Source organism: Ochlerotatus camptorhynchus, unplaced genomic scaffold (genome assembly GCF_037179485.1).
Source record: "Ochlerotatus camptorhynchus isolate MF236.1 unplaced genomic scaffold, CSIRO-AGI_Acam_v1.1 ptg000024l, whole genome shotgun sequence".
NCBI lineage: Eukaryota > Metazoa > Arthropoda > Insecta > Diptera > Culicidae > Ochlerotatus > Ochlerotatus camptorhynchus.
This window is the reverse complement of record NW_027040516.1, coordinates 1987861-2132039: the sequence shown is the minus strand read 5'-3', so window position 1 is coordinate 2132039 and position 144179 is coordinate 1987861. Positions and strand designations below refer to the sequence as shown.

The following is a 144179-nucleotide window of genomic DNA, read 5'->3' as shown; positions in this document are numbered from 1 at the left end:
CCTGGTCCGACGTCCCTCAGGATTGCACCTACCTCACAAAGTTACGCCAACCAACTCGGTACGTGGCTGCTTGTCTCCAATTTCTTGACCGTCCCACACTTCCTAGATCTTACTCCACTTGGTCTAACCACATTGCTGGTTGTGTTCCTTAGCGTCTTGTGCCGGCCGGATTTGAGGCAAACACCATTTTTACGGGATTGTTGTCCGGCATTCTTACAACGTTTCCCGCCCATCGTACCCGTCCAGCTTTCGTGACTTTCTCGATACTGGCCATAGAGTTGCGCCAGCTCGTCGTTCATCCTTCTCCTCCATACACCGTTCTCACATAACCCTCCAAAGATGGTCCTAAGCACTCGTCGTTCGAAAACACCCAGTGCTTGCAGGTCCTCTTCGAGCATCGTCCACTGCTCGTGCCCATAGAGAAGTACCGGTCTTATCAGCGTCTTGTACATGGTGCATTTAGTACGGGGGTGAAGTTAACCCGGCCTCAGGGTCGACTCATCTCCGTCGATTGTCACGCTTCTGCTTATGCGAGCCCTATCGCGCTCGGTTCCTCCAGCTAACAGATACATTGTCTTCGACGTATTCACCTTTAATCCAACCTTCTCTGCTTCACGTTTCAGCCTGGTGTATTGCTCCGCCACGGCCTGAAACGTTCTTCCGACAATGGCCACGTCGACAGCGAAGCAGATGAACTGGCTGGACTTATTGAAGACCGTGCCCCGCATGTTGAAGCCCGCACGTTTCATAACACCTTCTAGCGCAATGCTGAACAGGAGGCAGGAAAGACCATCGCCTTGTCGAAGTCCTTTGTGAGTTTCAAACGAGTCCGATAACGCACCCGATATCTTCACGCAGCACTGTACACCATCCATCGTAGCCCTGTTACCGTTTGTAACATTTGTTGATGTATTTCTGTATGTTTATGGTATTCTGCATGTCCATTTGAATTTGAATAATAATTGACAATTTGATACCCCTAGTTTTAGCACACTAAACAATACCACAGTTTACTACTAACTGCTGGAATAGGTGATGAGCCAACAATTTGAGTTCAGTGGAACATAGGAGAATGGGTACGAGAAGTACAGAGAAAGGGAACGGCGAGTAGCACGGAAACTTCTTCCGCCACTTGCCAAGTAAACTTTAACGAAAGCAGTTGAATAAGCTAAAAACCGTTAAAAGTATATTGAAGAAAAGTAAGAGTGTCGTAGTAGCAGGAGTAGAGAGAGAGAGAGAGAGAGAGAGAGAGAGTCAGGTATGGAACAGGGATTGAAAAAGTCACATGTCACAATGTGCCCTTTAGAACCCGTTAGTTGTGAGGGTAGCTTTTGGTGAAGAACTGGCCTCTCGACGATACCGAGGTTGGACTCGCTTTGGAGTAATTGTATAATTAACCCGCGTGGTTGTGCTATACCAGTCGTAGTTTCCCAACCAAGGGGTTGCAAGCTGGAAGATAAGGATTCGAGTACCACTCCAAGCAGGTCTCCACACACCCGTAAAATCCAAGTCCACCATCTCCAGGCCTGGAACCAAAGACTCTCAGCAGAGCCAACATTTGTTCGCCAGAGTCCGCCATTGTGCTCAACGACCGGCATCGCCAGACGCTTTCACCGAGTCTTCATCAGCCTCACTGTTTCCCGCCACCAAGCTAGCCACCGTCATCGAGACCACCACCACCACCACCACCCCCACCAGTAAATTCTAGCAGCCACCGGTCGGTCAGGTATTTGTAACAAACCACCTTACACCCCACACCCCCACACACACACACCATGTTAATTCAGGGAAATAAATGGTAAAATTGTATTTCACCAGCTTCTTTTTACTACACCTTATCCGAGGTCTGATTTGCCGGGTAAAGTACACCAGCCGACCTTGAGAATAAGAAATAGTTCTTCAGCTCTGATATTCATTAAAAGAGGTTGTTGTATAACCCAACCTCACTGTAGGCCGTTGCTTTGCCAAGCCCGCCGAGGTGTTTGTCCTGGTAGCCCCCTTGGTACCCTAACATAGCAGAAACAGCCCTGATCAGTCTGGTCAGCTTCCCAAGAAAACCGTCCTCGTCCATAATCTTCCATAGCTCTACACGGTCAATAGTATCATAAGCGGCCTTGAAATCGGTGAATAAGTGGTGCGTAGGGACTTGATATTCACGACACTTTTGGAGAATCTACCGCAACGTAAGGATTTGGTCCATTGTCGATCGCCCGTCCACAAAACCGGCTTCATAAATTCCCACAAATCTGCTTGCTAGCGGCGATAGACGGCAAAAGATGATCTGGTAAAGCACTTTGTAGGCCAAGTTAAGAATAGTGATCGCTCGAAAGTTCTCACATTCTAGTTTGTCACCTTTTTATATACTGGGCATATTACTCCCTCTTTCCACTCCTCCGGTAACTGTTCTGTATCCCAGATCCTGTGCAGACAAGTGGCTAACTTATCCGGGCCCATTTTAATAAGTTCCGCTCCGATACATCTTTACCAGCTGCTTTGTTGTTCTTATGCTGTCGGATAGCATCCTTAACTTCACCTCACGTACGTCCGCCAAGATACTTCCTTCCTTATATGTCACTGAAGTTATCCAGTACCATACCATCCAGCATGTACTAATTTGTAGTACAGGAAGCCATCCAGTACCATACCATCCAGAATGCATCATAAATCAACTATTGCATAATTCACGGCGTAAAGTTGTGCTAAATTAACTTTTAAATCAAAATTTACAACCATTAATGATATTACATATAATTTAACCATGTATGGTGGGAAAACCAGTGACAAACCATTCCAGTTCTTCACCTAGAATATTCTAGAATATCTAAACAAGACATTTAAACATTAAGACATCTTGGCTTATTGTTTTGAAATTGTTTGATTGATTTTTTTTACTTCAAAGAAGAGCTCTTCACAGACATTTGAAAATTTTTCTACAAATACTTGCTGCATGGGAATACTGAGTCAAATATAATTAAATTGATTTATTCAGAGTATTCAGTAATATCTTAAGAAGACATTTGCATACTTAAACATCATGGCTAATTGTTTTGAAATTGTCTGATTGATTTATTTTTACTTCAAAGAGGAGTTCTTCAAAGAAATTTGAAAATTTTTCTACAAATACTTGCTGAATGGGAATACTGAGTCAAATATAAGTAAAGTGATTTATTCAGAGTATTAAGTAAATTTTAAGAAGACATTTGCAGACATCAGACATCATACATCAGACAATTTCAAAACAATTAGTCATGATGTTTAGGTCTGCAAATGTCTTCTTAAGATTTACTTAATACTCTGAATAAATCACTTTACTTATATTTGACTCAGTATTCCCATCCAGCAAGTATTTGTAGAAAAATTTTCAAATTTCTTTGAAGAACTCCTCTCTGAAGTAAAAAAAATCAATCAAACAATTTCAAAACAATAAGCCAAGATGTCTTAATGTTTAAATGTCTTGTTAAGATATTCTAGAATATTCTAGGTGAAGAACTGGAATGGTTTGTCACTGGTTTTCCCACCATACATGGTTAAATTATATGTAATATCATTAATGGTTGTAAATTTTGATTTAAAAGTTAATTTAGCACAATTGCTCCGTTTACGCCGTGAAGTATGCAATAGTTGATTTATGATGCATTCTGGATGGTATGGTACTGGATGGCTTCCTGTACTACAAATTAGTACATGCTGGATGGTATGGTACTGGATAACTTCAGTGACATCTTCCTTATCCCGACACATTTCGGCTCGTGGCACAAAGGTTTTACGGGATGCGTTGAATTTCTCGTAGAACATGTGCGTTTCGTGAGAACGATACAGCTGCTGCATTTCTTCCAACTCCAGCTCTTCCATGTGTCGCTTCTTATCCCGGAAAAGATGGTTTTGCTGTCTTCGCTTCTGTTTGTATCGCTCCACAAATTTGACAGGTTCCTTGGTGAAGCATCCTCGCCTGCGCTGCGTTCTTCTCGTGCAAAACCGTCTGACACTCCTCGTTGAACCAATCGTCGATTCCACTCCACGAACCCAACGGCATGTTCAGCAGCGCCGTTAATGACTGCTTTCACGTTGTTGCAACAGCCCTCAAGAGGGGCTTCGGTGAGCTCTCCTTCATCCGGCAACGCTGCATCGATGCACTGCGCGTAATCAGTTGTGACTTCGGGCAGCTTCTGTCGCTCCAGATTGTACCGTAGCGGGCGTCGGTACCGAATGTTGATGACAACAGAAAGTTTTTGGCGCACCTTAACCATTAGAAGGTAGGGGTCCGATGTTTGCACCGCGATAGGTCCTAACGTCGATTATGTCCGAGAAGTGTCTTGCGTCGTTCAAAATGTGGTCGATTTACGATTCTGTCTGCTGCGGTGATCTCCAGGTGTACAGATATGTAAGGCTATGCTGGAAGTAGGTACTACGTATGGCCATGTTCTTAGAAGCGACGAAATCGATGAGTCTGAGGCCGTTGGCGTTCGTTAGCTGGTGAGCGCTGAACTTTCCTATAACCGGTCTGAATTCCTCCTCCTGGCCAACCGGAGCGTTAAGATCTCCGAAAACAATTTTGACGTCATGGCTTGGGCAGCTGTCGTATTCCAGTTCCTACTGCGCATAGAAAGGGTGTTTATCGTCAGTGTCACTTGCTAAGTGAGGGCTGTGCACGTTGATTATGCTGACATTGAAGAAACGGCCTTTGATCCTCAACTTGCACATTCTGCTATCGATTGGCCACCACCCAATCACGCGCTTCTGCATTTCACCCATCACGATGAAAGCTGTACCCAGCTCATGCCGCAGCTCTGGTAGATGGTATAACCATTCCTCTACGTATGTACCGACGATCCCTTCCAGCAAACCTACTGCAGAGCTACAATGTCGAACTTTCGGACCCTCAATAAATCTGAAAGTTTCATGTTCCGAGTTTCAAATCGTTAGCCCGTTTTCGTTGCCTGGGTCAATGCCGATTGTTCTGGTCCGTATTTACATTTCTTGCTTCCTGCACTTTAGTTTTTTTACGGCTGGCTTGTAGGGCCTCCAACAACCCCCATTGTCTCGCCGGAGGGCCATCGTGCACAGCACTGTTTAGAGTCCCACGTTGGAACCAGGACGATGATCAGCCGCTCCTAACATGGAGAACAGACGCCGTTTTGAGCTACACCTCCATGGTGAACAGACGCTCGAAGACTGCACTCTCGCGAGAGACAAGTCCCCCCTTCCCTGTCAGCATACGACCAAGGTCCCAACGTGTTTGGTTACCCGATCTTTCCTCGTACCCCAGCCGGCACCACGCGGATGTAGGGATAGGAGTAACTGAACAAGAGACTAAGTGCCCACGCCCACAGAGGTGTTGGGGTCTATTTTATACAGGCAGATACGCGAAGTATCGATGGTACGCATTGTCCAGCCGTTTACCAGCCAGCGGTATGACTAATATGCCACATAAATAAATAAAAATGTCTAATACCCACATTTTTTTCTCGAATTGAATAGTGACGCTCTCGCTGACCCAGCCATGGGTAAAAAATCGCACGGTGGCGCAAGCGCCGGCAATCCCGGGAAACGGTCTAGGCCTGAAGACAACAGTGAGAGTGTGACAGCCGCGAAGAAGCTACTCGACAACAATCGGTTCTCCGTTCTGAAGGACGGTGCAGAACCGGGAACGGAAACAGGACCGCCAAAGAAGGACAGAATGCCGCTCTTCTACGTGAAGGGGAAGGCCTCCCGGACTGCGGGAAAAAATAAACTTCTTCATCACGCAGCTGTGCAAGGAAGGATACAAACTGATGGTTCCGGCATTGAAATATTACAAGGTGGTAAAGACCATACTGGACCAATCACAGGTGGAGTACTTCTCCCACGACATCGAGGCTGATACGACATGGACACAGGCGTCCTCTTGGAAGAGCTGGTGGCTAATGGACTGAAGCCGGTCCAAATTCACAAGATGGCCCGCCACAACAAGGCCGTCAAGTACCGCGACCAGCTATACCTGGTCCACCTTGAGAAGAACTAAACAACTTTGATGGACCTCCAGGGCATCCGCGTCCTGTTCAACATTGTGGTGAAGTGGGAGCGGTACAAGCCGGTCAGCCGTGGAGTCACCCAATGCTCGAACTGCCTGCTGTTCGGGCATGGAACGAAGAATTGCCATATGGCCAGCCGCTGCATCAAGTATGGCAAACAACACAAAACCGACGCCTGCGACAGACTCGATGAAGCTGATCCAATTTGCGCAACTACGGTGCTGATCACAAAGCTACAAGCAAGGCCTGCCCGAAGTGCACCGAGTACATCGAGATCCGGAAGAAAGCAACGATGAGAAACCAGCCTGGCCGCAAGAAGGTGCCGGAAATTAATGACCAGAACTTCCCACCGATACCTCGACGACCGATTACACTGCGGCCACCGCTGCCACTCAATCAACGTTTGGCTGCTGCGGTGGCCACCACCGCTCAAGTTAAAACTGCCAGAGTCCCTGCAAGCTCAGGCCAAGAGACGACCGCTGCTCCAAAGCCGCAGGATCTCCCCACAGCCCCTGGGCTAAACTGGCGTCAGGATGGACCGTCCCTACCGCAGCCAGAAATCAACGATGGTTCGTGGTTCACCGCAGTGGAACTAATGATCATCTTCCTCAAGATGCACGACATTGCCAACACCATCAAGAACAAATCCGACCAGCTCCAAGCTGTGGCTACCTTCATGCTAAGTTATGGACCGTGAAACCATCAAGATCGCCAACTGGAACGCTTGCTCGCTCAAGAGCAAGATCATCGAGCTCGTTGACTTCCTCAACAAACAAAACATCGACATTGCCTTTTTTTTTTTTTTTTTTCCTTTATTATAGAGATTTTTAGACATAGGCTAGTTCATCTCTTAATCGACATTGCCGTTATCACCGAAACCCACCTGAAACCGGAGGTAAACATCTACCTTCCTGACTTCCGACTTCTAAGACATGATCGAACCAGCTCCGGGGGAGGAGGAGTGGCCATTGCTGTAAGGAGAAACATCTGCTGTCGGCTTCTGCCGAGCTTCCAGCTAAAAACCATCGAAGCTTTAGGGGTAGAAGTCTCCACTCCTGTCGGCCCTATCACCATTATTGCGACCTACTGCCCCAAGCAAGTCACCATCAGTGACGGGTCGGCAGCAGACCTGCGGAGGGACATCATCAAACTAACTCGACGGCGCGAAAAGTACATCATCGCTGGTGACCTGAACGCCAAACACCAGGCTTGGGGCAACAGTCGACACAACCAAAACGGCACAATCCTGAACGACGACCTGCAAGAGGCTCGCTACGCCATATTAGCGCCGGACTGTCCCACCCGGTTGAGTCGGTCTGGCGTTCACTCCACGATAGACATCTTCATCAGCAACATGGGAGACAAAATCTCGCTACCTGTGACCCATCAGGAGCTGAGTTTAGACCACTATCCGGTGGTGGCCGAAGTAGGCACATCCGTCAACCGAATCCAAGCTTCCCGACGCAACTACCATCGTGTCAGCTGGGAGCAGTTCCAACACTGTGTCGACTCCACTGTCGACTACGGTGTCCTTCCGGAGACGCCCGAAGACGTTGACCGGTGTCTGCGTTCCATTGAGGAGGCGATATCCCGGGCCAGGGAACAACACGTGCCAGTACCCAGACAGGTGAGCAATACTCTGAACCTTGATAGAATTACCAAAGATCTCATCAGACTCCGTAACTTCATCCGAAGGCAATACCAGCGTTCTGGTTTACGTGTCTTAAAGACCTATTGCAATCGTCTTACAAAAACCATCCAAGCCAGGATGGTGGACCTCAGAAATCAAGATTTTGCTAACAAGATCCGCTCTCTTCCAGATTGTGCAAAGCCCTTCTGGAAACTAACGAAAATCCTTAAAAATAAGCCAAGACCCATTCCACCACTGACCCCACTGGATCGTCCCGGCGACCCAGTGGTTCATCTGATAACTCCTGAAGAGAAGGCTGCCGCGATAGGTCAACACTTCGTCAGCTCCCATAATCTCGGACAAAACATCGTCAGCCCTCATGAATCTGAGGTTGCTGAAAATGCAACCAATCTTCTTCAGATTCCTAATATTTTTAAAGAGGAATGTGAGATTACGGCTGACGAACTGTTGGCTTTTATCAAATCATCTAAAAACATGAAGGCCCCAGGTTTCGACAACATCCTGAATCTGGAACTCAAACACTTGAGTTCCAGATTCTACAACCTCAGACTTGGCTACTTCCCCTCGTGTTGGAAGTCAGCTAAAGTCATACCCATCCGGAAACCTGGGAAGGATCCGTCCTCTCCTTCAAGTTATCGACCAATCAGCCTTCTCTAAGGGTTATCAAAACTGTTCGAAAGAGCAGTCTACCACCGGCTCCTAACATCTGCCGAACAAAACAACATCTTACTCGAGGAACAGTTTGGTTTTCGGAAAGTTCGTTCGACCGTCCACCAGCTGACTCGAGTAACAAACATTCTCAGACGGAACAAGTCTGTTTCGAAAACATCTGCCATGGCGTTGTTGGACGTTGAAAAAGCGTTCGACAATGTCTGGCATGATGGCCTGGTGTTCAAATTGCAGCAGTACGGTCTTCCAATTTTCCTAGTGAAGATAATAAATAACTATCTATCGGACAGGACGTTCCGAGTCTTTCTGAATGGCATCACATCGGATGCTTTCAACATCGGTGCCGGAGTTCCACAAGGAAGCATCCTTGGCCCCATTCTATTCAACCTGTTCACCTCCGATATGCCGGCTCTCCCCTGATGGTGGATCGTTGTCTCTGTTCGCAGATGACACATCCATCGTCTACAAGGGTAGGGTCATCGGAGCTCTGACTGCCAAACTTCAGAGAGGCCTGGACGTCCTGTCTGAATATTTCAACAACTGGAAGATCCGTATTTTTTTTTTTTATACAGGGGGGAATTTGCTCCCAGACTCCTGAGAAGATAACTCAGGGTGCGGGGATGGGAGAAATAGCTCTCCCGACCCACTAAACCTTACCCTGTGCTCTAGGCCCTTGCCCTCTCCGGAACCGCCCGAAAGCATTACGTCATGGGAGGGGGCCGGTTGCGCTATGGCGCATCACTTGGTGTTGTGTCCGACGTGACACTCGCTACTGCACAGTGAGCAGCTGTGCAGGGCCTTCCTCTTGTTGTTCGCTGTTCGTTGTTCGCCTGGGTTCTAGAGCAGACGTGATAGCCAGCCAACTGTCCAACAGGGTAGCTTAGGACAGATGTGACCACTTACCAGCTGCGTGTGCTAAGCACTCTAAGAACCCGGCGTCACTCCTGCCTTTGCACAACGAGGGTTTGTGCAGGGCTTCTCAACCTCCTGAGACGAGCTGGATGGGGTTCCAGCGTCCCTACTCTGCGGTAGTTCGTTTAGCCGCAATATCTCTCCCTTGGGTTCGATAATTAGCGTTTCCAGGGCACACCACGAGGAGGCGAACTACTTCATGGAAGATCCGTATCAACGTGGCAAAGACCCAGGTCATCATCTTTCCTCACTCAAAATCTCCCAGACTTGTTCCGTCTGAAAATAATAAGATCTGCTTAAACGGCTCAGTGGTGGAATGGTCCAAAGAGGTCGTGTACCTCGGGCTAACACTAGACAGCAAGCTTCTTTTCAGGGAGCACGTTGACAAAACCAAAACCAAGTGCAACATCTTGATAAGATCGTTGTATGTGGTTGTATCCACTCATCAATAGTAGGTCTAACCTGTCCCTGAAAAATAAGCTTGCTGTCTACAAACAAATCATCCTGCCCGTAATAGAATACGGGATGCCAATCTGGGAGAGTTGCGCCAAATGCCAACACCTTAAACTCCAAAGGATCCAAAACAAGATCCTGAGGATGATCCTTAACAGTCCTCCGCGGACTAGAAATTCTGAGGTCCACCGCCTGGCTGGTCTTCAGACACTGGAGTTACGGAGAGCTGACTCCATCGCAAGGTTCAGAGATTGCTGTAGGCGATCCGATCAACAGATCGTCAGGGATCTGGCACGTTAGGTTAAGTTAGGTTAAGTAGGTAGAATAACAAATTAATACATTCAAACAACATACTTCACAAGAAGAAAATTGAAAAACATTACACAGTTAAAAACAACATGTTGTTGTACACAATATCAAAAAGTTCACCAAAGATGAAGAGCCATTCTGGCTAACCTCTTGCCCTGTATTAGCAATTTTAAACCACATAACAAATCAAAATAAAGAAGAATTTTACTACTTTTACTACTACTCGTTGACGGTATTCTTGTATCGAATTTTGGAGAAGACAGACGTTAAGAAGGAACAGCAGCAACAATAGCAGCAGGATTGGAAGCAGCCGCAGCCGTGGGAGCTGCACCATTAACTCGTGTAGCCGCGGCCGAGGCTGGAAACCTCGGTCCGGTCACGACACTTATATCCTTCAACCTTTTGTCGTATAACCGATGAACTCATAAATTTCCGGAGGTGACCCTAAACAGGAGACACCTTACAAATGACCCTTAAAAACAGTTGAAGTTCTACCGAACGATCGTTAGCGAGCTTCTAAACGTAATAAACCAGAAGGAAGAATACGCGTTAAAGACGTCCCGTGTCAAGTGGTTCTCATTAACCATTCCAGTGGGTTCATAAAACCACCATCCGTAGTGATTATAATAACTAACGAATGGTGGTGGCATCGTTTCCTCATTCACGTTGTCAAATAACGAATTCATTACGTGAGCGCTTGTACCTCTGTCGAGGATGAGTTTTCCATTTTCATATATATGCTTGATAATGATGACAAGCTCGGTATTCTTCATTTGGAACGTCACTCTCTCAAGACACCAGGCGCCTGATAGTGGAGAAACATTGCTGGAGCATCCTTCACGCTAACTTGAAAGTACCCAATAATGAGTAAAATTTCACCCATTTTGAAGAAAAGTGGCTTAACTCATGAATGGACTATTTGTTTAGCCATTTAATGAGTAAGTGTTACCCATTATTGATATTTAACAGTTACTCAGTAATTGCTAACAAATACTCATGAAATGTTAAGCAACTTTGCTTCAAAAGGTTGAAAATTTACACCATAATGAGTACTATCAAGTTACCGTATTCTCGACAACGCCGTGACTCACGTACGAAGAGGAATTTAATTTCATATTCACCCCCTCTTATTTATGCTTATTTCTTAATGAACGCACATAGTACTGGCAAGGCGCCACCCGGATGATGTCTTCACATCATCAACTTGTTCCAATCTCACCAAGTTTGTTCAAACAACCGTCCCCAAAGTGAAAGCTCTCGCCAAAGATAAACGATAGTTTATTTATGACCATGTTCTGGGAAATGACAAACAACCCTCAACCGAGCATCGGACGTGACGTGCTTTCATTCAAACTCAAATCACGTGTAATAAAAGATTAATCTGAAGGAGAATGGACGAAAATCTTTGGAATTTGAAAAGGATCCTCGCAAATCCGGCCAGCAGGGGTTCGATTTGGCTCGGTGATTTTTAATCCGCACTTCGATTTTCCGTTTTTTCCATCCTTCTCTCTCTTAGATTGCTGACGTAATCTGACTTCTGAAACGACTCGGTCGGTGCCTGGCCAATGGGAAAATGGGTCGTGCTAAGCTTCGTAAGTCGAGAAATTGGCATCATACTGCCAATGCCAGCAGAGGAAGGGAGTTATTGCTATAAATCTTTTTCGAATCCTTCCTGTGGGTTGCCGCTGTTTGCGCCACTACCTCAGTCTGGCGCTTTTTGTGGATGTATCCATTCGAAACAAATAATGTTGCTGCCGTTGAAAAACGGACAAGGGATCCCGAGCGGGCGGAGGGGAGTGAAGGAGGAATTATTAAGTCCCATTCACTGTTTAGAAACGGTATCCCAAAATTGTACCGAACAAACATCAAACCTCATTTCAAGGTTGGTTATAACTGTCCACGGTTGGTGCCACCGGCCGAGAAGGGGTGGGTAGGGGGGACAAAACGATGTTCGGAAATGAACGAAATACAAAATTCATAATTCGGGAAGCCGGTCCGAGCTTAAATTTAGAACGCAATGTATATACGTGAGATCCACCAACAAGCCCGTCGTTATTGCATTGGAACAATTCTGAGCGCGCATAAATATGCTACATGAACCAGGTGTTCTATTTATAACGGTGGAAGGGGAAGTTTTAATATTTAAATTCATACATAGGAAGATACATTCTATCAAAACTATATTCCTGCCGTTAGCTTGAATCAATGTTCTATTTTGGATCCAGTTCCTTCTTTTCCTATGATTTTTACGCTTCTTTAGCGAGCGTTTTTCCTGCTCTCAAATTAGTGTACTAGGTGCATTTCCACAGTTTTTAATTGAAAGTTTTCTATGCCACCGATGTATGAAGTTGTATATTGTGTGGCAAGCACAATGATAGTCTATGCCCAGGGTATCCAAGAAAATTTCGGGAATCGAACCCGCCATAATTCCATTCCAGCAGTATCGATTAGTTTTATTAGTTTGATACAAATCTACCTACGATCTCAATTCAACGAATACTTTGAAAACATTAACTTCAAAATCCTGGACATCAAGAAATTGTATCGCTCAAATAATTCTACCATGAACAGAAATAACCAGAGCGAAAAATTCCATAGAAGGTTCCCATCCGAGAATCATCCCAGCGGAAAAGCCAACCTGCCTTCGGTGAACAAATCATCGGTATCAACCCTGTTATGCAAGTATACCGTAGCTAAGTTAAACCAAAAACTTCTGCTTCACGAACGGAAAAGGATCCAAGAACGGAAAGCTTCTCTCAGTTCGGCAGCACCTTCATCTGTTGAGCTTAATAATGTACACCCACCCTCTGTCTGCAGTTAGTCTGCCTGATGTACATTTAACGAAAAAGGGTAGAGAGGGCTTAACTGAGCGAGAATTTCCTGCCCCGAAGCCATGCAGCATGATTCTGACCCGGCAAAGGTAAACATGAAACCGTACCCAAAATTCAACCGGCTTTTCACTAACAAACAGGTATGGTAGATCATCGGGTAAGCAAGTTCGGATGAACTTTTGTGTGCGTGTATTGCTAAACTGCGATGGTATCTTCACTAGCGCTCCCCGATTGGGAAGAAGTGAGCTTAGGGACCATCCATAGGTGGGAGGAGGTATGACCGTCCATGTATTAGGTATAGCAAAATACGCTACGGAGGGGGGTTCTAAAATTAGCTAAAAATTTGCTACGACATTTCTGGATGTTCTCTTAGATGGGAATCTGGGTGCAACGAGGACGTGCGTAGGTTTTGGTGAAAGGGAGGCTCCTTTGAACTTCAAGGATTTATTTGTCTGTTAAAAAAAGCCAATTGAAAATAAAAATTAGATACCGTCTTCAACCAAAGAGGTTGCACAATAGGGCGCCAAAAAAAAATATTCGAAAAGTTTACTTACTCTCTGCTAGAATGGTAGATTAGGCTGTTAGAAACAATAGCTACATAAATTAAAACTACCGGAAGACGGGGTGACATTGAGCAAAAAAGGAAAATGTATTTTGATACAAATATCTTGAATATACAGAAAACTATAAATTATAACTAGAATATGTTTCTTGAACTCCTACACTGAGGCAAAAGAACGTAAGAATTCCATAAGAACTACTAATGAATTTTAGTTACAAGAAATTGGTATGAATTTCATTGATTTGCCTTATAAAAAATTATGTTGGCAAAAAAAATAAATCGGAGCAGACTGGAACCAAACCATGGACATTAAGATAACGGGACCCGTGTTTTAACCACTCGTCTTTTAACGCTTGAGAAAATGAGATAGTTAAAGGGTTACCTCATGTAAGACGAAAATTATTCAAGCCTTACGAAATTTCTAAGTAAATTTGCCTCAGTGTAGAGTAAATTGTAGATAACATTAACCAGTTGTTTTATTTAAATGGTGCTGTAAAGTTAAGTGTCATATTTAGTAACTGTAATGTCCGACTAATAGAGGCAAACTGAATTCGTTGAGAAACCGTGATGATTTCAATAAAGAGAACGTTTTCTAGTTGATGTTTCAAAGTCGACTGAAACCCAGCTTCAGCTGTTGTTTATTTATCTCTATCTTTTTGTTGTTACAGAGTTACGCTTTTCTACTGCTCCACACACTACATTTGTATTACTCAAAATAAATATAATTTATACTCAGTGAACTAGAGAAGTTTTTCGAAACTATCCAAATCGGATACCACTACTTCTTCCCCTTTCAAAAGGAAGTCAAATTCATAATTTGTTTGCAAAATATAAAAATTTGAAAATCTAATCCTTAAATTTCCAGTTTCTGAAAGAACCATTAAGTTCCTATATATTTTTATAAATTTCTTATGCATATTGCATCTCGAGTATTTGCGTCTTGTTTTCCGACCTCCCATTGGAGTTGTCATTTCTTTTTTTACAATCATTTGACTGAACACCAAAACTTCTTACTGCAAAGCTGCTGCTGTTTAATTCCCGCCTTTTGTGTGGTGTACCTTTACTATCTGCTGATCGATCCTTTGAGTTCGATGAATTATCGGACTTATTCAAATTGTTCTCTCTCCAATCAGCCTCTGAAGTCATTCTAGAAACATTTGCCTTCAAATCGGAAATTATCATCATGTCCTTTTGGACTTCCAGGATGTATGCGCACAATAATGCTCGTGGTAGCCATAGTATACCCCTTCTAAATAGAGTCTGCTGAAAAATATCGTGAGAGTGCATTTTAGTAATTATGTTTAAACATTTGAATAAATGAAAAAGGCAAATTTCATACCTCGTATAATCAGTTGCAACATTTGTTTGGCTCGGGATTTCCCCGACATATTGAAGCTTTCTCTCCTTGTAGATAAATTCATGATTGAGTATTGATATCTTTCGTTTGTAGTGGTTCAAACTAGTTGATAAGAAATTTCCTATGCTATTCGTATAATAAATACTAAATGTCCACTTTTCATGCCATGTGTTATCCAATTCCATTTGTAATCTTGTCAAAATTTGCATTAGTGTTCTTATCAATCCTCTTCCTTTTATTGAGTCAAGTTTGTTGAATAAAAAATAAAGTATTCCAATGAGGCACACAAATAAACATAAGGTAAAATAAGAACTGTCGTATAACTTTATTTTCAATGAAGCAATAGACGCTACCGACAAACTATGGATACATCGTAAATCTATACTTCTATACTCAGGGTCATAACTCCATTTGGAGAATACATTGAATAAATAGACAATGACACTACTTATATCACAATTAGAGATACAAGAGACATTTGCCAATCCTTTTAACTCATTGATAGTTTTTATAATTTTAATAATATAATGATTTTTAATTTTTTTAGAAATCTTATGACAGTTGTCGTTTTTAACCTCAATATTATTTTCAAAACTATTGCTCAAAAATAACTTAAGTAACAAGTTTGAACAGAAATATGGACAGATATCACTTACAAAATTTTGGAAGCAAATCAGCTTAAACACATTTCCTGGAGCAATTACTCTCACTTCAATAAAATTCTCAGTTGTCCGAATGGTTGACCGTTTTTTTCGCTAATAATTTCAAAACAATATGGCTCAATGACTAATTGGTCACAATAATGGACATCAGCAATTGTGTTTGCATTTGCAAATCTTTCCAAATAAATCTCAGATACAAAGTGAATAATGTAATAGTTCATGAAGCCACCATAATATTCAATTAAATTACCGGAATCCCCGTGATTGGTGTCATGTACTGTATGTGTATCTACACAAATGTCCATGTTTATGTCCTTTAACACCTGTTCACTGATATTGCTGAACGTGTTGTTATCAGAGTATACTTTTAGTGTATATGTAGAATGCTTCCACCAGTTGTAGTAATATACTTGCATACAATTTTTGCCTAATAAAGAAACAACACCATTTTCCAAATCAAACACTAACAGTTGCGGCACTAAAAATGTATTTTCTTTAAATTGGAAGAAAAATGCTTTTGCTTCCCTCATGAATCTTCTACGGCTTTTATTATATTGCTTGATTTCTAGCCTGGCTTCAACAATACCTTTGCTGCTTTCAGTTCCCCTTTTGTTATATGGTTTGTGATTGCTGCCTAATTGGTAAGTTTTAACTAAATTATTGAACGCTGTCCTGTATTGTCCTCTTGACTTCGACACAATGGCTGATATCTTAATAAAACAATAATGCATATACGTGTCAAAAGTCTCAGCATTTGCTGTGTCTACAATCCACGGAGAACTGTATGTATCTGCTGTTACTAAGTTTAGTTGCCATTCATTTAAAAACTTTAGCCTCAATTGGCTACTTAACGGGTTCACGCTAAGCGGTTAAAATTTGCAAGTTCTTGAAAACATTTAAGATCAAACAATTCGGCTTGTAGTATTAGAAGCAAGATAATTTTCTTCTGGGTTCCATCGGAAATTTGTACCATGAAACTACATGTATGACGTTGATGTAAATATGCGTCAGTTTTATTGAACAGGTATTTAGGCTTGAATACCAGATCATCTAAAATAACTTCCAAGAAGTTACTGGTAGAGCGCATAAGGTTGATTTCCACAAGTAAAATTGGCTTAATAAAATAAACCATTTTGTTCAAACGGTAGAACAATTTCAAAATGGGGATCCAATTGTAGAGATAAGTAACACGATATGGTTCTCTTATGAACTCCGTATTATAGGACCTCATATTTAATGTTTGATTAATTAATCTTCACTTAAATCCACAATGCACTGTAATTAATCTGTTTCAGTGAGATTAAAACTAAAATGAACTCCAGAAACACTTATAAAGGCAACAATCTTATCAATCAATCCTATGCCTTAAAAGACAAATCAATACTATTGTGCATCACAAAATAAAATGATAAAAGTGAACCAAAAATGAAAAGACACCTATCAAAACCAAATTCGTTCCTCCATTAGCATTAAAAACAAAAAAAGTTTCAACTCACCTCCTAAATTCAAAATGTCCTAATCAGTCGACTTTGGCCTCACCGTGATCCGGCGCACACTACCGCCTCCGTCAAGAGCAATCGAACCAACGTTCACCTATTTTGGCTCCGAAGTTCCTTCAGTCCGAAAGCGTTTCCTCCTGCCTTCGGAAATATTCGAGATTCCGCACACCCTAAAGGGTGTCCACGATGAAATTGCCACACTATGAAATTGCTCTAACTTTTTAACCGTTGGGTAGAATTTAATGAAAATTTGGGTGGATTTAGTTCATAGTGCATTATTTACATCCTGCAAGTTTTAAAGTCCTGTGATCAAAACTCGCGGAAATGGAGTCGAAAGAACAGCTCGTGCGTGATAAAATCTTGCGCATTCATCACGAGAACAAGGATCTCTCGCATCGTTCCATCGCTAAAACGTTGGGAACCGCGAATTCCACGGTGTCGCGAGTGATTAAGCGGTTCGAGGAACGGTTGACCACCGATCGGAAGCCCAGAAGTGAAGGAAAAAGTATTCCGTACAACACCAAAAATCACAACCGCGTAGTTGGGGCCTTCAACCGAAATCCGAACACCTCCGTTAGGGATGTGGCTAAGAAGCTGCACCTAAGCCGAAGTTTTGTCCAGAAGGCCAAAACTAAGGCTGGGCTTCGAACGTTCAAGGTACAAAAGGCCCCTAATCGCGACGAGAAGCAGAACAAGTCCGCCAAAACCCGTGCCAGGAAGTTGTACCTCAACATGCTGACGAAAGTTGAATGCTGCATCATGGACGACGAAACATATGTGAAGGCCAACTTCAAACAGATCCCCGGCAACCTGTTTTTCACGGCCAAGGATAAGTTCAGCGTTCCGGAGCATGTCCGCACTCAGAAGATGTCCAAATTTGCGAAGAAATTCCTGGTTTGGCAAGCCATCTGCACGTGCGGGAAGCGGAGTGCACCTTTCGTGACCCAGGACACGATGAACGGACAGGTGTACATAAAAGAGTGCCTCCAGAAGCGGTTGCTTCCTCTCCTGAAGGCCCACAACGTCCCAACAATCTTCTGGTCGGATTTGGCCTCATGCCACTACTCCAAGGACGTGCTGAAGTGGTATGCGGACAATAAGGTCAATTTCGTGCCGAAAATGTTCAACCCTCCCAACACTCCGGAGCTCCGCCCCATCGAGAAGTACTGGGCGATTATGAAGCAGCACCTTCTTAAACGACCTAAGGTAGTGAAGACAGTCGAGGAACTGAAGAAAGCATGGGTTTACATGCAAAAAACGGTTGATTCACAGGTTGTGCAAAATCTTATGGCCGGGGTTAAGGCCAAGGTGCGGGCATTTGCGTATGGACTGTAAATAAAATACGAGTAAAATGGTAAAATGAAGTTTAATAGTTATTTTGAAAATAGAAAATTTGATGGCAATCGGATGAAAACTCGAATTTTGCGAATCAATTTTGTGTGTGGCAATTTCATCGTGGACACCCTTTATGATGTTTTTTTGTTTCTTCTACTATTTCCTTTTTCAGCAAGAAAAGTAAGAAAAAAATCTGAAATAAAAGAACTCAAACAGAAAGAAAAAATGAAATTGAGAGAAACTTTTGTTTAACTGAATAAAAGAGTATTTAGTTTACTACCAGCCTATAATATATTTGCTCTCTTCAAAACAAACATAAAGGATGTTTCGACAAAAGCGTATCCAATGCAATGGCTTCTGTCTTTCTTTCAACCAACTGGATTTAATGGCGATTCCACTCAAAAAGGTAGATTGTTTTACTGACACTTTTCCGCCAGCTCTTTTAGCACTTTATTCTACCTTTGACTTAATCGCTTCGCCAACCAAACGCTGATGGATATTCATACTACCTCCGGAAACACCGAAAAATCTCAGCATAACGATACAATGCTAATGCTGATACCCAGCGCACCGTATTGGTTGTTTATGGCTGGTGTCTCGGCGTTGTTGTTGTTCCGGCTATACAACCGGGATAAAAGCACTTTCTCCTGATTTTTCCTATACCTTTTCACTATATTGTTTTCACACGCGATTTACTATAACTTTTACCGTCGTCGCCAAAACTGTAATGTCCGACTAATAGAGGCAAAAGGAATTCGTTGAGAAACCGTGATGATTTCAATAAAGAGAACGTTTTCTAGTTGATGTTTCAAAGTCGACTGAAACCCAGCTTCAGCTGTTGTTTATTTATCTCTATCTTTTTGTTGTTACAGAGCTACGCTTTTCTACTGCTCCACACACTACATTTGTATTACTCAAAATAAATATAATTTATACTCAGTGAACTAGAGAAGTTTTTCGAAACTATCCAAATCGGATACCACAGTAACAAAAACACGGTTTTAAAATGTCCACAGGCAAACAAAACAGAAGTGTTAATAATAGCAGAAGTGAAGAAAGAAGGTAGCAAGTAGTGGAGAGCGGGCGGGGAGTTAAAGATAATCAAAAAGTGACGGCAGACGATCGCGTGTTGAGTGCCAGCTTGCCAGTGATGATCTATTGCACAAAATGAAAGATCGAATAAGCGTCATCGAGCTATACTCCGATACGTGGAGAGAAAATTTGCGAGTCACTCAAAATAGTGCGCGGTGTGCCAGAAAGGAAATTATCTTGGATTTTTTGTTTTGTTTTGTTTTTAAATAAAAGGAATTGAAGACAAAAAAATCCGAAACTGAATACAGTTTGTTGTGCGGAATCATGCATTTGAACAAAGAATCCATTAACCCTTCGTTACCCGCGCCAACTTTTGTAACACGAGTACTCGCGCGTTGTACTTTGTACAACAGTGTGAGTTTTCCATTGCCATTTTGCAGCCGAGCTACTAATCGATATGAAACCAACGGGTATTCCTTAAAAACTTGTTTTTAACTAAACAAGTTAAACTTTTATCACAGTTAACCCCCAAAAAATGCGGATAATAGAGAAAATTTGAATGGAAACCGCGTAAACGGTATCCGTACTACGTGGGATTTGACTTAATTGGTTACAACGAGATCCCGACCAGCTAGAATATTACTGCTGAAAATTATGATAGCATTAGATTGCGGGGTTGCTAGTGAAATATGATGCTTTGTTGTTTGTTCATTAACTCTTGATTGCTTGTAATACTTATGAATATTTTAGGTGGACAAAAAGGCGAACTAAGAGGCGGACGCCTGAGCTTTTCCACATTTATATCACTGTGAAGCAACTGTAAACTCTAGAGGTAATTTATATCTGTATTATTGTCATTTATAATTATCTTAAACATAAATCGTCCAGCTCAAACATTTGTAGGGGAAAGAGGTGTGACCATCATCATCATCAAGACAATGACGCCCCATTCTTAATTATCTGATTTAGATTATAACTAAGTTCAGACCGTAGCGAATCGGTAATAAGAATCGATCGAAAATGATCCATCCAACCGATTTTTGTATAAATTAATATAAAAAAAAAAAAAAAAAACCGATTTTTGCGTTTGAGAAGAATCGATCTTCCGAGTTGCGATTCACTGTATCTATTCTACACTGTAGCCAACTGTTTCCAGTGACCCAACCCAAACATACCTCTGCCATCGTTAAAATAATAGTAGATACATATACCTACAGCTGGCTCGCCTTGAATTCCCCACTCATAAGAACAGCAGCAGCTGCCGACACCTTATCAAAGTATGAGTACACTTTCCTTTCTACCTGGCTTGAGGTCTCAACGTTGAGCTGCAGCAAGCCTCCCAGAAGACGAAAAGGTAAGAAGTGTGTACATTATGACATCATCCTGGACACAGCATCCTTCTTCGAGAAACCGGCGAGACTCAATTGCCTTGGATGCAACTTTCTCGGAACCGCAAGCTTCTTCAGTTTTCTGTCTTCTTCTACAATTTCCGCACACAGCTCGGATGCAGTGGACCAAGTTTTGCAAATAGACAAGCAATTCATGCTGCGTGGTAATTGAAAATAAATTGCACATTGATTGTGTTTATCCTTGTGCAACGAACCTCAGCAAATGTGTCACCTCTCGTCCGACGGTGGAACGTTTGACAGATTTTCAATTTAATTACGCGACAACTGCTTTTGAACCCCTCCCGTCGTCTAATTGCCTAACGGAACTAACTTCCCCGGTTTTACTCTGGGATAAATAGGTATTTGTCACCGAGTCAAATATTTACCGTTGATAAATTCAACATTTGCCTTCCTGTCCGAGCGGAATAGTTCTATTTGCTGTTGGTGCTCTGACCTATGGCATGCCACGGCACACACAGAGAGAGAAAGACAGCTGTTTTGATAAACCCTTTCGAAGGGGGTTGGGTGGGTGGTGATGTTTTGTTGTTTGAGCTGAACCTATGCGTCCGTGAGTGAAGTGTCTGATCTCTCGCCACGACGAAAGCCTCGAGTGACGATGTTTAGCATCTGTCTAGTTGGATCGGGTGGAATAGACATTATGTTCACAAAAGCATACATGAAACTGAAGCAGCGAAATATCTGAATGTTGTGGCTTGATTACGGACGAGACGAGCTGACTTCGGACAAAAACAGACCGTGACGAGTGTGCGCAGTGGGAAAGAATAAGCGAAAATAAAAAACATGGAATTCGTTGTCAAGAAAGTTTCGATGGTGAAGTGGTGCGCCACCTGACGTGAAAAGTGTTAAAGAAATGCTTAGAAACTGCTTTATCGGTCGCTTCAGCGGCAGTTTGAAATAAATGTTAGGTGATGATGATAGTTTCTGTGATAATTTCCAGAGTAAATCGTTCGTTGGACAATAGTGACGCTAATCATGAGGCTGAAAGCAGCCGGCCGTGTAATGGTAAGGGTGACTGCTTTCTCTCACCCCCAATGGGTCATGGTTCAATCCCAAGCGAGGCCGGTGGGATTTTTCTGAGGCATATAAAAATCTCTGGTCACGTTTTCCTTCGGAAGGGAAGTAAAAAGCCTTTGATCCGGCCCATGTGTGTGTTGAATGGGTGCGATATCCTACGCTGCCTTGCAGCACATTCTGTGATTGGCAGAAGATTCCGGAACAGAAACCGACGTAAAATAAAGGAATGATGATGAAGAAGAAGAAGAAGAAGAAGCTGAACGTATATCATCATTACAAGGTGAGGCAGAGTAAATGTTACCGTTTTCACACGTGTGTTATTTTCAGAAGATAAAATTAATACATGTGTAAATATTTTAACATTAAAGTGTAAACAAATGTCACCTTGGCTTGATAGCAGGGTGTGAAATTTAATATGTTTTCGATTTCATGCAGCTATGTATATGAAAAGGAAGCATGTTATGAAGCTGTTTACAAAAATCACCAATCGTCTGATATCTGCTAGAAGCTGAGTGAATTAAGCATGTATTTTTTGCAACAATATATTGATTCAAAGAAACTATTGCTAGGAAAATTCGTCCTAAATCGGGGCTTAATCGAACCATCAGCACTCCAGAAATGCTGAACCTGGAACGTGCGTTCTAGATAGAGCTGGAATTAGGGTGTAACAGCTTTTGTAAACAATGACTTCTCTCGATGATTTCTAAAAAGTCAAGGCCCGTCCATGCAAACCATCATCTTCATCTGATAGGGGAAGACTTACCCTACCCGATGGTTTTGTTGGTTTGCGTTAGCGTGCCTTTTTCCTAGAAATCATCGCGAAAAGTCATTGTTTACAAAAGCTGTTACGCCGTAATTCCAGCTCTATCTAGAACTATGTGAAATGAGATATTTGAATTTGACTAACCTAGTAGCACACTTGCCATAAATCGGTTGAGGTAACTGCTATATGATTCATTTTAGTCATCATAAAGTAGTTGCACTTTGTATGACAGAAGTGTGCTACAGGGATAAGGGTAAGTGTGCCAATTTTTGGCTCTAGTGGTTGTCTAATTGATCCTAGAGCAGACCAAGGCCAAATCGAGGGGGACGACACATATAAATCTCAATTCTAGATGCTCAAAAAACCTCACACTAGCGAATCAATCTTCGAAAAATTTTCAATAATTTTTAATTTTTTTAAAAAATAAAACAAATTTAAAAATTATGATAAATGAAAATTTGATGCAAGTTTATGAAAAATGCACAACCATGGTTAAGTGTCTGCCATACATCTACAGAAATAAAACCATGAAAACCATGAAAATTTAATTCAAAAGGACCTAGAGCCAAAACCTGGAGCACTAATAAAATAACTGGCTCACACTCTATATTTGAAAAATACTGATATCAAAAATTCATTCGAGTGTTCCATATTTATGATCATTTTCTTATCTGACAGTTGACATCCAGTAATCTCTTGTATTTGATTTAAACATGCATATGAAGCTGGAACAAATTAATGTTGTTACGTTTATCACACGACATTTGAATCTGGCGAGGGGATTTAAAGTAAAACGATTAGCACATATCAAACATTTTAAAATATTTCATAGCATGAGATCCACTTGCATGCTCGCTTCTCATCCACCGATCTGGATGCAAGAAGTCAGTAACAAATTGAATTTTCCAAATTTTTTAAATATATTGAGAATTTTAGAAATTAGAAAATTTTATAGATTTTCATTAGACTAAGTAGAATTATTATTCCGTCTTATATCCGGAAGAAGAAGGAAAAACTGCCATAGAAAAACTTAGCCAAAGTTTTTAACACTCCTTACACGATGCCTCCCAGTAGAACGTGTAACGGCAAATTTGCAATGTTTGAAAAATCATTGCGTAGCCATTTATAGACAAATTTATTGGTGCCACTTCAAGCTACAGGCTTTGAGAATGTATTTGGTATCAATAGGTTTAAAATCTATCGATAAATTGTAGAGAAATCGAGTTAGGAGTGTTAAAAGATGGAAAAATAATATTAGGGGCTATTCAATAACTACGTAGACAGTCAGGATCCAGGGCAGAGTAAAGCAAAACCTATCGTGCTTCTGGGATTTTGTGAAGAAACGGCAAGCATCTACTCTCATCCCATGCATCTTTAGCTTTACTGATGCCCAGGCTAATACAATTGTGGATGTTGCAAACTTTTTTGTCATGAAACAAAACTTAAGAGCTACCGAGCAAAGATTTAAGTAAACTAAAGGAGTAATATCTATACAACTCTCTAGTAAGGAAAATCCCAAAGGCTTGGTAGCCATCATAATGAAGTAATGAAATTGGGTTGTTAGCAAGGTTCAACACATTGTAGTTTCATTGTCATACCTGTGATCATGACTTTTTTTACCTAGGGATTAGTACTTAAGGGGGTTAGATTTTGATAAGTTCTTTAGTGGGAATGACACTGATGAAGACTGCACATTGTAGTCGAAATACGTATCTGTCATGGATACCAAATTAATTAAGTGGAATTAAATGGAAGATAACCTTTTTTGCTGTTTCATTTAAGTTAACTTAAATTCAGTTTATCTCTACTTGTGCAAACGTTGGAATTGAATATATGGACTGTCAATTCGATTTTTCAGTGTAGCATATTACGCTCAAAAATAGAATGCATTAAACCCCATATAGTTCTAGTTATAATTAGCATTTTCATACCTTCCATTATTTGTTATCCTCTTTTATTTTGAGAAATATTACGTATATCGTGAGATATTCATGCATATTCTTGTTTTCGTTCGAACCGTTCGAGCCATACAAAAAAAAACTATAAGGGACAGTCCTATGGGGTTGTAAGCAATGGACTACGTGCTCCTATATAATAAATGTTATTTTTTAACTGCAGCAGGAGCTTGTATTTTGTGTAGGAATAGGAATTTGAGCGGGGTTCTCTCTTTAGTATGACAATGATTGCCCTGAAAAGAACCTTTTGTCATGAATTTTAGTTGGGACATGTTCAGAAATTTAACTCTTTTGGAAAATTTTGGTGGCCCTGTAAAGGACCGATGGTAGTACAGGCTTAAAGCCTTTGCAAGATGATTATGACGTGTAGGCAGCCAGTGCTGTAAATTCTCAAAATTAATTGAACATTTTTGATGAAAATGAGAAAAGCATATATCGGCTATCAAAGGGGACCTCCTTCAAATGGGTGATATCAGTTGCTTAGTAGTTTGACGAAGGCATGGATCATTCTAATTTGAGAAACGCTTGATATCATTCAATTAGGTGTAACTTACACATAAACGGAGCTCTGGTCGACATTCCGGCGAAAAAGCTAAGCCAACCCGACACCACCCTGACTTCTACCAAACCCCAACCCGATGTTGACCCGAGATTGACCTGACATAAACCCAAAATTGACCCGACAACAACACGACATTGGGTTGACATCGACCTTAAATTTGCCTTACATTTATGCGACATCGGGTCCACTTGCCTGTTCGGGACCATTTTGTTGGGTTTCTTCCATACTCCACTGTCGTATATCAAATGATAGTGAGCGACTCAATTGACAGTGACGATGAGTTTCAAATGAGAAAGGGGCTTTTCAAATCATGGTCATGTGAGAATCCGTTTTCACAGAATTGATTGAATGGTTGTATTGGTTCATCTTCAATCGAATGATATGAAAATTAACTGCACTAAGGCAGCTGGATCAGCAAATCGAACCAGACAATCCCATATTCTTCGGTTCAATGTGAAACTGTTTTGGTCCCGGGAAATGCTCTGCCGTCCCAGACGGGGAACAGTCACAGTCCCTAGCTGCTGGTCTAAAGTCACGGCAGCTGTCTGGGGTGGGCACAAATGATCTCTTTTCCTCCCGGGTCTCAGGGCGTTGGTGAGCAGTTGGGGGAGAGTTTTCGGTATGGTAAGTCCTAAACAACGAAATATGGGTTAACTTACGGTACAACTTAATTGTCTCTAGCGGTGGCGTCAAGAGGGCACTGGCGTGCACAGGGTGGGGCAAAGTGGGGCAATTGCCCCTCCTTTTATATATAAGATTCCACATTTCCAAATTATGATATAAAATAACTTGATTTCTTGATAACTTGATTTGAAGGTAAATAACTTCATTTCATACTTTAAGGGCACTGAACACCTTTTATTGCGTCAATTACTTTGAGATGGTGTCTGAAAATTGCACCACAAACGTGCATGAATGGACAAACTTCAATAAAAATGTTTGGTCAAAAAATTGCACAACAGTGGTGCATACAACAAAATTCTGGTGTAATTTGTTTTTTCAAAGTGGTTTATGGAGGGTAAAAGAAGAGGGTAAATTTAAGGTAGAAAAAAATTCACCTTCGTGGTGGTAAATTGTAGAAAAAGCTTTTTATTGAATAATTCTGGTGCAAAAATATCATCAATGAATAATTCTGGTGGAAAAATTGAATCACGCAAAAAATTTTGAGGTGCACATTTAACTGAAAATTTCTGGTGGAACGTTCGCAACACTGTGGTGAATGTAGAAGCAAGGTTTATTCATGTTTCTGGTACATAATTTGCATCGTTCTGATCAATGCAAGCTTCATTGAAAATTTATGGTGGAAAATTTGCACCATTCTGGTGCATAAAGAGGCAAAGCCTGAAAATTGCATCACAAAAGTACATGGAGGAACATGCTTTATTGAAAATTTCAGGTGCAAAATTTGTATCACTCTGATAAATGAAATGAACAGAAAATTTCTGGTGGAAAACTTGCACTGGTCCGGTAAATGAACGCACAAGTTTTATTTAAATTAAGCTGCATTGAAAACTACTGGAGGAAAATCTGCACCGTTCTGGTGAACGGATGGGCAAGCTTTTCGGAAAATGTTTGGTCTCAAATTTGCATCCTTTTGCTCAATAGAGGAACAAACTTTAATAATAATTTTTGGTGCAAAATTTGCACTATTCTGATGTATGGAGAGAAGCTGCTTTACAGAAAATTTATGCTGAAAAATCTGAAAATTGGGGCAAGCTTTATTTGGTGGAAAACCTGCAACATTCTGATGATAGGAGAAGCAAGCTATATTGAAAATGTCTGGGGAAAATAGAAAAAGGATATCTCCATCAATCAGAAGATTCGAGAACAATTTTTTTTTGAACATTAACGGTGGAAAATTTGCATCGTTCTGGTCAATTGAAATTTTCTGGTGTAAAATTTTCTGGAGCAAGTTGTATTGAAAATTTCTGGTGCAAGATTTGCAACAATCTGCTAAATGGAGGCGATAGCTGAATTGAGCATTTCTGAGCAAAAAACTACAATGTTTTGGTGAATGGACGGACAACTTAAACTTGACTTCCAAGATTCCAAGGGATGATTCCATGAAAATTCTGCGAATAATTTCTAGTGAATCCTGCAGATAGTTCCAAGATAATTTCGAAAAGAATACAGAGAGAATCAAATTTTGAATGAAATTCCAAAGGGATGTTGGGGAAAATTTCAAGGAAATTCCGAGGATTAAACGGTGATACGGTCAAAATTTGGTCAATATCAACTTGACGTATTTCTTTCAATTTTGCATTTAAAAAACCTGAACACCCCTCATTTTGAAGGTGTGTGTGTGTAGAATGTTGCTCCTATTTTGATTTTGGAATTCTCTCTTCAGTTGTCAAAATGCCGTCCAAGCAAGAAGAGCAGCGTATCAAAATTTTGCTCGCGCATCGCGAAAATCCGAGCTACTCGCACGCAAAGTTGGCAAAATCTCTAAAAGTTGCCAAATCAATCGTTAAAAATGTAATTAAAGTGTTTGGGGAACGTTTGTCGACAGCCAGGAAGTCTGGATCGGGGTGAAATCGAAAACCGGAAGCCGCTGAGACGACAAAGAGAGTTGCCGGTAGTTTCAAGCGAAACCCTAACCTCTCTCTCCGAGATGCCGCAAATAAGCTGGGTGTATCGTCTACAACCGTGCATCGAGCCAAAAAACGAGCCGGACTATCGACTTACAAGAAGGTAGTGACTCCAAATCGCGATGATAAACAAAATACGACGGCCAAAGCGCGATCCCGGAGGCTGTACACGACGATGCTGACGAAGTTTGACTGCGTGGTAATGGACGACGAAACCTACGTCAAAGCCGACTACAAGCAGCTTCCGGGACAGGAGTTTTATACGGCAAAAGGAAGGGGAAAGGTAGCAGATGTTTTCAAGCACATGAAACTGTCAAAGTTCGCAAAGAAATATCTGGTTTGGCAAGCCATCTGTACCTGTGGCTTGAAAAGCAGCATTTTCATAGCTTCCGGGACTGTCAACCAAGAAATTTACGTGAAAGAGTGTTTGAATAAACGTCTGCTGCCTTTCCTGAAGAAACACGGTTGTTCCGTACTGTTTTGACCGGATTTGGCATCTTGCTATTACGGTAAAAATGCCATGGAGTGGTAAGCCGCCAACAACGTGCAGGTGGTTCCCAAGGACAAGAACCCTCCCAACACGCCAGAGCTCCGCCCAATTGAGAAATACTGGGCTATTGTCAAGCGGAACCTAAAGAAGACCAAAAAAACTGCTAAGGGCGAGCAGCAGTTCAAGGCAAACTGGCTTTCTGCGGCGAAGAAGGTGGACAAGGTGGCTGTACAAAATCTGATGGCAGGGGTCAAGCGTAAGGCCCGGCAATTCGGATTTGGAAAGGCGGAAGCCTAACTGAATATTTTTCCTGAATTTTATACTAATTGAACTTGAAAAAGAAATTTAATTTGATTTTTTAAATAAACGATTTCACCGATTTACACGCGTTTTCCCTTGACCAAATTTTGACCGTATCACCCTTTATTTCAAGCTCATTTTGGGAAGCATTTCTCGAGGATACAGAGGAGGTTTTTTTTAAAAATTTAGGGGAATTTCAGTTCCAAGGTGTTCTGAGAAAAAAAAAGTTCTACAATATTCCGAGAAGAACCTCCATGATATTGAATTCCTAGTTCAGTTCCAGGACAGTTCCAAAATATTTCTGGAGAGAATTCAAAGAAAATTCTGCAAATAACTTCTAGTACATACTGCAGATAGTTCCAAGATAATTTCGAAAATTATACAGAAAAAATCAAATTTTGAGTGAAATTCCAAAGGGATTTTAAGCAAAATTTCAAGCGAATTCCGAGGAAAATTCCTAGCGCATTTAGTTCCAAGATGTTCTGAGAAAAAATCATAAAGAGTTCTAAATATAATTCCAGTGGACTTCTGGGAAGAATTTAAAAACAGCTCTTAGGAGAGTTCTAAAAAATTCCGAGAAGATCCTCAAGGATATTGAATTCTGAGGACAGTCCCTAAGAATTTTTGGGGAGGAGCGAATAATTTCTAGTGAATCCTGTTATAGTTCCAAGATAATTCCGAAAAGAATACCGAGAAAATTAAATTTTGAGTGAAATTCCAAAGGGATTTTGATAAAAATTTCAAGGGAGTACCGATAATTTCTAGCTCATTCCAGGAATAATTTCTCGATAATACTGGGGAAATTCTTCTGAAACTCTAAGAGAATTTCAGTTCCAAGGTATTCTGAGTAAAAGTCAATGAGAGTTCTAAAAATAATTCCAGAGAACTTCTGAGAAGAATTTCAAAAGAGCTCATAGAGTTCTAAAAAAAAGCTTTTGGATTCCCTAATTGAAAAGTGGGTATTAGTTTGCCATTGAACCTTGGTCGATTGTTGTCTTACTAAAAAATCGTCGAAGAATCTTCTCTGAAAATGTCAATGAACAGCTTTGAGTGTATTGGTTTATTTCCTTTTAATTCGCGTATTTCGTCTACTACTTGCAGACTTCATCAGTCCCAAGCACTCAATATCACTGATCAAGATTGGATTGATCAAGAGCAATATACTGCTATGTGCACTGTTTGAACCTTGTACTTGTCGACGCAGTGTGCATGCGAAAGGAGAATGCGATTCTTATTGGTCATTCATCTCGGTTTGTCGATGCTATCACCACCATCTGACGTGACTTCAGCTGAATTCAACCACCAAGGCAACAACATTGCAGCAAATGTATAATTTCGGATAAAGCCCTACTATCGCAACCATTTGACGAACCAATCATCATCGACATCGTCGATGGGATTAAATTGCCAATTTCCATTGGCTGTCTGAAAGCAGTTTGCATTGAAGAAGATGAACCACCACCGGAGCAAAAAATAAGTAAAATTAGCTAAATTGAACAGTAGGGAAAAAGTGGGAGGAGGACAGCACCATCTACGACGTACTTTGGAGCACTCCCCATCCCCAGATTAAGTGCACCAAAGAAAAAAAATTGCCCCTCCTTAACAAGATTCCTGTGCACGCTAGTGCAAGAGGGCTGAGTTGGTGGTGGTATGGACGAGAACGGTTCGGTAGACTGATTTCGTAGCGCTGGGCTGGGTGGTCAGCAGCGGCGACCCGTACGATAGATTCGTCTCCGCTTGTTCGGACCCTCAGTCGTGTGCCCACGATGTCGACGGGGAATACCAATCAGGCACCGAAGGTTTGACGGTAATATGAGGTTGCCAGGTCTACAAAATTTTCCGAACATCTAAATTGATGGATTTCGGCAGAAATATGGATCCGTAGGAAAAATTCTCAGAAGCAAAGACTTTTTTGTTTGCTTAGTGTGCTTTTTCTTTTGCTGGAAACAAGTTTTTAAACAAGGTAATGCATCATTTATTAGTGCCCTTTCTACCACCGCTCATCACTTCAATGTGTTTGTGATTGGTGATAAAATTATTGAAATTGGTCCAGTGGCAGCTGAGTTATTAACGTTCAAAACCTTTCATAATTACGTTACATGTTTCATTTTCGGTTTTCACAAAGTGTACCCCCATTATAAAAAAGTTTCCTTGTTCTCGATTTGATTGAGATTTTCAAAACTTGTAGTTCAGTTAAGGAGTAACAATTTTGCTGAAGATTGCATCATGAATCCAGTTAGTATTATTGAGATATTCGCTTTGGAATGTATATGAGCATTTTGTACCGTATGCGTGCATCGTACAAATAAGGTTCCCGTTTCACCTGTGCATACAATGACTTGGTTTTCTTTGCATGCACGTAACCTATAGCTCATACCGTAGTAGGCTGTGTATAAAAAAAAATGATTTACTTACTGAGTTTGGTAAAGAGAGAGGAAAAAAACGATTTGTACCTTCCTTAAAAGTTGTCCTAGCTCGCTATTCTAATATCTATGTGCAATTTTCACACTGCCGTACTCTAATGGAACTATCAACTCTATGCTTTCATCTACTCCATCTATCGTTAAAAAATTACCACTACAGTCTGTTATTTGAAAATAGCATCTTCAACTATGATTTACTTAGTTTGACAGTTGCACCATGAAGAGGTAGCAGCGTATTCGTGATTTATCCCACGCGCAAATGTTGCAAAAAGACATTTCAATCGCCGTGGGAGTGTCCCAGTGGACCGTCAAAAGGGTTTTAGACCGAGAATAGAAAGGACAACTATCCGCGAAGGTGGCCACAGGTCGTCCGAGGTCAGCTCGGGTTCCGAGGGTTATCGCTGCTATCAAAAGGAAGATTCGAGTGAATCCAGTGCGTTCAATAAGGAAAATGGCAAAGGAACACGGGATCAGATCGTAAAGGAAGATTGCGGGGCGAAGTCGAGGGCACGGAAAAAAAAACTCACATGATTACCAACCGCATCAGGGAGCTACGAGTCGAACGATGCAAGAAAATCTTGAACTTCCTTAAGCGAAAAAATCCGGTAATCCTGTTCACCGACGAGAGCATGTTTACCGTCGATCCCGTATCAAATTCCAGAACCGACCGGTACATTAGTTCTCTTCGGGTAACAGACGTGGCCGACGAGCACAAGAACGTGTATCTGACCAAGCATCCTGCTAGCGTTATGGTGTTTGGATTGGTGGCTTCCGATGGCAAAACAATGGGCCCGGTGTTCATTCCAGAAGGCGACAAGGTCAACACGGAGGTCTACATCGGGATTTTAAGTAAGTATGTTCTTCCGTGGATCAAAGAACAGTATGGTCCGAAGCCAAATGTTATATACCAACATGATGGGGCTCCGTGCCACACCTCGAACCGCACTCAGAAGTGGTTGCAGGAACATCTTCCGTTCTGGGCGAAGGATATGTGGCCGCCATCCAGCCCCGATCTTAATCCGCTGGATTACTCAATATGGCGCGTCACGAAAACCAAGGCCTGTTCTAAACGCCACCCGAGTACAGCAAGCCTCAGACAAACATTGACCCGTACCTGCAGAGAAATGGATCCAGACTACATTATTAGAACCTGCCGTGCATTTCGGAAGCGTGTGGAGGCCGTAATTGCAGCAGGTGGAAACGCGATTGATGATAAACATAGTTTAAGACTGTGAGAAACATCCCCCCTTTGAATAAATAAAAAAAAACGCAAAAACTAAATTATTGAGATTTTTTTTTAATTTTGACATTGCTCAATGGTGCAAACATTATCACGCATACGGTATATGAAAACTTCGACCAAATCTCATCTACTGACACGAGTCTGGATGCTGGCCTGTGGAAAATATGAACTTTTATTTTTATTGGTAATCTAGTTGAAACATTGCATAAGCTGCCTGTATTTTGAGGCAATATATATATATATGCAGAATGCACATAATTAATTAATATCTCCATAATACTAACTTGAATCTTGATGCTGTCTTGAGCAAAGTTGTTCCTTATAGTTTAAGCTACTTGTGCTGCAATTCTGAGCTTAATCGAGTTTACTGATCCAATTATAGCACAAAAGAGCAAAGAAATGTTATTTCTCCATACATTTCAACCAATATTCCCATATAAATTTTAAATCAAAAGCGCCAGCTCGTGTTACATCCGAATGAGCTGAAATTTTCAAAGAGTCATTTTCTCACCTAATGGCACAAATTTAGGGGTTGGCCCGTTGAAAAAATTACCCCAATATAAATGTGGGCCAGTCTAATGTGCATAGTTCCAGTTGTAACGTAACAATAAAATTCGGAATTTGTTGTATTTATCTGAACAACTTTTCCAAAGACAGCAACCATCTATGTAGCAGAGCAGTCAAGTTAAAGCAAGTAATCAGAAATCAACTAGTAGGAGAAATGAATGTGGATCGACTAAATTTTCAATAGCGACCAAAAATATCCATTAGTACCGTCCTAATGACGCGTTCATCTAGATAAAATTGGTAAATAGCTGGGTATTGCGAACTCTGTCGGTTTAATTTTTCAAGTGAGCAAGAAAACATCTTGAAAATCTTTCGAAGCTTCAAATTGTTTTGCTGAAACAGCTCACGAAATCGTATATGCATGCTGTCAAATGAACTCTTAGTTCCTCCTTCTCTGCTCCACAAATAACGTGTACATGGTGTTGGGAGTGCATCTACCCACAAAGCTCACATGACTCTTATAAAGTTTGATTAAATTCTTGTTGCAGCAATTCGTAACCCAGTTTTGGCATTATTATTAATATCAAATAAAAACACTTATTCGATCATCACGTTCGATGATTTACATTTTCCGCCTACTAAGGTTGATGTTTCGACAGTTTCATAATTATAATTCTTAATTTGTTTTCAGTAGGTGGCAATACCTTTACTTGTGGTTCAAACGGTAACTACCCACATGACTTCTGAGCTCTTTTGAATGTTTGGCTCCCGTTTGACAGTTCGACTTGGCTCCCAGATGACAAGCTTTTTGAGTTAGTTCGCAGTACTCAGGTAAATAGCAGATTTTTAGCGATGGGCCCAATCTTAGATCCATAGGCCAACATTAGAGCCATTTCCCCTACAAGAGCGCTGACAGATATGAGAATTCTGATCTGAGCTATCCAGTATGGAGAAATTTCTAAAAGCGTTGGTTACTCCGCGCAGAAATATCTCCATACAAATCAGTAAAAGTGACCCACTCTCTGAATGAGATTCGCAAGCCTTTTGAATCAAATGACATTAGCACTGCATGGTGAATGAATTCTGCACTGAGAGGCCAATCATGCTTTACTGAATACAGAAACCTGCTTTCCGTTGAGTTACACTTAAAACAAATCTTTTCAGAGAGGGAGTCATTTTACTCGATCGTATGGAGAAATTTCTAAAAGCGTAGGGTGCTCTTAGTGACCTACGCTTTTAGAAATGTCTCCATACGTATGAGTAACAGTTACTCATAACTGAGTAAAAGTGACTGCAATGAAATTTTCTGCGTTTCCCTCACATCTTCCATTAGAATTTGGATAAGCATTCTAAGCCCCACATTTTTGTTTGTATGTCAATAAATAGAAAAATAATTGAGCTGTACCAGCTCGTCTCTCTATTCTCTCGATATTTATAGCGAGCGAGCACATGATTGGTTGATTACTGCTAAATACATTGATCAATTTTCGATTATTAACTATTGATAAACAACTATCATCTTCATACCAAACAAAAATGGTGTAGTTGAAATTGAATTTCATTTATTAATGACCATGTTCACAGCGTTCAAAACCTGACACTATTTCGTCACACTTTTATTTTTATTTGCAACCCAGTATAGTCCATAAAGACGTCGTCCTATGTAAAAAAAACAATAATGAACTTTGAAACTCAACAAACGATGGATATATTATCATCAATCACATAACCCGACGGTAAATATAAATAGGAATTAAAAAAAATGTACTCCCGCAAATTGAGAATTCGTTTTTATTATTCTTGGGATAAAAAAGTCAATTGCATTAAAACCTGCATTTTTGAGTCCACTTAATGGTATCAAGGTTCAAGATTCAAATCATGATGTTTTTGGGAAATTTATATGTCTCGATCTCCACCGCAACCTGTTAACAAACTCATCATAATAATCATTTATGTACATTTTAGAATTTTACACTTAACTATTCTATAGAAAATAAATGAGAATATCAAAATTAACAACTTTCGAAAACGCTTTGAAATATTAGAGATCGAATATTGTGAAACATCCTATAATATCACCTCCATGATCATGATATTGATCTTCATGATATAAATCCTCACCACGAGACGGTACCTTGCACTACGTGAGTGCGATCAAGCAAGTAAACGCCAATCACTAGCCATATTTACAGACGAATTTCATCACCCACCGAACAGCACAGCGATACAACCGCAGAAATCGATACTCCATACAGTTAATACACACGACGAGTATCGTCCAACGTCATCAGCCAACTGCATCAGCATTATGAAATTCGCACGCCGCCGCTGCGCTGTCTGTCGTAGGACGTCATCATTTCCACTCTAGTCTAGTACCAACTGAATGCGAAACGAAAAAACGAGTATGAAAGAGAAATTAATCATCCAACAAAATCCCATTGCGAGCACGTTCCCCACGCGGCCAGAAAGGTCACCTTGTCCCTTGTTCTTCGACTCATCTGCTGCCACAGCTCGGTCGTAATCCAAAAAATAAATGCAACAGGCTGCGTGTCGACCACTTGCTAGAACGGAATGCAAAAACAAATCCTGCAAATAACGGTAGGTACAGTGCGTAGTAGTGTAAGATCACCACATTAAAACATGCAACCGACGGTGGGTATTTATTTTGGTTGATTTTCTGGTTCTGTTTTTGGCTTCGCAATCACCACTGAGTTTGGTTTGAAATGGATCACAAACACAACATCTACCTGAGCTAGGGTTACCCAGTTGCTGAATTTGAGCCTCCTGTTCACATATGTTGAACGGTCCTCTTATGTGACATCATTTTTATATCATTGATGGAGATCTTAATATTTGCGTAAGAGAACAAATTTCATATAAGAATTCTGGGCAGCGCTGCAGCGCTATTTTGAAACATTCAAAGACCGGTTCGACAGCAGACGGCGGGCCCACGATAATCACAATCGGGTCCACTACCGGTTTCTTTTTTTTTGCGAGCTCAACATTTGCATAAGCTCAAAAATAAAGAGAAAATATATTGCAAAGTACACACGACCAATGGAGGAGTTTCAGTGACAATGTTGCAACCTTATTTTTAAAACCAAAACAACTTCAACGCATCGACCCAGAAGGAAAAAGCTGATACCATCAGTTCTAACTCAATGATGTTATCACCGCTGGCTTCAACTCGTACACTATCAAGCACGCGAGAACGAGCCCACATTAAAACTCTCAGTGAAATGCAGCATCGTCCAACGGTAACGGCGCCGGTGGTGTAGTGGTAAGCGTGATTACCTCTTACCCCAGCAGGCCTGGGTTCAATCCCAGTCGGCGCCGCCGGGATGTTTTGAGGCATAACATCTCTGATCACGCCTTCCTTCGGATGGGAAGTAAAGCCGTTGGTCCCCGGTTCATGAGTTGATGGGTCGATAGGTAGGGTCCAGGTGTGGGAGCTGCCTTCCTGGCACGTCGGTAGCATTGGTGCTCAGCACGGAAAACAAGATCGACGGAAAAAACAAACCAAAGGAGCATCGTCCAACGGTCAATCCTACACACTTCTTGAAATAAAGCAAGAAACTTGTTTGGTTTGGTATGCTCCCGAAGTGCTCTTCTTATCCCCTTAATATGCCCGGTCCTCCAGGTTATGTTTGTCATCAAGAAAACACAGCCAACACATTCACACGGCGGACCGGCTAATAATGCTACAATGTGTTGTCAAAACTTATGAATTCCAATCACAACGGTCGATCGGGGCTCCATACAGAGAGGCTTTGCGCCTCTCTCACAGCACACGAACATGCGAGCATGTATGGGAAGGGAAGCATTGTTGGCAGAAGGAGGGAAGCATAAATATGCTCGTGAGCAAACGTTCAAAGTGAGATGGTAGTTATGCTGCATGGATGCAAGGAACATCGGAAAGAAGAAGAATCATGAACCAATTATATTCTTCTCAGTACTCGGTAGTAAAATGTACGTGCGTTAATAGTCAAAAAGCGGTTAAATGAAACGCGCTGAAGAATATAAAGTGGTAAAGATTAAAGTAGGGTGGTGCTACCAATCGGTGGAAACTAACGATTTAAAATTGATTCACCACTTGACTAGCCTATTGGTCCCAAGCAAATCGATTAACGTACCCCATTCTAGTACTACACTATGTTTGTTTTGATTCGCTATGAAAGTTTGACAGATAAAATGAGGGGTTCGTGGATTTAGCTATTTTTCGATTAGCTTGGAACCGAAGATAGTACCAGAGCTGAGCCAAAAAGTTGAGCAACTTTCTTCGGGACCTTCTGGTCTTAGAGTTACCTCTATGGTGCTACCGAATGAAATAAGATACGATTGGCAGCAGATTTGCACAGTAAATGGCTCACGACACTCATTAAGGGGAATGTAGAGTACACACTGAGGCAAAAGAACGTATGAATTCCATAATGTATTTTAGTCACAATAAAATGGTATGAATTTCATTGATTTGCCTTATGAAAAATGATGATGACAAAAAAAAAACAAAAACAAAAGTAAGCAGTTCTGTGGTTGTGGGTAGTTGTGAGTAGCCGCCGACTACTTAGCTCGAAACTGAAAAAAAAAGTTTACAAAACAGGTGAAGTACAGCAACCCAACCCGGAAAAAAAAACAGATTTATGCCATCATCAAAACAATGAAAAAGCGTTTACTCTAGGACAAACCGGTTTCACTTTGTGCAGCATAAAGATTGTACTCGAAAAAAATGCAACACTTTCTTTTGTGTATAACTTTTTATTGCATGGGTAAAATTGATGAAATTTTGAGTAAAACTAGTTTAGAGTGTAATGTTTACATATGCAAAATCTCGTCACAATCAGCGGTGCCAGATGTACAGATATGTCTGTATTTATACAGATTTTGTATGTCTCGTACAGACCCAATACAGACTACATACATTATACAGATATTTGAAACTTAGTACAGATTTTATACAGATTTTTACCAATTGGTTCCTGAAATTTAACATAAAATAAACAAAATTATTTTCGAGTGCGTGCATCTTGTTATGATTATGGTACGTGTTGGGATTATGAACGGCTTTTCGACTATTTTAAAGCAACATGTATGATAAGGCTAAATAATAACATCTGTTCGGTAAGTTCTGATTGTTTATAATTAATTTTTATTTGAGATAATAGATTTTCCCTTTTTCTAGTCTTACCCACATGCCTATGTTCGACATTTTTTTCATTTGTTACTTTTTTACGTTTTCTCTTTATTTCACTTTATTCCTTTGGTTTGGTACATGGACCTTGAATCGGATATTTATCTTTTTAAATCTAAATTTTAAACAGCAAAATGCTTCTTAAGTTTGGACTGCGTATATTTTGTACTAGGAATAAAAATTTAAATAAAAAAGTACTAAAATGCTTGTTTAATTAGTTTATCGTGTGGCGAGTAATTTTATAGCCAAAATACGTGTGGGAAATATGTAATCAGCAATGCGGTGATTTGTTTCTAGTGTACAGATAAATACAGACATATTTTTTGACACTAATACAGACTTTTGAAAAAAATCATCTGGCATCCCTGGTCACAATCTGTCAAGTGGTTGCCGAGATGGCTTCCTGCTTAGACGTGCTTCGACAGAAAATTATGGGAGCGGTCGTGGAAAATCCAGGCCAGTCCCACAAGTGGATCGCAAAACAGTTTGGAATCGACAATTTGATCGTGTCCCGTGTGGTAAAATCGTTCAAGGAGGCCCAGACGACCCAGCGGCGACCTGGCAGTGCACAGTGGTTCAGGAAACAAAATTAGGTGGAATAAATTAATAACTCAAAACATATTAGAGATAGCGTATTGATGTCTTCTTATCATTTTCTTGGGAGCTCTATTTGTGTTGGATGCAAAAGTGTCCTAAACGCTAAATTCAACGAGTAACGTAATTAGGTATCTAACTTTTTTTATTTCAATAGATAGAGAATTTAAATTCTCTACAAAGTTGTGAACTATTAAAAACTGGAAAACTTTTTACAACATTATTTTCGTTTATCTCTTCTATGTTTGGAGATATAAGCCATTTAAGAAAACAAAAGCCAAAAATCAGTTTTTCGGTCATATTTTCGGTAATTTCACACAAATCTGATGATAAAAGCAATCTGTTGAATACATCCGTAATATTAACCTTTGTTGTTGAATTTTCGGGCGTGGAACTCGCGATATCCCCGGCTGCATTTATTCCTCGTCTCCTGAACCTCTTCGTTGCACATTCCGTGTATTTAATAATGCCATCCCCATGCAGGGTGGCCAGATTATTTTTTTCATTATCGGTAGGTTCTCAAAACTGTTATCGGTAGGCCGTCTTAAGAAGGCTTTCCCGAAACTTGAAACGTTTGTGAGTGAAGAGGGGATGGGGGGGGGGGTGGTAAATGAAAACAAATCACGCGCAAATGAATGAATTGCATGACATTTTTTTAGTACATCATCAATTTTTGAATTGCGGATCTTAAAAATAGGTGTCGCATGACAAGTTTTGGCTTTGCTTTGATTCGCCAATTTCGGACTTTCGAACCGATGTTTTTGAATAAGGCAAACGCACCAGTATTGGCCATGTTCCTATTTTGGCCCTCTTTTGACGATATTTTACGTAGTTTATAATGTTGAGATGTTCAGTTGCGATCAGTTTGTTGGTACAAATCACATTCATCGGTGTACATAAACATTTTGACCACAAAATGCACGAATATTGTAATTTAACCGGTTTTTTGAGGTGTAGGCCAAAACAGAAACCTATGGCCAATAATGGTGTACTTAGCTTATATGATTTCCTAGGTGTCCGACATTCTATTAGTATTAAACACAAAGTAAACAGAAAGAGATCAGTGCTACAGTCATCGAGTTCAATAATATGAGTAATTCGTATCCCTCAAAAATATGCGACATACTTTACCTACTTCTTGGTTCCTGCACCATAGTGCCGAGATGAATAAAAAGAAGAACTTACTTTTGGGTTTTTTTCTTAGCGTATACGTTGGAAGGAAGCTGCAAAACACATCGTGTTCGATCAAACTGACTGACTACACGGAAAACAAAACATAGGGTTTGAATTTTTTTCAAGATTACTAAGGCTGTGTTCTAAGGGTGAATGTTTACTTAAATTTGACAGATGTAAACTTTTCAAATAAACCTGCTATTCCAGCAGACTTATTTCTCACCGATCAAAATTCGGACGATCAACACCAGAGGGATTTCCGAACACTATAATTTACTTTCGAAGTGTAAAGTATAAGTGAAAATTCGCAAAATGGAACTCAGCCTTGAAATCTGTGATTCTCGGTAGGAAAAGTGAAAAATCGGTAGTTTTGAGCCTTTCGTCTGTGAATCGGTAGGTATCCCAAAAATCGGTAGGACTACCGATAAATCAGTAGGTCTGGCCACCCTGTCCCCATGGACTAGCAACTTGTGCACTGTTGGAGACAATGCATACTAATCGTATAAATTCTGGAATAAGACTCTAGTCTCTTCAGCATGAATTTCAAAAGAAAAAATAAATCTTCGACTTACAGTTAATTACAGTAAGCAGAATATGAAATCGCTCCAACCGATTTTAATTGAGATCGGTAATTTTGCTGCAGCTTTCCATTCACGGAAAACTTCCGGGCGGTGTTTCCGCCATAAGAATTTCCGCCACCAGACATAGGCTCAATGATGCGTAATCCTGTTAAAAAGACAATTTGCTTCGAATTTCCATTTCTCTAGCTTTCATCGCTTCATTTGCCTTGCTTACACGCCATGTAGGTTTATCAAAGGCCAGTCTATACGACACTTTCAGAACCATTTCCATCGTTCTAATATAGAGCATTTCCAGCTCAAATCGTTAAAAAAAATTCAATTTTGTCTCGAGCCCTTCTGATTTGAATGAAACATTGCTCACGTGTTCGCTGCTACTAATGGTTGCATTTTTCATTTAAATATGATTTTTACCTCCAGAGTAACTTTTGAAAAGGGCGTATAAAAAAATGGATTAATTTTTTGCAAAAAATCATAACTTGTAAACAATTGATCTGATGAAAATGGCATATGAGAAAAAGTTTTAGGTAATTAAATTATCTTTGCGGAAAAAATACACTGAAAGAAAAAACTTCGTAAATTAGTATTTAAAAAACGTAAAACGATGATTATCTCAAAACACCCCCCCTTCGATCTTTATAAATTTTTTTTCAAGAAAATTGATGGAATACCCTTAAATTTCGTGAAAAGTGTATGCTGGTAACTTTCTTAGAAAGAAATCTAAAAAAAAAATTTTAAATTTTTGTTGGTTTTTACAAGTTGATGAAAATGCATATTTTTTAGTAAAATAGTAATTTATTTGAATTTTACGCATAATTTTCGATAACTTTGCATATGAAAACTTTTTTCCTAAGTCCAGCCGTTCTCAAGTTAATGCGAATTAAAAAAATATAATTATAACAATTTTCAACATTTTAGGCCATTTTCAAATGTTTGTCGAGATGTCCAGCAACGAGATTTTTTTTTCATGATTGTATATTAAAAAACAAACAATTCATTCTCAGATATGGTAGCTGTCAGACTTACCCGTTTATATCTAGAGGCAGAGGAAGAGAAGCATTTCTTCAGTCTGATCACGTCGACGTTGGTTCCTATTTGCAACTCTTAGACAACATTCCGTTTGTGGGTTTCGTTCTTCACCATCTCGCCGGTTAGTGGCGAGCGTTGCAGCAGAGGATGAGGAAGAGAGATCCGTAGCGGTGGAGGTGGAAGCAGTAGCAGCAGGAGTTCTGGCAGCAGCAGTGGCAGTAGCAGCAGCAGGAGCAGTAGCAGTAGCAGTAGACTTGGCAGTAGACTTGGCAGTAGAAGTGACAGCAATGGCAGCAGTAATAGTAGTAATAGTAGTGGGAGCATGAGTAACGACAGCAGCAGCGGTAGTAGCAGTAACAGTTGCAAAAGTGTCGGTGGATGCATTCGAAACGGAACTTGCGGTATTTTGGGTAGCTGTGAGTTGGTTCACAGAATTGTTTTCCACGATAGGTGATAGAGCAACCAGACCATCCTTACCAGCTGATGCGTTCTCCAACCGTTATTGCAAGGAACTGTCCAGGATTTTCCGATCAATACTCGAATCGAAATCCACAACAGCGCCAGGAAAACAACCAGACAGTAATTGCTGGAGCCGATTGGATGCCGATTCCCTTCTGTTATATGGCACAGTCGATAACATTGTATTGAGAACTTTCAAATTTTCTCCATATTGTCCTATGCGGAAGTCCATGGAATCCAAACGTATGAAAAGATCCCTCAAAGTTTTCAGTAGCAGTGTCACTCGATCCATGACAACAGGATTGAAATTAACTCGGCATATGTTGCAAAACCACAGTAGTCCAACATTCGCCGTCCAGGCTTTGTGATTCGTCGCGTTTAATCCAACACAGCAGGGATGAAAAATAAATTAGCGCATGATCCACTGCACAGGACGATCTTATCCGTGGGTTTAGTAAGATTGCCACAAATTCTACAGGGATCCATGATCATCAAATTCACCCTACGTTTCTGCAGCACACTTTCAGATAGAATAGATTTCTATCTGAAAGTGTGCTGCAGAAACGTAGGGTGAATTTGATATCCTGGTAGGGATTACCAGGAGAAGTATGTACATGCAGTTGAGAACAAGAAATAGCAATACTTAGAAATCTACCTTGAACTAGAAATGCACAGCACAATGGCTAGCTAGGTTTCCTATTCAATGGCAAATAACCGTATCGCTCAGAATCCACAAAAGCATCCGACCAGAACCAGAATCTAGGCGAGTTGATGTTTACCAACTTTTGACACCGTCGATATACACAACAACAGCTACTTTTTTCACGCATCAGCACCGTTTGCACTGTTTAACTTGTAGCCAGGACTGGCTCAGGTTGAACAACACGACTTCCGAGACTGTCGTATATAGACACCTTCGCTATCTTATCTATTCGTAAACAGTGGAACGTGAGAATAACTAGAGCAAAACAGAAACAGTGAATTCTAGTAACTACCTAAAGAGCAACTAGCACAGATCCGGAGAACTTTGAGATTTTGGCGTAATTGATTTTGTAAACAAACACGTTAATCGCCGATTCCTCGCGAATTAAAGCTCAATCTAAAAAATTAACAACTCAAACAGGTAGACGAATAATTCCTCTATCATTTAGTATAGTTTGTTCACGAGAAATCGGCGATTGACTTGTTTGTTTACAAAAGCAATTACGCTCAAAGTTCCCCGGGGATACAGTATGAGTCAAAGTAGATAACGAGTAATACCACCGATCGTTCTCAAAAGAAAAAAAACAAACACTCCTGGCAACGATATACCACTGTCAATGGCGACAGAATAGAAGCAGGGAGTGAATTATCAAACCATTACACGATTCATCACTGAAGTTGCAGTCCAAATGGTAGTAGACGATACTACTACCACAAACGAAGTGACAGACGGAGTGGCTCGAAAACTTTGGTGACTAACCTGCTATTGCAGTGTACCACATGGCAACCCTACTACTGGATTGTACTTTTCATTTTCACCAAATGTATTAGAATGTTTTGGTTCTATCTCTTTCACTCTACTCAAAACTGAAATGCATAAAAAAATGACAAAATGATACACTCTTTGCACACTGTCAAAGAATAATTGTACACAAAATCAACTTTGTTCAAATCAAAACAAAAAACTAACCCATCTGGTGGATGATGGCACAAGCTTTTAAGAAAATTCTAATACAGCGAACTACATTATTTTAATTGATTTCTTCGCCAGTTAGTCGTCTGTCACTTCGTTTGTGCTACTACCCGGAAATATTTTTTTTATTTCGTGATAACCTGTAAGTTATCGTTCGTTGTGTACGGTCGAGATTTTGTGTAAGAGATTCCATGAAAAGTTCATCAATGACTGCCGAGATCTTAGCATGCATAGTTCCATGCCTCGCTTTGCTTCTAGCATCCAACGACAATATTTTAGAAAAAGAAAATAAAGAGATTTCCATTTACTTTAACATCCCATTTTCCAACAACCACCCTAGCCTCGAACCACCACATGCAACATCATTTCAATAACACGCCGTTTGTCCTAAATGCTCTCCCCCTGGCTCTCCGCGAGAAAACATGAATGACGGAGATCTCTCCTTCTCTGCATCACATGGGTCCGTACGCGCGATTGAACGCACACCCATCCACATCTGCCCACTCTCTGTGTGCATCAATGTGTTGCTTGCCCACCATGCTAGACAGCATAACACCCGCAACCTCCGCACGCACGCCGGTCTGAAGCAATGTGAGCGAGCATCCCCCGACGAAAGAGACGCGCCGTTTTCCATCAACCATTCTCTCGCGAACCGCGTCGGCAGTAGGACGCAAAACTGGTGTGAAGCATTACCGCGTGGCGTGTGGATATATCTACATATAGCAGTGACAAACTTACTAGCTGTGTGCCTGTCTTGGTCTTCTGAGTTGCGAAGAAGAACCCCAAGTCAAGAAGTGCTGTCTCCTTGTGACATTCGACCGCGCTCGTCGCGCGGGGAAAGTGATACTGAAAGTGAACCTTTCGACGAACGAGTGATTTCGAATTTCGCGATTGAAAATTGTGTTGCATCAGTGCGAGTGTGTGGTTTTGAAAATTTTAACGCTTCCATAAGGATTACCGCAAGGAACGGCAGCAACCATGGGCGATCACGCTGTACCAACGAAGGGAAACGTGCTGGGATGTAAGTGTATATGTGTGTGTGTGTGTGGATTTGGGCGAGGAAGAAAAGGGCTCTTTATGCTTTCCAAAAAGGTCAACGCGTCCTGAGAAGTGTCCGAGTTGTTTTTTTTCCTTCCAAGTAAAACGGCTTTGCATTTCCATACGGTAGGATGCTGGGAGTTTGGTTTCAAGGCTAAAAGGCTGGGTCGGAAAAGTGTTGTCTTCATTACTGTTGGCATCGACATATGAAGGACGTCTGCCAACCGAGCAGCAGTGCGTGCGGTAGTTTAACATTCAACTTTTTGGTAAAGGTCATCGTTTGGTGAAGTACGATGGAAAATTGACGGCGTAGGTGGTGGCAAGCGGAACGGAGTGGATTCGAAATACAAACACCGCTCAAAAAGAAGAAAATTGTTCCACTTTCTCGACCTTCGATTGGGAAAGAATGTGAACGACGTTAGAATAAGTCAAAGGAAGACGGATAATTTGTTATTAATTTCATATTTAGCTATTTTTTTTTACGGAATGTGGTGATGATTAAAAAGTATTTAGAATTGATAGATAACGGAATAAATATCATATGGTGCATCTCAGAGTCCCTCGTCAGCCTAGAAGGAGCAGAGATTTCTCGTCTTTATGTATTCGAGGTGATAAGATTTTTAGCAACAAGCTACCAAACTTTTAATGTGATACGTTTTCGATGGATTAGAAAACATCACCTTGATCATGTTCATACTCTCGGATACACCGTTCGAAAAATTCATGTTAATTTCTGCGAGATATAGCGCACATTAAATTAACGCTAGATGTGGCATAAATTTACCCGATATTTCGTGTAAATTTAAGCGCAATATCATATAAATTAGTAATTTTGTATGCAAGCTTGTAAACGATTTTGCTGTTTTTGCCAAGTATAGCTCAGAATTAAACGAAGGGAGATTTTACGCGTTAGTTAAAATTCAGAATATTTTTCTGTGTAGCATCTATTGAACAGACAAATTTAAAAAAATTGAATCGATATGAAATTTTACTGGTCGTCACAACTGAAAATAACAATAGATTATTTCTATTTGTGATGACCAACTTAATATCAAACATCCACATTCCACATTCAGAAGAGGTATTAAATATTTAATATTTTGAGAAGAGATAGTAGAGATCAAATTTAATTCTGTTTATAGCTCTTCCTTTTTGTGAATTTTATGTAGTATGAGGCAGGGCTGTGGAGTCTGAGCCAGAGTCATCCAATCGGAGCAGTGTTGTCATGGTAAATTAAGAGCTGGTTATTAACTGATTTTCCATATGTGCGCCCCCTTTTAGAAGCACCCATGAATGTAATTAAACAATGAAAACTGCATTTACACATAATTCATACCCTCTCATTGATACAGGGATATGGGTAAAACAGATTATCTGCAAACTGCTGGCCACAAATCTTAAAAATTCAGACTACTAAAATATAAAGATTTCCATTCATAAAATATAATCAGTTTGGTTTTTTTTCTGTCAATGTTAACGGAACTGCACTTAAAATGTTTCAGCTTCATCTTCATCTCCAGCTTTTCTGGAGCTTTTGCTTCTCAGAACTTTTCTGAAGTTCTCAAAGTTACAACTGACGGTTTTCATCTTCTACATCTTGAAGTTAAGAGAAATGGATTTTATTATGAAGTGGTTGATTTAAACAGACCGCCATCTTTTGATTTTAACCGGTTCCATGATGAATTTGAAAACATATTGTCGGTTCAAAACACGCGTTCTCGTTTCTTCGTTGGTGATATGAATATTCCCATCAATTTATCAACTAGGGTATAAAACCCTATTAGAATCCTATGATTATGTTTGTTCAAATACATTTGCAACTCGACCAATTAGTAAAAACATCTTGGATCATTTTGTATGCAGTAATGATGATTTGGGAAGCATAAGAAATGATACTATTTTTACCGATGTGAGTGATCACTTGCTAGTAGTTTCTTCCCTCAAAATTAAAAGACCTAAAGAATGTATTGTTTTAACTAGAAAAATTGTTGACAAAATCAAGCAAAATAATCTTTTCACTCGTTTTTTGAACGATTTCGTTTGCAGTGACGATGTGAATGATTCAATCAACACTTTAACAAATACATACAATAGATTTTTAGCCCAATGTACGAAAACTAAAAGTGAACAAGTCAAAATGAAATCTGAACATTGTCCTTGGCTCAATTACTACGTATGGCAATGGAAAAAACTTAAACACAAATATCTTAAAAAAGTTAAAAATGATCCTTACAATAACAACTTGAAGAATTTGTTGAAACATGTGTCTAAAAGAACAGATGATGCCAAAAAAGGATGTAAAATAGATTATTATAAAAATTTGTTAGAAAGTAAAACTTAAACGAGATTATGGGCCGTTCAAAACCAGTGTCTCGTTTTGAGCTTAATAACAATGGTTCAAAAACATCTAAAAATTCTGAAGTTTGTGAAATTTTCAATAATTTCTTTTCCCAAATTGGTTAAGGGAAGCAAGGTTGGTTGCTGATAAAATTCCGAAAAATAACTTAAATCCTTTGAAAAACGTTACTCGATTGGAACGTTCTGTCTTTCTGAGACCTGCAAATCTGAATGAAGTGACAGGAATTATAAACGAGCTGAATGTAAAAAAAGCAGTGGACCTGATAATTTTCCTGCTAGTGTCATAAAAAGTAATGCAACTAAATTTTCAGACATTCTTCAATCAAATACTAGTACAAGGTACATATCCTGAGAGTCTCAAAATAGCAAAGGTAACTCCTATATTCAAATCCGGAGACTCGTCTGATCCCTGTACTTTTCGACCTATCTCTTTCTGTCTTTAGCAAAATTTTTGAAAAATTTTTGATCAATAGGTTAGTTAATTTTATGAATCAATATGATATTCTTTACAAATTTCAATACGGTTTCAGAAAGGGATGCAGCACTTCTACAGTCATAGTAGAACTGGTAGAGTACCTATCTAGTAATATTGACAGTAAGTCCGTTGTTGGTGGCCTCTTTATTGACCTTAAAAGGCGTTCGATACTCTGAACCATACCATTCTTTTGGTTTGGTAGAATACTAGAGGTGTAGCAAATGACATTATTCGTAGTTATTTAACTAATAGGCAGCAATATGTAGCTATCGAGGATTCAAGAAGCTCTTTGTGAACGTTTAATATTGGTGTCCCTCAAGGCAGTAATATTGGCCCTCAATCCTTATTTACATAAACGATCTTGGGAATCTGTCTCTTAAAGGAATACCAAGGCTATTCGCTGATGATACAGCAATCTTCTACCCAAGTCAAGATACTTCTTCCCTTATTTCTAGCCTAAATGATGATTTGCGAATTCTCATGAGGTTTTTTGATTAAAATTTATTATCTTTAAATTTGGTAAAGACTAAATACATGTTATTCCATTCTCTACGGAAAAAATTCCTCCACACTCGAATTCGTCTGTTGGACAGACAATTGTCGAAAAAGTGTTCAAACTCAAATATCTTGGTCTAGTTTAAGATCCTGTGCTCTCTTGGGGTAGTCATATTGAACGCATTCAAAGTAAAGTTTCATTACTTTGTGGTTTAATGTACCGAGTTAGACATTTTGTTCTTCGTGGTGCACCCCTTAAATTTTATTTTGGGTGCATACACTCGCATTTGCAGTATCTGATCATTGTATGGGGCCATGCCTGCAAATATGAACTTAAAAAACTTCAAATTTTGCAAAACAGATGTTTAAAAATTGTGTATTCACTATCACGGTTATATTCTACACTTCTTCTATACACTAACGTCATGCAAAACGCTTTACCAATACGAGGGTTGTGTGAGCTACAAACATGTTTATTTATTTATGATATAATAAAAAATCCAAACATGCATCATAATTTGATTTTACCTATTAATTCTCATGCTCACAACACGAGATATGCAAATAATTTAGGGCGAACTAGATGTTTCAGTAGTATTGGTCAAATGCGAATATCTTGTTACGGCCCTTCTGTATATAACACACTGCCAGAGCGATTGAAATTCATCAACAACAGAATGTTATTCAAAACCAGTTTGAGAAAGTACTACAGATCTAAATCTGTATCAACCGCAAAAAAAATCAATTGCACTCTATAAATGTTATTCAACACGTTATTTTAAATATTGTTAAATAGTAAATGTAACCATCTAAGAAAAAGTTTTTTAATTAAGTTTTTCTGGGATCCCTTTAAAGAAACATAGTTCCACTGGGCTTCCCTTCTTTATTTAGTTTTTGTTTAGTGTTCATCACTTTCGTGCACACACCAATGAAGTTTATGTTTATATGATTGTATTTTTATTATTTTTTTGTATACCTTACGTTAAGTTGATGATGAGTCCACTACCAGGGGGCTCAAAAGAGCTTTTTGGTGTGGGGGTTAGTGGTGGGCAAAAAAAAATAAAAAGAAAAAAAGTTTCCCTTTAGATTTTCTAAATTTCACTAGAGTTTTATGAACTTCCCTAAAATTCACAAAACTCCTTTATGTTGCCGTTTTTTCCTTTAGTAAAAATTAAATGATTAATGCAGTTGAAAGATTTACACTGAAGTTCTTGAATTGTTTTAGAAGTTCAGGTAACTGCACTTAATTAAAAAAAAAATAGAACTAATTCTTTAAACTTCATCGAATGTTTAGACTTTCCTGAGATTTTCGATGCCTCTATGAAGTTATTGAAACTTTTTTAAAGTTCTCCAAACTTTCCTAAAGTTCTCTAAAATTTTCAAAAGTTTTCTGTACTTAGCTAAATTTCTCACGACCTTTTTAGGAAATCCCGCATATTTTCTGAAGCCTTTTTTTCTGTTCGGGACATAAAAGCTAATGCAGCTAGTTGAATTACTCCATCACCATTGAGAAATGATGACGTCTTCGGTTTTGATACAGTTGTCATTCTTGCGTTTATCGCAAAGAATCGATTCTAATTGTAAAGTCTCGCTATTTATACACTTCGAAAGGCGCGCCCTTTGTCAGTCAAAATTGGATTCCTTTTTTTTCCTTTGGTTTGTTTTTTCCGTCGATCTTGTTTTCCGTGCTGAGCACCAATTCTACCGACGTGCCAGGAAGGCAGCTCCCACACTTGGACCCTACCTATCGACCCATCAACTCATGAACCGGGGACCAACGGCTTTACTTCCCATCCGAAGGAAGGCGTGATCAGAGATGTTATGCCTCAGAACATCCCGGCGGCGCCGACTGGTATTGAACCCCGGCCTGCTGGGGTGAGAGGTAATCACGCTTACCACTGCACCACCGTTGATTGGATTCCTTAGCAACAAAATTAAGCAATGACACCGATAATGACCATACATCAGAACCCTAGTCTTAACCTCTTCAAACTAGAGAACAACGAATAAATATTAGGAATCACATAGATGAAGACCAACTAACACATTTTTTCCTTGTGTCAAGATCATCCTCGGTGTCACTTTCAACAAGGCATAAAAAATAACAGACTAAGATTTGTTCCTTTAATTTCTGAAAAATCCTGTTTCCGTCGTTTGAAGTCCTTTAGCCTTCCCTGAAGTTCCCAAAATGTTCCTGATGATTTCGAAATTTCCGTGAAGCTTTTCAAAATATCTAATCCGACTAACAAACAATTTTGCAGGCTAAAAGCTGAATAAATACAGGCTTATTCAGATCTTCAGTTTGTTAATGAATTGTTGCTCAAAGTGTTGGGTCCTAAGACAACAAGACCTGAAATTTTTTTTGTTTCCCTGAAGTTTCATTAATTTCCTAGATGTTCTCGGAATTTTCTTAAGCATCCGGAAATTTTCCTGATATTAATGGAACCTCCTTGATAACCCACCGTTTTCCTGATATTTTCAGAATATTTAAAAAAAATCAAAATTCCTCATGATTCCTCATAAGTGTTTTGATATAGCTGGAACAACTCGGAACTTTTCTAAAGATAAGGACTTCTCTGAAAATCCCTGATTCATGTGGGCGCCTTAGTGGAACAACTGTATAAATAATAAGAGAAGGATTAGTAATTTCCATTTAATTCCACCAACTTATTTGATAATCCTTGACACATACGGTTCTGGAAACTGCCATGAAGTTATTTGAATTCCTATAAAATATTTAACACATTTTCTTGAAGTTTAATCCGCAATTTTCCTAAAACTCTCAAAATTTTGAGAATTTCCTGAGTTTCTGAGATTTGTACTGTAAATTCATGTTTAAATTAATTTTACTGTAAATTCATTGACGTTAATTAAACTTCCTTGAGATTCTCGGATCTTCTTTGATATTCTCCGAGCATTCCTTAAGTCCTCGCAATTCTCCTGAAGTACTTTTCTGAAGATCTGAAATAAATGGAAATATCCGAAAAATCTTTAAACATCCCTGAAGTTCGGCGGACTTTCCTGAAATTCGACGGACAACCCTGAAGTTTCGAAATAATTTCAAAAGTTTTTTCTTTATTTTTCTGGACTTCCTTTAAATTCCCGGAATTTTTTAACACTCCGAACACGGTGGGTAGAAAACTTTACGCCGACTACGAAGCCTCTGAAAAGCGTGTAACGGCAAGTTTGCAATAACATAACTTAGCAATTTCTTGATGAATTTCAGAAATGGTGGTACCTCTAGAATTCCTCGGGTCTGCAAATTATTTTGATCTTAAAAAGATTGAAGATAGGGTCGTCTACTTTTTTTAAAATCGAAAAGAGTCGTTACACGTTTTTTAAGATGTGTTTATGGGTTTTGCAAGTGGCTTAAGATCAATAATTTAGATATGTGTCCCATGTTACTTTTGGACGTTTTTCACTTTTGTTCATAAAACAGTTCTTTTTTAGGTAAACTTTCGAATGAAAATAGAAAAACATGTTATTTGTTTTGGGCTTATTTAAAAACAACATAAAGTCTAATTGTCCCATGTTGAAATTCTACGCATGATTGTCCCACAAAGATTTTTTTTACTGAATCTTTTATTGACGAATAGATTTGAGTACATGAATGATCGAAACAGGATTTATACCATAAAAAATCTCAATGTGTCATTTCGGAAAGTAGAAGATTTATTTAATAATGAAAAATATTAAGAGAAACGGGAATTCATATTAAAACACCAGACTATAGTTTAGATTTCAAACTGTGCATTATTAGAGTAATAATGTGCAATTGATAAGAAGCAGTTCTTGAAATAAACCAAAGACAAAATAACATGATTTAAAATGCAATTTTATGTAGCAACGGTGCATAAACATCTTCCAATATTGGCATGATTAAAAAAAACATATTATTGCCTAAAAACAACTCGAAGCAACGCAGTTAACAATGATGGCACTTTCTGTCACTTGATGTGTTCATTCATCAATTTGATAGCTGCTACCATATTTTGTAGTTAAAATAATGTTCCTGTTGACTGATTCAGAATATCCGTTATAGAATCGTCCTTTCGTAAATTTAGTCATTAGAATGTTCTCAATATACTGCCGTGGATGCATTTGGTTGAATATAATGGAATCCTCACTGTGTATGTTAACTTTTCCAAAAAATTTCTTGAAATCATCGAAGTCCACGATCGACAATCTTATTGTGTTCTACATAGAGCATTCATTATTTGTTTCTCAAGATGCCCATACTTATATGCTTTATAGATGTAGCAAACGACGATTGCAGCAATGTCAACGCACTTATTGTTGGTTTCAGTTAATGATGCAAACCTATGAAAACTATCCACTTTCAAAACTTCACGAAGAACTCAAGCACGCTCATGTAAACACAACCACAACCATAGGCTTAAAGACGTCAAACACAACGTGGCCATCAAAGCAACACGGAAAGTAATAGTTCTTAGTGGGACTGATATGCGAAGAATTTTCTACTTCATAGTAAATTACTCGGCATAACAGTCCCACTGAATTGTTTTCGTATAAAAATAGGTTTAACTAATTTCATTGACGGTAATTTCTGTAGTTTTCACTAAAACAAATTGATTTTGATGAAATATGAACAATGCACAAACTTATTTTAACTTATATTTCTTCCAACAAGCAGAAATGATTCGAAACATTATTCGCGATTTTCTCAGATGTTACTCTTAGAACATGGGACAGATATGCGTAGAACGGCAATTTAATGGACACAAATGTTCATTATTAGCCAGAATGCCGTCATGGTTTATATATATGGGTCCTAGAGACAACGGAACGGTCCTCAAAAAATACGAAACATCCGTAAAAGTGGTAAATTCACGAACGTGATCCTGTAGCTCCGTGTTTTTTTTCTTTTTCGAAAACATTAGGCATTGCGATATAAGAAAGAATTAGGGGTCGTGACATAAACATAGACCTGGATGGCCATGGGACCGTCCTTCGGAAGATCCAGAACATTCGTAAAAGTGGTCAATCCACAAAACTGATTCTAGAGCTCGTGACATAAACATGGACCCATGGCCATCGAACCATCCTCCGGAAGATTCGGAACCTCCACAAAAGTGGTCAATCTATGAAACTGATCCTGATCCATGAACTGTGACGTTAGAAAGAATTTGGGGTCGTGACATAAACAATGACCCGATTAACCTTGGGACTGTCCTCCGGAAGATCCATTAAAGTGGTCCATCCATGAAACTGATCCTAGAGCTCCGTAAGTTTTATTTTTCAAAAATATTAGGAACTGTGATATAACATAACATAAACATGGCCCGGATGGCTATGGGCATCAGTCAATCAACGATACTGTTTATACGATTCCTCAACATTTTTGTAAATAAAGTTTTCAGCATCAGCTGAAGATTTAAAAATGGCTGAAGCTTAGCCAAATATCTTGAATGGAGCCAGCTTACTTTAGCTGCGTATGTGTGTCCATGCACATTTAGCAATACAGTTGAATTCGTGCAATCTGGTGATGTGGAGATCTAGGCCTCACGTATGCGTTGGTTTCATGAAATTAGCACTCTTATGGATGTTCCGAATCTCGCGGAGGATGGCCATCCTGGTCCATGTTTATGTCACGACCCCAAATTATTTCTTATATCACTGTTCTTAATATTTTTTGAAAAAAAAACTGTGGAGCTCTAGGATCAGTTTTAAGGATTTAGCACTTTTACAGATATTCCAGATCTTCCAAAAGATGGTCTCATGGCCTTCCAGGTCCATGTTTTCGTCAAGACCCAATTTTTTTCTATTATATCACAGTTCCAAGTGTTTTAAAAAAAAACCCGCGTAGTATTAGTTTCATGAATTGACCACTTTTACGGATGATGCGGATCTTCCAGAAAATGGTCCCATGGCCATCCAGGTCCATGTTTATGTCACGCCTGCAATTTCTTTCTTATATCACAGTTCCACGTGTTTTCGAAAAAAAAACTGTGGAGCTCTAGGATCAGTTTCATGGATGGACCACTATTACGGATGTTTCGGATTTTTCAGAGGATGACCTCAAGGCCATCCGGGACTATGTTTATGTCACGACCGCAATTTCTTTCTTATATCACAGTTCCACGTGTTTACGATAAAAAAAAAACTGTAGAGCTCTAGGATCAGTTTCATGGAAAGACCACTTTTAGGGATGTTCCGGATCCTCCGGAGGACGATCCCATGACCATGTTTTTGTCACGACCCCAAATTCTTTCTTATATCACAGTTCCAAATGTTTTCGAAAAAAAAACGCGAAGCTTTGGGATCAGTTCATGGATTGACCACTTTTAGAGATGTTCAGGATCTTTCGGAGGACGGCCCATGGCCATCTTCGTCCATGTTTATGTCACGACTCCAAATTCTATCTTATATTACAGTTCCAAATGTTTAAAAAAACGCGGAGCTCAAGGATCACGTTCGTGAATTGACCACTTTTACGAATGTTCCTGATCTTCCGGAGGACCATTCCGTTGTCTCCAGGATCCATATGTAGGAACCATGACTGTATTCTGGCGAATTATGAACATTTGTGCTAATTAATCTAAGTTTTAGATCTTAAGCCACTTGCAAAGCTCATAAACACACCTTTAAAAAAACGTGTAACGACTTTTTTCTCTTTAAAAAAAAAGTAGACGACCCTATTTTTAATCTTTTTAAGATCAAAATAATCTACAGACCCTAGGAATTCTAGGATAAGAATAAAAGAATATCTAAATATTCCTAAAATTCTTGGAACTGTCCTGACCTTTTTCGGAAATTGCCCCTACAAATCAATGAACTTCCCCAAAAGTCTGGATTTTCCTAAAATTCTTGGAATATCCCATAACAACTTTCCTTAAGAGGGCGACCCCGGTGTAGTGGTTAACATCCATACCTCTCACGCCAAAGTCACAAGCTCAAATCTCACCCCCGGACAAGTCACGAATGACCCAAGAGTGTTAAAGTGACTATAATATAAAAAAAAAACTTTCCTTAAGACCTCTGAATTTCCATAAAGATCCCATCAAGCTTCATGGAACTTCTTTAAAGCTTTTTAGTTTCCTTAAACACCTCGAATACATAAAGACGAGTCCAGGAAGTCAAGAAAACTTCAGAGATATCCAGAGAATTTAAGGGAAAAAAATATTTCTAAATATCAAAGATTTACACAACCAGTAGATTTATTTAATATTTAATATTAAATATTCAGAATATGGATAGGAGGAATGCACCTGTATTGGCCATGTTCCTATTTTGGTCAACTTTTATCGATATTTCACGTCGTTTACAATTTTGAGATGTTCGGTTGCTTTCAGTTTGTTGGAACAAATCATATTCTTCGGTGTACATAAACACTTCGACCAGAAAATGCACAAATATTGTAATTTAATCGTAATAAAAATTATATGAACATCCAAAAAATGTCACAGTATTTACACTCCCGACCATAAATTTAAAGACACCCCCAAAAAACATGACCAATTTGTTATGTTCATATCTCTGTCATGTTACGTCCAATTTTCGTTCTCTTTCGATCATTTGAAAGGTGTTGAATGGAACTTTCCTCACAGGCAAATTGTTCAATATAACTTTCAAATTTTGTGTGCTAAAAGTTCACCCACAGTTACAATATTTTTCAAAATTTACCCTGAAGAATCGTGACTAATTTTCTCAGAATTAGGTGGGCCAAAATTTGAAATAAAAGTAGTAGTAGAACACTTATGCTATACCATTCATACCATTCAAGTAACCTTTGGAGATCGAAAATTGAACGTAAAATGAGAGATCATTGAACAAAACATATTTGCATGGTTTTTTGGGGGTGTTCTTAAACTTATGATCGGTAGTGTACAAGTGATGAAATTTCAAGAACTTAAAAAAATTGCGTTAGTTTAGCTAAGTGGAATAGAAAACATCAACAAAGTTCCATTCATTAAAAAAATGCTAGAATTTTTAGCAAGCACTGATATCTTCAAAATTCAGGAGAACTTTTTAGAAATTTAAATATTTAAAGAAATTTTTCGGGAATCTATGGAACTGCCCTGATAGGCTATCGGAACTCATGCTATAATGTAACCAAACTTCCCCGAAGCTCTAGATGATCTTGAAATTATTGGATAATCCTTGAAGTTCATAGATTTATTATATTACAGTGCCTAAGTTCAAAATGTTTCTGATGTTCATGGAACTGTCCTAATGTTCTTAGAAGTATTCAAAAGTTCTTTGGTCATTCTCCAAGATCTTTAAACATACGTGAAGCTTACTAAACTTTCCTGAAAATCTTGAAACTTCTATAACAATCCTGGATTTTTTTTTTCAAATTAATGGCACTGTCCTGGATTTTTCTGATCTTCATCGAGATTTAACCACCGACAAACCGACATGAATGACCATAGCAAAAACAATAAAATTTCTGACCAAAGCACACTACTGACATCTGGATCCGTGTTCGCGGAAAATATTTAGCTAAGCCATGAACCCCCGTGCAAAAGTTATGAATTGGTTCGTTTCTGATCTATTCTAGACTAATTATTTTTATCTAGATCAATAAATCCTCACTGTCGGATCACTGCACATTTAAATCGACCGTTTACGATTTTCGGGCATAAGTCAGAATTAAATGTCATGTCGGTTTGTCGGTGATTTAACTGCAGTTTATCAAATTTTGCTCTAAATGATCTTTAAACATCCGCAAAACAATTTCTGGAGTTTCGTTTTAGATTATGTTTTACATGTTATTTAAGCATGCTAGGATCCAAATTTACTGATTTTTTTCTATAAATTAGGTGAAATTGTTCAAAATATTTTTTTTAACACTATGAGTAGAGCAACCAAGGTTTAATCTCTTAATTCAAAATTGATAGCTTGATAGATTTTGATAGTTTCATGATATTCAATGAAGTTCCGAATACTTCGAGGACGTTCAGATAGCTTCAGACAATCCCATTAACTTAAGGAAATTTTCAGCGACTCACAAAGAGTTCTGTGGAATTATGGGATGTTCCGAGAATTCCACGATTGATCGAAAAACTTCAGAAGCGTCAGGGAATTATGAATATATATTTTTTTTAAATCCGAAACATTAAACAAATTTAGATAACTTTAGGTAAACATCGAAAACTTCAGGGATGTTCTGATAATTTCAGGGAAAATGAATGATTTGAGGCAGCGTTTATAACCTTTATAAAATATGAGAAAACTGTGGAAACTTACAGGCAGTTCAATTAGTTTCATAATTGTGGATTATCAAGATACTGAGAATTTCAGTTCAGACTATAGAAATTCTGAAATCTTTTGAGTAGTTTTAATAACATCAGGAATTTCTAGACTATTGACGAAGTTATGAATTATTGTTGGTTATTTAAGAGCAGTTTCATGAACCTCAGAAAACTTTCAGTGAAAATTGTTGACCTATATTAATTATTTCGTTTGATTCCCAAAACATTGTGAAAGCTTAAAGAAGTTCCAGAAATTTCAGAAAAACTTCGAACATTTCGAGAACTTCATATGTCTATGGAACTTAAGTCAAGATTGATGCTTCTCTGAAGTTATTGAAACATTTTTTTAAATTCTACAATCATTCCTAAGTTTCTCTAAACTAAACTCTAAGATTTATGTAGGGTAAATGTCGGCTTCGGCACCCATTGACTGTTTTGGCCAAAATTTAAACGTTAATTTCACTATGTTTTCCCATGAACACGCTTCCCTGTATGTATCCAAACAATGTTTTAGTCTTACAAATTCAATCTGATTATATTTGTACGACCAAGCAGTCCTGTTATGCCAGATTTTTCTTCAAATGAAACATATGTACTACAAAATGGGGCTAATTTCAAGTTGCCGTTAATATAACAGCTGGTTAACACGCAGTTCTAATGGGAAGGTTGCCAAAGCAAAAGAGGCTGCCGACAATAGTCATACTCACCTGAGAAGTTTGGAGCGTTGTAAAAACGCTTTCAAACAGTGTTGAAGAACTCTGTCGGTTGGAATGGATGGAGAAGCAAGCAGCAGATGAACGTAAACAAACAGACACGTCATATATCCGGAGAACTTTGAGATTTGGGCGTAATTGCTTTTGTAAACAAACATGTCCATCGCTGATTTCTCGCGAATAAAAGAACAATCTCGTGAACAAGGTTGCAAAGACTCATTTCAGCTAAAATAATGTTTTTCGGAATAATAAAACCAAAAGATGGTATGATGGCATGTTTTACTTGTAGTTTACAAGAAGAGGTTACAAAGTATTAGTTGGAAACATAAAACCTGTAAATTTTGCTTTCTATGAGTCACAATCAGCGATTTGCTGATCGCTAAGTGAGTGAGTGAGTTTGTGAAAAATCGCTGATTGTGACTCTCATGAAGTGAAATAAACAGGTTTAATATGTCAAACACATTCTTTGCAACCTCTTCTTGTATCCTACCAATTCAAAATTTGATCATGGCATCTAATTATTTCATAATTTAGAAAAACATTGTTTTAGCTGAAATGAGTCTTTACAACCTTGCTCGTGAACAAACTATACCAAATGATAGAGGAACCATTCATCTACCTGTTTGAGTAGTTAGTTTTTTAAATTGAGCTTAAATTCGTGAGAAATTGTCAAATGAAGTGTTTGTTAACAAAAGCAATTACGCCCTAATCTCGAAGTTCTCCGGATATGTGCGTGACACTGAGAAAATGCTAATAGAAGTGCGGACACTGCTTAGATTGACGAGAATACGTAAATCTCCCTACTTCCCCGAATTTATCAATACTTTTTAGAAATTCCCGCCTAATTCAAGCTAACTGAACTATATTGAAGTTTATTTATCTTCCCTGAAGTTCCCAAAATTGTCCCGATCATTTTGAAACTTCCTTGAAACTCACTGGAAGCTTTTCAAAATCTCTAATCTTCCTAGTAAACAATTGTATTGCAGCTAAAATTGCTGGGTTCTAAGACAACAAGACCGAAGCCCTGAAATTGTTGGTGCTTCCGTGGAGTTCCGAAAACTTTTTAGAAATTAATGGATCCAGAACTTTTCCTGATTATTAACCTCCTTGATGAGCACGCCATTAGTATTACCCATTTTTTTGTTTAATTTCACATAATTCCTCTTAAGAGCTCTTAATAAGTGCTTTGATATTGCTCGAAGAACTCGGAAATGTTCTAAAGATAAACAAACTGCCTAAAAATCTTTAAACTTTTCCGTAGTTCTATAGAATTCGCGTCTAACTTGCTCTTTCAACTTCTTGAAAGATCCACGCTGCAGTTCTCGAAATTTTTCTGAAAGTTCTGAAAATTGCAATAAAGTTATTTGAATTTTCCTATAAATCTTATCACATTTTACCGCTGTTCATGAAACATCACTGAACATTCGGACATTTTCCTTTGGCTCTCAAAACTTTGCTTAAGTTTTCGTATATTTCCTGAGATTCTCAAAAGCCAATTGAACTTCCCTGATGTCCGCGGATTTTTTCGGAGCTTTCCCTTACTTGCACCTGAACTTGCCCAAAAGTCTGAACATCCGAAAAATCTTTAAACATTCCTGAAGTTCGCCAGACTTCCCTGAAGTTGCTGAACAATTTCAAAAGTCTTTTTCATATTTTTCTGGACTTCCCTGAAATTCCCGGAACTTTTTAAAGAATATATAAATATTCCAGAAATTATTGGGACTGTCCTTATTTTTTCGGAGCCCAAAAGTCTGAACTTTCCTTAATTAATCGGAATATCCCTGAAGTTATTGGAACTGGCCTTAAGACCTCTGAGCCTTCATTCTTCTTCTTCTTTTTCTTCTTCTTCTTCTTCTTCTTCTTCTTCCCATTTCAAGCTTATTGCATATCGCATATTATCTTATTGCCTGCTCTAAACTTAGTGTTCTAGATGCACATCCACAGTTATTAATTGAGAGCTTTCGATGCCTGTAACATTTTTGCATTAGTATAATTGTGTGGCAAAGGCAAGTACAATCATACTCTATGCCCAGGGAAGTCGAGAAATTTTCCAACCCGAAAAGTTCCTAGACCAGACCGGGAATCGAGCCCAGCCACCTCCAGCATGGTCTTGCTTTGTAGCTGTGTCTGTACCGACTGAGCTAAGGGAGGTCTCTAAGCCTGAGCCTTCATGAAGATCTCTAAACCTAGCTTTCCTAAGCGTCATGGAACTTCTTTAAAGATTTCTTGACTTCCTGGAAGTTCTCAGAACTTTTTAAAAGTTGCTGCAGTTTTCCTGATGCTAATGGAACCGTTTTGAAGTACCTGAGACTTTACCAGAAGTGTGTTCTGTTCCCGCAGTCTCTTCAACAAACTTCCCAGAAATTTTCGGAACTTCCATTCATTTTTCATTTGCACATTTCGAATGAAATCGATCACAATTTATCGAAGGTTCTATTGAAATTAATAAACTTTCAATGTAATTAATTTCACATACCTTTAAAAATGGACAGACATTTGAACAAATATGTTTGCTATTTTTAGTGAAAATAGTCCCCTTTTTTAAAGAACATTTGAAGCAAGTTCTAACGCCATTTTTATCGAATATTAACAAAAATTTCGAAGAAACTGTTTCCAAATCAAGTCATAATGTAGTTTAAAGAAATTGGCCACATCCTTAAACATAAATGATCCCACATTTTTTGTATAACCCCGTTTTAAAATGAAAGGTTTAATGCGAAGTATGCTAAGTATGACGAAAATTGTAATCCTACACACTTAGAAATAACTAATTTTACACGAGACGGAATCAATCTTTGACATAAAGTATGAAAAGTAAACTCAAATTTCATGTAAAATTAAGGTCTCCGAGAATGAAAAGTTCGATACTCGACGAAAACTACGTTTGACTGACTTGAATTTCGCGTCTGTTATGATTCAATTTTATGTCAAATTTGACGCCCGTATATGTCAGTCTCAGAGCATCTAAAATTACATCAATTTTTCTAAGTGTGTAATGTAGATTGTAATCCTCATTTGTGTGTCCAATGATTAACCTCTTTTCATCTTCTATTGCAAACAGTGCAAATGATAAGCTAACGCTGGTCGGAGGAGTTGCAAATTACGCCAGTACGTTTCCTACATTCTTGCGAGGATCCGAATCGACAGAAACGTGGGAATGGTTGGTCGAGTGGTTTTCTAAAATTAAACCATCACTCAACCGAGAGAGTACGAGAAATAATCCAATAGCAGGAGTTAATTTATGCACGCACGATGGAAGCGTGTGGGTAAATTTAGAATCGTTTGTTTTCGGCTGCAGGGGGAGAGGGTAAGAGCGAGCGTGATCGTCAGAGGATTATATATTGCAGCAGAAGTATTGCGATGGGACAAATATCACCAACTTTCATCTGAAAAGGGGTGAATGAAAGCCAGGTTCTGTTTGTATACGAGGCGTACAGTTCTGCACGCTGTGGAAGCACCTGAATGGGAATCTCTTCGGAATGGGTATCGTTCAGTGATGCTTCCGCACTCTTACTGGTGGTGTAGAATAATCGGATCCAAATAAATCACTCCATCCTTTTTGAATTCATAATGATGACAATTGTTCACTATATTAAATGTTTAATAGAGTGAACAATTGCCATCATTACGAATTCATAATTTCTAGACCAACAATTGAAATAGGCGGAACAACCGAACGTAAACAATGGCATCTGATAGAGCAAAGTTCCTTTATCGAATGGCATTGTTTGCTTGCGTGGGAGTGTTTTGATTCTCGAGAATTTTGTGTTTAAATCCATTGTTTACGTTTGGTTGTTCCGCCCATTTCAATTGTTGGTCTAGATTTCATCAGAAGATAAGTTCATACAAACGCTTGGTCTACTAATGCAAATTTCTTGTCCTCTATACCTTTACGACGCATAAATTTTAACCATTGTCAGAACACCTGATATATTATAGAGATTGAGTCAGAAGTAACTACTCAACCAACAATTGGAGCTGATTAAAAGCTGAATAAGTTATTTTTTAGCTGAAGATGCAATGTTTTGCCTAAATAAGCCCTTATTCAGCTTTGTTTCTAAGAGATGAACTAGCCTATGGCTAAAAATCTCTATAATAAAGAAAAAAAAAACAAAAAAGCTTTGTTTCTAGGTTTTGGTCTATTTTTGCCAGAATTCTGGTTTTGAAACTGAGGTCCTCAGAACACATAATGATGATAATTCTAGATAGAGCTGGAATTAGGGCCTAACAGCTTTGGTAAACAATGACTTTTCTCGATGATTTCCAGGAATTCAAGGCGCGCCAACGCAAACCAACATAACCATCGGCTAGGGGATGACTTCCCCTACCTGATGGGGATATTGATTTACTTGGGCGAGCCTTGAGTTTTTAGAAATCATCGAGAGAAGTCATTGTTTACAAAAGCTGTTGCGCCCTAATTCCAGCTCTATCTAGAACTGTTCACACTATTAAATATTTAATAAGAAGATAATTTGATACAAACGCTTGGTCTACCATTGCCGTTTTCTTGTCCTCTATACCTGTACGATGCATAAATTTTAACCATTGTCAGAACGCCTGATATATTATAGAGATTGAGTCAGAAGTAACTATCCAGCAAAAAAAAATAATTTTGATATCACATCAAAGTGGATGCACTTCAAACATGTCAAAAATATGGTGTAATATTACTTGCCAAAAAGGACAAAATTATCATTAATACAGTGCATGAACTGACATTACGCTGCTTTTACTGCATTTGTATGGCCATTGAAAATTATATGAGATTTTCGACATGATTGAAGTGCATCGTCTTTGATGTAATAGTAAAAATATTTTTTTGCTGTATACCCAACAAACAATTGGAGCTGATTAAAAGCTGAACAAGCGATTTTTTAGCTGAAGATGCAATTCTTTGTCTAAATAAGCCCTTATTCAGCTTTGTTTCTAGGTTTCGGTTAATTTTTGTCAGAATTCTGCAGTTATCTTAGAAATGAACCAACCACCGGCTAAAAAACTCTTTAAAAAAGAAAACAAAAAGTCATCTTCACTAGTAGCTAGAATAAATCAAACGAAAAACTTTTTCAAAACACCATGACCCATTGAGATACTTCATAAATTCCCACGATTCGGCACTTCTAAATATATGCCGCACCCACCGTTCTCTAACAAAAGCAAATTCCTTAATTGCACATAATTCAGTCGTAGCAAAATTAGTTCCACTCGTTTTTCTCGACTATCACAAAAATATCCTGCGTCGACCCGTCATCCCGTCAACGTTACCAATATGTATACATAAATCCATATATTGAGCACATCAGACCCGTATTAGGTTGACCTGCCATAATTCAAGTGGTTATTATCTGAGCGGGAAAATCGCCTCCGAAAACCAAATCGAAAGCAAAACTCAACACCATTTTTCGCAATCTAGAACTCTCGTCAGAGAACCTGGTGGTATAGTGCGTTCGACAATAGCTAGGTATACAACATACGTAACAGAGTGGGTTGGCGTAGCGCTCTCACTTTCCTTTTTAGTGGTTGTGGTTTGAGCAAGTTTCGGGACTGCATCACGTTACGCGGTTCGAGTTGAAGCATTTCGGAAAAGCGGAATCGGTAACGAGGTGTGACTATGTTGTCAACGATTAGATGCATCGAGTCCGAATGGGGGGCAGCAGCGAGAAAGAGCAGCTTGTCAACGGACGGGTGGTGATTTGCGTTTAGTTATTTTGTTTTGGTGATTTACGTATGTTTTGTTAGGGCGTCACTTACTCTTGGTGTTCTTGCTATTCTGCAGTGGACTAAAAATGCTTTCGATGCTTTATTCGCGTCGTCTGGGTGTTATTTCATTCGGTCATTCATTTTCGGTTACTTCACGGCAGTGTATATGTAACCGGTTAGGTAATAGAGGCGATGTCTGCAATTTTTTGGTGAAATTTTGAAGGGTAAAAAAGGTGTGAATATTTTGTCGTTTCAAGGACATCTTTTATCAAAACTTGTCATAATCCGATTTATTATCAATTAATGAGAGGGTAGAATGTTTTTGGCGAGATTCTCGCTTTTGGAAGTCCGCTGCACTTCCACGAGCATAAGCACAAGGAATGATTTGATAAATCATGTGGTTTTGAAAAATAATATAGAGCTTCTGCTCAATTAGCAAAAACGGTCACCACTAGGCCACCGAGCCCCTTACATCACAGCAAACTACTGACGATCATTGAAGCTCAGCATAAAACCTTTCAAGTGAAACGGTGCCTCCGGACAAAAGTCAACTAACATGTTATGGTATGACTCGTTATCTAGAAAAAGTTTGCGAGCATTTTTTTTCCATGAGACAATCTTCAATTTATCAGACCAAACAGGATTTCGGATCAGATCCTTGTTAAAATATTCTTCATCGTTTATCAGTAGGCATCCACAGAACGTGGTTAAAACCTATGGGTGAAATTTTCATGCCCGGAGTTTCACCACCTGATTCAGCTTCAACGTATTTATAGGTTGCTTGCTGGCACGAACTGATCGAATGCCTTCCTTTACAAGAGATAGGTGACTTTTCTTGAGATATCGTAATCAGAGCTACCAGGATTAGTTTGAAATGACCTCATCTCCAATGGTTCTTTTGATCTGCCAGGTTAATCGTAAGCGAGAATGTATGATGATTTTACGATTTTGACACTCGGTCTTACGGGATATTGAAGGTAATCATGCAGAATTAATTATCTTTTCTCGACTTTCGTCTCAGTTTGATAATGGAGACGTAAAAAATATCGTGATACTTGATAGTTGTCAGCCTTCTTGACATGTTGTCTTCACTCAAATCTCAACATCAATGGATATTATTAAAAAGATCTCTGTCAGAGATGTTAAAGATCTCCATGATAATCCTAAGGACTTATGGCTCATCTGAAGACCTAAAAATCCTGGTTACAAATTCTAAGGGTCACCTCAAGACAAATTCAGAAAACCTCTCTAACCAACGGCTTAACATACAAGTTCCTGAATATTTTTAGTGTACTTCTTGAGAATCTCTGACCTTAATCTAGGAAAACTCATAGAGAAGACCAAATGACTAAAGCAACGACATCGAAAGACCTCTAAGTACACCCTTTCATTGTTTTGAAACTCATCCTTATGCTATCTGGGCAGTGGACAATGCTGTCATGGCAAATTAAGAGCTGGTTACTCAGTGAATTTTCGTATGAGCGCCCGACCAGCTTAAATTGTTGCACCACCTTTAAGGAGCGACTGTTATTATAATTTGCGAATTTACAAACAATTTAGCTCCCTTAGGTACGGGCTAAACTTGTCTGCAATCAGCTCACAATAAAACTTAGCAATACTAATCTAAACTCTACGAAGTTTTTGTCAGACGTTTCAGTAATAAGAATTGGGACAAGAGACATAAAGTTATGGCGTCTTTTGTTCAGCGCAAAAAAGTGTTACGATCTTAATCTCAAGCAAGCCCTGCTAAAGATCTCATCTCCTGAATCGAAACGTTGACGATGATAATACTGTAATCAAAAATTTTCCATTCAGACTGAAAAACAGAAACAAAATTGCGAATTTTTTTAAATTCCCCATATGTCTAGACTATTCTGAAGTTTTCGGTGGTTCCCTGAAGTATATGAAACGAACAAAATGTCAAATTATCCAACTTAGAAACCGTTTTTGACAACATGATGGCACTGGCGTTCCTAAAATTACACTAGACACCTAGTGCCGATAGCGCCAGTGGCAATTTTCAACAGAAAATTGATCGACGTGAATCGCGTCGCGTAACGGCCATGTTACCACATATCTTACCAAAGTTTACACAAGTTTCTGACTGGAGTGGGACGTCTTTTTTCTGTGTCTAAAGGTAGAATCACCAATAAAGTTGTCTAGACTTCTTTGCATTTCTCAGAATTTCTCAGTTTTTTATACATACTTCATGCTAATGGAACTTCATTTAAAAGCTATAAAAATCTATGAGTTTCTTTCGCCTTGCCTGGAGTTTGCGTTGTTGATGAAGTTCCCTAAATTTTCATGGAATTTCTCTGAAAACCCTACATTTTTCCAGAAGTTTTTGGAACATTTCGGAAATTACCAGAACGCTCTTTAATTCCTCTGTACTTCTTGAAACTTCCTGCAATGAATTAACGATGCTGCTCGAAATACTCGGAACATCCCTTAAAATAATAAAACTGCAGTTCTCTAAACTTCCCATCAATTCCCGGTACTTCTGATAGTTTCCCTAAATTTTCCTGAAGCTTATAGAGCTGTCCCGAATTTATAAAATGTTAAAATTTATAGATCTGAGTACTACTAAAAACTACAGATACTTACCCGAAAGTCTGAACGTAAGAGCATGAGCTCTATGAGCTTTCATGTTTATCTCTAGAGCTAGCTTTCTTCTTTATTTCCTTGATTTGTTTTCCGTGCTGAGCACCAATGCCACCGACGCCAGGGAGGCTGCTCCCACACCCAGACCCTACCTGTCAACCCATCAACTCATGAACCGGGGACCAATGGCTTGGCAGAGATGTTATACCTCAGAACATCCAGGCCTGCTGGAGTGAGAGATAATCACGCTTACCACTACACCACCGGCACCGCTGGCTAGCTTTCTTGAAAGTTTTCACAATTCTAAAAAGTTTTATAGACTTCTCTTCAGGTGATTTTCTAGATATCCTTGAAGTGATAGTGGCTGCAGCTAGTCGCATTGAAGTGAAAGCTGATAAGCCCAAAATTTTACAGAAGTTCCCTTATTATCCCGCAGTCTGTTTGTGCACCATCTTGAAGTTCTCTTATCTTTCCTGATGATCTTGATACTCTTTTGAAGATGACCCCCGGAACTGCCCTGAAATTAATACAGCTGCCCTAAAGATCGCTAAAATTCCCGATGTTTTCTGAATTCCCGTGAATTTTACGCAACTTCAGTGGAAATTTTTCCCATATTCTCTAAACTTCCCTGCTGCTCTAAGCAATTTTTGAAACTTCTACGTTCCCAACAGTTTCCTGAATTAAATAGAACTGTCCCGAGGTTCTCAAAATTTGCCTTGAATTCTCTGAACATTCTTGAAGTAATGGGACGGCTGGGAAGCTTTTTGATCTTCATTTAATTTTTACAAATTTTCCTGAAATCTATCCAACTGCCCTTACCCAAGCAACACGGCTTGTCATAAAGAAGTTGAAAATACTTTGTAATGACTAACGCAAAGAATCACTAATACTTTAATATACATCATTTAATACATTTATACAACCTAAAAAGCGCAAGACGCGGAGCTTATACAACTAAATACTGGTCTTATAACATGTATTTTGGAAACATCATAAAAACCAGCGACAAAAAAAAAACAATAAAAAAAATCTTGAGCATGGGATTCGATCACTGGTCCTTGGCGTGGTAGACTTGTTTCTACCTAACTAGACCAACACCGCTTGATGAAAGGTTTGTTATAAGTATCTATCATGTTCTTGCCAATGGCATGAAAATTATTTTCTCGTTCAACACGCCTTCGATCCGTCATGAAGACGTTTTGTTAGTAGCAAAGCGTACATCTAATTGCCAGAATGTTATTTAAACGTATTTTCAACTCCTTATAAGACAACCTGCACATTTTCAGTTGTATTAATTTATGAGATGTCATAAAAAAGTATTTTCAACTTTCTTTATAACAAACCTCCGACCAACCAATCAAACTGTCAATCACGGCATGAAGAGACAGTTCGGCTCGATGGCACCGTCAATGTTTACGTCAATCTGGATTGATTTTGTATACGACAAGTTTTATAGTGGTATTAAAACAGTAAGATGCACGTTCAAATAACATTTTAAGATAAAAGCAAAAGAAAACTATTTTGGAAAATGTTGAATCGAAGAAGTATGAATAAAACATCTTTAAACCTCATATATAACGTAGGATGTTTTCTGCATCTCTTATAATACATTTATACAACAATCCGTTCTAATTCTTTTTCAAAAGATGTTTTATGTGTTACTTGGGTAATATATCTGAACTTATTTAAAAGATTCTAAAGCTTGCACGTAGTTCTGAACGTTCTTAAAGTTTTCGAAGGTCCCCCAAGTTTTCGAAACTACCTTTAAATTTTTAGAAATCCCAAGAAACTCTGACTCTTGACGGTTCCCGCATTTTTCTGATGTCAATGGAACAAACATAAAGTTTTCAAAATTTTCCTAAAGTTCTCGGAACTTCATTAAAAATCCCCAACTTCTTTAAAGATGTATGCACTTTGATCTTGCAAAATCTGTTAGGTTAGTGCATTTCACTCTGAAGTTAATTGAACGGTCCTTAAGTTCTCAAACTTTTCCAGAAGTTTTTGGAACTTCCCTAAAGTTACCACAGTTCTAAAGTTCCTGAAATGATCTTGAAGTTAACAAAATTATCGCGAAGCTCTCTGTTCTTTATCTTAGTTCACGAAATTTTTCTAAAGTTCAATTAAACTGCCCTGTAGTTTTCTGTATTTACTGTTAAAGATGTCAAAGTTCTGAACTTGGCTATACTTACCTTAAGTTTTTTTTTTATTTCTTGGAATGTTTCGGATATTTCCTAAAGTTCTTGAAACATTCCTGAAGTTTTCGAAATTGCTCTAATAAGCTCCTACTTCTTTGATTTTGTGTGGACTTTCATGAATTTCTCAGCACTTCAACAAAATGTCTGTAATTTTCCTGAAATTAGTTAAATTGTCCTGAAGCTCCACGTATAAAAAAAAAAACCTATCAAAACCGACCAAACATGTTTTTAAATGTTTGGATTATATTATTTCAGCATGCTAGAGGCAATACACTTTATTTTCAAGTGACGGGTTTTATCACTATAGGTGGAGCAATATGTTTACACTTTGAGAGCGCCTAGTGTAAATTGGCATTCCAAAAATCGTTAATGCCTTTGGAAATGTGGATATCTGTCTTCACAAGAGCACATGATCGTTCATATGACGGCCCAAATAAAATCAAAATGTTTGATCCTGTCGGGCGCATTTTTTATTTATGGAAGTTTAATATTTTAATTTTGCAGTAGTGAGCGCTGATTGACTCAACATTATGTTTGATTTTTGTTTTCTGCAATGACTACCAATGCTACCGACGCCAGGGAGGCAGCTCCCACACCTGGATGCTACCTATCATGGACCGGGGAACAACAGCTTTACTTCCCTTTTGAAGGAAGGCTTAATCAGAGATTTGCCGCAAATCCTGACGGTGCCGACTGGGATTGCACCCAGGTCCTTTGGAGCCAGTGAGGTAGTGTTTCATGGTTGCAGCTCAAATTTGATTATATGATCACACAGTTATAAGAAGGGAATCCTTAATTTCGCTTATGCTGTGCTTCAAAGATTTTATAAATGAAACACATGTTGATCAATATTTCAGCGCCCAGATATATTAAATTATCGCAACTGGTTACTCATGTAACCATGGCAGGTTTTATGATTGGAATAATAATGGCTACAAAAGATAATCTGTATTGCTGTCGAAATACGCTGAACTTGCATTCGAAGTCTACCGAGCTCACGCCTAAAATATCCAGAATTTGTTCATGCAGTACTCGATCTTCTAACTCCTTCCAATCTCTCTCTCGAAATCCACCGAAGCTTATACCTCAAAATCCCGTCTCAAAAACATCAGAATAGATCCCAAGAAGAAAATGGTTCTCAGAATTTCGTAAAAACTGTAGTAGTGACCAATTCCATGTAAGAGTGGACCAAAAATCACCTACCATGCGTCTCCATTGATTTATAGCGAGTCACATAGTCACGACGCATGGTAGTCTAGTCGCATAGGAGTATTGAGCGAAAACCCAAAACTTGACACCTTAAAAAAATAAAGAACTCAAAAACGAAAAAAAATCACATTGCTGAATTTTTATATGCTGTGTAAAAAAGCCTAAATTTTAAAGGAAAAATATAAAAAACACATTGCACCCTCTGTCTACAAACCATGAAATCCATAAAATAACAAACACAATCAATGTTTTTCAATACAAAAACCCCATTTTTAATAACATTATATTTTTCCAAAAAAGTATTTTCATTTACCTTTCAGTTTGTGTTTTGTTCTTTGAAAGTTATGAATTTTAGAAAAAAATGTATTTTTGAAGAAATAAAAACGATTCTTTGAACCACCCTAATATGGAAATGGCCACCCTAATGACAACCAAAAACGGGTCACCGAAAATATCCAGTATTTTATCATTGAGTAGTTGATCTTCTAACTCTTTCCAATCTCTCTTTAAATCCACTGATCCTTATACTTCAAAATCCTGTACAAATAAAATTATTAACAATAATCAAACAGAATTCAGAGGATAATTCCAAAAACTATCAAAAATTCCACAACTCCAAATGAATTCTTACAATAGTTCCAAAGTAATTTTGCCAAGAACTTCTTAGCCATTTTGACATTAATTTCAAAAGAATTGTGATAAGAATTCGAACGGAATCCGTCGGGGAATCCGTGAACTCCCTACATCGCAGGGGATTACCAATGAGACTCATTGGGGTCCTTGACTTTATTGGTGACGTTGAATTAGTACCATTCCTGACATGATGTGGGTTCAGAGTTTTCGTCCTTGTACGTAATTAACTTCCATATATTCACAATTGTAATAATAATAATAGTGCAGTAGTGTCGAGTTAGTTTCCTGGCAAAAGGCTAATACACCTTCGTTGGATGCTTGTTTATTCTGGGTTACTTTCCAAACCTTTTTGATGTGTGTACCAATTAGGAATCCTCTATTAATTAGTGAATTTTCCTTTTATTGTGACCTTTCAACCGTACACTAAGTGTAAACATATTTACCTGTGACAACAGCAGATCCAGAAGTGAACGCATCATTGGTAATACTGGTCTTGATTGCTCCATATTTGCAACCATTTAATTTTCAGCAACGGTTTTCCTAGCTACTGTACGACAGTCCGACCATAGCGGTATCCAGGGCAATGGCGATTTTGGCGATTATTGCGTCCATTGGTGAGTCGAGGGTAGCTTCTAAATACCAGTTTTCCATTGTCTTGGTGTTGCTCCATTAGAATAAGTTAGAGAACAATAATCCAGGTAAGTTTGATGATGCCTCCGAAAGAATCTATTGACTGAATCTTCCAACCGAATAACTAGCAATGGCACCAATTGCAAGCCTGCACAGCAAAAAAATAATTTTGATATCACATCAAAGTGGATGCACTACAATCATGTCGAAAATTTCATGTAATTTTTATGACCACATAAATAAACAAATGCAGTAAAAGCAGCGTAATGTCAGTTCATGCATTGTATTAATGATAATTTTGTCCTTTTTAGCAAGTAATATTACACCATATTTTCGACATGATTGTAGTGCATCCACTTTGACGTGATATCAAAATTATTTTTTTGCTGTGTGTTGTTTCCACTCATATGATGGCCAATTGGTGATTGGTGATTGTTGAACATACTGAATGCCTATTCAGTAGTGGATGCATCCCTTTGTATCCTCCATGGGACATTAACTACTTCGGGATGGCGCCAATTCTAGTGTCCTTACCGGTCTCCAGATATCCGGCTCGAAGGACCTCGACCTATTCTTGGTTGTTGGTGGGATGGTGGACTGTACGTGAAGTCCCAACATTGCAGGGGATTACCAATGAGACTCATTGGGGTCCTTGTCTGATTGGTGACGTTGAATTAGTGCCATTCCTGCCATGATTTGAGTCTGGGGTTTTCGGGTGTAGTGATCAAAATTCCATCCTTGTACGTGATTAACTTCCATGTATTCACAATTCACAATAGTACTTTTATTACAAATTACACTCCTGGACTCTGTCGTGGCTTTCCGCGCACTGAAGCGAGCTCGTCAACTCGACTGTCTCGTAGGCCCAATCGTTCGTCGAGATGCTGCGATCTGGTGATGAAAAGTTAGGTGGGTTCGGACGGTTTGCCATAATTGTTAGGATCTTCCTGGTCCCAAACAGAATCCGTATCTGATGTTGATTGGAGAATTAATATTGTCGACTGCGTCAAGGAAAGGTTATATAGCAGTAGTTTTGAGTTAAATTCCGAGGAAGTTCAATCTCACAACATCTGAGGATGGTGTATGGAATTGTTAGGGAGAATTCAACAGAATTAAAAAATATTTGTAACGGAGTTTTAGGAAATATTAAAAGAAATTATAACGGGAATTTAATGAAAAATTCGAGAGAAATTTTGAAAATATGTCTTCAGAAGGAATATTGCAAATAATTTAGAGGATAAAAAAGAAAAAAAAAAGATTTCCAAAATAACTCTTATATATCCTGATGAAAGTGAGCGGCTTAGTGTATAAAGAGAGAGAGAAGGATTAGTTATTTCCATTTAATTCCACTTCCTTATTTGCTTATCCTTTACAGATACGCGTATTTCGTCTACAGTGTGCAGATTTCTTCAGTGTCTTGTACTAATACTCTATATGAAATCCAAGGGAATCTAGATTTAATAAAAGGTTCTTAATTTCCACAGGCTGAAAGCATTCTGCGGGTCATTAGATGAGCACCATTTTTCTAGGCGGTGGAAACAAGTACTAAACAGAAACCTTAAAAAGTTGGTGCTCTGTAAACCGAGCATCTTTTTTGAAGAACGGAGACTTGTAGAAAATATGACCACGGCTCTAGAGATTTTGTACACACTACTGGCTTAACTGGCCTTCTTTAATCTGACAGTATATGTGAGGGTTTTAAATTTTATTTTCACAAACACAAAACTAGCCAATGATTAATTTCATGACACATATTATTAAGAAGGATATGATTGATATTTATGATGCGGGGGCCCCTTCCAAGTTGGAGGCGCTGGCTTTAGCCCACCATCGCCCTACCGTTTATACGGCACTGTTCATAACTCAAAAACGGTAAGTGAAACTACTTTGAAATTTTCACGAGCAAAATATATTTAAACTAATACCTATAATCGAAATGTCATAGTATTATGAGAGCCTTCTACCCAAATATGTCCGATCATTTAAAAAAATCGCCATCAGTGTTCTGATTTTTTCGAAACTGAAAAGTTACTTCTAACGAACATCAATTCCCAGTCCGTCAGTGAAAATTATCTTAATTTTCTAAAGATTTTTATCAAAATTGACCAAACTGATTATAGAACTCACTTCCATAGAAAAAATCATATTGTTAAGTTATTTTAAATTATAACGCATAAAAACTTGGTATTATATTCCATTTTTCCACAGTGCGTTTACAGAATTGTAAAAATGTAATAACACACAATTTTCCATGATCATTGTCTCACTCAAATCACGAGCATTCCTCTAGATACGTATCAAACCAACACAGCCAAACCGGTTAGAGAATTTTCCTCCCACGAAAAAGCCCCAGTTTCCTCCATCCAACGCTCTCAGCCACATTCCACTATCAACCACCGAATGCACCGCAGCTTCCACCTACCTTTCGCCGTAGCCGTTTCCTCCCCGCACCACGTGAACGAAGCGACCGACGCGACGTCGGAAAACCCATCGACAGTTTACTTTTTCCACACGCGACTCTCAGCTGCTCGAACGCCGGAAGGTCAATTAGAGGACAATCGATGCATAATATTTTGTCCGGTTGTTTTTTTGTCCCATTAAACGTTCTCTCGCAAATTGTGTCAAATTGGCAATAAGCATCATGCCAATGCGAACGCGGTGGACAGCAGAATATCAGTGAAATTAAACTGTTGCATTCTTGTCGGCGGTCGGTGCCACCCATTTTCAACTATATGCAAATTTGACGGTCTGTTTTGATGGGATCACTTAAAAGTCAATTTGTCTCCGACCGCCCCGAGCGCTGGCCAAACCTCGAAAGTCGTGTATGCATAGCTGACAATCGGTAAATTACTTCGCGTCTCCATTGTTTTAAAATTTCAATTGTCAGCCGCTCTGACAAGTCAAACCCGGCCTCGGCGTTATTTAAGATTGCTACTGATTCATATTTCAATGGGATGCACTGTATATCAGTTTTACGATTCGTCTTGATAGCAGATTAGCCGCAAACGAAAACACCTTCAGGCGAAATAAATGGACACTGTTTGGAAAGTTATTATCTGACACAAGCACGAACTCGCCAAAGTAAATAAATACAATCATCAAGAAGCGATAGATAACAAGCTAATTTTGTTTAATTTTTGGCAATCGGCTATTGCGTGCATCGGGCAATCCCAACACCACCACCACCGTTAGATAATCGTTTTAAATGATTTTGGTTGGAATATCACGGTGAAGGTACACAATTTGACATTCAATTATCCTTCCGAAGGCCACCGCCGTCCGGTGCGGTTCGATACATGGCAAAATTTCCGCCTAACCAAATGGTCATGAGCTGTCAAAATGAAAGTGAAAACTACGCGCTCCGTGGGAAAGTGTTCTCCCTCTATGTGTAGCTGGTTGAGGCATGAATGGGTGGAAAATGTAAAGCGCAAGCGGGTCATCCACAATAGCGGTGGAGAGTGAGAGTGGATTCTATTTGAATTTTACGTCACTCTCTCGGATGGAATCAACAGGTGGTAGGCCTAGTCTGATGCCACCAATACAAAATAAAAACAAATAGCCGGGATGATTTAGGGTTCACCACGAATTCATGCAATATTGTATGACCCAAGAAATCAAAAAAAAAAATATTTCGAAAAAAGCTGTGTGGGCCATTTAGCAAATTTGTAGCTAAGAAAGTTTCCTGTTAGCTATCAAACTTTTTCTCAGAAATTATTAACAAGGCGAGGTACCATAAAACGGGGTATCTTTGATAATGTGGCGTACTTTGATAGTAAAATATAATGATTAATTTTACTCTCGGCACTATTTCCGAATCGGAAACATTGGTTCCAGTTTGTAGCTTAGGGTATTACCTTTGATATTGTATAGAGTTTGTATATACCGTATGCGTAATAATTTTTGCACTACTGAGCAATGTAAAAATTTAAAAAAAATCTAAAAAATTTCCTTTTCAGGTTTTTTATTTATTCAAAGGAGGATGTATCTCAGAGTCTTAGACTATGTTAATCATCGATCGAGTTTCCACTTGCTGCAATTACGGCCTTCACACGCTTCCGAAATGCACAGCAGGTTCTAATAATGTAGTCTGGATCCATTTCTCTCCAGGTACGGGTCAATGTTTGTCTGAGGCTTGCTGTACTCGGGTGGCGTTTAGAACAGGCCTTGGCCTTCATGACGCGCCATATTGAGTAGTCCAGCAGATTAAGATCGGGGCTGGATGGCGGCCACATATCCTTCACCCAGAACGGAAGATGTTCCTGCAGCAACTTCTGAGTGCGGTTCGAGGTGTAGCACGGAGCCCCATCTTGTTGAAATACAACATTTGGCTTCGGACCGTACTGTTCTTTGATCCACGGAAGAACATACTTAAAATCCCGATGTAGACCTCCGTGTTGAGCTTGTCGCCTTCTGGAATGAACACCAGGTCCATTTTTTCGCCCACGGAAGCCACCAATACAAACAACATAACGCTAGCAGGATGCTTGGTCAGATACACGATCTTGTGCTCGTCGGCCACGTCTTTTACCGAAAGAGAACTAATATACCGGTCGGAATTTGATACGGGATCGACGGTAAATGTGCTCTCGTCGGTGAACAGGATTACCGGATTTTTTCGCTTAAGGAAGTTCAAGATTTTCTTGCATCGTTCGACTCGTAGCTCCCGGATGCGGTTGGTAATCATGTGAGTTTTTTTTTCCGTGCCCTCGACTTCGCCCCGAAATCTTCCTTTACGATCTTCCGTGCCATAAAGTCATTGATCCCGTGTTCCTTTGCCATTTTCCTTATTGAACGCACTGGATTCACCCGAATCTTCCTTTTGATAGCAGCGACCCGAGCTGACCTCGGACGACCTGTGGCCACCTTCGCGGATAGTTGTCCTTTCTTTTCTCGGTCTAAAACCCTTTTGACGGTCCACCGGGACACTCCCACGGCGATTGAAATGTCTATTTCCGACATTTGCGCGTTGGACAAATCACGAATACGCTGCCACTTCGTCATGGTGCAACTGTCAAACTAAGTAAATAATTTTCTTTTATACACAGCCTACTACGGTATGAGCTATAGGTTACGTGCATGTAAAGAAACCCAAGGCATTGTATGCACATGTGAAACGGAACCTTATTTGTACGATAGTGCAAACATTATCACGCATACGGTAGGGGTTACCTATTTTCCAAATATCTGAAGAATAAAACAATTGTCTTGTTTTTCGCCTGATTGAAAAGGCACTCAAACAATCACTTATTAAATGTGTTTCCGATAGAGCCATCACAAATTAAATGTTGTTTTCTTATTGCTTATTGTGCTTCTGATTATATACTCATTCAATGTTTAATATTTCTGGAACTAAATTGATAGAGATTTACGTATGTTTTTCTACATTTATCGAGTATTATCAAAGTAATCCCAAAATAACAAAAACTGATGTTCGGTCACAAGGCAAAAATGATAGTGGAGCAATTCTCTACAGATCAACGAATTTTTTAATTTTTTTTTAATTTGTCGGCTTCGATTTTGATGAAAATTTGCACAGTTATTCTTTTTTAGTAAAGATGCCAGTTTGTGTTATCAGTTCTTCAAATTGAATCACGACTACTTTTCTAACAGGGCCTGTGTAAAATAGTACTAATGAGTTTAAAAATATATATTGCTGAAACGGTTTGTTGGATTGATTTGGTGTCTTCAGCAAAGTTGTATATATTATTTTGGCAATAATGTTAAAAATATAAATTATGTCTCCTAAGGACTTCGGGGTGTTTTTAAAAAGAACTACTGCTCATGTCTACGACTAAAACTGGAATGATTTTTATTGCGTCAATTTGAATTTACTTTGAAATACAAAAGAGCTTCAATTCCTGCAAAAATGCTTACATCTAATTATTATCTATGTACTGTCTACTCCTGCTACCATGCGGTGTCTTGTTGCATCGATGTTGCTGTTGCCATGTGGTGATCGTCGTCGTCACTGTAGCTGCTGCTGAGTTGGCGTTCTTGGTGATATGCTGGTGCATGCTTTCGTGGTCATCGGGGTGCCGATGGGCTGAAGCATGTTACTGATGATGTTGCTATTGTTGTTGTTGTTGTTGTTGTTGTTGTTGTCGACGTCCCCATTCGTACTACGCTGAGACGTTGAGTTTGCCTGGAGATGATGGCCGCGCAATTGAATTCAATGCTAAGGCCACTTGCTGTTGGTTTCGTTGAATTGAGTCCAACCGATGGGTGATGTCTTCTGATGTTGGGATGGTTGCTGATGGGTGGTCCATAACTACACCCTCCTTAGAAAAAGAATCGTCCCGATTCGTATTTGGATGTAATCTGGTGGGGTCTTGGGTAGTTTTTGACTTATTTTTCCAAATCAGGTAGATCGAAACTGCTATTCCAATTAGTATGCTGAAACTAGATAATGTTATAGAGGTGGATGTGTGGAATCTTTGCGTTTTAGTGAACGATTCTAAACGATGCCTGTTTACGATGTTGAGCTTTTCGAAATCTGGTTCTGACTCTATGGTGTCTACTTGAATATTCAGGCCATCCAAGGGAATTATGTCGGGTAATTCGGTTTTTACGATCTCATCGTTTGAAAATTGTAGGCTGTTGATTTTCACTGTACAGTTATGATATTCAATTAGAAATGTGCCTGTCAGTGTTCGGTTTGTGATACCGCAGGTGGACCAGATGGTTCCATTGCTAATTTGTTTCAAAATTACGTAGTTGCTCATGATCGATTTGATTTCATGTGGTTGGCTTATTTCTTTAAATACGCAATTTCCTGATGAGCCTCTTAACAATCTAGAAAAACAGCCATCTTGGGTAGAATTTGACAAATTTTCAAGTCCGCAGACGTAGTACTTATGGATTTGTTGACAATTTCTGGTTATGAAGTACGTTTCCTCCTTGCTCAATATGATTTTGGTTGCGGGCAGCTTGATGATTCTATTTCCTACGATTAGTGGTTCCAAAAACAATATTTCGTATTTATGGGCTTTGAATAATGGTATCGTTACAACAAAAATAACCCTGCTCTGATTATAAAATGCTTCAAGTCCTAAAAATTGATAGGCTTGTTCTGGGTGAGTAATAGAGATGCCCTGATCTTCTAAGTGTTTTATTGCGAAGTGCAACTCGTCTGGTGAGAGGATGTTTTTTGAGATAATGTCAAGTCTTGCCAGTTGAATGGCTTCTGAAATTGTTTCTAAATGTGAATTAAGGATATCGATATAAAGATTGATTTTATAATTTCTTCAATTATTTGAATGCTTTTGTTTCGTCCTAGCTCCGATCGTTGAACAATTATGTTTTTTCTTATAAGGTTGTGTTGACATTCTAAATCATTTAGGACTCTGTTTATCCGATTTTGTAGTTGGATATTAATTTTTGCCTGTTCGTTGTTTTCATTGACTAATATTTCATTATCGAGCTCTAGTTTTCTAATAGTGTCTGAAATTTGAATGAGGTCATTATTATCTAAATTTCCTGTGATTTGTTTGATAGCTGATCCTAAAATGTTAACAAGACCTCGTTTGCGTCTAACTGTGGGAAATAGATCATGATACAAATTTTTCATGGTATTGTACTTAGATTCGAGCAAGTGAATGGTATCTGTGAAGTTTCCAATAGTTTTCAAACCATTCAGGTAGCAGGTAGTTTTGCAAACATTAATTCGTAATTCTTAAAGTCTATTATGTGAAATATTTTATGATTTCCTATCTTTATGAAGCCTTCTCCCAATCTTAAGGTTAGGAGCCCTGGATTTTTATCTAGGCTTTTTATCTCTATGGATTGAGGTGTGGTGTTGGAAAGGGTGATAATTAGCAAAAATGTTATTATGGGGTTCATTTTCCAACACCTAAGGATAGTGGTTAATGATTAAGGAGTTGAAGGACCGTCTTAGCTAGGTTAGCTTAAGTTCCCAGGGTATGTTCCAACCTAAAATTCAAAGAAAGGATTAGTGGGGTATAATTTGATGGAGAATGAGGTGTTGATGAGGCGTCTTGGTAAGGCTATTTTGAAGTCTTCCGATGCATCCCAAACCTAAAAAGATGAGAAGGTAATTAGTAACGTTCATTTTTCTTTTTTTCTAACCTTAGCTCGAATATCTGCTAATAATCCATCGCAGTTGTAGTAAAAATCTTCCACGCTAAGATAACCTTGCTTCAAGTAAGGTATCCTGCTCAAAATTGTTGATAAATCTCGCTTATCGCCAAATCTTTCTTTTAATGTGTGCTTTATGGCTTCCCATTTGCACTCAGTATTGTTGCTAATTAAGGCTTCATTGGCCTTACCAGTGATTTTGTCTCTGATAATTGATGTCCAGATAGGTAGCACGGTGCGCGTATCACTATCTGGTACAAATTTCTTCGCACACTCTAATTTTTGGTCGACCGAGGCAATCCAAGATGGCAAAGCCTTGATTTCACCATCGTATCCTGGGATCATTTTAATCACGTCAGGAATACGCGTTGCATCAAAAATTTGTTGTGGGCGCTGCTCAACACTTCGCGGGGTGTTTTGCAACGATTCGATTTGCCTTCTTTGTTGAAGCAGCATTTGCTCCAATTCTTCAATTTTGTCCATTAGTGTCTCGGACATTTTTCTTGTTAACATGCACTAATAAAATAATTCACTTCACTGCTTATAAATAATTCACTTTGCTACTAATTTAATTAATTCACTAATTTATTTATGTTGCTGATTTTATTATTTATTTGTTGAGTTTTTAAAGTTAGTTCGCGGCCTATCTGTGATATTTTAGTCCATTGGTTACCACGGGTGGGGCCGCCAGACTGTGTTATTAGTAAGGTTTAGAGGATGTTCAGAAGTAGTAAACCTATGCCGGATTTCTATTTCTGAATTAGTTTTGAAGGATAAAAAAAGGTGGGTACTTACGATTTATTTTTGATCGATGTTCCTTCGATCTGGTTCTTTGTCCGATTTTCCCTCGGACTCCTGGTCAGGTGAATTGTAGTTAAAGTTGACTCTCAGCCGGTAAACCGCCGGTGTTCGTCAGTTCCAAAGTGCTGCTCGGTTCAATCCTTGCTCTCCGGTAATCCCCCGATGATTTCGGATTGATCACTTGCACTGCACTTCACTAAACTTTAACTACATCACTCCAGGACTGCCGACTGCGCCAATTATGTCTCCTAAGGACTTCGGGGTGTTTTTAAAAAGAACTACTGCTCATGTCTACGACTAAAACTGGAATGATTTTTATTGCGTCAATTTGAATTTACTTTGAAATACAAAAGAGCTTCAATTCCTGCAAAAATGCTTACATCTAATTATTATCTATGTACTGTCTACTCCTGCTACCATGCGGTGTCTTGTTGCATCGATGTTGCTGTTGCCATGTGGTGATCGTCGTCGTCACTGTAGCTGCTGCTGAGTTGGCGTTCTTGGTGATATGCTGGTGCATGCTTTCGTGGTCATCGGGGTGCCGATGGGCTGAAGCATGTTACTGATGATGTTGCTATTGTTGTTGTTGTTGTTGTTGTTGTTGTTGTCGACGTCCCCATTCGTACTACGCTGAGACGTTGAGTTTGCCTGGAGATGATGGCCGCGCAATTGAATTCAATGCTAAGGCCACTTGCTGTTGGTTTCGTTGAATTGAGTCCAACCGATGGGTGATGTCTTCTGATGTTGGGATGGTTGCTGATGGGTGGTCCATAACTACACCCTCCTTAGAAAAAGAATCGTCCCGATTCGTATTTGGATGTAATCTGGTGGGGTCTTGGGTAGTTTTTGACTTATTTTTCCAAATCAGGTAGATCGAAACTGCTATTCCAATTAGTATGCTGAAACTAGATAATGTTATAGAGGTGGATGTGTGGAATCTTTGCGTTTTAGTGAACGATTCTAAACGATGCCTGTTTACGATGTTGAGCTTTTCGAAATCTGGTTCTGACTCTATGGTGTCTACTTGAATATTCAGGCCATCCAAGGGAATTATGTCGGGTAATTCGGTTTTTACGATCTCATCGTTTGAAAATTGTAGGCTGTTGATTTTCACTGTACAGTTATGATATTCAATTAGAAATGTGCCTGTCAGTGTTCGGTTTGTGATACCGCAGGTGGACCAGATGGTTCCATTGCTAATTTGTTTCAAAATTACGTAGTTGCTCATGATCGATTTGATTTCATGTGGTTGGCTTATTTCTTTAAATACGCAATTTCCTGATGAGCCTCTTAACAATCTAGAAAAACAGCCATCTTGGGTAGAATTTGACAAATTTTCAAGTCCGCAGACGTAGTACTTATGGATTTGTTGACAATTTCTGGTTATGAAGTACGTTTCCTCCTTGCTCAATATGATTTTGGTTGCGGGCAGCTTGATGATTCTATTTCCTACGATTAGTGGTTCCAAAAACAATATTTCGTATTTATGGGCTTTGAATAATGGTATCGTTACAACAAAAATAACCCTGCTCTGATTATAAAATGCTTCAAGTCCTAAAAATTGATAGGCTTGTTCTGGGTGAGTAATAGAGATGCCCTGATCTTCTAAGTGTTTTATTGCGAAGTGCAACTCGTCTGGTGAGAGGATGTTTTTTGAGATAATGTCAAGTCTTGCCAGTTGAATGGCTTCTGAAATTGTTTCTAAATGTGAATTAAGGATATCGATATAAAGATTGATTTTATAATTTCTTCAATTATTTGAATGCTTTTGTTTCGTCCTAGCTCCGATCGTTGAACAATTATGTTTTTTCTTATAAGGTTGTGTTGACATTCTAAATCATTTAGGACTCTGTTTATCCGATTTTGTAGTTGGATATTAATTTTTGCCTGTTCGTTGTTTTCATTGACTAATATTTCATTATCGAGCTCTAGTTTTCTAATAGTGTCTGAAATTTGAATGAGGTCATTATTATCTAAATTTCCTGTGATTTGTTTGATAGCTGATCCTAAAATGTTAACAAGACCTCGTTTGCGTCTAACTGTGGGAAATAGATCATGATACAAATTTTTCATGGTATTGTACTTAGATTCGAGCAAGTGAATGGTATCTGTGAAGTTTCCAATAGTTTTCAAACCATTCAGGTAGCAGGTAGTTTTGCAAACATTAATTCGTAATTCTTAAAGTCTATTATGTGAAATATTTTATGATTTCCTATCTTTATGAAGCCTTCTCCCAATCTTAAGGTTAGGAGCCCTGGATTTTTATCTAGGCTTTTTATCTCTATGGATTGAGGTGTGGTGTTGGAAAGGGTGATAATTAGCAAAAATGTTATTATGGGGTTCATTTTCCAACACCTAAGGATAGTGGTTAATGATTAAGGAGTTGAAGGACCGTCTTAGCTAGGTTAGCTTAAGTTCCCAGGGTATGTTCCAACCTAAAATTCAAAGAAAGGATTAGTGGGGTATAATTTGATGGAGAATGAGGTGTTGATGAGGCGTCTTGGTAAGGCTATTTTGAAGTCTTCCGATGCATCCCAAACCTAAAAAGATGAGAAGGTAATTAGTAACGTTCATTTTTCTTTTTTTCTAACCTTAGCTCGAATATCTGCTAATAATCCATCGCAGTTGTAGTAAAAATCTTCCACGCTAAGATAACCTTGCTTCAAGTAAGGTATCCTGCTCAAAATTGTTGATAAATCTCGCTTATCGCCAAATCTTTCTTTTAATGTGTGCTTTATGGCTTCCCATTTGCACTCAGTATTGTTGCTAATTAAGGCTTCATTGGCCTTACCAGTGATTTTGTCTCTGATAATTGATGTCCAGATAGGTAGCACGGTGCGCGTATCACTATCTGGTACAAATTTCTTCGCACACTCTAATTTTTGGTCGACCGAGGCAATCCAAGATGGCAAAGCCTTGATTTCACCATCGTATCCTGGGATCATTTTAATCACGTCAGGAATACGCGTTGCATCAAAAATTTGTTGTGGGCGCTGCTCAACACTTCGCGGGGTGTTTTGCAACGATTCGATTTGCCTTCTTTGTTGAAGCAGCATTTGCTCCAATTCTTCAATTTTGTCCATTAGTGTCTCGGACATTTTTCTTGTTAACATGCACTAATAAAATAATTCACTTCACTGCTTATAAATAATTCACTTTGCTACTAATTTAATTAATTCACTAATTTATTTATGTTGCTGATTTTATTATTTATTTGTTGAGTTTTTAAAGTTAGTTCGCGGCCTATCTGTGATATTTTAGTCCATTGGTTACCACGGGTGGGGCCGCCAGACTGTGTTATTAGTAAGGTTTAGAGGATGTTCAGAAGTAGTAAACCTATGCCGGATTTCTATTTCTGAATTAGTTTTGAAGGATAAAAAAAGGTGGGTACTTACGATTTATTTTTGATCGATGTTCCTTCGATCTGGTTCTTTGTCCGATTTTCCCTCGGACTCCTGGTCAGGTGAATTGTAGTTAAAGTTGACTCTCAGCCGGTAAACCGCCGGTGTTCGTCAGTTCCAAAGTGCTGCTCGGTTCAATCCTTGCTCTCCGGTAATCCCCCGATGATTTCGGATTGATCACTTGCACTGCACTTCACTAAACTTTAACTACATCACTCCAGGACTGCCGACTGCGCCAATTATGTCTCCTAAGGACTTCGGGGTGTTTTTAAAAAGAACTACTGCTCATGTCTACGACTAAAACTGGAATGATTTTTATTGCGTCAATTTGAATTTACTTTGAAATACAAAAGAGCTTCAATTCCTGCAAAAATGCTTACATCTAATTATTATCTATGTACTGTCTACTCCTGCTACCATGCGGTGTCTTGTTGCATCGATGTTGCTGTTGCCATGTGGTGATCGTCGTCGTCACTGTAGCTGCTGCTGAGTTGGCGTTCTTGGTGATATGCTGGTGCATGCTTTCGTGGTCATCGGGGTGCCGATGGGCTGAAGCATGTTACTGATGATGTTGCTATTGTTGTTGTTGTTGTTGTTGTTGTTGTTGTCGACGTCCCCATTCGTACTACGCTGAGACGTTGAGTTTGCCTGGAGATGATGGCCGCGCAATTGAATTCAATGCTAAGGCCACTTGCTGTTGGTTTCGTTGAATTGAGTCCAACCGATGGGTGATGTCTTCTGATGTTGGGATGGTTGCTGATGGGTGGTCCATAACTTATACACTGTAAAAAATTTCGTTTGTTTCAATGAAAAAAAATATATTTGTTATTAAAAAAGTTAATTTCTCAAAAAGTGCATTTTTCGTTTTAAACCTTATTGAAGCTCATAATGTTTGCTACAAACTGACAAAGTTTGGTGATGGTAAACTCAAAAACAAAAAGTTATGATTTTTTGAAAATTTTACGATTTTTACATTTTCATTAAAAACACATGCAGTTTTCAAGAATTGCATTTTAATTTTGCACAACTTTCTCTAAGACACCATAGCAATCAAGCAAGCCGTTTTTGCAATGTATTAAAATGTTTATTTTATAAGCGCTTTTCTACACAGGCCCTATTGGAAAAGTAGTCGGGGTTCGCTACCCCGAAAAGAAGCACCGTGAAATCAACGAAGGTATTAGAAAGAATCTTCTCAACTTCGAGCCTGAGGCTGACGAAGTGCATGAACTGAAAGAAGTTTGCGGAAAGCAAAACCATCAGACGTGAACCTTTGATATTCAATAGATGAAGAACATACACACTAAGATTTTGTTTCCGTGTTCGGTAAATTTTGCCGAAATCAGAACAGCTGAACGTTCGGTAAAACTTTGGCTTCATTTTAAAGGCTATTGAATTTGAAAATAATATCAAAACATGTTCAACCTTGTGTAAATGATCATATCTTGTCATTTTAGTGAAGATTTAGTTTCAAAGTAGCTGAAATGCAATTGAATTGAATTGCATAAATTTTACCGAAAAGTTCAGCTGTTCAGATTTCGGTAAAAATTACCGAAGTCGGCGATAATTTCTAAGTGTGTATATAAAGCTTAAATGTATGTGTTGAGACAATTTCGGATTCCCTTTGTAGCACGCAAGGTTAGGTCCGTATAGCGAACTCAAAGCTGTAAGTTTATTCACGTAAAGTTAATTAATCGAGTGACAATAAAGAATTCAATGTACCTACATTTGGTCTCCAAGTCCTTTAATTCAAGAAAGCACAGTCAGGAAAACGGTATAAATTCAGCAATATACTATTTCGTACCTTATAAGCTACAAATTCTAATCTCTGCCTTTTTTGTGATTAACAAAGGATGGTTTTGGATAAATAACTATAGGAAATGGTAATGACAGCTACTCATCAATGATTGTCAAAAGGCTCGCCAAGAAGTGATATTATTCCGATGCGCAGGGTTGGGTGAAGCCGGACGACAGTGGCGAAATTCGCCCCCAACAGTATGCTTCCTGGATTTGAAATTTGTATGCGTATTTTGCCCAACAGTATTTCGAAACCAGTTTTTTGTTGAACTTTTTAAGTTAAATAAATTTAAACAAGAATTAAGCCACTTTCAACAAATATAAGTTGATGTTCTACGTTTTTTTTTTGTCAATTATCAAGCGTCCGTGGTTTTAAATACTCCTAAAGTAAAAAAGTACCTTATAGAGATATTCCAGTTTTTAGCACCTTTTTAATTTATACTCAAAATTATTACAAAAAAAAATATCGTGTATATTTTTCCCAGAATTACTTCACTTTTCTAAACAACTTTGTCTGAAACAACTTGTTGACAAATGTCACATGTCACAACATCTGAAATAACTGTCTGTTTGAAAAAATGTGAATGATTGACCTTAACACACAATTATGCAAAATTTTATGAAAATTGGAGAAGGTCGAATTTTAAACTTTTAGGCCTGGAAGAGGTCCATTGAAACATTTTTCCAATTCTTCAACATTTCGAAGGCATTGTACTTAAATAGAGATTCGCATTGTAGATTAAACGACGAGCTTCTTTAGCATGGGCATAGACTGATGCAAAATTTTAAATGTTCGCTCCACAGTGCTCAAACGGTTCCAAATCGGGTCCTGATAAGCCTCTGAAAGTTAAAACTCATTTGATAAGAAACTGACTTGGCACAAACCATTTGAAGTTCATATGGAAATTACTATGGGAAAACCAAACTATTTGTTCATTGTCTTCTAGCCTTTTTTTCATATTATACTGTTAACATGTTCTATTACTATTCTTATGGGAAATTTTAGCAGCTTCAACTTTGCAGAAGATCTATTATCAGCCAAGCGTCAAACTAAATAGTTATTAATTATTTACGAGATTGATAATCTTATGGCATGATCAAGCAACTGTACTGTGGGCAACACTGTATTCTGCAGTGTGACATAGTACACGGATAGAAATCTTCTTATACCTTTTGACAAATTTCTATTGCTAATTATTCATAAAATGTATAAGTCAACTAATAAGCAGACGCCTTGCTAAATGTTAATGAAAATTATGTGTCAAATGAAATGTATAAGCGGTCACACATACCTTGTATGCATTCTTTTAGGACCTATGCGGGTTGTCTTATGGAATGTATAAGGCTGATGTTTTGGCAAAAATGTATAAGTGAAACACATGAATAAAATTATTGATTTTCGTTTCGTGTAGCCATGATTTTTGTCCCCTATTATTCACGCCAGAAACACCAATGTTGCCTGCTGAACAGTTGAATGAGCATAATCATAAGACATCAGTGACTTGAATCATTAATAACTTCTGTTTCTGACGATTGATCGAAAAGTGGTCCTCAACAAAGTTGTAGCTGAGAAAATTTTCAACAAGCGCAGCTATCATATTTTAAATCAGAGTGAACTGAGATATATATGAAGCGAAATTATGGTTTCCTCATAGTAATTTCCATATAAACTTCAAATGGTTTGTGTGAAGTCAGTTTCTTACCAAATGAGTTCAAATATTGGTAGGATAATCAGTCTAATGGGCATTTAACCCCCATCTTGCGTACATAAAAACATGTTATTTGTACAAAGTCTGTTTCTAACCACCTGAGTTCACATTTTGGGAGACTAAGCAGGACCCGATTCAAAATTGTCATCAGTGGGTAGTTCCACACCAAATGTCGAATCGATCTGATGCGACCTTCTCCAATTCGCATGATACGTTGCATAATTCTTTGTTATGGTCATTCTTTCACATTTCAGTTAAACTTCAATCATTTTGAATCTCGAAAAAAAAAACTTCAAAGTGAAGTATTCGAAATTTTTCAACAAATTGTAACATGAAAACGGCCCTTCCAATCGAAATGATGTCTGCCTGACACAAAGTTGTTGGAAAAAATCATTTATTTTCAGGAAAAAATATCAAGTAATTTTGGGTATAAAATTCAAAAAATGTATTCAAGACTTAAATAACAACAAAAAAAATTACAAAGTTGAAGATGCTAATTTCAGATAACAGATTAAAGTGGTAAGTTTATACGATAGATGAGGAGATGAAAGTATAGAATTGATAGTTCCGTTAGAGTACGGCAGTGTGAAATTTGCATATAGAGAGTAGAAAGCGAGCAAGGACAACTTTAGGAAGGTACAAATCGGTTTCGGAATTTGGAAGTAGCTTGTATGTCGGTTCGTCGGTGCTCCCGGTACATAAATCAACCGTTGGTCACGTTTTGAATGCAACACCAAACTTCAAATGGATGAACACACTTACACCCTTTTTTTCGTTAATACAATAGGCGAGTGCACGGATGGATTTGAGTTCACTCACTCGAAAAAAAAAATAACACAAGAGCGGGGCCCTGTTTACTAAAAATGAACGCATGCATAATACTAGCAACATTTGAAACGGGCCTATCAACTTTTGTATACAAAACTTGTTAAGCCCTTTTCGCGTGAACTGAATACGCCCACGCAAACTAACAACACCATCGGGTAGAAGAAATTCTCCCCTTCTCGATAGTGCTCTTGATGTGGGTGGGCGTACTTCGGTTCTTGTGAAAAGGACCTAGGAATTTTTTTACAAACGTTGATAGGCCCTTTTCAAATATTGCGCGAACATTATTCACGTGTTCATTTTTAGGGCCCCGCTGTTGTGTCTTTTTTTTTTCAGTAGATGAACAAAACTTCACCCGTGCACTCGTCTATAAAAGCATTCCAGGCGAATCCATTTTTTTCATTCCTTTTGTGCCTTCATCTGCATGACGAAGTTAATTCAATGGCACGTTTGTATGAAACTGAAACATACACACTGAAACAAAATCGATGGGAAAAAATACTATATTGCTGGTTTAAATTAAATACTCTCACCAATAGATTTTTGCAGAAAACAATATGATTTAATTTTACTATTATTTCTATCAAAACTACTATGCATTCTGAGCATGCATAGTAGTTTTGCAAGAATCATAACATTCATAGTCAACTATACTGAATTCATAGAAGATTTAACAGTAATAAGCGTGGTTATATTGATAATAAGTGTTTTCTACAAAATAGTATTCCATACTATGAGCCTTGTTTCAGTGTAGGCAGAATTGAAAATCAAGAAACGATGTTGTAGTTTTAACAAAATATAATCAATATGTGACTCATTATTAAATCCAAAGGAAAGGTAAATAAATTTAGAAGTCATCTTATTTATTTATTATTATTATTATAGTCCATCTGACTTGAGAGTCTCAATGAAACACTTAAATCTAAATGTAGTCACTCATTAAAAATTAAAAATTGGCCAACAGCAAACGATGACGAAACATCGAGGCATTGATATCAAAGTCAAATAGGTCAGAGGCTTCGTTGAATTGATGAATCATGGCGACAAAGGAACTGTTTGCAGCATAGTTGGTTGCATGTACTACTTCATGTAGCAAGGTTCTCGGACGGAGTGTTCGGGCAGGAGCATACAGATTAATTTTGGCCAGTAACTCAGGAACATCATATTCTGCGAGTAAAACTTTAGCAACAAAGACGACCTGCGATATGTTTCGTCGCTTAGCAAGAGTATCCAAACCCAGTAAACGACAGCGGTCAGCATACGGTGGTAAATTCAGCGGGTCACTCCATGGAAGATAGCGCAGTGCGTATCTGACGAATTTACGTTGAACAGCTTCGAATCGTCCACTCCATACAGCTTGGTAGGGATTCCAGACAACACATGCGAATTCCAGTAGTGAGCGTACCAATGAACAGTAAAGGGCTTTAAAACACAGACGATCACGAAATTCCTTAGATATCTTGAACATGAATACAAGCTGTCGATTAGCTTTGTCGATCGTGGTTGAGAAGTGGCGAGTGTATGTGAGCTTTTCATCCAACATGACACCGAGGTCTTAAACGTGATCGACACGTTGAACTGCAGTTCCAGCAACGTTATAATCAAACAAAATGGCAGTCCTAGTTCGACGGAAACTAATTACGCAGCACTTTGAGACGCACAGGACCATAAAATTACGTTCACAACAATCATTTCAAGAAGGTTTTGTAGTTCTAAACAGTCGGCATAGCCTCGAACGACATCAGTAAAAATCGGTAAAAAACAATTTACCTCCACGTAGTAGAATAAACGTTACATCGTTCACAAATAAAGAGAAGAGCATTGGTCCCAAAGTGCTACCCTGTGGAACTCCTGATCTGTTCGAGAAACAGTACGATGAGTAGTTTCCAATGCATACAGTAACTTCACGTTGCACGAGGTACGATCTAAGCCAGCTGCAGAAGGAAACAGAACATCCAATTTTTTCAAGCTTTCCTAGCAGAACGTCGTGCACAACTCTATCAAACGCAGCTTTAAGATCAGTGTAGATGGCATCCACTTGAAGTTTCTTGCATACATTTTCCATACAGAACGACGTAAAGCTGACGAGATTAGTTTCCACGGAGCGGCCAGGAAAGAAACCATGTTGACATGTACTTATGTAATGCTTGCAGGAAGCAAACAATCTCTCATTTATCAGCGACTCAAACACCTTAGGAAATTTCTGTTGACGAAGTGACAGGTTGAAGAGCAAGGACAACGGAGCAGCTAAGATATCGGAGCATTTTTTTAGGACTACAGATGGAATAACACTCGGACCTGGTGAAAATGATGATTTGGTTTTACTCATCACAGAGAGAACCATTTGTACATCTACGGCAAAAACATCCATGTTTACGACGTCGGTTGGCACATCACGGACGGCTCGCTCAATTTCTGCTTGCGATGGGGAGTCATTCGAGAAGACGCTTAAGAAGTGCCTAGCAAATAGGCTGCATTTTCCTCAGTTGTCAATGCTACGTCATTGCCGAGAGACATTTTTGACGGCAGTCCAGTTTCCTTCCTCTTAGTATTCACAAACGACCAGAATCCCTTGGGGTGGCATTGCAGATGTTGAGTACGAATTACATACCTCTTGTAAAGAAGCTTGTTGTAGTGGCGATAATCATTGCTGGCAATTGAAAAATTTCGCTTGGTAAGAGTACATCGTCGATGAGTGAGAGCACGGAGAGCTCTAGATCGCACTCGTTTCAGGTTGCGGAGAGTAGCGTTAGACCAAGGCGGTTTTCTTGGAGGTTGGCACTTCGGTACTGAAGCACAAACACAGTCGCGCAAAAGGCTATTATAGCGAGCGGCTGCTGTATCGATATCAAGGTCATTCAACACGTTCCAGTTTATCCGGGACAAGGAACGTCTCAGCAAACGGAAATCGGTCTTCCGGAAATTGAGCCGAGTGGCAGTCATGGTTTCATCAAAACGAATTTGAGATCCGTTCGCGATAGATATATCCAAAGCAGGGTGGAAATTGTCAAGAGGAACGATGACATCAGGCGCTTCAACGACGACACAGTCCAGAAGTGCACTTTCGCTAACAAAAACCAAGTCAAGAAAACGAGACTGGAAATTGGGAACAAGGTTTATCTGGCTCAGTCCATGAAAAGCCGTGCCGTCAACAAGCAAGCGGCTGGCAGGAGTAGTTGAAGATGCAATCGGATTTGGAAACGCATAACCCTGGCCTGAGGGTGACCAGCTAAGCCCAGGCTGATTAAAATCACCAAGCAGAAGAAGCACATCCGTTATATCAGCCATGGACGATGAAAATTCTGTAGCATCCAGATGAAGCTGCATTGTGGTGCAGTCATGTCGACGTTCAGGGGGAATATACACCGCTCCAATGAGGATGTCCCACGAAGTGAGGCTGACCTTAACCCAAACCGCTTCAATTGTAGTAAATAGTTCGTTGGAGATTACGCAGGAGGCGAATTCGTTGGAAACAGCGATGAGCACACCACCACCGCGAGTACGAATGCTGTTGGATGAATTACGGTCTAATCTGTAGACAGTAAAAGAGTCACCAAACAGTTGCACTGAATTGATCCTCCCATCGAGCCAAGTTTCCGTGAATACATAAACGTCATATTCCCCGTCAAGCGCAGCCAGATGAACAACGTCCAATTTAGTCATGAGCCCCCTGGTGTTCTGATAGTAGACACGTAAACCGCTAGAGGGTTCGGTGCGAGCCGTGTCAATGATAACTTGTCCAGGATCCGCACGAGAGAACGGTGAACTATCAGGCAGCGAAAGATCACCTGACGTAGAAAGGCTCGAAGTGGTGGCCATAAGCGAAGATGAACTGAAACGAAGTGGCGGATCAACCAGTGAATTCACATGGACGAGTTCATACTTGCCGTAAACGAGTGGTTGGAAGACCCCTTCACCAGGCCCGCACACAGGGCCGGGACGGCTGCAGGTCGCTGGCGGGAATGGCTCGACTGTGGCGGGGGCTCGGGGGCTTCCATGATGCCAACGGCAGTGCGTCCCAGTAAACAAACAGAAGTTGATTCATCATAATGGTGTAAGTCGTCAATCTTCGGCAGGACTAGATCAGAGGAGCTGAATGCTTCTTCCGGTCAATTTTCTGTGGAGCGTCTCGGCTTATGGTATACTGTTAATGTTATCTTCAGACCACAATTGTCGAGGAGCAGACATGTACAATGGCAGTAAAAACATTCCATTTTATGTAATAGTCCGTTCGAAACTAAGCGCAACCCTACTAATTATTGTAAAGTGCGGGTTGTGCTTAGTAGGCCGAAAATTAGATCTAAGCCTTACATCATCATTTTTGTTATTAGATTCGCCATGGGGACCTCATAACCTAGTCAGTAAAGGCACGGAATTACCATACCGGAGGCGGCGGGTTCGGTTCCCGGTCCGGTCGAGGGAATCTTTCGGGTTGAAAATTTTCGCGACTTCCCTGGGCATATAGTATCATTGTGCTTGCCACACAATATACAAATTCATGCATTGATGCTGGCATCGAAAGCTCTCAATTAATAACTGTGGAAGTGCATTTAGAACACTAAGTTAAGAGCACGCAATAAGCTAATATGTACTAAGCAATAAGCTTGAAATGCGAATAAGAAGAAGAAGTAGATTCACAAATCGCGATTTCACACTGCGATCATTGCACTTCAAAATAAAACTTCGTTAAAGATTCACCTTAAAATTAGCAATATCTAACCCCATGTAAATCTTCAACGTCTGTTAAAACCTTACAGCAATACAAACAATAGCACGTGGCCAAATCGTGTGAACGGGGAAAATGTCGCAATCTAAACAACATACATTCTGGATAGCGAGGTGTCATTAACTCAAGTACTAATCCATTCATATCTCGTCACGTCCAAATCCGTCTGCTGCTATAATGAATGATAAAATAATTCGTTTATATTGTGGAAGCGGTTGTCCATATCATTGCGACTACTACTGGTAGCGAACCCATCAAAGCTCTCTAGGGGATTATTGTTGGTTTATCATACCTATACCTATACTTATACCTACCATGAACAGACGATAGTAGGAAAAGGAAAAAGATCAAAAGTAACAATAATCTTCCCATATGTAATCCAACTGTATTAATTATGATACTGCACAGTGCAAATCACGTCAAATCTTTAGCATACAACACATTGCATGCTAAATGGGAATATACCTGGCACTTTAGCACACCTGGATAGTGTGAAAATGTCCATCAAATAATACTGCATTCGTAAGAGGCATTATTTGATGCATGGATTCCATCGTGAAATTAATTTAATAATATCCAATGACATGAACCAAGCAGGAAGAATCGAAGTTTAAAGCTTTCCCCTCTTTTGCAATTAGTTCAATTAAAATTGCAATTAATTTTCCACTTCTTCCATATGGTTCCACTCAAAGTCCCATGATTGATCCATCTTCCCGATAGTCATGGTTGCAATGCTTTCTACTGTGCTGGAGTTGCATTTCCTCCACTATTCACCACATTTCCCATGATGGCACATGGTGCTTCTTATCATAAGCGTAAGCTCTTCGGCGATCATCGCTGGTTGCAATTTAAATAATATCCCGTTTAGCTGTCAATTTGTAACGCCATTTGCGGAAAAATTGCGACATTACCGGTCTCGGACCGGGTGTCATCCATCATGTCGTGCCGTGGGGCCGGATGTCGACTTTCTCAGCTGGCTGCGTGGGTCCTAAGGTGTTTGTCGGGAACTGGGCACATGTTGTCCACTTCAGTGATTCCGTAATTCATTACCATGGCTGTTGGTGTAAACGCGCGCCTGTATGACATCTGCCTACGCGGTGAATAGAGACATGGGGCACGAGACTCGTAGCGTCGCGTCGTCCACCGGGGCCAACTGACCGGTTATGGAACGCTGCACAAATCTCATTGTCTGTTGTGTGTCTTCAATTTCCATTCTGTTGGCTCGTCGTTGTGTCAATATTATCGCACCGGCAGCGGTCAACGACGATTGTTACGGCCATACGGGATACACCGGCAATTACCCATCGCTGGTTCAGGTGTTGCTTGTACGAATGAGCCTGCTGAGAGTGCGGGGTTAAATGAATCAACCTATAGGACGAAACGACGGGTTTTCAAATCATACTCCACATTCCCCTATTCCTAACATCACAACACATCATTTTGATTCGAATCGAAACAAAAGACTAAAATAATTACGATGCACTTGAGTCCATTCAGGTTCAGCGCGTTGCCTATTTACTATAGTATACTTTGGCGGTACACATTTGCAAATACGAATTCTAACAAACCCCCTCTTACATTTTCTTCTAATTTCAGCCCTGGTCCCAGCCCGTTACATTCTGGCCGGGCTTGGTTCTATCGCGATGGCTATCATTTATGGACTGAAAGTGAACCTGAGCGTGGCCATGGTGGCCATGTTGAACCACTCGGCATTGGCTCACAACGCTCCGATTCACAAGATGTCCGAAATGCACAGCACCGATGAGGTCTGCACCCAGTCAGGCAACACGACCGAGGCCATAGAGGTAAGATGTTTTCCTGTGGGGAGGATGGTCCCCAATGCTGGCCGCCCATACACCCCTAATGTGGGCCCTTGGAGAAAAATCGTTTTTGTTTTCGAATTTTCCTGGACCTGGTATGAACCAATTGAAAGGTAAAAAGGGCAAGCGTCTGTTGATCAAGAGTAATCGACAAAAAATGGCTCAATTTAGTACTTTTAACTGGACCCATATTAGGGGCGCATAGGCCTGCGTTAGAGACTCGTCCTTCATTTTTTCTGTTGTTTGTTTGTAATCTAACACACCGAGGCATGCAACATCATATAACCAAAAAAACGACCGATCTATAAAAAATGAAAACGCTTCCTTAAGCTCTAAAGCATTCCCTAATAAACAAATACAATAAACGAAATGTATCCCGGATGGGTAAACTATCCCACAAATGGTTTGGATGATACCCCGAACACGTCGTTAAGCTCTATTTTATGGCTTTTTTTATTAGGATTCACCGGTACTAAAATGCGATTTTAACTTACAAAACGCTATGAGCAGTTCCAGGGCAAAGGGCAAGAAAAGATATTAATAGACTCGACCTTTACATATTTGCATAAAACAGTGACGAATTATTTGTTATCGACATTCATTCACATTTGTGCTTAAATTCGGCCATTTTGAAACATGCATAATAATTCAAAATGGCGTATTGTATATTTTCAATTAATTGAACACGAAAACGTCACTTCTAATCGAAATGACATCTGAGACAAAGTTGTAGGTAAACATAAGGTCTTTATTGAAAATATGTTACGTTAAAACTAAAACATCATGATTTTGAGTTAAAACCGAAAAAAGTGTGTTTAAGACTTATATTAACAATAAATATATCTCTTCATTTTTTATATTTTCCATTAAAAAGCTTATTCAAAATGCAAACTGCTGTGAGTATTTCAAAGTGCTATTTTTTTCTTTATTAGAGTGACTTTCAGCCACTGGCTGGTTCGTCACTTCCAACTGCTATATTTAAAATTGACAAAATATAATTGAAGTTCAAATTTTGGATAAAAATTTTAACTCCTTTTTTTATAAAGGGTGATACGGTCAAAATTTGGTCAATATCAACTTGACGTATTTCTTTCAATTTTGCATTTAAAAAACCTGAACACCCCTCATTTTGAAGGTGTGTGTGTGTAGAATGTTGCTCCTATTTTGATTTTGGAATTCACTCTTCAGTTGTCAAAATGCCGTCCAAGCAAGAAGAGCAGCGTATCAAAATTTTGCTCGCGCATCGCGAAAATCCGAGCTACTCGCACGCAAAGTTGGCAGAATCGCTAAAAGTTGCCAAATCAACCGTTACAAATGTAATTAAAGTGTTTGGGGAACGTTTGTCGACAGCCAGGAAGTCTGGATCGGGGGGAAATCGAAAACCGGAAGCCGCTGAGACGACAAAGAGAGTTGCCGGTAGTTTCAAGCGAAACCCTAACCTCTCTCTCCGAGATGCCGCAAATAAACTGGGTGTATCGTCTACAACCATGCATTGAGCCAAAAAACGAGCTGGACTATCGACTTACAAGAAGGTAGTGACTCCAAATCGCGATGATAAACAAAATACGACGGCCAAAGCGCGATCCCGGAGGCTGTACACGACGATGCTGACGAAGTTTGACTACAAGCAGCTTCCGGGACAGGAGTTTTATACGGCAAAAGGAAGGGGAAAGGTAGCAGATGTTTTCAAGCACATGAAACTGTCAAAGTTCGCAAAGAAATATCTGGTTTGGCAAGCCATCTGTACCTGTGGCTTGAAAAGCAGCATTTTCATAGCTTCCGGGACTGTCAACCAAGAAATTTACGTGAAAGATTGTTTGAATAAACGTCTGCTGCCTTTCCTGAAGAAACACGGTTGTTCCGTACTGTTTTGGCTGGATTTGGCATCTTGCCATTACGGTAAAAAGGCCATGGAGTGGTACGCCGCCAACAACGTGCAGGTGGTTCCCAAGGACAAGAACCCTCCCAACACGCCAGAGCTCCGCCCATTGAGAAATACTGGGCTATTGTCAAGCGGAACCTAAAGAAGACCAAAAAAACTGCTAAGGGCGAGCAGCAGTTCAAGGCAAACTGGCTTTCTGCGGCGAAGAAGGTGGACAAGGTGGCTGTACAAAATCTGATGGCAGGGGTCAAGCGTAAGACCCGGCAATTCGGATTTGGAAAAGCGGAAGCCTAACTGAATATTTTTCCTGAATTTTATACTAATTGAACTTGAAAAAGAAATTTAATTTGATTTTTTAAATAAACGATTTCACCGATTTACACGCGTTTTCCCTTGACCAAATTTTGACCGTATCACCCTTTACACAAATAAATTGTTAAGTCATTTTATATTGTGCACAAATTACAAAAAAATCATAAAAGATGTTAAATTTTTTACCAAAAGTTGATGTAGGGGAAATGGATGTAATGTCGACCAAAATGCCCCTAATTTAATAAATATCCATTAATACCGTCCCAATGACTCGTTCAACTACACGCTGAGAAAAAAAACCATATAAATTTAGGTGCTCTGAGACTGGCATATACGAACGTCAATTTTGACATAAAATTTAGTCATAGCAGAAGCAAAAATTACCTCGATAAAACGTAATTTTTGGTCGAGAAACGATCTGTTCAGTCTTGTAGTACTTAATTTTACATGACATGTTTGTTTACGACTCATCCTTTATGTCAAAAATGAATTCCGTCACGTATAAAATTAGTTATTTTCAAGCGTGTAGATAAAATTGATAAAAAGCAGATTTTTTGCATTAGGCCAATAAGCCAACATTAGAGTCATTTCCCCAAAGGGTAAGTCACTCTGCCACATTGTGTTAACACTCACAAAAACACACTTCGACACACTTAAAACACCCACAAACACCATTACCATAGAGGTAACTCTAAGACCAGAAGGTCCCTTAAGAAACGTGCTCAACTTTTTGGCTCAGATCTGGTACTTTCTTCGGTCCCAAGCTAATCGATGCACCCCTCGAAATCTAGGAAAATCCACGAACCCCTCATTTTATCTGTCAAACTTTCATAGCGAATCAAAACAAACATAGTGTAGTACTAGAACTTCGACTAGAATAGGGTGCGTTAACCTATTTGCTTGGGATCAATGGGCCAGTCTAGTAGTGAGCAAATTTAAAATCATTAGTTTCCACCGGTTGCCATTACGTCGCATGATAAGCAAATTTTTGACGTAGGACTACCTCTGTGATTTCCATATGAGGGTACACTTTGTGAAATCTGAAAATGGAACATGTAACTAAATTATGCAAGATTTTAAACGTTAATAACTCAGCTGCCCCTGGCCCAATTTCAATAATTTTATCACCAATCGATCAGATATATTTCTACGCATTTGTGAAATTGAAGACTTTATCATTTTTCAAAATATCACTATTGAAAATTGCACGGATGTGCAACTGTTTCTTTGATAATTAAAATTATCACTAATTGCCTGTGAAAAGCGATTTCCCCAACACAGATTTCAAAGTTGAATTCCATCCGGGCACACCAAACGGTGTTTATTCAATCACCGCGTGATGAGTGGTGATGTTCTCCAGTACACAACGAAAGGTTCCCCACAAACAGCTAGCTACCAAGGCTGGCCTCAACTGCTGATCGGATTCAGTTCCAATCACCATGTTTGGTGGTGTCCGGTCGTCGGCATCAGCAGCAGCAGTGCTTTCAGCGCGTGGCGTTGAACATTGTTCTCCAGTACACCACGAAAGGCTATCTGCAAGCAGTGAGCTGCAGCCCACATGAGCATCCATAGAAGGAGGAAGAAGCCGCACCGCTATTGATCGGAAACAGCAGCTCTTCGTGAGTTGCTGTGGGCCATCTATGTCAAGCGCGTTCACCCTCGATCCAAACAACATACAGCTCACCAGCCTTATCTGTGTTTAACACCCTAATAGCTCAGTATTACTCAACCATCACGACAAAACGGTACATTTCAGGACCACCATAAATTTGTAGGAGAGTATTTTTTTGACATTTGTCAAGGTCATCAATCGGATGTCAGTTTACAAAAGCTGTTACGCCTAATTCCAGCTCTACCTAGATATGTTTAAATCTAACATACCATGTACTTTAAGGCAACATTGGGGGTGCGATTTCAAAAACCAAAGTCGGTCGCGGCATGAAAGTGGACTGATTTTGATCCAGAGATGATAGATTTTAATTCTTCATACGTCAATCGATAGGATTTTTTTCTACGAATCTATTAAAATTAAGACTTTATCATTTTTCAAAGTTTCACTATTGAAAATTATAACTGATGTAAGAACTCAGCACTCACCAACTACCTACTCGGAGATCAAACATACAGCACCCGGTCGACTCAGGTGACAAGAGCAAGCTCCGGAACACCCAGGGTCGGCTAACTACCGGGTAATCAGACGGTTTCGCGATACAAAAACGAAGAACTTTCACTTTTCTTTAAATGCATTTATTGGCCACTTTCTGTATTATGTGCGTGTTGTTCTGTGTTCATAGTTTCGTGTAATATGTGTCGTGTAGCCTAATCGCGTTGTCCACTGTACCGGTACATACCGCTGCTGCCGTTGATGGTGAATCGTGTCGTGATGGCCGTGAATCGTGTCGTGATGACAGTGACTCCTGTCCTACTGTGCGGCCGGAACTCTCGCCAGATTGGCGAAGCGACCGGTTGAAAGGCCAGCGGGCGTTGCTGGACGGTGGGATGGCAGGCGTCGTCCTTCGTTGGCACGATCGGCCGACCGTGGCAAGGCCACCTTTGTCAAGCCGAGAAGGGAAAACTCCTTTACGATTATGGCCTACGTTTGGCCAGATAATATTGTTTGGCCCTTGACAATTGGGCTCGGAAACTGTTTCCAAGTTTACGAGCCGGCCGTGTGCTGACGATAACCTTTTTAAGGTCCAACATAAAAAAGAAGTCCTGAACGTTAGCTTGCCCTAGCGCACCTAGCTGCTGCTAAGGGGGGTCCTGGTTCACGGTCTAAAACACCAACCACTGCACTTAGCTAATTAAATTGCGGACGCCCGATTTTGGGCAATTGCCGTTCTTCTCCCCATTTTTTTTTTCATCCCGTCCTCCCAGTTTTCTATGGTTGTTTGTAGTTCTATTGTGGGCATAACGTAACGGCACAACATTTTCACAGCGGTACAGAACCCTATAACTTCTGTGGTATACTGCTGTTCTTGCACAAGAAACGTGAAGGTTCAGAATATATAACATAAATGACAAAAACCTATGAATTTGTGACCAAACGGTTACAAAATTGCACGGATGTGGAACTGTTGCTATGATAATTAAAATTATCACTTATTGCCTGCGAAAAGTGATTTCCCTAACACAGATTTCAAAGTTGATTTCAATACGGTCTCAACAAACGGTTCAATCACCGCGTGGTGAGTGGTGGTGTTCTCCAGTACACAACGAAAGGCTCCCCGCAAGCAGCGAGCAGCTGTCCACATGAGCATCTAAATAAGGAGGAAGAAGCCGCACCGCTATTGATCGGAATCAGAAGCTCTTCATGAGTTGCTGTAGGCCATCTATATCAAGCGCGTCATACTAAAGAGTATAAACAGAGATAACCCCGCTCAAATTCCTATTCCTACACAAAACACTAGCTGCTACCAACAATCAATACAAAACTAACGATTTTAAATTGGCTAACTACTTGACTAGCCTATTGGTCCCAAGCAAATCGATTAACATACCCCATTCTAGTATAAATTCCAGTACTATACTATGCTTGTTTTGATTAGCTATGAAAGTTTGACAGATAAAATGAGGGGCTCGTGGATTTTCCTATGTTTCGAGGGGTGCATAGATTAGCTTGGGACCAAAGATAGTACCAGAGCTGAGCCAAAAATTTGAGCTCGTTTCTTCGGGACCTTCTGGTCTTAGAGTTACCTCTATGCTCCTACTGCAGCTAACAAATAAGGTTAATTATGTAAGACCACGTAGTCCTACGTCGCCATTGCGTACAACCTCATAGGGCTGTCCCTTATAATCAATTCTGGCACCACTGCAAAAACTGTTTACATTCGATTGTTGTTGAGAAAAAAAAACGAGCAAAAAACCGTCGTACCATCCTGTCGGGAAAGAAAAACATTCTGGATCTGGATTGAAATCCGAAGAAAAGGAAATCCGAAACCGGTTAGGATCCACGAAAGCAGCAGCATCAGGAGGAACAGATGCTAAAAAAGATAAATGTCTCGCAAGAAAACCAAGACAAACGCAACGGAACAGTTTATCATTGTAAATCGTAGGTTCTCACCAGCAGCAACCCAATCACGGCCTCACCAATTAATTGCAAATTGCACCCATTGCTTGGTCCTTGTTCCCGGGGGGGCACGTGCCCATTCGTCTTCCTCCTGCAGCGGCAGGGCCTGTCTCACTCTGAAAGCCGGTGCACCGAACAGCAGTCGGTTGAAGTTTTGACAGCTCGGTCATCACGATGAAACACCCATAAACACCTTCCAGCACTCAAAAACACACATGAAACACAGTAAGCACAGACACAAGGTGGCAAAGTGACTTACCCCCTGGACGTAATGGTGTTTGTGGGTGTTTTAAGTGTGTTTTTGTGGGTGTTAACACAATGTGGCAGAGTGACTAACCCCTTGTCTGTGCGTCGTTCTACAATAAATAAAAAGCTTACATCGTCTGTATGACCAACTCAGCGGTATTCACTGCGGAGGATGATAGAAAAAGCAACTAACATTGAATGTAATAAAGTTTTGGTTTGCGTGTATAAAGTCTTCACGAAATGATGCATTCGGGGAAACAAAATTTGTTCAAAAACTTAGCCTCAATTTAGCGGCGCCGGTGGTGTAGTGATAAGCGTGATTACCTCTCACCCCAGCAGGCCTGGGTTCAATCCCAGTCGGCGCCGCCGGGATGTTCTGAGGCATAACATCTCTGATCACGCCTTCCTTCGGATGGGAAGTAAAGCCGTTGGTCCCCGGTTCATGAGTTGATGGGTCGATAGGTGGGGTCCAGGTGTGGGAGCTGCCTCCCTGGCGTCGGTAGCATTGGTGCTCAGCACGGAAAACAAGATCGGCGGAAAACAAATATATATATATATATAAATTACATTTTTTTTAACCTTCCGGCGACCACATTGCAGAATCTGCTCATGCGGTAAAATATTAAAAAACTCAGTGAACGGTGAACGGTGCAAACGGTGAAAAACACAGCAAATGTATTATTCAAATGATAATTTAACACGAAAACAAACAATTTCTGCGGTCAGATGCAAGTTAAATAAATAAACTTTGAAGTCATCTTTATTTACAAAATGTCGTTTGTCAATCAAAGTGTAATAAGTTGCCCTTTTTTCAAATTTACGCATAACAAGATAAACAGTTTATCGACGCCGGTGGTGTAGTGGTAAGCGTGACTGCTTTCTCACCCCAATTGGTCTGGGTTCAATCCCAGGGATTTTTCTGAGTCACGTCTTCCTTCGGAAGGGAAGTAAAGCCGTTGGTCCCGGCCCATGTGTATTTGAATGGGTGCGATATCCTACGCAGGTGTGGAAGCTGCCTTCCTGCACATTCGATTGCCGTAAATGGATGGCAATCGATGTCCGGCGGTGTTCGGCACTAGATTGCGGAACAGAGACCGACGTTAAATAAAAGAAAGAAGAAGATAAACAGTTTGTACCTCGCTTTACAATTAACGATAACAGTTCACTACTTCCCTTCATGTCGTTAATAATACCACGTCATTCGAATCATGCAGAAGAGAACGAATGAAACCGAAAGTCATATTTCTGATGAAAACGGGTCATTCAATTAACACGATGCTATTTCAATCTTGGATACTTGACTGAGCCCGTTCTCCTATTCCTCCACACTGCTACTAATCGCTTTGTGAGATGCAGCGTCCTCCTACATATATCAAGCTGAACATTGCATTCGGTCCTAAGTAACATTGATCGATTCTCTTCATCGACCTTCTCTGTCGTTAATAACTTGGGTATAGAATCGTTTATTGTCGTGTTTGTCATATTAGAAGCTAGATAATAACTTCTTTCATCGGTCTGTGCGCTGAAAATAGCTTGGAATATTTTAACATGGCCGTGATGGTGCAATGAGAATCTGTCAATGTTACTTAGAACCTAATGCACTGTTCAGCTTGAAATGCGAACGAAATTGAAACCAATTGAGATAATATGGGGAAAATTTGGCGCCCAGAAAAGAGAGCACCGCTCTCTGTACGGGAAATAATTGGGCCAAGAATTTATTTTCTTCAATTGGTTGGTGAAAGGCGGAATGTATTTTTTTTTCTAATGGATGTCATTTTGACACCCAGATAGCAACCATCTACCAATCCGAACGTTTCGATGTTTTTTTTTTATATTGGAGTTAATTGAAACGTGACCGCTCCCAGATTCGTTGAACAGTTTTTGGTTCTATGATGGCGAAATAAGCATGTTTGATGATTGTGCAGGCGTCGTTGTTCTAAGCAAACTGTAAGTGTTGACAGGGGACCACTCTGATATAGAAACACATTCGTTATCATCAACCTAAACGTTCGTTTGTAAATTGATACGGTTATGGCTAATTGGGCTATAAATCAATATCCGCGGGGGCGATTACGTGACAGAGCGATAGATAGCCGATTTTCCATGGTCTAGTTTACACTGGTTATCTGGAAATCAAATGTTTGTAGATATTATCCGGACGGTGTATCTATAAAGTAGTACCAAGCATGGAGTTAACAAGTCGTTGAATTGACGGTCTATTGAGTGTGTCATCTGGTACCCTCTACTCTACAAAAATGGTTTGAAATGGAAGATTTAAAAAAAAGTTTACTCTACCAATAGAAATGAATCTAGTTTAACGATCTCTCGATATGTTCAGCGACCGATTGGAGATGACGCATGAATATGCCAATGAATGTGATGAACTTGACCTTGTCGTTAAATAATCTGCTATTTTCAAGACTTCCGAACATTGATTTCTTATATATGGGATCCTGAAAAAGCTAGTAGCGTCACATCATGACTTGCAGCCTTGTTCTGATTATTGATTTCAAGTAACTGAGTTATTATCTGTTTGTACGTCTCTCAGGTAGATCACCTCTTCGTAGTGCGTTACGGTGTAAGATCTACCATCGAAGACTACTTCAAACTAGAGGATCAGGATTTTCAGTAATCAAAGGAAACATCTTAGTCCTTGTTACTTGTTATACCTCGTTGATAGGAACAATACTCGAGTTGATCCACCGAGGATAATCTTGAAAATTATTAGCACAGGCAAACAGACATAACACTAGCAAGTTGTTCATCGAACACGCATTTAACGGTAAATTTAAATGTTTCTTAGTTGGTAGTACCACCAACTGAGGCACACATAGTCAATTCCCTTGCGTTTGACGTTTACATATTACCGCCATCTGTTGGGCGTACCCAACAAACAATGAAAGCTGAACAACAGCTTATTTAGATAAAAATATACTTCTTCAACTAAAAACTGGGTTATTCAGCATTTGATCATTGTTTGTTGGGTACTGCCCGTTGCAATGTACTCAACAGATGCTAGTACCCAACTAACATTTTTAGCTTTTTAAGCCATCTTTTCCAGAATTGTGCTATAAAGTAGCTGAAAAAAGCAACAGATACAGCTACAAAAAGCTACAGATACAGCTACAAGCAGAAGCTAGCAAAATTGTTTTGGAGAGCGTTTACTCAACTTTTTCACAACCATTATTCAATTTGTCAGTCGCACTGAATAACAGCAACCAATAAGCGCTTATCCCAAGTAACCAGCAGTTCTGATAAAAGGCTATTTGATGCTTAAGTAGCTTGGATGAAGGCGATCTATAAAATTCTAAGCAGCCTCATTTTTAAGTTGTTATAAAAACTTGAAAGTTCCGGTACCATAATTGAAGAGCATTCTGCAAGAAGCTGCTTATCTGGCGGAACTTGAATGGCACTTTTAGAAAATAAGTTAAAAAGGAGTTTTGTCCTCTACACCAATTTTATATTTAGTTCGCACTTTTATGAAAGCTTATTCTAAACTCGACCTGAAAGTTATTTCTAAACCCAGAAACAAACAAAGAAAAATCGTCGCAGAAATTTAAAAAAAACCATTGGTAGTCAGTTATTCAAAAGTCAGTTATTCAAAAGTTGCTCGCGAGCTACTTTAAAAAGTTGAAACTTTCAAAACGAATTTTAGTTCTATGAAAAGCATGATACTGTTATAATTAAAAGTGAATTATTTTTGTATCAAATCAAACTTTTGTCATGAAAGTGTGGTAAAGTTGATATAACATGTGCCGTGAAAATATAGCAAAAATATTTTCAATTTAAATACAAGCATTTTCAACGTTACATTATTAATTTTCATTTCAAATTCTTATAAATATTAATTCAATCAATACTAAATTATTAGCCTTGTTCCGCCTAAGAATGTTTATTACTCGGGTCAGTTGGTGGACGGTCGATCGACCTTTTCGAAAACCAAACTGCTTCTCGAGTAAGATGTTGTTTTCTTCGGCAGATGTTAGAAGCCGGCTGTAAACTGCCCTTTCAGCTTGCATAACCCTGAGAGAGCGCTGATGGATCGGTAACTTGAAGGAGAGGAAAGATTCTTCCCAGATTTATGAATGGAGATGACTTTAGCTAACTTACAGCATGAAGGGAAGCAGCCAAATCGGAGGCACTGGTTGTAGAATCTGGAACTCAAGCGCTTGAGCTCCAGATTCAGGATGTTGTCGAAACCTGGGGCCTTCATGTGTTTGGAAGTTCTGATATAAGCCAACAGGTCGTCAGCTGTGATCTCGGATACCTCGGGAAAGTTAGGAACCTGGGGGAGATTGGTTACATTTTTAGCAACCTCAGCTTCGTGAGGGCTGGTGATGTATTGTGTCCGAGATTGTGAGAGCTGACGAAATGTTGACCTATCGCGGCAGCCTTCTCTTCAGGTGTTATCAGGTAAACCACTGAACCGTCGGGACAATTCAGTGGAACCAGCGGTCTCGGTTTTCTCATTTCTGAGTTCCACCATTTTGGCTTTGATAAGTTTGGTTAGACGGTTGGAATTGGTCTTCAAGATAGGCAGCCCAGTTATCTGGCACTGCGTACGTATGGCGTACGGAGTGTGATAAGGCTTTTAGTATTCTGATCAAGGTTGAGAGAATTACTCAACCGCCTCCTCGACGGTGCACAGAGATCTATCGATGTCATGAGTCATCTCCAGAAGGGCGCCGAAATCGATGGCTTCGTCGACGACTTGTTGGAACCGATCCCAGCTTACCAGATGGTAATTCTGACGGCTTCCCGATGAAATCGATTAACGGAGGAGCCCACCTCGGCCACCATCGGAAAGTGGTCCGAGCCTAACTCTTGGTGGGCTACCGGTTGGGAGATGTTCTCCATGTTGCTGACGAAGATGTCGATGATCGAGTGCACGCCGAACCGGCTCAACCGGGTGGGAGCGTCCGGGGCCAGGATTGTGTAATGGGCCTCTTGCAGGTAGTAATTTAGGATGGTACCGTTCTGATTCCACCTATGGTTGCCCCAAGCTTGATGTTTGGCATTCAGGTCGCCAGCGCCTTGTTATCTTGATAATATCCCTCCGCAGATCTGCCACAGATCCATCCCTGGCGTTGGCTTGTTTCTAGCAATAGGCCGCAATGATAATGATTGGGCCGACGGGTTTGGAGACTTCCACTCCAAATGCTTCGATCATGCCAACACCCCCAGAGCTTGTCCGATCCAGCTTCACGAGCCTGAATCCAGGAAGAACAACTTGGAGCTGGCCGAATTTGTTCTTGACGGTGTTGGCAATGTCGTACATCTTGAGGAAGATGATCATTAGTTCCGCTGCGGTGAACCACGAACCATCGTTGATTTCGGGCTGTGGTAGGGACGGTCCATCCTGACGCCATTTTAGCCCAGGGGCTGTGGGAAGATCCTGCGGCTGTGGAGCAGCAGTCGTATCTTGACCAGAGTTTGCAGAGGCTCCGGCAGTTTGAACTTGAGCGGTGGCGGCCGCCCCAGCAGTAGCAGTGGCACGAGCAACAACCAATCGTTGATTCAGTGGCAGCGGTGGCCGCACTGTAATCGGTCGTCGAGGTACCGGTTTCTCGTCGATGCTTTCTTCCGGATCTCGATGTACTCGGTGCGCTTCGGGCAGGCCTTGCTTGTGGCTTTGTGAGCAGCACCGCTCACCGGGATCGACTTCATCGAGTATGTCGCTGGCGTCGGTTTGATGTTGCTTAGTGCAGTGGCTTGCTATATGGCAATTCTTCGTTCCATGCCCGAACAGCAGGCAGTTGGGTTACTCCGCGGCTAACTGGCTTGTACCATCTTCTTCTTCTTCTTCGCATTTCAAGCTTATTGCATATCGCATATTAGCTTATTGCGTGCTCTCAACTTAGTGTTCTAGATCCACTTCCACAGTTATTAATTAAGAGCTTTCGATGCCTGTACCATTTTTGCATTGGTATAATTGTGTGGCAAGTCCAATCATACTTCTATGTCCAGGGAAGTCGAGAAATTTTCCAACCCGAAAAATTCCTAGACCGGACCGGGAATCGAACCCAGCCACCTCCAGCATGGTCTTGCTTCGTAGCTTACCTTTACCGACTGAGATAAGGGAGGCCACTGGCTTGTACCATAGAGGTAACTCTAAGACCAGAAGGTCCCGAAGAAACAACTTTTTGGCTCAGCTCTGGTACTATCTTCGGTCCCAAGCTAATCGAGGCACCCCTCGAAACATAGGAAAATCCACGAAGCCCTCATTTTATCTGTCAAACTTTCAGAGCAAATCAAAACAAACATACTGTAGTACTGGAATTTATACAAGAATGGGGTACGTTAATCGATTTCAAGTCAAGTAGTGAGCCAATTTTAAATCGTTAGTTTCGAATTGATTGTTGCTTGTACCACTCCTACTTCACCATGATGTTAAACAGGATGCGGATGCCTTCAGACTTGTTGGGTTCTTCTCAAGTTGAACCAGGTATAGCTTGTCACGGTACTTGATGGCCTTGTTGTGGCGGACCATCTTGTGATTTTGGACCAGCTTCAGTCCATTAGCCAAGAGGACGCTTGTGTCCATGTCGTATAGTCCTCGTAGGACCACCTTGAGCGGCTTAACAGCCTCGATGTCGTGGGAGAAGTACTCTACCTGTGCTTGGTCCAGCAAGGTCTGAACCGCCTTGTAATGGTTCAACGCAGGAACCATCAATTTGTACACTTCCGTATCTTTCCGTCTCCGGCTCTGCACCGTCCTTCAGAACGGAGAACCGATTGTTGTCAAGCAGTTGTCTTCAGGCCTAGACCGTTTCCCGGGATTGCCGGCACTCGCGCCACGGCACAATTTTTTAGCAGGGTCAGCGAGAGCGTCTCTATTCAACGCGAGAATACACGGAACAACGTAATCGAACGAACGAAGCGAGCGAGAGAAAAACGTCGACTGTACTACCATAGAGGTAACTCTAAGACTAGAAGGTCCCGAAGAAACGTGCTCAACTTTTTGGCTCAGCTCTGGTACTCTCTTCGGTCCCAAGCTAATCAATTCACCCCTCGAAACATAGGAAAAACCAATAACCCCTCATTTTATCTGTCAAACTTTCATAGCGAATCAAAACAAACATAGCGTAGTACTTAAATTTCGACTAGAATGGTGTGCGTTAATAGATTTGCTTGGGACCAATGGGCTAGTCAAGTATTGAGCCAATTTTAAATCGTTAGTTTCCAACCGGTGGTACTACTCAACAGTCTGGCAGCGAATGTTTTCAATTGACTCAGAGCATTTTCTTTTTATACGAAATTTACTCATATTTTTTAAAACCTGCAGTTACTCATTACCTGTGAGTTCCTGCAGGTTTTTTCCCAAATAGGAGTAAATTTCGTTTGGGAAGAAAATGTTTTGAGTCAATTGAATTCATTCGCTGAGTCGTTCTGATTGGCCGGTTACAACTTTGTCACAGACGTCATTTCGATCAAAAATCGAGTTAATCGATACAAACTATTGCTCATCTATAATTAAATGTGATACAAGAATACCCATCCAAATTTACTTTCATTTATTTAACTGCACAGTTTGAAATGATGGGTACGTGATTGTTACTTTGGCCATTGGGACGCCTAACATGATTGCTGCTCATTTTCGAAAGGCGGGGCATGGCTAGGTTAGGTACTCTTTACTGAAATCTGTGAAAGGGAACACCCATTCATTATGTCATTGAGAAAAATCGTCCAATGTAACATGTCCGATGTACAGCTTGACTAGTCAAAACGTCATATGTGTTTTTTTTTTTCCTATATTGTAGCATGAAATTCAAAGAAAAAAAATGTGATTTTATTGTTTATTATGTTGTCAGCGTTATTATTGACTACAGTAAAAATAGTATTGCAAAATGTATTATTTCTAAACAGTTAAAATAATAATCGATTTTCACAAAATGGCAGATATGTTACATTGGTCTATTTTAAAAGTGACGGGAGAAATGCCGTTTCCGTGCCAGATTTTTTTTTGAAAAAATTTAGAATTTTAGCAAAAATGCGAAATATTTCCCAGAACAACAATTACGCAAAATTTCATACAAATCAGAGACGGTCGATTCAAAAATATTTTTATTTTTTCGCTGTTTTGCGGAACTGCTTTATAACACTTTACTTTCCTGATGAAACTTGACGTCTGCAGTGGAATACCTGTATAAAGAAAGAGGGAAGGATTAGTAATTTTCATTTAATTCCCCTACCTTAATTGCTTATCCATGGCAGATGCGGGTATTTCGAAATACCCGTATCTGTCAAGGGTAAGCAATTATGGTAGTGGAATTATATCGAAATTACAATTCCTTCTCTCTAACTTTACTTCACTAGATTTATTTTGTCAAGGGTTGATTGTTTCAATAATCTTCCCCGACCTACTCTACCACGTCAGACGTTTCACCGCAGTTCCACGTGGTTCCACCTCGATAGGCCAAAAACCTAAAAAAACAATTTATGAGAAGATGGTCCAATGGCCTAACACCATTCAAACACGTTACTTTTTGTATTCAAACCAATTTTTAATAAGAATTACTCGCAAATTTTAAGCAACGAACAAAAGAATAACCGCCTTATAAAAATATGCATCCTCTCTCTACTTTCAGGACGGCCCATTCTCCTGGAGTGAACCACTTCAGGGCACCATCCTCAGTTGCTACTTCTGGGGTTACTTCGTGTCGCAGATTCCCGGCGCCCGGATTGCCGAAAGCTTCTCCGCCAAATGGGTTATGTTCTTCTCGGTGTTCATCAACGTGATTTGCACCCTGCTGACTCCTATCGCTGCCAAACTGCACTACGGAGCCATGATTGCCATGCGTATCGGTGAAGGTATCGGAGGAGGTGTGACTTTCCCGGCCATGCACGTCATGTTGGCCTCGTGGGCTCCACCGAACGAACGATCGGTAATGTCGGCCATTGTGTACGCTGGAACTGCGCTGGGTACGGTTATTTCCATGTTGATGGCTGGTGTGCTCGCAGGAAGCTTAGGTTGGGAGTCTGTGTTCTACGTGATGGGTGGTCTGAGCTGCTTGTGGTTGGTTCTGTGGGTCTTCCTGGTGCAGGATACCCCCAACAAGCAGGCATTGATTAGTGCTGAAGAGCGATCATTCATCACCTCATCGCTGGGAACCGAAGGAGGATCTGCCCATAGCGGACCCAAACCGGCTGTTCCATGGAAGAGGGTCTTCACCTCGGCTCCATTCTACGGCATTCTGATCGCCCACGTATGCAACAACTGGGGTTGGTACATGTTACTGATCGAATTGCCGTTCTACATGAAGCAAGTTCTACAGTTCAACATCAAGGAAAATGCCGTCGTCACTGCTATTCCATTCTTGACCATGTGGTTCTTCAGTATGGCTCTAAGCAAGACCTTGGATGCTCTGCGAGCTCGTAAGAAGATCAACACTACCATTGCTAGAAAGATTGCTACCTTGATCGCATCGGTTATTCCCATGTGCTGCCTGTTGGCTCTGTGCTACATTGGATGCAACCGTGCCGCGGCTGTTGCTTTGATGACTCTCGGTATCACCTCGATCGGTGGTATGTTCTGCGGTTTCCTGTCCAACCATATTGATATTGCACCCAACTATGCCGGTACTCTGATGGCCATCACTAACACTGCTGCTACCCTGCCTGGTATTACTGTACCCATCTTTGTCGGTCAGATCACCCACGGAAACGTAAGTATTCGAAACCTCAATATCGCATCAACCAGCGTAATCTAACCAAATAATCAATTTCCACAGCAAACGATTGGAGCCTGGCGTGTCATCTTCTTCGTGACTATCGCACTTTATATCCTCGAAATCTTCGGCTACACTTTCTTGGGATCTGGTGAGGAGCAACCGTGGAACAAAGGCGACAAGCCCAACAACGGTGCGATCGATAATGGCGATGCCGAAGCAACTCCACTGAATGCGAAGGAACCGAAACCAACCTACACGAACCAGGAGGAGTGAACGAGGGCTCTCCTGCAAGAACAGTGAAACCAGTGAAGCTCACGGGAAGATAGTGCACATTCACCCATGTGACAAACAATTGAAAACGGGGGTTTCAACGTCTCCTGTCAGTCAAAAAGCGACAAAACGATATCAAAGCTCTTGTTTCTTACTTGAGATTTTATTTTTTTTTTTATATTTTTGCTATTACTGCGACAAATCTTCAAATTAGGATTACTTACTTTCGCAACTATAGGTACTTTTACGTAGAGATACTTAATATAAAAGAAGAGACAGTCAATTTTACTTTAATTGGATAAACAAAGATAGAAATCCAGGTTTATAAAAATACGGAATTGTTTTGTTTTGAGATTTTAAACACAACAAATAGAGGAAATCCATACCGCCGATCGATTCAAAAGATGCCATATGCGAAGAACAAAAGTTTAACTTAACTACACACATATAACACTGACCACTACCTACCTATACAATTCTGACGGACTTATACTTAGGCTCAAAAGCCAAACCTCTCTGGTACTTTAGGAACCAAGCAATTAAAAGTTACTTAAAGAGACTTTCTGCGAAGGAAATTGCAAGCATTTAGCTAAATCAATGAAGCAAACCATGAAACTATAAAACAAAACAATGTAGGTATATCACTAGACACAACTATGAGAAAATGCTTTAATGGAGGAAAAGGATATTTAAATGTTAGAGTAACATTAAAAAAATAAAAATAAACTTATATATGGCATGCAAAACACAAGTAGCAACGGCTCGGGAACTGAACTAGAATGGCATAAAAAACAATTGCATTAGGTTATCGTGGGAAAGAGAATGAAGCGTACAACTAGAAACAAGTCCCATCTCGAAATCCCTTATAAGAAAATCAAAGTGTTAAACTGCTTATGTGTAAGAAATAAACGCAAACAAAACTGTTTAAAACAAAATGGAGTAAATAAAGCGTAATTCAAACGTATGAATATATAGGTACATTTATCAACCATGATTCGTCAATAAAGGAAAACCTGAGTTGAAATGTGCGTCACTCTGACCAAAGATCCGAAAACATATCATCAAAATATAGGATATCTTAGAGATTATAAGCACATTTTCAACAAGCCTCCAGTTTGAAATTGGCTCACTACTTGACTACACGCTAACCTGAAAGTATTCATTAAATGAGTATCTTGTACTCATTTTTTGAAATTATTCAAAACTGTCAAAAAATGGGTATTTTCAAAAATCCAAAAGCGGGTGCTTTTTCTCCATTTTTGAAAATATCTCCTGCAATTAAAATGGATAAAAATATGCATTCAATAAATGTTAAAACAGCTATTTTGACGTTCACACATTCGTGAATTTTGCGTTCGTTGATCCGTAAAAAATCGATTCGAATTAACAGATTCGTTCCAGCAGGTGTTGATTGAGGTAAACAAGTTAATTTGAAAATAATTGTGCGGCTGGGAGTTAAATTATTCTTTTTTACTTTCAGGGAAAGCAGGATTCCTGGTCACGATCTGGTACCGACTTTTACGAGTAAGGATAAAAAGTGCAACTAGGAAGAACATTAAACCATTCTAAAAACATGTACCTTTCAGGTTAGTGAAGATCTTCGAAAAAGTACATGAAGTACACATGCGGAAGGGCCGAACCTGCTCGAAGAGCAGCATCCCTCCCACCAGGGATCTGAACTGAATACTGGCGTTGACGGCACCATCGAAAAATCTTCTATGCTAGCAAATAATTTCAGTTTTTCATAGGAATTTTCAGTGAAGTGAAAGGATACTACGATGGCCACCATGTTTCACGCACAGTCTGACGTTTTCTTATGGATTTTACCAGACGGACACTATGCCTCGATTGGTCAACGATTATGATAAGTGCTTACGTGCAATAAAGTGTAATAATTATTATTGTTTTGATTTCATTGTTTAAGGATTTCAATTGGTTTGATCACAGACTCCTCCCCCCATGAAGCAAAAACCAAATCAATAAAATGGGTACTTTTTACTCATGTACAGAAAAAGATAGACGGATAAAAAATACCCCTTTTTTTGGCGTATTCATCAAATACTCATTAATGAGTAAAGACGGTTTTACTCATTTCATGAGTTAAGCCACTTTTCTTCAAAATGGGTAAAATTTTACTCATTAATGGGTACTTTAGAGTTAGCGTGTAGCCTATTGGTCCCAAGCAAATCGATTAATGTACCCCATTCTAGGCGAAATTCAAGTACTACACTATGTTTGTTTTGATTCGCTATGAAAGTTTGACCGATAAAATGAGGGGTTAGTGGATTTTCCTATGTTTCGAGGGGTGCATCGATTAGCTTTTGACCAAAGCTAGTACCAGAGCTTAGCCAAAAAGTTGAGCACGTTTCTTCGGGACCTTCTGGTCTTAGAGTTACATCTATGGTATTACCAACCGGTGGAAACTAACGATTTTAAATTGGCTCACTATTTGACTAGCCTATTGGTCCAAAGCAAATCGATTAACGTACACTTAGTTTTTTTTTATTCTCGATCAAGAGTTAAGTTTAAGTTTCATGTCGGTTTGTCAGTGCTATTGGTCCCAAGTACATCTATAAGCGTACCCCATTCTAGCCAAAATTTTAGTACTACACTATGTTTTTAATCTATGTACACACTTAGTTTTTTCTACCGAGCTTGGCTGTGCAAATCTCGGCAAAAAAGTTTCACTGAGATCTCAGCAAACATTTCATTTGTTTGCTGAGATTCAGCAATCAAATGTCACACGCACGCACACTAACGGAAGTCTATCGCCGTGTAATTTTTTTTATTATTTTCCTCGGGCTAACCTCAAAATGCAAGTATTTCGATCTGTCAAAATGAGTTTGACAGCGGTTTGTTATGTTTTTTTTTTTTTTTTTTTTTTTATTATAGTCACTTTAACACTCTTGGGTCATTCGTGACTTGTCCGGGGGTGAGATTTGAACTCGTGACTTTGGCGTGAGAGGTATGGGTGTTAACCACTACGCCGGGGTCGCCCCCGGTTTGTTATGTATTTTCCTCGAATTTTCACTACCACAGTTTCACACAGTGCACCAATACAACCAGTCGTGAAAATCTCTATTGACGAGTGCACGGATCGAGAAAATCTCTATTGACGAGTTCACTCACTCGACAAAAAGTGACACAACAGCGGGGCCCTGTTTACTAAAAATGAACACATATGTGTTCATTTTTAGTAAACAGGGCCCCGCTGTTGTGTCACTTTTTGTCGAGTGAGTGAACTCAAATTCATCCGTGCACTCGTCAATAGACCCATAGAGGTAACTCTAAGACCACTGGGTCCCGAAGAAAATCATTATTATTTTTGGCTCACTCAGTACCAGAACAACGGTCCCAAGCAGTCCCAAGCTATTTCACTCACCCCTGCATGTTCTGCATGAATCCACACACCCCTGATGTTATCTGTCAAACTTTCATAGCGAATCAAAACAAACATAGTGTAGTAATAGAATTTCAACTAGAATAGGGTACGTTAATCGTTTGCTTAGGACGAATAGGCTACTAAAGTGGTGAGTCAATTTAAAATCGTTAGTTTCGTATTGATTGTTGATAGACCTGTGCACCGGTGAACTTTAGTTCATCTACTGAAATTTTTTTGACACAACAGTGGGGCCCTGTTTACTAAAAATGAACACATGAATAATGCTCGCGTAAAATTTGAAAAGGGCCTATCAACTTTTGTAAGCAACTTGCTAGGTTCTTTTCACGAGAACCGAAGTACGCCCATGCAAACCAACCCACGTGACATTGCTGGTTTTATCGTGGTTTTATAGCATTATACAAGTCTAAATCATGGTCTACAGAACCCTCATAAAACCAACATTGTTACTTGGGCAAGAGCCCTATCGGGAAGGGGAGAATTTCCTCTGCCCGATGATGTTGTTAGTTTGCGTGAGCGTATTCGGTTCGCGCGAAAAAGGCTTAACAAGTTTTGTGTACATAAGTTGATAGACCCGTTTCAAATGTTACGTGAGTATTATTCATGTATTCATTTTTAGTAAACAGGGCCCCACTGTTGTGCCACTTTTTGTCGAGTGAGTGAACTCAAATCCATACGTGCACTAAGTAGTCTATAAAGACTTGTGGCTTGAAAGTTCTGTCGGGACTTTATTCGAACTTTATGGAATTTGAAAGTTCTGTCGAAAATGTATTTGAACTTTATGGAACTTGAAGATTCGGTCGGAACTTTATTTGAACTGTATGGAACTTGAAAGTGATTTTAATCGTTTAATGCGGAACTTTTGGTTACTTGGGTAGTCAAGTAGTAAGCCAATTTAAAATCGTTAGTTTCCACCGGTTGGCTGCACGCTGACATTTCGAATGAATGCAATGAACTCCAGTTCATCGGTTTGACAGACAACAGTGGTTTGTTTACCTTTATCTGTTAGTCGGTTCAAGTGGATGCTAGTTTTAAAATTTTAATAACTATAAGATGTGTCATCGATGTTTTTTTTAAATCTTCCTTTCTGACAAATCTGAAAAAAATATTTTCAAAATAGTTCAAAATTATATTCTAAGTTCATGTAAACAACACACTGCCAGATGTAAAAAAAAGTGAGGTTAGTTCGACGCTACAGCTCCCTATAAAACTTGTTTGAGCTATCATAAAGTGGTTAAAATTTATAGCAGAAAAGTGCATAAAATTTAGACACTTTCCAAGAAAAATGTTCTGCACAGGAATGGTCTGAATTTTATTCATTACTGACTGAAAATATCTTTGTTTACATTCACGATCAGTGTAAAATGGCAGCCGTAATCGCGGTTTTGTTTTAGAGGGTTTGTGTTGTTTCTAGGGAACACAGCATAAATATTAGGTATGTTGGTTGATTAATTTGATTAATGCCTATTGAATTTCATGTTAATACATTTCAGATTAAATGTGGCATGAACTTCAACCAACCGGAGTCTCGGAATAAAATGTTGTAGATTCCGGTGCTACGGTTCACATTAATCGGACACGAAACCAGAAAGAAGTAAGTTGATCTTTTTAGTATTGGAAGTCTTCACCTACTGTGTTACCTGACTTATAACGAATAATAATGTTGTATACGAGTACCCCGAATACAACGTATAGTTCGTCTAAATTTACATTGCAAATGCTCTGCAAAATTAGACGAGTCATACGTTGTATTCGGGGTACTCGTATACAGCGTATATTCGTTATAAGTCAGGTAACACAGTAGTCCCAATGTCCCGCTTCTGCACTAATCTTGGTTAGAGTCGGTGTATAATGAGTCACGCCAAGAGTGAAGCCAAGTCTACCTATTGAACTGCCAAATCGGCTACCTATCGTGCAAAGTAAATAAACATTACGATGCTATGAAAGGTCCACGAAAGGTATTGCAATGAAATATAAAATAAAATTGAAGAAATCATCATAAACTCGCAGCGAGCATTAAATGGTAATGGGATACGTTTGGTTTTGATCAGTAATGAGAATTTCTACTATTTTTTGATAAGATAATTTGACAAAATCACTGATATTATGATTCACTACAGCCGTTATTTTTGGTTCTCGCTAGAAGTCATTTAAAGTTGATGTAGAAGTCCTCTGTTGCCAAGTGAAAAGAAAGGGAATCCTTCGGAAACCGTGATGCGAGTTCAACTGTTTTTCTCTTGGCGTGACTCATTATACACCGACTCTAATCTTGGTATGTGTGAACCTTCCCTGCAAATACGGCAAATACCCATTAATTCAAGAGCAAATTTTCATTACGTCGAATGTTACAAAGGTAAACAAAGTCGAGCTATCAGTGTCAATTGATGCTCCTGCTATTACACTATATACTGTCCGAATATAGTATCACATCCCATTTTTAAATTTATTTACCAGTCGAATTGCTTTTTGACGTAATCACCTTCCGATCAAAATAGTTTTCGATGTTACTTAAGTCACCCGATTTCTATGGAGATGCCGTTTGCCTTAAGTAACAGCACTGAGAAACCCGTGAAAAGTGTACTTTCGTCGTTTCGCTTTCTCATTATTAAGGTGAATAAATCGAACTGTTTGTTGCTAAGATGATTTCGGTGGTCCTAAAATGATGAATGGGCTGCACGTAAGGAGACGTAATTGATAATTCTCCCGAATATCCTGGTAAATACACTTTGACTTAGGTAACAATAGGGGCCACCAAACGACGTATAATAACTTTTGACTCAAAAACCAGTATTTCTTAGCATGAAAGCTAGCGATTTGCCTTTGTATGATTAAAACCCGGCTGAATATGTTAAACATTGCTATCACTATGAGATTATATGTGTTTAATTGGAAATAGAAATAACTTTTCGGTCATCAAAACAAAACTTTATTTTTCTCGGATCGGTGCGAATGTTACTTACGACATAATGAAAAAAATTGCTCTTGAATTATTCACAACTAACACAGTAACTTCTTCCAGACCAGCAACAACAAAAAAGCTGGAAAGCGGCTGAGATGCACGGAAACTTATCTGATTCCATTTTCATGAATAAAAAATCATGAAATGAAAAAACTTGCCTTCCCGTTAAATCGTAATAATGATTCATGATTTCGTCATGGAAATTCATGATTTCATAATGCAGTGGAATCAAGAACGCTACAAGTGTTACACGTACTTGGCAAACCGTGTTCATAAACCGCACTACATAGGTAGCTCATATACGCCTTTTGCCTTCCATCTCATACAAGTACTGATAGTCTAGTGGTCAATGAATGTGTTTAATGATCTCAAGGTTCTTGGTTCGAATCCAGTCTCTGATGCCTTATTTTATTCTTTTACATTTTTTGGTTAAAAGTTAAACCAATGAATTTAGGTCATGATTTCAACTAGGATGATTCATGATTTTGGGAATGTTTGCTGCGTTACGCAAAAGTTGCTCATGATATCATGAATATTATTCATGGCATATTTTCATAACATGACAATACGCTGTGTTCATGAGTAATTTTTCTCATTTCAGAGATCGGATTTTTTCGCGTGTGGACATCATACCTGCACGTTTAATAGCCACGGTAACTATCTTCATGACCTCGAAGAGATCGCTGGTGCGGTTAACGTGACCATTTGACAATCCTTTCAACAGATGTACTTGCACGTGGCAGAACTTCAAGTGCATTACACCAATCGCATAGTTGCCGTTGCCACAGATGCATCCATCGGAATGAATAACCAACAAAGGCACAATCGATATGCCTCGCATGTGTGTTGCGAGCTACTTCTTCGACAACATTTGGACTTGATACTGGTACAACCAACAATCAATACGAAACTATCGATTTTAAATTGGCTTACTACTTGACTAGCCTATTGGTCCCAAGCAAATCGATTAATGTACCCCATTCTAGTCGAAATTCTAGTACTACGCAATGTTTGTTTTGATTCGCTATGAAAGTTTGACAGATAAAATGAGGGGTTAGTGGATTTTCCTATGTTTCGAGGGGTGAATCGATTAGCTTGGGACCGAAGATAGTACCAGAGCTGAGCCAAAAAGTTGAGCACGTTTCTTCGGGAGCTACTAGTCTTAGAGTTACCTCTATGGTACAACCATAGAGGTAACTCTAAGACCACTGGGTCCCGAAGAAAATCATTATTATTTTTGGCTCACTCAGTACCAGAACAACGGTCCCAAGCAGTCTCAAGCTATTTCACTCACCCCTGCATGTTCTGCATGAATCCACACACCCCTGATGTTATCTGTCAAACTTTCATAGCGAATCAAAACAAACATAGTGTAGTTATAGAATTTCAACTAGAATAGGATACGTTAATCGTTTGCTTGGGACCAATAGGCTACTAAAGTGGTGAGCCAATTTAAAATCGTTAGTTTCGTATTGATTGTTGGGACAACCACGTCGTACTTTGATAAATTAAGTTTTCATATCCACATCCATTGTAGAGTTAACTACCCCATTTCCGGCCTATTAAGCACAACCCGCACTTAGTCGTTCTTAATCTAGAGCAGTTTAGCACCAAACGGAATGTTATTATTACTCGAGGCTTCCAAATTTATTTACCTTTCCGTACGTACCGTCAGATTTGATAAAAAGAAACCAATCGTTGAGATATTTTCAAAAGTCTAACACTACTTCGTGACGCCAAACTCGGCCTACGGATTCTAAACTCGGCCTAACGCATTGAAACGCCAATGAAATCACTTCGGCCTATCGGATGAAGATAAAAATCGGTTCGGTCGGAGCGCTTCTTTTGTTTTTGGGAATTATGGGTGCAAACCTTCATATCACACGTTCTCATTGACATCGTTCGGTAGCTTATTAACTAAAGTATCGTACCAAACGCATAATTGACTTATTAACTCTGAAATCATGGACTTATTTAAAGTTTTCTGCTCGATAGGCCCAAAATGGGCGATCAGGCCGAAGTAGTCCTCTACCCTATTTATTTTTAAATAAGAAGTAAAATTTCGGTTTATATTTCATAAGGGTTTATTTTTTCACCTCCACTGAAATCTTTAATAAGGTTCACCCATAAGGATAAACCTGGTTTAGGGTACAGTCGGTGTATAATGATGTCACGCCAAGAGTGAAGTCAAGTCTATACCTATTGAACTGTCAAACCGGCTACCTATCGTGCAAAGTAAACAAACATTACGATGCTATGAAAGGTCCACGAAAGGTATTGCAATAAAATATAAAATATAATCGAAGAAATGATCATAAACACGCAGTGAGCACTACATTGTTAGGGGATACGTTCAGTAATGATTAGTAATGAGAATTTCTACTATTTTTTGCTAAGATAATTTGACAAAATCACTGATATAATGATTTACTACAACCGCAATTTTTTTTCTCTCGCTAGAAGTCATTGTAAGTTGATGTTGAAGTCCTCTGTTGCCAAGTGAAAAGAGAGGGAATCTTTCGAAAACCGTTATGCGGGTTCAACTGTTTTTCTCTTGGCGTGACTCATTAAACACCGAGAAAAATGTCTTTATTTATTAATGATTAAAATTTAACCAGTTTCGAGAAAAACGAGTTTATTCATGCAATGAGTAAACAGCGTTCATTCATTTTTTGAATATGTGCGGGTTTTCTCGAAACTGCTTTAACTTTAAACATTAAATCTAACTTTTTTTTCTTTGCGTGTATACCGGCAACTCTTCTGCCAAATGAAAAATATTCAACATTGGCTGCGTACTGTTGGTGATATTCCAATAAGAACATATGTTTATTCACCACCGTCTCTCCTTTGACGGCACGTGCGTTTTGTTTGTAAATACAAAAAAGAACCGGCTGCAAATTTGTGATTTTCAATTTATAGTAAAGCTTCTTTAAATATCCATCATGTTACGTTCGAGAAAAGTGTTACTTTACTTATTTAGGTCCAAGCACAGCAAAACTCACTGGGTATGTTTTTCAAATTACTTCTATACTCAGCATCCGACGCCATTCTTTAATGTTTCCATCCTTGCAGTCACAAGCCCAGAAGAAACAATTCGCCAAAGATCAAGCGCTGGAAAATTTTGATGACTTCTACGGTCAGGTGTTCGGTAATCGATGGAAGAGTATCCGTGTGGCACTTTTGACCGAACACAAGTACATGGCGCTGGTTAACCAGTTCGGTGATAACGAGCGGACGACCGCCTTCCTGGAAGCGGACGGTGCGATTAACCTGAGAGACATTTACAATGCCAAGAAGCAGTACCTGACGCAGGAAAATAAGGAGATGTTCTCTGATGATAAGATCTTCAAGCTGGATCAAAAAATTGAAGCGTTTGCCGAGAATCAACAGCGGCAGGAAGTCGAGCGGTTGTACAAAGAGAACGTGCCAGACTTAACTCGACGGGATGCCGAAAATGTATTGGATGAATTCGTCGATTACAAGAAATCCTTGAATCAGACTCTACGAGATGACGCAGAGATGGACTTTCAACGTTTAATCGACCCCAATGTGGGAACGTCCGGGTTGCATGAGTTCATCCCAGCATCCAAGTTGAAAGGAATGGAAGACTATGTCCCGGAATCGGATCACTACAAGTACTACAATAACAGTGCTGATTTCCCGGTGTCGATCGAAATGGAACACAACCTTGACTTCCCGGAAAATTTGAACATATTTACCTACGAGCGGGGGAATGTGTCGGACTTTCGGCCACCCCGAACTTGTTCCACCAGCGTTCAATCGCATTTCCTCATGGATGGAGCTTCCGTCCTTCCTGCTTTGGTGTTGGACGTCCAACCGGGGGATCGCGTACTGGATGCATGCGCTGCTCCTGGGGGGAAATCTCTGCTCATGCTACAAACACTCCGACCGGGAACGCTCGTGTGTAACGACGCTCAGGAAAGTCGAGTCAACAGGATCAAAAAACTGATGAATAGTTACTTTTACGATTTCGGCGAATCGTGCAAGAAACAGCGCTGCTTCGTTACGCAACAGGATGCACGGTTTCTGAATGAGTACGAGATGTATGATCGAATTCTGGTGGACGTTCCTTGCACGACCGATCGACACTCGGTGACGGAGAATGATAATAATATCTTCAAATCGAGTCGAGTGAAGGAGCGATTGCGACTGCCCGAACTACAGGCAGCTATTTTGAGCAACTGCTTGAAGCTGCTGAGGCCCGGTGGAACGTTAGTTTATTCGACTTGCAGTTTGAGCCCGGTGCAGAACGATGGAGTGGTGCACATGGCCCTTAGTAACGTGTTTAGCGATACCGGGATGACGGTTACGGTGAGGTGAGTTGGCGGTTCATATATCTGGTGCTGTCTAGCATAATGAACACTTTTATTTTTCGTAGGGATCTAAGCTTGGTCATGCAACCATTCTCCGACATGTACAAATTCGCCTACCCAAATACGCTAAAATACGGCCAACTGGTACTACCGTTTCTGCCGGCGAATTTCGGACCAATGTACTTTTGCAAACTCGTTCGCAACAACTAACAAACTAGCGGAAGATAATTGTAGATCATGTTCGGTATTGTATATTTAACAAATAGATGCACTTAAACTAGAGGAAAGGTATTTCTCATGTCTTCATTTTCTTCTTCTTCGGCTTGGCCGCTATCGGAGCCGGCGCTTTGAATACAGTGCTGCAAAAGACAAAATTTGTGCTGAAAGAAAGCCCTACAAGTGAAGATCTTCCCCCAATATACTTACTGACAGGTGGTGCAAATCGGACTAAATTTGCAGAAAATGGACAGACACACAGAGCACACGAAACCAATGTCGATCAGTTCACGGTGGCAGAAGCACGCCGCCCGGTAATCGACCTTCACTGATGGCGGGAGTACGAGCTTGCATCTCGTTAAAGGTTCCGGTAGGAAGACCCACTAAAATGGTGAATTACATTGAATTACGCAATTCTCGGAAAAGAGTATCGATGTCAATGTCTGTTGTACTGACCAACAAATACTGCAGAAAGCCATCCAATTGAGGTAACTTCAGGTACTGTCCGCCGGTAATGTCACAGCCCTGCTGCAGCAAACTCAGAGGCTTATCCAGAGCGCAGACATCCAGTGTGACGTTCTGCTTCTGAGCAGTGAAGAACACATTCATATAGGTCATATATTGTGAAGCGCATTCGTTACTCCCCGTCACGACCAAAATGCGCGAGTTGATCTTTACCCCGGGTGGTTTGTTGCGGTTGATCTGGAACCATCCGAAGTTAAATTATTCTTATTTTAGAAATCTCAAATAGAATTACCCTAGTAATGTAGCACAAGGCCATGGCCATGCTTCCTGCCAGGAGGGATTCAGTGGGAACGCTCAACCGGGGTGCTTCACTGATGACTTTAGCCAACTTTTGTTTGATAGTCTTTTCGACCAACGTGAAAGCTTCGTACTGCCCATCGGCCTGCCGGATGTCAAGTGGTTTTCCAGGTGTAGGATAAAGGAACTCTCTGGAAAGATGGCTTATTGAAATCTGTTTTTCATCCTGGAATAAGTCCAACTTACGTAGCATGATGATGGCAAGCCAGGACGGCCAATCTGTTTTGGGCTTTCTGCATGAGATGAGCATTGGCGAAGGCCACAATCGAGTCCAAACACTGGGTCAAGTGGTGGGCGTTTTCCCGGATGATCCGCTGGGACGGATTCGTGTCCATCACAACTACCAGCAAGCTGGCATTGTTGTTTTCTAAAAAATACAGTTCAGGAAACCATATGAGCCTTTAATTTGTGGAATAATTGCGGAATACTTACCATCCATATTTCTGCCAAGCGAATGATGTTTACGTTTCGGATGCGAGAACGGCGAAGATTGAAGCAGAGCTGCCAGGTGGTTTTATAAAAAATCTGTATCCACTCTATTAAAAAATCTGTATTTTCTGTATTGACGATTTTTTTCTTAATTAATCATGTTTTGTTGTTTTACAAATACAGTACATACAAAATAACCATAAAAAGTGCTTAACCACCTATTCGGGGTATCGTACTAACCATACGGGATATAATTGCGCCATTTGTGATATCGTCCGTACTTATTTATAAGAGTGATATGAAGCCGTTTGAAAATGTATGGAGATTTTAGTTTCTATTCATTATCTTCCTGATAAGCAGTTTTAAATGCAAAAAAGTGCACGAGGTCATTACTATTTGATATTTTTAATATAGATGAATACAATTAATTACATCATTTGTGTGGTAGTTACACCGAAAAGTCGAGAGATGTCGCCCCGTCAGTGCTGGTAAAATCATTTTTGCAGTATGAAGAATATCAGAACATCCGTAATTTCTTACGAAATACATTTTCAATGCAAGTAAAATGTTTACGAGTACTTGTATTTGTACCATTTTAATGTGCTCGGGCACTTTTCTTGTATTTAACATACATTCTTATATTGGAAATATTCAATTAATACTGTAAATCCCCATACAATCTCAAATCGTTTACTACCAGTTCCATATGCATCCGAAAGCGCTTGGTCCTCTGTCCTCTTAATTTTGGAGAGAAGGGGGTACGCTGATAAAATCGAGCAAGTTATTTTGTTTTTATAAATTTTGAATTTTTTTTTTCTCAAGCATTTTATAAAAATCTGTATAAATCTGTATTGTAAATTAAAAATCTGTGATAAATCTGTATTCTGTATCGGGTCTGTATTAAGATTAAAAAATCTGTATAATACAGATAAATCTGTATAAATGGCAGCGCTGGATTGAAGTGTCAATTTTTATTCACCATTTCACCACAAACATTTTGTTCGATGGCTGCGTGCTTATTTTGACATTCATTTGAAATGTTTAAAAACAAAATCGAGATAAAGAGTACTTGACACTCTGAAAAATGTTCACGTACGATTTACTTTGAAACATTCGTCCAACTTATTTCTTCACGTAACCGACCAAAATTCAGCATCAATTATCTACGTGATAATTATGTCAAATAAGACCTGATTTCCTCGTACTGCTGGGGTGAAAACTACATGACAAACTGGTAACTTTTAGGTGATTTTTGTTTTGTTTAAATTGCTTTTCACGTAATTTATACGTGACTTTTTAATGAGAATAATAGAAGCAGCCAATATTAGGCAATTTTAACGGGCAATTTTAATTGAAACCGGTATACCCAGGGAATAAGTCACTCTGACACCTTGTGTCTGTGCTTCATGTGTGTTTTTGAGTGCTGGAAGGTGTTTCTGGGTGTTTCATCGTGATACCGAACTGTCAAAACTTCAACCGAAAACATATACTTTCTGGCAACCATATCCTCAACCATAACAAAACGCTGAAAATGACAGAGCCCCCTGCGACTCCTTTGCTGTTATTTTGTTTAATGAAAAAGCAAACCCGACGGGAAGGTTATTTGGAGCTAATACGACCGCAGCTCGGTGCACCGGCTTTCAGAGTTAGACAGGCCCTGCCGCTGCAGGAGGAAGACGAATGAGCACGTGCCACCCGGGAACAAGGACCAAGTAATGGGTGCAATTTGCAATTAATTGGTGGGGCCGTTATTGGGCTGCTGCTGGTGAGAACCTACGATTTACAATGAGAAACTGTTCCGTTACGTTTGTCTTGGTTTTCTTGCGAGACATTTACCTTTTTTAGCATCTGTTCCTACTGATGCTGCTGCTTTCGTGGATCCCAACCGGTTTCGGATTTCCTTTTCTTTGGATTTCAATCCAGATCCAGAATGTTTTTCTTTCCCGACAGGATGGTACGACGGTTTTTTGCTCGTTTTTTCTCAACAACAACATGACAATCGAATATAGGTATACACACTCAGTTTTTACTGCTGGAAACCAGCAAAATTTTGTCGAGCTGGAAGCTCAGCAATCCTTGCAGCAATATATTTTTGCTGAATGACCAGTAATTTGGATCGAAGTCAAATTGACAACACATTACTGAAAAATCAGCAATCTTTACACACACAAAATAATCATTGATAAAATTAAAAGAACCGTTGATAGAATTAAAAGTTTGCATTGGTTCTTTTTGGTAGAAAGTAGCTAACTTTCAAAATGAAAGTCAACCAACTTTCAAAACAAATGTTTAGCATATTATTGCTGATTGCATCTGAAACTGAACTGCCCCAAAAATGCATAAAAGTGTGATAAAAGTGCACCTTTGCGTCAAACCGTTGTGGTGTCTTAGGAGCACTTATTGCTTGCATCATAAGAAATAAGTGCACCCAAGACACCAAGACGATTAGACAGAAGCTCGCACTTTAATCACACTTTTTAATAAGTGAAAACGCGCTTATTAGTCCAGTTTGGTGTGAAATGCGCAATATTAATTTTAAAAGTTTAAACTTTCAAATCAAATTGTAGAACTGTCAAACTAAAAACCAAATACTTTTTGATTGATGTTGGAAAAGTGTTGTTTCAAAAGAAGGCTATTTCACCGCAATTAGTACAAGTTTTCACCTCAGATACGAATTATTTTTAATTTAATTGCTTTTATGTAAAAGGGAAATATTATTAAAAAATATAAATATTGGTTAAACCAATATTTATATTTATTTATTTAGTATTTTGTAAATATTCATATTTCTATTTTGCATTCACATCAGGATGTTGATATCAGGGATGTTGTCTTTGGCGGATGGCTTTAGTGAAGGTTTTCTCCCAGACGCGGGGCTCCAAAATGCAGCGGGATTGGTCGAACGAAAGTGCATCTTGTTTTCACAGCTGGCCGGCGATAAGCAGTAAAACCTGGTGCGACTATATCTTACCAGTGTCCTATATAAAAGAACGGAATCTGTAATCCCTCCAGCGATACATTGCAAACGCTTTTAATAGCCACCGAAAGTATCTCTGCAGTGTGCTCTAACGACCCAATAGACGAGTGCACGGATGCAGAGCTGCCAGGTGGTTTTATAAAAAATCTGTATCCACTCTATTAAAAAATCTGTATTTTCTGTATTGACGATTTTTTTCTTAATTAATCATGTTTTGTTGTTTTACAAATACAGTGCATACACAATAACCATAAAAAGTGCTTAACCACCTATTCGGGCTATCGTACTAACCATACGGGATATAATTACGCCATTTGTGATATCGTCCGTACTTATTTATAAGAGTGATATGAAGCCGTTTGAAAATGTATGGAGATTTTAGTTTCTATTCATTATCTTCCTGATAAGCAGTTTTAAATGCAAAAAAGTGCACGAGTTCATTACTATTTGATATTTTTAACACAGACAAACAGACATAACACTCGCAAATTGTTCATCGAACAAGCATTTAACGGTCAATTTAAAAGTATCGTAGTTGGTAGTACCGCCACCTGTGGCGCGCATAGTCAATTCCCTTGCGTTTGACGTTTACACACTACCGCCATCTGTTCAGCGTACTACCCACCACTGTGTATTCAACAGATGGCGGTTATGTTTTAGCGACGATGTTTTACAGTGAGAAATATTCAATGTGTTATGTCTGTTTGTCTGTGTTTTTAATATAGTTGAATACAATTAATTACATCATTTGTGTGGTAGTTACACCGAAAAGTCGAGAGATGTCGCCCCGCTAGTGCTGGTAAAATCATTTTTGCAGTATGAATAATATCAGAACATCCGCAATTTCTTACAAAATACATTTTCAATGCAAGTAAAATGTTTACGAGTACTTGTATTTGTACCATTTTAATGTGCTCGGGCACTTTTCTTGTATTTAACATACATGCTTATATTGGAAATATTCAATTAATACTGTAAATCCCCATACAATCTCAAATCGTTTACTACCAGCTCCAAATGCATCCGAAAGCGGTTGGTCCTCTGTCCTCTTAATTTTGGAGAGAAGGGGGTACGCTGATAAAATCGAGCAAGTTATTTTGTTTTTATAAATTTTGAATTTTTTTTCTCAAGCATTTTATAAAAATCTGTATAAATCTGTATTGTAATTTAAAAATCTGTGATAAATCTGTATTCTGTATCGGGTCTGTATTAAGATTAAAAAATCTGTATAATACAGATAAATCTGTATAAATGGCAGCGCTGCACGGATGGATTTGAGTTCACTCGCTTGACAAAAAGTGACACAACAGCGGGGCCCTGTTTACTAAAAATGAACACATGAATAATACTCGCCTAACATTTGAAACGGGCCTATAAACTGTTGTACACAAAGCTTGTTAAGCCCTTTTCGCGCGAACCGAATACGCCCACGTAAATTAACAACACCATCGGGTAGGAGAAATTCTCCCCTTCCCTATAGTGCTCTTGGTTTACGTAAGCATACTTTGGTTCTCGTGAAAAGAACCTTGCAAGTTGTTTAGAAAAATTGATAATCCATTTTCAAATGTTATGTGAGCATTATTCATGTGTTCATTTTTAGTAAACAGGGCCCCGCTGTTGTGTCACTTTTTGTCGAGTGAGTGAACTCAAATCCCTCCATGCACTCGTCTATATGCTGGCGATCTGGAAAATAATCATCTTGTTTTTCAAAACCACCCTCGACATATCTAGACAGTAGTTGCAATCTTACCTTCTGCGAAAACTTTACTCTTTCTCATTGCCTCCGCTATCGGAATCGGTTCCTGGAACTGTACGATGCACGATTGATATTTTCTGCGGTTTGATTCTAGTGTCTCATACTATATGCCCTATTGGATTTTTGGACCATGACAATTAGAAATACTCAGAGGGAGAGATTATAGTCGCTATATTCATAGTCTGGCGAATAGAATCTCGGGAACCAATTGAGCTGTCAAATAGCGGAACCAATCGAGCAAATCACGACCAACAACAGAAAAGAGCACATCATCTATTACGAACAAAACTTCGGAAACCCTTTTCTCGTACCTGAAGGCTCGCCTACGCAAACTAACATCATCTTTGGGTTTGGGGAAACGTTCCCTTATCCGATGATGCCGGTAATTTGCGTTCGATTGACGAGGAAAGAATAATCAACGTTTTGTTTATAAAAGTTGATAGTATACCTTTTCAATTGTTGGTGTAAAATATATTGAATTGGTACCGCTTTTTGATAGATCGAAATTCTATCCGCCAGACTATGAATATAGCGACTATAGGAGAGATGGGCGGAGAGAATGTTTTGAGCCAAATGAAATGTCAAAATCTGAGCCAATGGAACATTCATATTAGAATTTTTCCGAAGATTTCTTATTCTTACTAGAATAATTTTGAGAGTATTGCAATCGAACAGAAATTCAATCACCTTTATGTTTTGTGTGCTTCTCAAATTCAACTAGTTTTTGGAATCAAAAACAATGTTCTAACTCTGTTGAATAATTGATCTTCGTTGATTAATGAATGGCACCAAGAAATTTGCAAAATATTGCGATGCAATCAATTATTATTTTGCACGTAAATCGAATCAAATATACAAGTCATTTGAAATGCTAGCTTCTAGCAAGGGTAGTAAGATAATTTAGCAACGAATCCCTGCTGCCGAATTGTATTTTGTTTTCTCCGCCTATCTCTTCCTCTGAGTATTTCTAATGACAATGAGCCTTTCAAGAGGTTCTTTGTTTTTTGTGTGTTCTGAAATTCAACTAGGTTTTTGAATCAAAAACAATATTCTAACTCTATTGATTAATTGATCTTAGTTGGTTAATTAATAGCACAAAGAAATGTGCAAAATATTGCGATGCACTCAATTATTATTTTGCACGTAAATCAACTTCAAATACTGCTGAATTTTTCAGCAATTCCAACTTCTGTCAAAATGACAACATTTTACTGAAAACTAGCAATATTTCTTTACTGATCTTTCAGCAATAAAAATTTTTGACATTTGGCAGTTTTCACTATATGAGCTTCCAGCTTCTATAAATATACGAATAATAAAGATAAAAACGCCAGACTCCTCTCTAAGTATCGTTTATTATATATAACCAGTGTCCAAGCCAGTGACCTTATCTACACAATTTTATCTATTTGTAGTATTTTTTTAGCTCTTCCTCCTTCTGGCGGTTTGAATGGTGGTGTACGAATGCAAAAATACTTGCGACTGTGATGCTAACAGTTTGACAGCTCTTTTACTGGGTGTTAGTTTATGTTAGCTGATTTTTTTCCTTGATTTGTTTTTCCGTCGATCTTGTTTTCCGCGAGGGGGACGACTCTATCTACACAGCAAAAAAAATGTAATATCGATCAACGTAATTCAAGCTGATGTATGAAATAATGATGTAATAGCAAAAAGCAGATACAATATTACATCAATGGTTGTAATTTTGTTCGAAAAATCGATGTACATTGTACAATGTGATAATACACAACCGATGGATTGACCTGGTTGCAGCAGTTTCAATGTAATATTCAACAACTTTTTTTGTTGTGTACGATGCAGGAAATATTATGTTTTGCTGTGGCTACTGTGTTACCTGACTTATTACGAATATACGTTGTATAGGAGTACCCCGAACACAACGTATAGTTTACAACGTAATTTTACATTTTACATTGCAAAATCTGCCGTTCCTTGCAGATGTAACACTTTTGTCCTCGCATACGAGCTTCCTCATTTCTGATTTTTTTTTCTTTATTTTTGTGATTTTTAGCCGTAGGCTAGTTCATCACATTTCTGATGTCCTCCTCCATGAATCCGAAGATTCCCTCCTCGTCTTCAGGTAACAAGGTATGTACACGTAGCAGGTATAATGACTACGCTGTTATGTGAACGGTGTATAAGATGGATCCAATAAACCGTACATGCCGATTTGTTTCAGTGTATAAAAATATAAAAGTTATTTATTTGCCAACACTGTTTTGTTTGTCAACACAGCAAACTATCAAATCGAAGCGTCGAACTTCATGCATGAAATATAGTCAAAAACAAAACCTTTCTACAGAATTCTTCAACGTTCCTTTACGTTTTGAATGTAAAATTCTACCATTCTAAAAAAAATTGGTGCAGTGATACACTTAACAAGGTTTCCAAGTCGAAACAAACATCAACATGAATATCTCGACTGATTTCGGGCCAGATTCCGGCGGACGTGTGAAGGTAACTTCCTCCTATCTTGATACACTTTCGAACGGCAAAACAACTTATATTTTCAGGGCCTCACAATCGTGAAACCTCTAGTCTACGGCAACGTGGCCCGATCGTTTGGCAAGAAACGTGAAGAAGATGGCCACACTCACCAGTGGACGGTCTACGTGAAACCCTACCACAACGAAGACATGTCCACCTACGTGAAAAAGATTCACTTCAAGCTACACGAAAGCTATGCCAACCCGAACAGGGTCGTCACGAAACCACCGTTCGAAGTTACGGAAACCGGCTGGGGAGAATTTGAGATTGTGATCAAGATTCACTTTCACGATCCCACGGAACGGCCGGTCACGATGTATCACATCCTGAAGCTATTCCAGTCGCCCATTCTGGACGGAGAAGTTTCACCACAGCTGGAAGGCAAAAAGGTGCTGGTCTCGGAACAGTACGAGGAAATTGTATTCCAGGAACCAACCCAGCTGATGCAACAGCTGCTGACCAATGTGCAACCGGTGACGGGTGGCTCGTGGAAGCACGATACGGATTGTGAGTAGTGCTTTCGTGTTTTGATGCGGTACGTTAATTTTGAAATCGGATGATTCTTTAATTTCAGTTGAAGATAAGAAAGTTCAGTCTCTTGAGAATATAATTGAGACGAAGGGTAAGGTTAAAACAGAAATCTCACTTCTGAAGGATAAGCTGAAACTGGCGCGAGAAACCATTGCCAAATTCAAAGCGGAAATGGCAAAAGTACAACCACCGGCCAGCTAAATAGGTTTGTAAATACGCATTTTATATTTCTATATGTAATGATTAAATAGGTACAAACAGGTTACAAAGAGGTGAAACTCTCAATCCTACTAAAACTATCCGATTACTCCATGGAGTCACTTAAACTGTCGTGTGACAGTAAAGTGACATATGCGCCAGTATGGAAAATTTTCGCTTTTTTGTATTTTCACCAAACAGCCCATATTAACGCCAAAAACTTGCATTTTGACCAGTATTCGAAGTGGGTTCTACGAACGTCACTTTGTTGCAAAATGTCGATTTAAAATCTCGTGACGTTCGCAGAACAAAATTTCAAAAAATTAAATCCGATTTTGCTAGACATCTTCTTGCATGAGGATGTTGATCAGGATTATCATTATAGATTGAAATCAAATTGCGGTGCAATTTTACCTATTTATAATGTCTTAAGCGCTGTCCAGACTGAGCAGACATGTTTATTGTTTTACTTCAACAGGCAGGATGAAGCCCCAATGATTTTCACCTTATAAACCACAGTAAAAAAAAATACATTCAAGCATGGTCATAACATATAAATCATTTAAAAACAATTATCTTATAGTCAGTTACTCCTGCCGGCGTAAAACAGAAGAAAACTTTCGACGAAGAGCATCACAGGAGAGATGAAAGTTGAAAACAGAGATAACTCTGTTGAATACTCTCTGCACTCCGCAAATCGCACCGTATGCTTCATAATTTGTGCGACGTAGAGGCAGTCCTAGCATAAGGTTGTTACGAAGTGGTCGAGGTGTCAGAATGTCCTTCCTTGCAGGATATCGGCCACGGTTAGGGCTCTGCTTGTGTCTGACAACGGCTTTCGCAGGGCAATCTACGCAACGCAAAACGAAGAAAGTGGCGTTGAACAGATTTAATTCTCTCGGCACCGTTGTTGTAGTTTGGGTTCCACCGCTGAACAATACCTACTCAAGCGTCGATCGAACAAGCGAACAATAGAGAGATTTTAGACAGTAGATATCGGTGAAGTTTTTAGCTACGCCTTATCGGTTGTTCGGACTGGGAGGGAACTTTCCCTTTTGGTAGTGGACTGTACCGGCAGGGTGGTGGAGGAAGCAAGCGTCGATCGGAAATCCTCGTAAGGGCTCTGAAAAGAGCTGGTGGGTTCGACGCTGCTCCAAACCAGGGATGTGTGCAAAATAAACTTGATCGGGACGGCTACGCTAACAACTGTTTATTCTCTCCTCTTTCTCTCTACAAATTCTGCTTCTACTGCTGCTGATGTTTGCTGGTGCTTGGTCGGAAAAGAACTCTTGTTTTGCACGGTTTTTTTTTTGACAGTTAAATGATCTTTATTTCTTGTGTTTGTGTGGTTTACATGTATGAATTTTTCAAGTGACACAGATGCGTCTTTTCAACTTTAGTATAGTGAGATTTTAATTATTATTTACAGTTTCTAGTCCTATCAGGCCTATTTTAAAGTATGACCACCTTGGTGGGATTGGTATGATTTGAATTGGAAAAAGGAGTCTACTTATAACTACTATTTACAACTACAACTAACCTACAACTACTATATACACCTAACCTACTATATACAAATTGCTTATCAAAGCATGTTCTGATAAATTACATTTTTGTGCAAATTTAGTCTTAATTTCGTTAATTTTGGAATCTATTTTGGCAATGCCTGCCTCTTCATGTAAATTTGTTATTCTAGTGTCGAAAGGACGATCAAGAACCATCCTCAGCACTCTATTCTGAGCGACCTGAATTTTGTTCCTGTGAGTCTGTGCACATGATTCCCACACCGGAGCTGCGTAGAGGATCGCAGGTGCTATGATTTGTTTGTAGACGGCCAGTTTGTTCACCCTTGAGAGGCGGGATCTGCGGCAAATCAGCGGATACAGACACCTAACCAAGGTAGAACACTTGACTACAGTTTTCTCTACATGCGAACGGAAGAGGAGTTTTTCATCGATCAACATCCCGAGATAGGTTACTTCGGCGGACCACTCAACCCTTGTGCCATCCATGATTACAGTACAAGATGGAGCCGGTTTCAGTTTGGGCGATTGCCGATGTAGGAACATGATCGCTTGTGTTTTGGAGGGATTGATTTTAATTTTCCACGTGGTGGCATAATAAGCAAAGGCGTTAAGGCATCGTTGAAGTTTGTTCGTTATTTCGCGAGACATCCTTCCTTTGACGGCTATTGCGGTATCATCTGCGAACAGGAAGAACACGCAACCGTTTCCAAGGGGAGGAATGTCGGAAGTATAAATGCTGTAAAGCAAGGGGCCCAGCAGACTGCCTTGCGGCACTCCTGCTGGGATGGAAAACGTGTCGGAAAGACAACCATTCAACGATACCTTAAACGACCTTTGCTGAAGGTAGTTACGGGTGATTTTAACCAGATGTAATGGGAAGTTAAAGTTACAAAGCTTGTACACAAGTCCGTCATGCCAAACATTGTCAAACGCCTTTTCAACGTCTAACAAGGCCATGGCTGTGGACTTGGATACAGCTTTGTTACTTCGGATGTTATTCATCACCCGTACTAGCTGATGATTGGTGGAGTGCCCCTTTCTGAATCCAAACTGTTCCGGAAGGAGAATGTTATTTTCCTCGACAAACTTGAGCAAACGATTGAGAATGAGTTTCTCGAACAATTTGCTCAGCGCTGAAAGGAGGCTGATTGGTCTGTAGCTTGAAGGCAATGTTGGATCCTTACCGGGTTTGCGGATTGGTATGATTTTTGCTACTTTCCAGATACTTGGAAAGTAGTGCAGTTCCAAACATCTGTTGAAGATAGCGGTTAGAAGAGACTGCACTTTCATGCTGAGTCTCTTCAAGATCAAGTTGAATATACCGTCAAACCCGGGAGCCTTCATGTTCTTGGTGCATTTCAGCGCTGAGCAAATTTGTTGTACTGTAATCATATCCGCCGGAGGCACGACACAAGGGGAGGCATCTAGGTTTTGAACGCATTGCGCAACCTGATCTTCGAGCGGACTTTGGATATTCGAGCCAAGCAAATGCGATGAAGCGACATGCTCGCCGATCGCATTTGCTTTCTCCTGTGGGGTGATTAAAAGCCGATCGTCATCATTTTCGACTCTGAGAGGTGGAATGGGTTTGGGATGAGTTTTCAGGACCTTGGCTACCTTCCAGAATGGTCTGGAGCGGTCGTCCAGATTCTGGACAGCACGCCCGAAACTTTCATTTCGGAGTGAGTCCATTCTGGAAGCAATCTGTCTGTTCAGATCAGCCATTTCACGTTTTTTGCCCAGATCTCCAGTCCTCTGAAACTGGCGTCTACGAACATTTCTCAGGCGAATCAAAAGTTGGGTGTGGGAATCAATGGCAATAAACTTACCCCTCACAGGAACTCGTCGGACGCACGCCTCGTCAGCCACGGTTATGGCTTGGTGGAGTCCCTCCAACGCTCGGACGATGTCCTCCACGGTGTCAAGCGGCGGGTTGTCGATGATGTGCCTGTCTACCACGCGTCCAAACTGGGCCCAGTTTACGCGATGATAGTCCTTGCGCAGGCTTGAAGCAGGAGCCACGTTGCAGCCCAGTTCAGCCACCACCGGTTGGTGGTCGGAGCTGAGTTCGTTCAAGGCTACCGGCTTGGACAAGCCGATATTTGTCAGGAACAGGTCTAGCGTCGATGGGTTGCCCGCCGATGAGATGAATGTTGGTTCATCCGAAAACCAAACGGAATACAGCCCATGCTGTGAGTGGTCGAACAGGAGACGACCGTTCTGGTTCTGCTGGTAGTTCCGCCAGGCCTCATGGCGAGCATTCAGATCTCCTCCAACTACGAAGCGGGAACCGGTACGGGTGATGGTGGACAGGTCCTTCTTGAATTTAGCCGCTAGTCCACTGCTGGCGGCACACTGTCGAGGGCAGTAGACGGCGATGAACTGGACGTATCCAGTCGACGACTCCACCTCCACACCAAGGGCCTCGATGATAGAGGTGCGGATATGGGACAGAGTGTGGTATTTTATTCCTTTCTTGACGACGACCGCAACACCACCCCCCCTGGAGCTGGTGCGATCAAGCCGGATAGTGTTGTGGTCAGGCAACCAGAAGCTGTCGCCGGACTTTAGATGGGTCTCGGTTAGAAGGCCCACGTCGATGCTGTGCTTACGGAGGAAGTCGGCAAGCTCAATCTTTTTTGCTCTTACAGAGCAAGCATTCCAGGTGACGATAGTTAGCGGTTTAGACGCCATACTGGATGATGAACTTACCGAGCACTTGGATCTGTTCGGGCTTATTGCGGCACTTACGAAGAGCACCGGACATGTTGACGAAAATTTCCATCAGTTCATCCGCTGAGAACAGATCGGGGTTGTTGTTTTGTCCTGTTGGTTGTCTCCAGAATCCAGGGGGGGATGGAGAGCTTTGGTCAGCAGAATCATCGGAAGCTTCTTGAGGAGGGGCGGGTTGCACCCGCGAATTCACTTGCCTTTGCTGGGGAGCACGAAGAGGCGGAAAATCCTCCGTCCTGAATGATGGGGTTTTGTCCTTCTTGCGTCCTGGTTGATTGTTGCTTGACGCCAGCTTTCGGATGCGTTTGAAGTCCTCGCGTTTGGAGCACTGTCTGTCAGAGCCTTGATGTGCACCACCACAGTTAGCGCATTTTATCGCCACGGCTCCATCCGCAGGGCAGTTGGAAGTGGCGTGTTCTTGAGCGCAGTTGCTGCAGCGTGGCTTGATGTTGCAGTTGCGGGTACCGTGTCCAAAATTGAGGCACCTCTGACACTGCGTTACGTCACGATGACCGCCACGGTATGGCTCCCACCGTACGATGATGGAGTAGATCGATCGGATGGCTTGTAGCTCATTGAGCGTCACCGTCCCTTTCTGGAAGTGCACCAGGAAAAGACAATCCGGGTACGTCTTCACGTTTTCATCTCTCCTTGTCATTCGGAAGACAGCGATTGGAGCTAGCTTGTACCGGTTGATTTCGGCTTCGACCATCTTGGGGTCGAAGTTTGGTAGACCCCTGATGACTACCTTGAAGGGCTTCTCACCGGGGATGTCGTGCGTGAAGAATTCCTCCTTGGTATCCTTCAGATATTTCACGGCCACTTCGTACTCCGCTTTGGTTCGGAGCATCACCTTGGTGCCGATCCTACCGAGCTTAAACTCAGCTGCAACGCCCAGCGATGAAAGATCGCCAATCAGCGTGTTGAGTGGGACTTGCTTCACCACCAGTGGAGGAAGCTTCATTTTTGCTGCACTCGGGCTGGCAGCAGTTTCGTTGTCGACGGCGTCGCCGAAATCACCAATGACGCTGACGTTCGTCGCGGTGGCATCGTCCCGTCCACTCGCACCATCGGACTGACCTTGATTTTTCTTCCTCTTCTTAGACCGCTTCACCGTGGCTGAGGTGGGATTCCCTACATCGGTGGGAAGAGTAGCGTACCTATTCGAAATAGGTACACTCAAGCTACCCTCACCGCTGTTTTTCTTCTCCGTTTTCTCTCGGAGCCTGCTCCGGGAGCGCTGTCTTCCCATCACACGAAGCGACCGACACTACTGACGACGCGATTAAACTGCGAATGTTTGGAACAAACTAGAAACTTTAGAACAACTCGACAGAGCGAGCAAAGACCGAACTGTACTGCTTGACGTTCAAGCAGAGAATTATCAATAAATGCAAATGATTGTCGGTACTGGATTAGTAGTTGTAGATCTCATACCAGTAACGACCAACTTGATGTTTGTTTTGCACGGTGATGCATGCCTCTTTTAAAGCGGCGAGCGTTGATGTGGTCGTCGCTGATTGGTGGATGTTGTAGCCTATTGATGGTCTCGTTCTTCGCTGCTTGTTGGTCGTGTTCGTATCAGTTGACTTTCGGCGGAGACGGAACATACTCCCCCGGTTGAGGTAACTCAACGATTAACAACGATTGTCTAGAATTGCGGATTGGGTGTCGGTATCAGGGTTTCACGGATGATCGGCATGGTTCGTAGGTTCTTCTTCCTGTGTAGTAGGATAATTTCTGGGTGGGTACTTTGGAAAATAGTACAATTATCCGAATGCTGCTGCTGCTACCTCGTTGTTCAATGAAACGCTTGAAGAATGCCAGGAAGGCATCGGTGCTCAGATCGTATAACACTTCCAGGCCATCAGTGTAGATCGGATGCAGGTTTGCCAATTTCTTGCAAGGGTCGTGGGTAACAACTCGCTGAATGTCTTCCGCCAAATGGACAAACTGAACCACTTGGGTGATAGTTTCGGTTGCCTGGCGTGGTTGCGGGATGATTAAGGGCTGCTTTTTCTTCAGGTCGACTGGGTCATCTGGGTTGACGATAACTGCTTTCAGTGCAGGTAGCATCTGGTCTGGAACATTTTCGGGTAGTTCGATGTTGTACCTTTCTCTCTGGAGGAACTCAGGACCACTCCACCAAGACACGATATCGGTTTGTTTTTGGATCACAGCGTTCCGGTTTCTTCCAAATGACTGTAGTTGGTTGAGCGGTTTGTTGATCCAGGCCAGCACTATCGTACTTTCGCACCATAGCACAATTTCTCGGAACTCCATATCCAGGACTGGTAATACCTTCTGTACTAACCGGGTTAGCAGGTGAGCGGCGCAAAGTAGTGTTCTCAGTCTGAGCTTGCTGGCTCGATGTCGAATAGAAAGATCCTGTGGCGGTGGCTCCTCAGGCTTTGGTATTGGAACGATATCATTGGAATCAGGATAGGGCATCTTCGGTACAGGATTAGCTGAGCTTGGCTTGTCTGGTGGATCTCTTATTTGTTGTTTCTCAGACGTCGGTAACGGAACGAGTGCACTTGGCTCCAGAACTGGCCTTGAGTGAATTCCAGCTGACATCGGGACCGGCTTGAACATCGGACAGTTTTCGGTTGGCATCAGAAACCGCTTGAACACCGGATACTTTTCCATTGGCTTCGGGTACCGCATGAATACCGAACGGTTTCCAGTAGACATCGGAAACATCTTGAACACGGGCCGGGTTCCGGCAGACATCGGGAATAGCTTTAGCACCTGATGATTTCGAGTTGGCATCGGAAAATACAACACCGAATGGTCTCCTGTTGACATCGGTAACGGCGTGTGCACCGGATGGTTTCCAGGGGACATCAGAAACGGCTTGTTTACCTGATGAATTCTAAGGGTCATCGGGAATTGCTTGGACACCGGACGAGTTCCAGTGGACATCATGAAGGTCGTGACCACCAGACGGGTTCCAGTAGACATTTGGAACGGCTTGAACACCGGACGGGTTCCGGTGGACATCAGGAAAGGCTTGATTACCGCTTTGATTCCGGCGGACATCAGGAACGGCTTGGTGACCGGACGAGTTCCAGTGGATATCATTAATGGCTTGACCACCGGACAGGTTGCAGTGGACATCAAGAATGGTTTAACCACCGGATTGGTTCCGGCGGACATCAGGAAAGGCTTGATCGCAGGCTGGATTCCGGCAGAGATCAGGAACGGCTTGACCACTGAATTGGTTTCGGTGGACATCGAGAACGGTTTGACCACCGGATTGGTTCCGGTGGACATCAGGAAAGGCTTGATTGCAGGCTGGATTCCGGTAGAGATCAGGAGCGGCTTGGCCACTGAATTGGTTTCGGTGGACATTGAGAACGGTTTGACCACCGGATTGGTTCCGGCGGACATCGACAACGGTTTGACCACCGGATTGGTTGCGGCAGACATCAGGAAGGGCTTGATCACAGGCTGGATTCCGGTGGAGATCAGGAACGGCTTGGCCACCGGCTGGATTGCGGAGGACATCTGGAATGGCTTGACCACCGAATTGGTTTCGGCGGACATCGAGAATGGCTTGACCACCGAATTGGTTTCGGCGGACATCGATAATGGCTTGACCACCGGACGGATTCCGGTAGACATCACGAAGAGCTTAACCACCGGCTGGATTGCGGCGGACATCTGGAATGGCTTGACCACCGAATTGGTTTCGGCAGACATCGAGAATGACTTGACCACCGGACGGATTCCAGCAGACATCGGGGACGGTTAGACCACCGGATAGGTTCTGGCGGCCCTCAGGAATGGCTTGATTACTGGAAGGATTCCGGTAGACATCGGGTAATACATCAACACCGGATGGTTTCCGACGGGGATACAATTCAAGATCGGTCTGGTTCCAGTCGAGGTTAGGATTGTTTTCGGAACTTCACCAGCTGCGACGGACTTCGGTTCGATGGCTTGAAAGTCGTCTTGGAATAGCTTCGGATTGACTTCGGTTGTTTCGGGATGTTTAAACCGTTTCGGTTTTACATCCATGACTTGAGGTGAGTCCTTATTGACATGGCACTCGGTTGGTTCACTTGCCATGTTATTAGGCTTGACTTCTACGAACTTGGCTGAATTCTCGACGTAACGGTCCTCTGTCAATCCACGAGGAAGATAATTTGGCTTGCACGCAGAGTTGAGCTTAACATAGTCAGCTTCGGTTGGAACCTCATCTTCAATCGTACTTGTCAGCTTGGTTTCAGTATCGGCAGGATTACCGTACTCGGCCACACTGGCAGGTGGAGGTGAATCATCGACTAGCCGGACCTCGGTCGGTCCACAATGGGAGTTCAACGGCATAATCATGGGTTTCGCCTTCAAGAGTTCGGTTGGATTATCCACTTCAGTTGACTTCTTGATCGACTTCGTTTCGGTGGATTGATTCACAATCGTCTTCACATCGATGGTTTGGATCGGGTACGACATACGCTGCGGTGGCAACTTAATCGTCAATAACGTACATGGCAGTTCCATCGCGTGTGGAATCGGAACGGGCTGTTCCGTCATTCGAGTCATTGGTTGATTTTGGACGATCCGAGCGTATGGTTTGCTTGTGGCCGGTGATGGTGTTCGGTGTTGGTGGTGCCTGATATCGGTAGTTGGAAAGGCAAGCAGCAATGTTTCCACCAGTATACAGGCCTCGGTGTACAGATCATCGAAACGCAGGTAGTCCTCATCCTGCTCATCAAATCTCTCTGCAGAGATGGCGGTCATAATTCTGTTGTGCAACCATTGATACTCCTGGTAATACCGCTGGAGGTTCCTGGCGTGCCTGTTACACAGCACCGGATGCATGGTGATATCGGTTTCTTGCACTTCCTTCAGGATTCGCGTTACCTTCGCCTCTACTAAGCCACGAAGTACGATCAACCTTTCCACATCGGTCATCTTTGGAACGCGTAGTAAACTATCACACGCATGCGATTCACTTTTCGGAATATTGTTTTTCGCGAACGCGCTCACTCATATGATTCACTTTTTTGTATACTTCGCACACGATGCTGTCATCGGCAGCAGCGGAAGTAGTTTTGTTTGTTTGGTACTTGGCTAGCGTAGCAGGTCCGTTTCTTTCGGTGGGAAATCGGCTTCGTTCCAGTTGGCAGGAACATCTATGCGTAAACTTTCACGGCGAAAGCTTCTTGGCTCGTGATCCGGTTCGGATGGACCAAATTATGTTCGGACTGGGAGGGAACTTTCCCTTTTGGTAGTGGACTGTACCGGCAGGGTGGTGGAGGAAGCAAGCGTCGATCGGAAATCCTCGTAAGGGCTCTGAAAAGAGCTGGTGGGTTCGACGCTGCTCCAAACCAGGGATGTGTGCAAAATAAACTTGATCGGGACGGCTACGCTAACAACTGTTTATTCTCTCCTCTTTCTCTCTACAAATTCTGCTTCTACTGCTGCTGATGTTTGCTGGTGCTTGGTCGGAAAAGAACTCTTGTTTTGCACGTTGACAGTTAAATGATCTTTATTTCTTGTGTTTGTGTGGTTTACATGTATGAATTTTTCAAGTGACACAGATGCGTCTTTTCAACTTTAGTATAGTGAGATTTTAATTATTATTTACAGTTTCTAGTCCTATCAGGCCTATTTTAAAGTATGACCACCTTGGTGGGATTGGTATGATTTGAATTGGAAAAAGGAGTCTACTTATAACTACTATTTACAACTACAACTAACCTACAACTACTATATACACCTAACCTACTATATACAAATTCCTTATCAAAGCATGTTCTGATAAATTACATTTTTGTGCAAATTTAGTCTTAATTTCGTTAATTTTGGAATCTATTTTGGCAATGCCTGCCTCTTCATGTAAATTTGTTATTCTAGTGTCGAAAGGACGATCAAGAACCATCCTCAGCACTCTATTCTGAGCGACCTGAATTTTGTTCCTGTGAGTCTGTGCACATGATTCCCACACCGGAGCTGCGTAGAGGATCGCAGGTGCTATGATTTGTTTGTAGACGGCCAGTTTGTTCACCCTTGAGAGGCGGGATCTGCGGCAAATCAGCGGATACAGACACCTAACCAAGGTAGAACACTTGACTACAGTTTTCTCTACATGCGAACGGAAGAGGAGTTTTTCATCGATCAACATCCCGAGATAGGTTACTTCGGCGGACCACTCAACCCTTGTGCCATCCATGATTACAGTACAAGATGGAGCAGGTTTCAGTTTGGGCGATTGCCGATGTAGGAACATGATCGCTTGTGTTTTGGAGGGATTGATTTTGATTTTCCACGTGGTGGCATAATCAGCAAAGGCGTTAAGGCATCGTTGAAGTTTGTTCGTTATTTCGCGAGGCATCCTTCCTTTGACGGCTATTGCGGTATCATCTGCGAACAGGAAGAACACGCAACCGTCTCCAAGGGGAGGAATGTCGGAAGTATAAATGCTGTAAAGCAAGGGGCCCAGCAGACTGCCTTGCGGCACTCCTGCTGGGATGGAAAACGTGTCGGAAAGACAACCATTCAACGATACCTTAAACGACCTTTGCTGAAGGTAGTTACGGGTGATTTTAACCAGATGTAATGGGAAGTTGAAGTTACAAAGCTTGTACACAAGTCCATCATGCCAAACATTGTCAAACGCCTTTTCAACGTCTAACAAGGCCATGGCTGTGGACTTGGATACAGCTTTGTTACTTCGGATGTTATTCATCACCCGTACTAGCTGGTGATTGGTAGAGTGCCCCTTTCTGAATCCAAACTGTTCCGGAAGGAGAATGTTATTTTCCTCGACAAACTTGAGCAAACGATTGAGCATGAGTTTCTCGAACAATTTGCTCAGCGCTGAAAGGAGGCTGATTGGTCTGTAGCTTGAAGGCAATGTTGGATCCTTACCGGGTTTGCGGATTGGTATGATTTTTGCTACTTTCCAGATACTTGGAAAGTAGTGCAGTTCCAAACATCTGTTGAAGATAGCGGTTAGAAGAGACTGCACTTTCATGCTGAGTCTCTTCAAGATCAAGTTGAATATACCGTCAAACCCGGGAGCCTTCATGTTCTTGGTGCATTTCAGCGCTGAGCAAATTTGTTGTACTGTAATCATATCCGCCGGAGGCACGACACAAAGGGAGGCATCTAGGTTTTGAACGCATTGCGCAACCTGATCTTCGAGCGGACTTTGGATATTCGAGCCAAGCAAATGCGATGAAGCGACATGCTCGCCGATCGCATTTGCTTTCTCCTGTGGGGTGATTAAAAGCCGATCGTCATCATTTTCGACTCTGAGAGGTGGAATGGGTTTGGGATGAGTTTTCAGGACCTTGGCTACCTTCCAGAATGGTCTGGAGCGGTCGTCCAGATTCTGGACAACACGCCCGAAACTTTCATTTCGGAGTGAGTCCATTCTGGAAGCAATCTGTCTGTTCAGATCAGCCGTTTCACGTTTTTTGCCCAGATCTCCAGTCCTCTGAAACTGGCGTCTACGAACATTTCTCAGGCGAATCAAAAGTTGGGTGTGGGAATCAATGGCAATAAACTTACCCCTCACAGGAACTCGTCGGACGCACGCCTCGTCAGCCACGGTTATGGCTTGATGGAGTCCCTCCAACGCTCGATCGATGTCCTCCACGGTGTCAAGCGGCGGGTTGTCGATGATGTGCCTGTCTACCACGCGTCCAAACTGGGCCCAGTTAACGCGATGGTAGTCCTTGCGCAGACTTGAAGCAGGAGCCACGTTGCAGCCCAGTTCAGCCACCACCGGTTGATGGTCGGAGCTGAGTTCGTTCAAGGCTACCGGCTTGGACAAGCCGATATTTGTCATGAACAGGTCTAGCGTCGATGGGTTGCCCGCCGGTGAGATGAATGTTGGTTCATCCGAAAACCAAACGGAATACAGCCCATGCTGTGAGTGGTCGAACAGGAGACGACCGTTCTGGTTCTGCTGGTAGTTCCGCCAGGCCTCATGGCGAGCATTCAGATCTCCTCCAACGACGAAGCGGGAACCGTTACGGGTGATGGTGGACAGGTCCTTCTTGAATTTAGCCGCTAGTCCACTGCTGGCGGCACACTGTCGAGGGCAGTAGACGGCGATGAACTGGACGTATCCAGTCGACGACTCCACCTCCACACCAAGGGCCTCGATGATAGAGGTGCGGATATGGGACAGAGTGTGGTATTTTATTCCTTTCTTGACGACGACCGCAACACCACCCCCCCTGGAGCTGGTGCGATCAAGCCGAATAATGTTGTGGTCAGGCAACCAGAAGCTGTCGCCGGACTTTAGATGGGTCTCGGTTAAAAGGCCCACGTCGATGCTGTGCTTGCGGAGGAAGTCGGCAAGCTCAATCTTTTTTGCTCTTACAGAGCAAGCATTCCAGGTGACGATAGTTAGCGGTTTAGACGCCATACTGGATGATGAACTTACCGAGCACTTGGATCTGTTCGGGCTTATTGCGGCACTTACGAAGAGCACCGGACATGTTGACGAAAATTTCCATCAGTTCATCCGCTGAGAACAGATCGGGGTTGTTGTTTTGTCCTGTTGGTTGTCTCCAGAATCCAGGGGGGGATGGAGAGCTTTGGTCAGCAGAATCATCGGAAGCTTCTTGAGGAGGGGCGGGTTGCACCCGCGAATTCACTTGCCTTTGCTGGGGAGCACGAAGAGGCGGAAAATCCTCCGTCCTGAATGATGGGGTTTTGTCCTTCTTGCGTCCTGGTTGATTGTTGCTTGACGCCAGCTTTCGGATGCGTTTGAAGTCCTCGCGTTTGGAGCACTGTCTGTCAGAGCCTTGATGTGCACCACCACAGTTAGCGCATTTTATCGCCACGGCTCCATCCGCAGGGCAGTTGGAAGTGGCGTGTTCTTGAGCGCAGTTGCTGCAGCGTGGCTTGATGTTGCAGTTGCGGGTACCGTGTCCAAAATTGAGGCACCTCTGACACTGCGTTACGTCACGATGACCGCCACGGTACGGCTCCCACCGTACGATGATGGAGTAGATCGATCGGATGGCTTGTAGCGCATTGAGCGTCACCGTCCCTTTCTGGAAGTGCACCAGGAAAAGACAATCCGGGTACGTCTTCACGTTTTCATCTCTCCTTGTCATTCGGAAGACAGCGATTGGGGCTAGCTTGTACCGGTTGATTTCGGCTTCGACCATCTTGGGGTCGAAGTTTGGTAGACCCCTGATGACTACCTTGAAGGGCTTCTCACCGGGGATGTCGTGCGTGAAGAATTCCGCCTTGGTATCCTTCAGATATTTCACGGCAACTTCGTACTCCGCTTTGGTTCGGAGCATCACCTTGGTGCCGATCCTGCCGAGCTCTTGTTTTGCACGGTGATGCATGCCTCTTTTAAAGCGGCGAGCGTTGATGTGGTCGTCGCTGATTGGTGGATGTTGTAGCCTATTGATGGTCTCGTTCTTCGCTGCTTGTTGGTCGTGTTCGTATCAGTTGACTTTCGGCGGAGACGGAACATCGGTGTTGCTTGAATGATAGCTTACTTGAAACTTGAGTTACCTGAAAGGAACCATCGACCACACCGATTCCAAGCAATTGGAGCTGTTCGTAGATGCCGACTGGGCGGGCGACACCAGATATCGCAAGTCAACCACCGGCTACTTGATCCGGTACGCAAGCGGTATGATCGGATGGTGTTCCAGGAAACAAGATTGCGTAACTTTGAGCAGTTCGGAAGCC

The 144179-nt window shown here is 40.3% G+C and overlaps 4 protein-coding genes across 4 annotated transcripts; 3 read left to right on the top strand and 1 right to left on the bottom strand.

Moving 5' to 3' along the window:
* Positions 1–43962: 43962 nt before the first annotated feature.
* Positions 43963–110727, top strand: MFS3 (major facilitator superfamily transporter 3). Its single transcript, XM_065229347.1, has 4 exons — positions 43963–44254; positions 93439–93647; positions 108760–109836; positions 109903–110727. Exons 1-4 carry the CDS (start codon positions 44212–44214, stop codon positions 110113–110115), a joined length of 1542 nt encoding a protein of 513 aa, XP_065085419.1. The 5' UTR covers positions 43963–44211; the 3' UTR covers positions 110116–110727.
* An 8630-nt stretch (positions 110728–119357) lies between these two features.
* l(2)10685 (5-methylcytosine rRNA methyltransferase l(2)10685) lies at positions 119358–121092 on the top strand. The gene is made up of 3 exons (XM_065229357.1): positions 119358–119476; positions 119544–120808; positions 120871–121092. The coding sequence occupies exons 1-3, from the start codon at positions 119414–119416 to the stop codon at positions 121013–121015; spliced, it is 1473 nt and encodes a 490-aa protein (XP_065085429.1). The 5' UTR covers positions 119358–119413; the 3' UTR covers positions 121016–121092.
* Tfb4 (transcription factor B4) lies at positions 121034–122321 on the bottom strand. The gene is made up of 6 exons (XM_065229373.1): positions 122276–122321; positions 122030–122210; positions 121779–121974; positions 121478–121723; positions 121232–121404; positions 121034–121164 (listed from the first exon to the last, which is right to left on the bottom strand). Exons 1-6 carry the CDS (start codon positions 122280–122282, stop codon positions 121101–121103), a joined length of 867 nt encoding a protein of 288 aa, XP_065085445.1. The 5' UTR covers positions 122283–122321; the 3' UTR covers positions 121034–121100.
* Positions 122322–129305: 6984 nt separating this feature from the next.
* Positions 129306–130262, top strand: Gas41 (YEATS domain-containing protein 4 Gas41). Its single transcript, XM_065228937.1, has 3 exons — positions 129306–129483; positions 129540–130020; positions 130088–130262. Exons 1-3 carry the CDS (start codon positions 129436–129438, stop codon positions 130243–130245), a joined length of 687 nt encoding a protein of 228 aa, XP_065085009.1. The 5' UTR covers positions 129306–129435; the 3' UTR covers positions 130246–130262.
* The last annotated feature ends 13917 nt before the right edge of the window (positions 130263–144179 follow it).

Excerpts from the sequence above, each read along its gene's own strand:
- MFS3 (XM_065229347.1), top strand. The coding sequence starts at position 44,212 with ATGGGCGATCACGCTGTACCAACGAAGGGAAACGTGCTGGGAT. Across the intron at positions 44,255-93,438 it reads GAAGGGAAACGTGCTGGGAT|CCCTGGTCCCAGCCCGTTAC; the intron begins GTAAGTGTATAT and ends TTCTAATTTCAG. Across the intron at positions 109,837-109,902 it reads GTCAGATCACCCACGGAAAC|CAAACGATTGGAGCCTGGCG; the intron begins GTAAGTATTCGA and ends CAATTTCCACAG.
- Tfb4 (XM_065229373.1), bottom strand. Across the intron at positions 121,724-121,778 it reads CCTTGTGCTACATTACTAGG|ATCAACCGCAACAAACCACC; the intron begins GTAATTCTATTT and ends GGATGGTTCCAG. Across the intron at positions 121,165-121,231 it reads CCGATTTGCACCACCTGTCA|CACTGTATTCAAAGCGCCGG; the intron begins GTAAGTATATTG and ends TGTCTTTTGCAG.
- Gas41 (XM_065228937.1), top strand. The coding sequence starts at position 129,436 with ATGAATATCTCGACTGATTTCGGGCCAGATTCCGGCGGACGTGTGAAG. Across the intron at positions 129,484-129,539 it reads ATTCCGGCGGACGTGTGAAG|GGCCTCACAATCGTGAAACC; the intron begins GTAACTTCCTCC and ends TTATATTTTCAG. Across the intron at positions 130,021-130,087 it reads GTGGAAGCACGATACGGATT|TTGAAGATAAGAAAGTTCAG; the intron begins GTGAGTAGTGCT and ends CTTTAATTTCAG.